The sequence below is a fragment of the Lepidochelys kempii genome, chromosome 8, assembly GCF_965140265.1.
Source record: "Lepidochelys kempii isolate rLepKem1 chromosome 8, rLepKem1.hap2, whole genome shotgun sequence".
Lineage (NCBI taxonomy): Eukaryota > Metazoa > Chordata > Testudines > Cheloniidae > Lepidochelys > Lepidochelys kempii.
The window spans coordinates 71053792-71197970 of NC_133263.1; the positions used below are offsets into that span (position 1 = coordinate 71053792).

General features: G+C 41.2%; 2 protein-coding genes and 1 non-coding gene across 10 annotated transcripts; 2 read left to right on the plus strand and 1 right to left on the minus strand.

Moving 5' to 3' along the window:
• Window positions 1–273: 273 nt before the first annotated feature.
• Window positions 274–27501, plus strand: LOC140916041 (putative ferric-chelate reductase 1). 8 transcript variants are annotated; one of them, XM_073356942.1, is made up of 19 exons: window positions 274–341; window positions 1126–1279; window positions 7010–7150; window positions 7883–8022; window positions 10972–11167; window positions 11498–11634; window positions 12153–12247; window positions 13053–13203; window positions 14580–14759; window positions 16497–16595; window positions 17554–17701; window positions 18315–18431; window positions 20137–20249; window positions 20569–20655; window positions 21563–21660; window positions 21882–21940; window positions 22809–22952; window positions 25064–25125; window positions 25211–27501. In XM_073356942.1, exons 5-19 carry the CDS (start codon window positions 10972–10974, stop codon window positions 25301–25303), a joined length of 1779 nt encoding a protein of 592 aa, XP_073213043.1. In that variant the 5' UTR covers window positions 274–341; window positions 1126–1279; window positions 7010–7150; window positions 7883–8022; the 3' UTR covers window positions 25304–27501. The 8 variants fall into 8 exon arrangements, with proteins under 8 accessions (XP_073213043.1, XP_073213040.1, XP_073213044.1 ...); XM_073356939.1 differs by lacking the exon at window positions 7010–7150; XM_073356943.1 differs by lacking the exon at window positions 7010–7150 and having other exon boundaries at window positions 1126–1239.
• A 4045-nt stretch (window positions 27502–31546) lies between these two features.
• Window positions 31547–71219, minus strand: PALMD (palmdelphin). The gene is made up of 9 exons (XM_073356947.1): window positions 71159–71219; window positions 70977–71022; window positions 61737–61817; window positions 50591–50721; window positions 39706–39820; window positions 38577–38610; window positions 38361–38474; window positions 36210–37307; window positions 31547–31655 (listed from the first exon to the last, which is right to left on the minus strand). Exons 2-9 carry the CDS (start codon window positions 71019–71021, stop codon window positions 31612–31614), a joined length of 1662 nt encoding a protein of 553 aa, XP_073213048.1. The 5' UTR covers window position 71022; window positions 71159–71219; the 3' UTR covers window positions 31547–31611.
• A 41669-nt stretch (window positions 71220–112888) lies between these two features.
• On the plus strand, window positions 112889–113087 carry LOC140916663 (U2 spliceosomal RNA). The gene has a single exon (XR_012160580.1). It is a non-coding gene; the product is annotated as a U2 spliceosomal RNA (small nuclear RNA).
• Window positions 113088–144179: the final 31092 nt, after the last annotated feature.

Below are 144179 nucleotides of genomic sequence, written 5' to 3' on the forward strand. Positions count from 1 at the left end.
AATTCTTCTTGCCTATTTGTCTAAGAAGAGTGTTCCCCCCCAGTGAGTAAAATATTATGTATTTTTCATTACTTACACATCAGGGTAAAGGGAAGTAAAGTAGACTTTAAATGTGGTGTGGTAAATGTGTAAGACAATGTATTAAGACAGGTATTTCTAAAAGTTAAAGTGTTACTATTTTTTTCCTTTGTTCCTAACCTCACACTTACTTTAACAAGCTGTTCCTAGGGCGTTTTCCCTTCTGATTAAAATACTGGTTGACTCCACCCCTCTGCTGAAGTATGATACAACTTGTCAGAAAGCAGGAAGTGTGGCTAGAGCACTCTGCACGATTTGATAAGGTAAGCATGATGTTAAGATTCTCTTGGTAGCCAAAATGCTTTGAAAACCGTGTACTAAAATACTAGTTTTAAGAGTGTTTGTGGTACTAGGTGAAGTGACTGCTTTATCCTGAGCAAGGTGTATGTAGCAAGTAAAGAACAGGTGTCCTACAGTCTGGTTCAAGAGTGTCTGTTGTGATAATGTAGGTCGGGCATAAGGTTAATGATTGCTTTCCTGTGATTAGAAAGTAATAATTGTAAATGGAATTTTAAAAAAAGTATGTTGATGGGGGAGAAACTCAGTTTTCTGTATTCCCTGTACTATACAGAAATGTAGGTATGAACAGCAAAATTCAATTATTATAATTTGGTATATGCAGAGTATATAACTTTTATTTTAAGCTTTATATATAATATAATTTTTTCTGGAAGTCCAGAAGCTTTTGAATGAACACAAATTAACTATTTTAATGCCATACACTTCCAGGATTGTTTTTATATTATACTAAAGCCTAAATTTCTTAGGACAACCTGTGCAAAGAGAGAGCTATGTTTCTAACAGTTATAAAGCAAATGAAAATGCTTTGCATTTAGTGTTTTATAATAATAATGCTTATACAATGCCTTTCACGGAAGACTTTGAAGAGATCTAATTATTTAGTAAGCATGTTCATTGCTGCAAGTTTGAGATATTAACAGAGATACTGTTAAACTAAATTTCTTTATCTAGAAACAATTTTGACTTTTAAAAAAATACATTTGCCTCTTCATGTTTTACAATTGTATCTTTGTATTTTTTTAAAAGAAAACTCTCTTCTCTATTCCTGCGAGGGGGAAAAAAACTATCCAACGGTCCTGATCTTATCATTCAACCTGCATAAGTGAACCCTATTAATTGGATGAAGGATTGGAGCCAAAGGTGGGAAAGCTGACTCCACTCTTGCACATATTCTAAACATGTGAGTAACTTTAAGCATGTGCATGAATGTTAGCTGGAAGCCCCAATCTTGCACAGTGTTATTAAGTGACCAAAGTAAACTGGATAAGTAAAAGAGAAAACTTTCTTCTCTACTCTTCCACTTTTATACTTGTTCAGTGGAATATGCTGAAAGAAGTGTGGTTTATATTTGTTTTTTAAGTTGCTATTATCCCTTTCTTTTTTTTAAAAAAAAAAAGAATTGCACCTGGCACAAAGCAAGTGTGTATTATAACCAGAAATTATTGTATAAAATGACAGAGCAAAAATGCATTTTCAGGAAAAGTTGTCAGAGAAGCTTCCTGATTTGTACCAGAAAAACATGTGTGCTTAAAAAAAAAAAGGCCCTGATCCTGTACTAGCACAGCAGTTTGCCAATGTGCAACAAGTTGCAAGATTAGCTCCTTGTTCACCTGTGTACAATTTCTTGTTCTACATACATGTATGTGTGAAATGTTTGTGGGTTGAACTTGGGAGTCTACTTTAAAAATGACAGTGTCAGGCTTCTTTATTTTAAAGCAAATGCACTTTGCTCTTTTGTGTGAATTTTATATCTCTAAGGGTATGTCTACGCTTACCGTGGATTGATGCTGTGGTGATCGATCCACCTGGAGTTGATTTAGCGGATCTAGTGAAGACCCGCTAAATTGACCGCAGATCGCTCTCCTGTTGACTCCACTGGAATGAGAAGCATAAGGTAAGTCGACAGGAGAGTTTCTCCTATCGACCCAGCGCGGTGAAGACACCGCGATAAGTTGACGTAAGCTATGTCGACTCCAGCTACATTATTCACGTAGCTGGAGTTGCATAACTTAAGTTGACTTAATCTCATAGTGTAGACCTGCCCTAAGAAGACACATTTAATCTTCCATGTATGCAGCTTTAATGTTAACTGAAATAGAAAACATTGTAACATGTCCCACGCTACAAACAGCAAATGAGACCCAATTTTTCCTTTGCTCAGACTTGAATTGGTCTGTGATTATTCCTGCTCTTGCACTGAACTGTATATTTTTGTCTTTTGCGAGTTAACAAAGAATGTGTACAGAATACAGAGAGCTCCCAATTTAAAAAGGGATACTATGCTGCTCAGGATGACAGGACTAAAATACAACCTTCTTCCTCTATTCTAAAAGAAATTTTTGAAATGCAACTTTTTCTTTCACCCGGATGGTGAAATATCTATTAGACTTCCTAATAGCTCAGTCTTAAAGTCCCAACTTCTAAATGACTTACTAGTACAGGGTGCTGAGTTTATTGCTAAACTGAATATGCAAACAGAGCTGTCCTGCTCTCTGTGACTACTCTGTTCTTTAGAGCTGGCAGGGGATCAGAAGTGACCACAACCCTCTTTTTTGTATTGCTCAGGGAAGTGGAGCTCAGACAGCAGGGCTCTCTGTCCCCTGTTGCCCTGTGAGAATAGTGAAAACATGGCATAGTGTGATATGCACAGGTATCACTCGCACAGAAGTGCATGCAGAATCTGAACAGTGGCTCACCTAGTTTCTAATTCCGATGCTCCGTCTCCCTCTTCTGAAGAAATCCCTCAGGGATGGAGTGTGGGAACCTAGACTGTTCCATTTGGGGAAAGGGTGAGCTCTGCTATCAACCCAGTGGAACCAGCTGTTGTTTTCCCACCCCCAAAAACCTCATGGAGCTCGGGGGACCTGCTGGATGCCAGGGCCTTCGGTATAGAGGCCCAGTGGTTATGCACTGGCACTGTTTCCTCTCTGAATCCCTGGCAGTATGGCTTGAGTGAGGCCAAGCTCCTAGAGCTTCCTTGGCAGTTGCCTCAGGGTCCCCCTTTAGGAACATTGCCCACGTGTAGAGGGTTTAGCATGGGAGATAGCACAGGCTGAGGCTTCTCTGCTTTTTCTGCAAATTCTCCATGGGTCCAGCTGATGTTTTCCCTTTAACTGGAGATTGTTGATCTTTGAGAGAACCCCCCCATGATGTCCTGGGAGGTGGGATGGTGCTGGTGCTACAGAGGCACCTGACTACCTAGTGTGGACCTCTCATCTGGGGGTGGGCAGGTTTGTGTGCACACACATGTCAGGTGGGAAAAGGAATGATTAGGCCGTGGGATTCTAATCTTCATACAGCTTTTAGTCCTCTAGAAAAATGTGTGTGAGGATTGTGCAACTTTTTAGCCCATTAATGTTGAATATTGTCCCTCTAAAAATGCAATATGATAGTTGGGTGTGGCAGGATGGAGAGGGAAAGTTGGCACAGCTGGGCACATTCAGGAGGAATCCATTTTCAATTTTAAAAACAGACATTTATGGGGTTTGTTTTTACAACTTTTGATCTGCACAAAATCCAAAGCTAATAATTCTATACTATACATTGTCTTAACAATAGCTGAAGTCAAATCCAGCATCTTTCAGTCCTCACTGTCCCACATCTACTAAGGGCCTGATCCAAAGGTCATTGTAGTCCATGAAAGTACAACCTCTTATTTTCCAATCTGTCCCTCCAAAGAACTTAGCCAGTGCTAGATACTTGAATACTTCAAACGGGGATAAACCTTTGAGTTGGCAGGTCCTGTTATGAACAATCTGGCTTCTCATCATAACAGCTTTTGTGGAGAGACCCTCCTGTCTCTCTTCTGAGGTCAAAACAACCTCTGTAAACTCCATCAGTTAGTGGTCTTGCTCTGGTCTATTGCATATCTAAATAAGCACAGCTGTTTTCCCTTAGTTCTGATAAGCTGAGGAGGGAGGGACTTCAGGAGTGTCTCTTGCAGGTACTCAGAAGACCTGACTGGAAAACCAAAATATCTGTTCCTCGCTTCTGAAATCACTAGCTTCCTGGGAACAATATTTGGGTTTTTAGGCAATCCCTGCTGGCCTGCCAACATGTTAACCCTATTTGCATGGGTTGTCCCCAGTGCAGGAGTCAGGGCAGGGTGCCTCCAGGGCAGAAGTCTCCTGCTTGAGCCCTGAGTAGCTTGCCTATCCTGTGAGAGACTTCTTAAAATGGAAGGCATTGGGTAACAATGGCTCGGGGAATAGATTGAAGATTCCAATTCAACTCCAGCTCAGGCCAGTACTGATTACAAGTTACCTATCAGCTGTTGGCTGTTTAGGTGACCTCTGTAAAACTTGTTTTACAGTCATGGCCCTGTTGCAACTAAATACTAGCACCAGAGCTGGCATTAACTGTTAATCAGGTTAGTCTGATCATGGAGAAGCTAAGGATGAAATGGACGTGGAAACTAAACTATATATTAATTTCCAGAGAGTCAGTCTCTCCTGAATTAGGATTGGTAGCAGAGACCGGAAGCAGACACTGTCAAATATCATGATCTACTGAACACTGCATAATTAGAGGGCTGAAGGACTCTGTGGAAAGTTCCAGATTCAGTACTTTTTATAGCTCAGTGTTTGAAGCATTGCTGTATGACACTTCTGCAAGTGGGGGTTTATTCAGATCAGTATATTTTGAAGCTAGGGGATTGCCAATTCTCTGTAATGAGAGAGCAGAAAAGGAGTAGTGTATTGCATAGAAATGAGTTACAAAGTACATAATGAACACACAAAAGCCCCCCTCTAACTGGCAAGTTCTAAAGCATTTCCCAAGTCACCGCTGTAAAACAAAGGTATAAATCCTGTAACAATTTGATAATCTACTGTGCTAGAATACATAGTTATAATATGATTAACTGTAACTAACAATCTGCTGACATTAAGGTCTGCCAGCTCTCACACCATATAGGACAACCATGTCATAAGGTCATTTTAAAAAAAATACTTCTGGACTATAAAAAAGCTAGGATAAAACCGCTTGACTTTCTTTTCGTGATTTACTGCAGTTTGGTTAACTTGTGAACAAAACCTTAAACTCCATGAAGATTTTCCATTTCAAATTGTATACAGATGGCTCTAAAGTAATATTCTCTAGCGTTTATATTAAGTTATCCCATACTACAAGAACTGCTGTCTTCTAATGGGTGTGTTCCTGTTATAAGGTCCCTATGGATCTTCACGTATGGCACCAGTGTAGCTAACTGAGTTCTGCTTCACATTGGGTATAAAACCAGTCATCTGTGGGTAGCCTTCAGTTTTATTTGTAGTGCGGCTTAACTTTTTCCAGTTATGATTTAGTGGAATTTTTCTAGAGTCTTGGATTTAATGTGACCTTCTGATTGAGCTTTCCTTAGATCAGCTGACAAAAATCAATTCACTGCTTTTGAGCTGGAAATACGGTAATTTAATAAGCCATACCTTTGGAGGAGAAAAAAATCTAACAATCTTATTTTTCATTATTGTAAGACATTTATAGCTGCAATCATTTCCAAATTATTCAATACAGGTTGGGGGAAGGAGGCATGTTTAAAAGTTTTTTGAAAGTCCTCTTCCCTTTCATGGTGAATTACAAATGTAAACAACAAAATGTGGTATTCAAACAGAATAACTCCAATGTGATCTATGTGCATTTTTACCCCAGAAGAGCCTGATCAAAAAATGGGGTGCACGTGAAGTCTGATGTTTCTAGTGTGTTTTCAGAGCACCATGATTAGGAACTTTTTTTTTTCTAATTTTCCTCCTTAACTTGTTGTTTCAATGCTGCCCTGGAAAAATATATCTCTTAAGCTCTACACTATATTGTTTATACACTTATTGCAACTTTAATAGCTTTTGGACAGACTATAACATTTGAATTTGTTTACCTATTAGGCAAGTGTAGCAATAATCTTAATGTGTTGGTTAAGAGTTTTATTTTTCTTATCTTCTGTGATGGTTGCTCATTTTTAGCAAATAACATGAATGACTTCATGTTTTGGAAATTGCCTGTGATGATAAAGCAAATCTATGCTACTGACTGGAGAACTGTAATGATCAGAAAAAGTAGCCCTGTAATTTTATGGAGGGAAGGGTAGCTATTCTAGATTCCATTAAGGTGTTATATGAGAGAGGGTTCGGAGAGTTTGGCTGACCCTGGACTGACTCTTCTGAACCTTCCAAGGAGAACAGCTGTATTGAGTGAATACAAATGTTCTGTAATTTCACTAATGATTGACCTAGATTTACCAGGTTTATCTTCTTACCACTCTTGATTTCAACACATTATTTGAATTATTGAGATCTTATGGTACTTTCATCATTGTTTATGGTGACTTTTCTGAAGCAATTATTACTGGTTCAGTAAGTTAATTAGCTAATTCCCTTTAAAACTCTGAATATCACACCATCCTGACGTACTGATAATATATATATTCAATTTTCCAAGCAATTCAATTTTTCCTTCGTGGCTTTTAGTTAATGTGTGGTTGATGGTGTCATATTCACAAGGCTGTGAAGTGTTCTGTCTCAGTTATTACTGTTATGGACTTCAGGGCAAACAAGACACAAGTCTTAAAATGTACCTATACTGAGGCTTTATTGTAAGTCAGCTCCTTGACATTTTCTCCTGGTCTAGTTTTTCTCTTCCCTTAAGGAAGGGTAAGATATGCAATAGATTGGAGGTGAGAATGATCTTTGGTGCTACGCTTTAATTCCCAAACTTCAAGGTGTTTAGGTCTGGGGCTTTACCACTATGTGGAATGGTATCTGGCATGACATTCTGCTTTGGATTGGGTTTCAAACACTGAACTCCTTTCAGAGAATTTGGGCAACTTTGAATCTGAGGTACGGTATTTGGTTGGATTCACCTCTTACAAAAATTGGCTTCTGTTCAGTGCCAAATTCCTCTTCTCTCTGACATTCCACAGAAAGTGAATCTCCAAAAGACTTAAAATACTGCTGTATATACATGTAGTAGAAGGAACTGCATTTCAAGAATAACTTCCTGTTACTGGGAGAAGAACCCTGAGAAAAATGTTATGCTGTAAAAGAATCTTCACTCAAAGAAAGTAAGGGACTTTCTTAAGAAACTCAGCTGCGCTTTTTTTTTTAAGGAGGAATAAATTTTAGTAGGAAAGTTGGGATACGGAGCAGAAACTCACTTATCCCTGTATAAATGTCTCCCTACCCCATCTCCCATTTTAAATGACTGTTCAGCATGACCATTATTTCACATCTCCCTCTTCTCTCCCCTGTGCAAAGCCATTTTTATCTTTAGGGAAAAAAGTAGCATTGTTACCAATTCAGTTTGCAGAAGAATAACCTTGGCTTCTCTTTTAAAAAAAAAAAATCTGTACCACATCATCTACTATTTAAACTGGAACCCTAAACATTGTTTTCTTATCGCCTTATCACATACACGTCTTATCTCTTGGTAACTGTCAACATGTTGAAGCTGGCTGGGGACGTGGAGTATTTTCCACTGAATGCATCCGATGAAGTGAGCTGTAGCTCATGAAAGCTTATGCTCACATAAATTGGTTAGTCTCTAAGGTGCCACAAGTCCTCCTTTTCTTTTTGCGAATACAGACTAACACAGCTGCTACTCTGAAACATGTTGAAGCTTCTTATACCTTCTGTTACTAAGAGTTCATGACAGGGAGGGAAAAGTTGCAGTGACTTGAGCCAGCATACTGTGATCTCAACAAGGACTATGCAAGCTTTCTTTATACCAAAAATCTAATGCAACTCAGTTCTTGCAAACTATATCCTCTATGTGCTCCTCTGCCCCTCTTGCACAGAACTCTGGTGGTGACTGAGAATTGTGACGGATTTTTGAGATGTGCTTGAATGGGGACTAGGAGGAGCTCACCAAATTCATTCTAATTTGTCATCTGCAAGAAGCTTGGAAACCAGCTCTCTAGAAGTAATCGATGACACAGTGAGTTTGTATACTAGCCTGTCTTGTGTCTCAGCGTTCTTAAGAAAAACAATAGTTTTGTTTTTAGGGGTGGGGGTGGTGGTTCTAGTAGTCCCTGAAGTATAATCATTCTGAAGACATGGATTTTTCTCAAATTTAGAGCTGTTTGCTGACTTTATGTAGAAGCACAAATCCTGCATTGTTCTGTACGATTGCATCCAGCACTCTGGGAAAAGAGCTAATATTACATGCTTCTAGAGCAGTGGTTCTCAAACTGTGGGTCAGGACCCCAAAGTGGGTCGTGACCCTGTTTTAATGGGGTAGCCAGGGCTGGTGTTAAACTTGCTAGGGCTGAGCGGTGAAGCCCAAGCCCCACCACCTAGGAGCTGATGCCCTTGGGCTTTGACCCGGGTGGCAGGACTCAGGCTTTGGTTTCAGCCCTGGGCTTCATCTTTGCCCTAACCCTGGCTCAGGCTTCAGTCCCCACTCCTGGGCTCATGTAATAACTTTTGTTGTCAGAAGGAGGTCACAGTGCAATGAAGTTTGAGAATCCCTGTTCTAGAGTGAATAAATGGTTACTCTGGCCTTGTAGCCTTTCTGGTTTCTCTTTTATCACAGGGCAGGGCTCAGCTCATCTGAGAAATGGTGCTGTGCCTGTGTTATCTTTACATCCATATGTGCTTAGGAAGCTTCCGAACTCATTTTTTCTGATCTATTTGTTAAAATAGAGTACTTTCCCAGAAAGAAGATCTTTGGACCTCAGATTAGTATATTTCTGACTTGGGTATGTCTTCCTACACAGTTGAATAGGGGAACTCTACTCTCTCTGGTAATCTGCTTTCAACCTTGAGATGCCTCAGTGAGGGTGAAGAGTCTTTCTTACTATTTTGTTTGACCATAGTAGAAACAAGTTATTTTCATCATATGGTAAAGGTGCACCAGGTACATGTCAAAACCCCAGGTACCATTTAATGAGTATACCCTGAAATAATGCTGCCACACGAGCATCTGTCTTGGAACAATATTGTGCATAATATCAAATGGCTATCTTATACCTGTAAGTACAGAACGTATTGTGTATACAAATACTGTTCATATAACAGTACCATAATGCAAGAAAACACGAGGATGAGGCAAAATCAGTATAAAATGTATTCTTATTTTGAACAATTTCCTCATAGATATAATTGAAAACTTTATTTACAATGTTCTGTTAACATGCAGAATAGCAACCCCATCCCCATAAAAGATCTGACTGTACATAAAAGTAACATTAAAAACCCAGACCTACCTTTCTGCCATACTCCCCATTGTGGCAGAACAAATTAAATTTTCTTTCTTTTAAACCTCTGGTGTCAGATCTACATTGCCCTCCATCATGATCTTCAGTCCTAATAGATCATGGTTCTTTGCATCAATATCTGTTTCTCATGATGAAAGGAGAAAAAAAGTCCAGGACTACTCTGTTCAAATCCAAAAAGGTGATTCCATGGGGGAGTGCTTTGGGAAAACCTGTTTGTAGCTAATGGAAATACAGGTTTTTTCCCACAAACTAATAAACAATATTTTTCTAGTGCATAAGATCAGAGTTTAGTTCTAGCCAGTAACTTTGTACTTTGAAACAGTAGCTTTATTACTGTGACAACATTCTAAAAATCGTTTGTTTCATCTGACTTTAAAGAAATGTTTTTCACTACTTGGCCATTGTAATCACTGGGGAAGATCTTGTCACTGGGGAATCTTTAGTCATGTAAAAAGGAATAAATATATGACTAGTTCCATCTGTACTGCTTGATTTGGACTACTTTGTCATTCTGATTAATAAACGTCTGGACTTGTGATAGGCTTTTGTTGTTCCTTAATGCTATGATCCTTTGCATTTGGAGGGATAGCTCAGTGGTTTGAGCATTGGCCTGCTAAACCAAGGGTTGTGAATTCAATCCTTGAGGGGGGGGCCATTTAGGGATCTGGGGCAAAAATTGGGGGTTGGTCCTGCTTTGAGCAGGGGGTTGGACTAGATGACCTCCTAAGGTCCCTTCCAACCCTGATATTCTATGATTTTGAAGCTGCATATGTCCCGAGTAACTGGTGGGCTTCATCTGACTGGACTGGTCAGATGAAGAAGGGTGTAATGCCATGTAGGGAGGGTTTTGAGTCAGGTCCCTGCTTGGGGCTGACTTATCTTTTCTAGGACTGACTGAAGAATGCAACTGAAGATTGTAGCATGGGCTGAGCACGAGACTGGGAAGCAGGAACTCCTGAGTTCTACTCCCAGGACAAAGATTCTTTGCAGCCTTGATCATGTCAGATAATCTCTCTCCCTCTGTTTCTCCATCTGTAAAACAGGGGTGATATTTACATATGTGAGAATGTTAGTGTTTTGTGAAGCATTTTGAAAATGTAAAAGGAAAGTGAGGAGTGTCTCTTATACTGTGTAATAAGGGCCAAGTATCCTCACTTCAAGTATCTGAGCATAGAAGAAGCAAAGGGTGAGCCCACACACGTTTGGGGGCTATTGCTCATGGTCCTATCTTCTCTTCACTGTTGAGAGGACCCATAAATATCAGCAGAAAGGCAGAAAAAACTCTTCTGAAAGGGCTATTTTAAAAGGAGAAAATAAACTTACACCTTGCTTTAAATGGTAGCCTGTCCACAACACAAATCTGGCCAGAGAGGACAAACAGTACCACATGGCTGGGTGATCCTCCACAACCACAGGAGTTCTTGAACAAATAATCATTCATGCTAAAATTTGTTAAATGCTTGGTGTTTATAAACAATCTCATGAATGCCTGGCAATTGTCTGGATACTCCAGTTTGCTATGATTCTTGAACCTGGTGCCTTCGCTTGTGAAGATGTTTGCAAACATCTATTTTTTTTTTTTTAAATTTAATCATTAGTCTTCCTACTCTATAAACAGCATAGCATTTACAGTGTTGGTTAATAATGTGTGACTTTAACTTATTCAGATGGAGCCTCCTGGACTGGCTTTCACTCTTTGGATATTTGCCTTTCTTTCTGTTCCTGCGGCTGGTTATCCAAATGGAAAAGTAAAAGAGGCCTGCAGTAGTATGATGCCTTGCCATGGACATTCTCCACAGCCATTGCCTAAGCACACTATATCAGTGAATGAGACTGAATTTAGACCAGGGGACCATATAAAAGGTATTGTGTCCAGCATTGCAGCTGTGGTAAAGTACGCTGGTCAAAGAGAGTGCTTTGTCTTGCCTCACACTCCTCTTCTGTAGATTCCTTGGGGTTACCTGGTTTAAGGAACCATAGACGGCCCCATCCTGAGAAAGTTGAAATGTCCTGATGATGCTTATGAATGTTCATCCAAGTCAGTGCAGTTAACCTCTAAAATAGCGTTAAACAGTGGTCATTGCTAAGGCACAGGGTTCGGGGGGCAGGGGAAGCATATTTGTTCACTTCTACCTTTACAGATTACATTGGAAACATCTTAACATCTTACCTTTTTTCCCCTCCTTATTTTAGTTAATTTATCTGGTCCCATTTTTGAAGGATTTTTCATACAAGCCCGGAATGCGGAGAACTTGGCTGGCCCTGCAGTTGGCTCTTTTATGCTAGCTGAAGAGAGGATTTCTCAGCTCCTGACATGTGGACTTACAAAGGTATGGTATGTGTTTCAAATGGGGACTAAGATGCATTGGTGTAGCTACACCAATAGCTAAAATCCCCAGTGTAGACATGCCCTAAGCTTCTTAGCCCTTCTCGTTCTGTTTAGGCAGCAGCTCAACACAGTTGGGCAGTGACTTGCAGATGGAGGTGTGGCTCTCTGCAGTTAGCTCTGGCCAGAGCCTCTAGCTTCCACTAATGTGCAATGGTTAGCGCCAACTGGCTCTGCACACAGCAAGTAGACTATACCTCTTAGTGTGTCAGTATTAAGTAGAACACACAGCATTGCAGACATTGGTCATTTCCACAGCCCAGTTGTAACTGATTCCCTTTCATAGGACCCCAATGGAAGGTGGGGTGGGTCTGGGCTTGTTCAGGACCGAGTTGAACTGCATCTCTGGTGCACCATTGTGTTGCCTTGTAAAATAACTATAGGAGTGCTGCTATATGTACATAGTTTGTCATATATACTCCATGTGCAGGTTCTCTCTGATTCTGGATATATCTGTTTCAGAATTCTGCTGTCAGTCACACTAGTAAATCAAAAAAGAAACATGTAGAGGCTTATTGGGTTGCTCCCACAGATGCACCAGAACATGTACAATTTCTGTAAGTAAACACAACATTGGAGCTACTTTATTAGAAATGCAAACTTGGTGAATATATAGCGTTATCTCTGTCATAAATATTGACTAGCACCCAGGAAATGTCTCCGGAGGAAACCTCCCTCTTCTGCCCACACCAATTCCTGCTCAAGAACTGGCTCTGCCGCTTATGGAAAATCATCAAAATTCTCTCCTCTTTTGGAAGTGGGGGAAGTTACAAGGCATGTTACCAGCTGACACTGGCCTACTACTTAGGATTTTTCCTGTCTCTTGGCAAGGGGTGATTTACAAATGTAGTGATGGAAATATTTTTGTGATGTGTGAATTTTAGTTTAATTCCTAAGCAAAACTGCACACGTGTGCTACCGTTATATGGCTTTACAGTTTGGACCCAGGATGTATGGTATGAACAATGACACTCATGTTTTTGAAATAGAAATTAAATGCCACCCTTCTGTGATGCTGCAAGTTATGCAGCAGGCAGTTGGGAAGTGACTGTCTTGAATCCGTTTCTGAAGCTTGATCTGCTATGTGGTAGGTCCTTTTAGCTGGAGGGTTTCACTCTTTTCCACCCCCCCCCCCCAAAAAAAACCAACAACCACCAACCCACCCCATCAGGTACCTGTGTAGATGCCAAGTTTGGAGAGATTAATTGTATGACATAATATGACACGTGTGTTTGGTTTTGGCCCAGCTAAATAAAGGAGTTTCTCCCTCCTTTTTCGTAAAGCATTATTTAGTCATTCATTTAGTACTTACACACCCCTCACAGCACTGAATATTTGTATGGTTTTCTCCCCTCCCCTCAGAGCCACAGTTGTAGAGAAATATGAAATCTTTTGGGTGAAGATTCCTGGTCCCATCATTTCCCAACCTAATGCACCACCGTTGACGACACCTACAAGTATTACACCAGAGACTCTACCAACTTCACAGCCAGTTTACCATCTAACAAAATCAGTGGGTATCACTTCTCTATTATGAGCTAAATTCTGCAACCTTTATTCTGTTCTTATGCCTGGTTTCAACAGGAGTTTTTTTCCTAAGTAGGGCTGCGGTTATGGTTTTCTTTGCCACTGTGTTGGCAGAAGGTGGAAGATAGGAAATAACCCATCAGATTATTGTTTGCAGTGTTGTTGTAGCCAGGTTAGTCCCAGGATATTAGAGAGACAAGGTTGGTGAGGTAATATCTTTTATTGGACCAACTTCTCTCTTTTTGTCTCAACTTGTCTTTCTTGCCAACAGAAGTTGGTCCAATAAAAGATATTACCTCACCCATCATGTGTGTCTCAGATTATTAACTATTGAAGTGTTGAGAGAAAAGGAGTGGGGGAAGGAAACTCAGTTCAAGCACTGTTTTAGTAAGAAGGTGAAAAGACAAATACCTAAGCTCCTCTGGAGAGTGATGTCATGCTTTATGTATAAAGAGCCATGCTGACCTGTGGTTCTGTATAAATAAAACTCGGGTTTAAAAAAATGAGGGTGTGGGTTGGCAGGAACACAGTAGATTATTTCTATACATTAGTGGGTAGGCTTAATTTATAACTGCTTGTTCACATGGATTTATCTTTGTATGGACTTCCATTACTGGTTCTTGAAGTGCTAATTAAAGTTGCAACATTAGTTGGGCAATAGTATTCTCATTTAACATGACCAGGTTTAGCAATATGACATCTTTTTCCACTTACTGCTATATTGAACATGCTTGTTCTGAATTTGTTGTATTTAAAGTACTCTCAAAGTTCAGTGCTATGTATCGGGCTTCTGTGCAGCTTATCTTTTCTTGGTGGGTTTTTAACTAACTATTCAGGAAAAAATAGACACTTTTTCTCCCCTAGTATGTGCTATTTTGAGTTGGTAAGAGTCCACAGCAGCATCTTTCTAATAACTTAAGCACTATGGGGTTGTTAATGACTTAGAATAGTCTAGGAAAAGTGAGACACCAGGAAGTCTGAAAAAGTATATAGAAACATTTTACTTTAATAAAATAAGTTATAATTAACTTAACAGAAGAAATGTCCTTGGATAGGAGAGGATTGTATTACATTTCCAAATTATAGCCTTGTTACTATTATGATGTCAAACTCTTTCATTTGAACTGATTGGTGAATTCAAAGCTCACAATTTAATAACTACCATGACAGTGAATTCTAATCCTGGTTAGTAATTATTGGCTGGGTGGGGTGGGGGAGAAGAAGAGGGGTTTCTTTATGCATTTTCTGTGTAAATCTTCACTTCTACATTAGTTGGGACTACAGTAATTGTAGTTGTACGTGGGGTGGGGTGGAGAATGACCAGCTTCTTTTGTTAACTTAATTTTCTACTTGTCTGTCCAGTTTAATGCCTCCGGCTGTGGAAGTACAAAGTTCTGCATAAGGAATCCTCCAAAATGTGATCCTGGGGCTGCCTATTGTTTCTTTCTGTCCTTCAAACAAAATAACCACTCAGTGCTTATTGAAATGAGTGGTCCTAGTGAAGGATATATAGCCTTTGCATTATCTCATGACCAGTGGATGGTGAGTATCCTTTTTACAGTATTTCCTATACCATCCAAGTAGCACAACAAAATACATAAATAATTTATTCTTAGTCAAGAAATTGAGGATGAAGACTGGTGTAGCCCCACCATTCTCAGCTGCACGTCCGTCAGATTTTCTAAATTAAATAGACCTGAGCCTGAGTAGTAGTCAGATGAGAACCCTTCAAGAGAAACCTGAAATGCTGCTGGAAAAGGTGATAGTGGCACTTCCCCAACTAATAATTACTCCAGTGTGGTGCTCGAGAGCATTGCTGGATGGAGGTAGCCTCTTACAAGTGTGGATAGAAAAATGTAGTCCCTGACTTAACACTTGCATTAAAGATCCTCTGGCACTCTCTGAAAGAATAAGGAGAACTTGCCTTTGATCAAATTCCAGACAGTTACATTGTAGCATAACTAAATTCCTGGGTAGTTGCAGTTAAATGCGATATTCTCCACTGCCTGTTCTAAAAGGAATCTGCTGTATGTTCACTGTGGTTTCTGTCCAAAATAAGTGTGCAGTTCAGGGGTGGACGCATTCATTCCTGAAAGCCCTTTGGAGATTCTTATGGTTGAAGAGAGTTACAATGTGAAAGAGTATTCTGCACTAATCAGTATATCTAACTTACTTCCTGAACAGAGTAACATTCTTAAAGCATTTCTACATGTCTGTTGTCACAGGAAAAAGTAGTTCTTCACTCTACAAATATAGGAAGAAATAATGGTCTCTTCTTTGTTGACCTCAACAGCTAATTCCAGTTTTAATCACAGAATTTGATAATGTAAATTGATTTACTTAGCTTAAATAATCACAGGTATTTAAGGTTTCAGAGTAGCAGCCATGTTAGTCTGTATTCACAAAAAGAAAAGGAGTACTTGTGGCACCTTGGAGACTAACCAATTTATTTGAGCATAAGCTTTTGTGAGCTACAGCTCACTTCATCAGATTCATTCTGTGGAAAATACAGTGGGGAGATTTATATACACAGAGAACATGAAACAATGGGTGTTACCATACACAGTGTAAGGAGAGTGATCACTTAAGATGAGCTATTACCAGCAGGAGAGCGGGGGGAGGTATTTAAGAGGCTCTGGCAATGCGGATGGGGATATTTTGTAGAAAAAGCCTGGAGTAATTTTATTTATAAATAAGTTATTCATTTGAGTTAAAATTCCACCCCTTTTTGGCACTGATGTTCAAAAAGTCTAGATAAAAACACTTTTTTAGCATCCCAAAAACACTGTGTCGATGGGCTGTTGGACACCATGATCAAACCATTTTACAGACTATCCTGGTGCTGCCTGCATAAATACTTAAAAAAGTACATGTACCACTGACCCCCGGTGGTAAGCCTTTATAATTTCAGGCACTATAGCTTGCTGTGTTGGAGTAAACTTTTTAAATTTTAACATTATCTTCTTCAACTTGACAATGCAAAGATTGATATTGGCATATGGTGTGCAATTAAATAACTTTTAATACCTTGTAGATTTCTAGCTAATGTCATCCAAAATAGTAGTTCCATTTGATTTTGTAAGTTCAAACTTTCAACTTTTACAATACTTCAGGCCAGACTCTCCGTTTAGTTGCTCCATTGTAAACTTGCTGTAATGGCAATGGAGTTACTCCGAGTATAGCACAGGTGGAAAGGAGAGCTTGGAATAAACCATTTATCTGCATATGGCTTTGTCTATAACTTCTATCTAAATTGGGGGAAAATGCTTTTATTTTCAGGGTGACGATGATGCTTATCTGTGTATTAATGAAGATCACCGTATTAATGTAAACACGGCCTATCTTAGTGGGCGAACTCCTCCTGTGTTGGACTCAGAGGTATGGTATGTGACCGTTAAGTCACTTTGCACACAGCTGGGTCCTAAATTTTGTCTTTTTTTAACCCAGTAGCTCTGAATGGAGCTAATAAGGCAGTAGCTCTATAACCAGCCATCTTATGATCAAGACCCCAAGATTTTTCCCTCTCTGGCCTTACTGACCCACCTCACATAGAAGGTGCTTATTTCTGATGCATAAGATATGTCAAGACCCAGATCTGTTGCTGGCTTCTTTATGACTTCTATTTGAACAATTTGTGGGGTAGTTTCCTTGTGGTCTGAGGAACTTGTCCTTTTTTGCCCCGTCTATGCTAGGGAAACTTTCTAAAAATCACCTACTGTTGCTAATGCTGATGGAGCTCCACAGGGCAAGTGATCTTTGAGAGCCCTGCAGTAACTCTACAAGAGGTTAACTGAGAGTAAAAATGATAGCGGGGAGTGACTTCCCCAAGGTCATGCTGAGGTGGCAGACAAATGGGTAATACGATGCAAATTTCCTGATTCTGTTATTCAGGGAAGCACTCTGTCTTTGCCTTATGCTCTCTGTGTGTGACCTTGAGCAAGTAATTTAACCTCACAGTGCTCCTGTGCAGCTATTGTCTTTTAAAAATAGTTTTCTGTAAATGCACCATGTAAGACTCAATTTTGTTAGTCACCATTTTGAAGACAGAGCCCTAAAATGTAACGTGTGAAAGCATGTGGCTGCAGCTGTTGCCTAGAAACCTACCACACCAGCAGAACTCTCAGATTTTTGCTGGCATCATGGACTATGCTGATGCAGCTAACTCTCTCTTTTTATGATGTAGGCTGTTAAGAAACAGTGAACATTGGCTCATTATCCAACATTGGTCAAGCAGAGCTTGGCCAAAATCACTGGCCTTGAGGAAGGAGCACAGTAAATTTGTGTGGGGTCTTTCAAACTTGAAATGAGTATTAAATGTTAATTGTATGTTTCATAGAATGGCCTTGAAGATATCTCATGGAGAGTGGCTGATGGTCTTGTTCAGTGCTCTTTCAGAAGAAACCTTCGTCTTCCTGCTTATAAAGGGAGGTTTAATCTAGATGCTAATTATTACATCTTTCTGGCAGATGGGGGGGCAAGTGAAGGTAAGTCTGATTTGAAGATATGGTTAAATATTCACATTTCTCAAACATGCTAAACAAGGACTATCCCCTGTAAGGTATATTAAAAATAAACATGAGAAGTAATCTGACTTCTGTCTCAAGTTTCACATGTAACCAGTGAAAATGACCTTAATGTGATGAGTTCTGGCTTATCTCTGGAATTGTAACAAAAATCTGGTTTGTTTTTAATATAAATGTGTTCCATAACCATCTGGTGCTTGGAGTAGTATTCTTGAGAGAGAATCGTATACAATTTTTAATAGGGATTAAACTAAAAGGAGTATGGAAACTAAATAGCATTGTATACAAGATAATCTTCAAACCCCTATAGATCTCATAGAATGCTATCTTTTTTTTTTTTAAGGTAGATTATACATATTTATAATTTTTTGAAAAACTCTTATAGGGGGGCGGGTGGAGCTGAATCCAAAAGATTCCAGTCAGAATCTGCAGAGGTGAAATTTACAAACACAATCGCCATCCCCCTACAACACATGATGCTCACTGAATTGTAAACAAAGGATGGGAGGGGAAGGGGTACAAGCACAGCGACTTTAATTAATGATCTATAAACTACTCTGTATCCTTTGCATAGGAGGTCTAATTCACAAACATCATCGTCAGCCTCTGATCACCAATGGAATGTACAATGTCACAGACTCTCCGAAAGATGTAGGGGGATCCCGCTCTCCACTTCTTCTTAAACTCCATGGCAAGTTACAGTTCTAACTTCAAATACTAGATTTGCCGAGTGCTGAAGAGGCTACTATTGATTGCAGAAAGAAGGATGAAAATTTTGTAAAGTAGCTATTTCCTGTGGTGTGTCAGTCCACTGCGGTATCTGCTTCTCCTGATATAAGAGCTGGTTTGGAAAACTAGGGGGGAAAAGTAGGAACACTTTTTTTTTTTTTTTTTGCTTAAGTTTAAAAAACCCTGACAAACTGTAACTTGGCTTTGCAGGATTCTACTCATCCAGAGAGAGGAACTTGTTTTACTCATTTGTTAAGCATACTACTAGCTCTCTTGTTTTTAAAGGAATTTTGTTTTCTTATTTTTATGACTTGGCAGTCTAAATTTAGAATTGTATTTCTATTTTGAAGTTCCCTTTTTCCAATACAATGTAAAATAAATGCATGTACCACGAGTAAGGCTACATTTTAGTCACAGGTATTTTTAGTAAAACTCATGGACAGGTCACAGGCAGTAAACAAAAACTTATGGCCCGTGACCTGTCCATGACTTTTACTATATACCCTTAATTAAAACTTTGGGCTGGAAGGCCGTAGGTGCTGCTGGGGGGATGTGCAGAAATGGTCCAGGACCTCTGCTGGTGCGGCTCATGGCCTGGGACCCCTGCTGTGGGGGGAGGGTTGGCAGAGCTGGCAGGCTCCCTACCTGGCTCCAACCGGCATGTCCCCACAGCTCCTAGGGGGAGGGGCAGCCAGGGGAGCTCCATGCACTTCTCCTGCTGGGAACGGCAGCTAATGGGAGCTGCAGGGACAGCATCTGTGGGTGCGAGTAGCGCATGGAGCCCTCTGGCTCCTTCACCTAGGAGCTCCAGGGACATGCCAGTGGGAGCCAGGGAGTCCCCCCCAGGTAAGCTCCACCCTGCATCCCACACACCCAAACTGCTGCTGGCCCAGGGGCTGCCCGACTCAGGCAGCCCTTGAGCCAGCACCGGCCACTGCAGAAGTCATGGAGGTCACGGAAAGTCCCAGAATCCATGAGTTCCGTGACCTCTGACAGTCACGCAGCCTTAATCATGAGACACTCATTGGGTGGTGGTTTGGAGCCTGAGCCAAAGCTCATTGAAGTTAATGGGATTCTTTCCATTCACATTTATTGGCTTTGAACCAGGTCCTTAAAGAGCTGAATGAAAATTCTACTTTCTGTCAAAGAAAGAAGACCTGTTTTGAATTAACTTTAAACTTTTGCTACTAAAATCTAACTCAAAAATTCACTGTGTAGGTGCTCACCAGAAAACCTGTGGTCAGCAGATAACGCATGGGCTGCTCATTACTGCCTCTGTTTTGACCTGTGCTGTTGCACAGTGAACCGGCTCATGAAGGCAGCAATAGACTGCCCTCTGGTTTGGAAGTGAAATCTATATCTTTGTGCATGTGCCTTCTCTGACCTGGCCCAGATCTCTCTACAGTGCTATCCATACAGATTAGTCCTATTATTGGCTGATCTCAGCTCAAAAAAATAGAGATATAACATAGCAAGAGTACACCAATGTGCCTATGCACCTCTTTGTGTGAGGCATTTTTGAACCAAGTACCAGCAGGATTTGACCCTCTACTCTTATGTTCTTCTAATGCTACATTTTGAAGCTTATCCTCTGCAATATTTGGTCAATTTTATTCATATCCAGTGTTATAACCAAATTTTCACATGTGACTATTTTTCTCCTTCAGCTTCATTAATGTTTGTTGCATGGATGACTACAGTTAGTATTGGTGTTATTGTTGCCAGATTCTTCAAACCAGTTTGGCCTCATTCGTTGTTTGGAAAGGAGATTTGGTTCCAGGTGGGCAAAAAACTATACATAAAAGTTTAGTATGTATTAGTCTTATTACAAATAGAATAAAACACGAGAGACTGTCATGCTCCTTATACTAAATTTTCTTTTATTTCTTGACCTGGGGTGCCACAGGCCATAACTTTCATTTGGAATTGTGAAGTACAATGAGCTCAGTTAGGTACTGTCTCATATTTACAATGGACTTTGCCTTTACTAGTAATCTCTGCTTGCCTGCCAATGTAATGCAAACTCTAACAGTTTCATCTAATAAAACTCCAAAATACACTGCCATCCCTTCTTTTTAAACCTATTTAAATGTTCATAGGTACATCGTATGCTGATGCTGACCACAGTGCTTCTTACGAGCATCGCTTTTGTTCTTCCTTTTATATACAGAGGAGGCTGGAGTAAAGTGAGTAAAAAAATTTTGTGCTGCCTCTGAGATTTTAAGTCTGTGTATTGGCTCCAGGATAAATGCCATTTGAAGTATGAACAGTAGATTTGGGTTTTTTTAAATGTCAATGTCCTAGGTAGTTATTTAATTCCAAAGAAATTACGATGAAAGCTGTTACTTCATTGCTGTGCTTGAGTGATCTCCTGATGACAAACAAGTATAAGTCAGGCATTTATCTTTCTGGTTTTCCCCCTGTGTGTGAAAGCCCTTGTTTAGAATTATTCTACCTGCTTTGAGCCCACTTTTTTTCTAGTTTCACCACAGAAACTAAAGATGAAAAAGATCTATTAGGTCCTGAGTCAATCTGCTGCTTCTTCCCCTCCCCTCATCCAGCTAATACAGAACTCTTCTGTGTGGTATAATTTTCTAGTGCTTTATCTGGCCTAATTTTAAATGATGGAATGCAAAGCACTTCTCTTAAGAAAAGTGTTTTATGTGTGATGATAGTACTTGACATCAAGTTCTCCCCAACACTCAGTCTGAATCTTCCTAACGCTCAGTGTGAATCTTCCTTTTCCTAATTATGTCCTTTGCTCTTAGCTTTGTCCCCATGGTCCACTAGTTCTCTTTTTTCTCAAGCTGCCTAGTACACTATAAATAACAATTCAGTTTTAAATTTAATTTAAAAACATACACTGGGAGAAAAAGTGCTTCTACTCATAGCCAAGACTTGGAGCAAAAAGCATGTGAGGTGGGAACACTAGTAGCTGAGGAGAGGGCCTTGGAATGTACCTGAAAGAAACTGTATTAAAATAAGGCTTTGCAATTGTGTACAGTTGTTCCTGACCCGTTCTTTGGTCTGAATAATGCTTGCATTGTTTAGCATGAATGTCACAGTATTAATAAAAAGAAATCCTTTGTTCAGTGGGCAGGCTTTCACCCATATCTTGGCTGTACCGTGATGGCTCTGGCAATCTTTCAACCTCTGATAGCTGGTTTCAGACCACCTCCTCATGCACCAAGGTACTCTGATATTTACACTCCTTAAAATGTCATAATGTACTTCTCCAAGAGGTTACACTGATAGTATACAAAACAAGTTTTAAACATGTTTCATACAGATACAAACTTCATATTTTTCAAGGTAACATGGCATATTTAAGGATCTTTTTCCATCCTTTGGAAGATTTCAGGTTGGCAACTAAATTACTTGATATAACACTGATTATTTCTTCACCTTGTAGAAGGCAAGTATTTAACTGGGTTCACTGGAGTGCTGGCACAACAGCTAGAATACTAGCTGGTGAGTAATTGTAATCCTGTCTAGGCATATCTAGTGTACCTCATTGTTTATAGCCCATTTGTAATTTGCTTAGACATCTTGAGATGTTGGTATTGCAGAAATGGAGTGGTGGTTGAACTCTAGTTACACAAACATGGATCTTAATGTAGATGACCGCTTCAATCTCGTTAATCACCAAAGTGGTCTTAGAATAAGGGTTTTGTCTGTGTGGGCTATACAAACCAGACATAATCCTGTACAGTAGCAAGGGTAAGCAACAACCAGACAAATTTGTGCAATTTGTGTATTCAAAGCTCCTCTCCTTTCCCTAAGTCTCCACCTATCCATATGGAGTACTGGGACCCCTATTGTGCCTTTCGTCTTTGTCTTCAGGGCCTAAGTGGGCACAAGGCACCTCTCTCCTCATCTTGTAGTTTTGGGGGAAACCATTTTGTTTTGGGTTTTTTTGGTTTGTTTTTTAAATTATGTATAATCACCAGAGTTTCCAAATCGGTTGGGGTTCTCCATTTATTTGGAGGAATTTGTGTATCACACATGGTGGCTGTGTATCACATCATTGTCCTTCTAAACCTCTTTTTAGATTAGTATGTTTACAATCTATATGGTAAATTAGCTCTGGACCATAGCTAATTTATGATCCTATGACGTTATTTCATAGGATCAATGTATAACAAGGATCATGGTTATCCTGAGCCATACAGTTAGAGATAGCTGGATGTGGTTTTTCACTCTTAAGCCTCCAGAAGTATATTTAACTCTTGATAACCTTTCACCCACTAAGCCATAAGCTTGTCGCTTTGTCTTGGGGACAGTACTTCTCAATGTTTTGTTTTCACATCTTTAAACTATGACTTTGTTTTAACAACAGTGGTGACTATGTTCCTGGGAATGGACCTACCAGCACTCAACCTTCCAGACCCATGGGACACGTATACAATGATTGGATTTGTAGCTTGGCACGTCGGTATTGATATTCTCCTGGAGATACATAGCTACTGTCTCATTCGCAAAGGTACAAACCAAACAATATGGCTAGTGTCACTCAGGTAGTGGCCAGGTAGTGCAAAATAGGACTTCCCAGGTGAAATGCAAAAACTTGGATAATTTATCTCACTCAGTTAGGAAGCTTAAACCAGCCACTAATGTTGTGTTTGCAAATATCAGCTCATTTAGGTGATTTTGGATATGTGAAATAGATGCATGGATGACTACTTGTATGTAAATTTGGTGACCACTCTTGAAAACAATAGGTGAATTGTTTTGACACTTTTTTTTTTTTGGTTAGAATTTCCTGGCAATAAGTGCTGGTACATTTTTCAATTGAACTGCGTGTCATGAAATCCCAAAACTTAGAGGGTCTCACAATTCTCTAAAACTTACTCCAAAAATCATCTGTTTGTGTTGCTAGCTCAACGCTGGCTATTGTGATATTATGGGGAAAGTCCAGCTTAGTGTGGGAGTGAACTCAATCCTTTGAATCTGGATAGGAAAGCAGGTACTGTCGCTTGGGATCCTCTGCGATAAACCATTACTGTAACTAGCTGTAGCTGCCTACCTAGGAACAGACTGATCAATAGCAGGGGACCTTAAGCACAAATGCTATTTGAGCAAAAATGAGTAACTCATTAGCTGCTAAATACCAGGGCCCCTGGCCCTATTGAAGTCTATGGGAGTTTTGAAGTTAATTTCAGTAAGGCACAGGATTTCATACCAAATTCTTATCTTCACTTTGGTCAGTATCTCACCAGGAGTCAAGATTATATACACAAGTAAATAAACCACTGCATAGTTGCCGAGAAGGATGGAGAGCAGTTGTTACAGTTGGGGTGAAAGTAATATTAAATACGTACCGGTACAGGACCTTGGGTAGAAGGGGTGGGGCTGGGGGGTCAGCCTCCCCCAGCCAGCCCATCCATGCTGCCTGGCCCGCACTGCCTGGGCTCTGGCAGAGATTTAAAAGGGCCCGGGGCTCTGGCCCTTTTAAATCACTGGCCCTGAGGCAGCTTCCCCTCTTGCCTGCCTCGCCGCCCCCCAGTCGGCAGCCCTGCCGGTAGCGACATTAAAGCGCTGCCATGGTCGTGCTTTAACATCGGCTGCGTATAGGCTGGTACTGGCTTCTTATCAGTACATGGTACCCTCCTACTTTCACCCCTGGTTACAGTAGACAAGAAGGGTGATAGTTACTAATAAAATAGAATGCAGAGAAATGACCAATTTAGCTATTATGTGCAGAAGTGGGAGGAGTTAGATGCTGCCTATACATGAGGGGAGAAGAATTGCATGACTCTGGTTTCTGTCTTGAATAACCAGAGGAAAGCAGCATCAAATGGCTCAAAATGAGGGTGGGGAAGAACTGAGGATTTTTGGAGGAAAGAAGAGTTAAATTCCAGCTGACCATGAGAAATCCAGGAGCTGATGTAGAAATCCTAACCGAATTGTCCTCTTTAGCAATGGCTCTCAAACTTTCCAGATGAGTAACCCCGTTCAGGAGTCTGTCTTGTGTACCCCAAGTTTCACCTCACTTAACTACTTGCTTACAAAATCAGACCTAAAAATGCAAGTGTCACAGAAAATTGTATACTTTCTCATTTTTACCATATAATTATAAAATCTACTGGAATATAAAATATTGTACTTTTCAGCATATAGTACATAGAGACTGACTTGTTTATACTGATCTATGAAATTTTAGTTTATATTGATTTTGTAGTGCTTTTTATATAGTCTCTTGTAAACCCTAGGCAAATGTCTAGATGAGTTGCTGTATTCCCTGAAGACCTCTGCCTATCCCTGGTTGAGAACCACTGCTCTTTAGCATTTAAAAGACAAAACACTGAGAGTGTCCTCTATGCTTCTGGCAAGCTCTTCCAAATTTTCATTAACCTTCTATCCTTATTTCTACTTAACTGTGAACACTGAAGTGTAGGCCATGAGAGGATGCATTGCTTGAGGCTTTTTCAGTGGTGTTTCTGAACTGGCTGTAGAGAGACCTGTTCATCAGTCTTAATACCATGCCCTCCATTGACTAAATCAACCATTAGCCAGAAAGAAGTGTGTGTATGAAACATTGCATCTCTTCTTATCAAGTACAGGGCTAACCACCTGTTTGTTTTGGTTTTGCAGTTGAAGTGATTGATGAAGATAGAATACAAATTCTGCAGTCGCTAACATCGGCAGAGGCAGAGGCAAGTTGCTACCTTGGAAAGTATTTCACGGTGTGTGCTTTTCTTTACAACACTGTAATTGTAAAATGTGTATTTTCTCTTGTAGGGTCATACATTTAAAGAGATTGTGTTAACCATCTACATCTGTGGAAATACAGCATTCCTTATTACCTTCCTGGCAGCAATCCACCAACTATGAATTTCTGGCAAGGACATTAGATGTTGAACATTTGCAGTGAAATCAAGAGTGAAGCACCACTCAAGGAATTATTACAGATTCCAGTGTTGCTGCAATACCTTCCTGAAGTTACACTTGAAGAATAATTTGTGTGTGTGTGTGAGAAGACTTCATCAGTCTGTGCTCTCATGATCATCAACAGAGAGAATGTATGTTTAGATTCTAAAGACAGTTTGGGCAGGACTGCAACATCAATCTTTGATATTTTTTTTTATGGGAGTCTTTCCCTGAGTAAGGACTGCAATAACTCTCTTAATCCAGTAATTTAACTTTTTGTTTTGAAGTGTGTAGGCTGAGCGGGTATGATGATAACTACTGGTTGATAGGGGTGGAAATCACTGTTTTGATTTTTTGTCGTCATTCTCTTAACCTACACATATGTTGTTTGGAATACTGAATAGACCAGTCCTAAATCTGCTTGTCACATAGTTCAGTTTACCATATTGCTTAATGAATAATGTACTGCCTAATGGTTCTTATTTAAAGTATGTGATGTTAGTATTGTGCACTCCAAAAATCTCAGCATGATTGTCACAAACACAAGTTGATTCATCAAGGACTACATTGGCATATTTCTCTGCAGTTAAATGCAAAAACTACTTTCTGCTCTAAGAGCAGTTCCATATAACACACACACAGTGGGCTGAGCTTCAGTCCTGTAACTTTGTCATTGCTTGCATCAATCACAAGATTTTAAAAAAAAAATTCTTTTGAATATAAAGAGAAGACACACTGCAAAACTCATTATGGGAAACTTTTAGCAAAACTGTGCCAGTGTCTCTAGATAGTCACAGTGTCTTCTGGCCACTTAAGTCAAAATATCTGCTCCATCACTTTGTGATTAAATATGGTACTGTTAGATAGAAACAAAGAGTTTCCTTGACCTCTTGGTTAACCTGATAGAAGTTGCTTTCCCACAGCTCTTTTTTTGAAATTAGCATGTCTATCCAACATCATGACCTTTTGCTTCATGTGCATGGGAATACTAGAGAGACTGGGTGTATGGGGGTGCCCCTCCCCGGGGGGGAGGGGGAAAATGTGCCTCTCCCCAATTTTGAGCAGTAAGGGATTCCCATAAGCAATGTTGGCTAGATAAAAACAACTCTCTCTCCACTTGTTTTAAATTGTTTGTTTTGTGGGTTTCTCTAGGGGTGGCAGTAGCTCTGCTTCTAGAACGCTTTGACTATGTAGTTGCCAATGTTTTACTAGTGATCACTGCAATAATACCCCCTGCGAACCCTGAACGGCTTACTTTCAAAGCACAAAGATTTAGGTATGTTATAACAGAATATTTTGCCAACCAGGGAATACCTGACTAGCTGTGAGAGGTGAGATTGGGGATGAAGAAAGGTATATGAATCCAGACCTGTCCACCCTCCGCTCTCTTAACAAGCATGACGTAGCTGTGGAATTTGTCACAGACGGGAATTAAATGGTGGCTATATATTGTCTCCTGTATAACCTATCTGTACTCCCTCCATCTGGTACCCACTAATGTAGTTGGTTAAAGGAACAACTCAGTGGAGGGCTACAGGCTCAGGCTGTTGGTTCAAGCTTATTTTCTTCTTGGCTCCTCCAGAGCTATCAGCCGCACAAGCATGTGTTTCAGCCCCAACCTGCTGATTGGTAACCTCATGGGTAGCAATGGTGGTCTTCAAGTGGGTGTAGGAATGGGAAAGAAGAACCACCAGCAGCAGAAAGGAAGGAGTGGGGCAACCCAAAAAAACCCCACCAAGCGGGAAAAAAATAAGTACTTACCAAAAACCCTAGGTGTGGATACAGAAGGAAAGAAATAGCAGGAACTATACTGGGATGTGAGTATGGGACTAGACTGCAATGGAATATGGGGATTTCCAGTCTCGGGAGCCTGGGAACCACTGCTACCCTACTGTCATATGACCAGATCAGTTCTAAAGTCGCTAGGGACTCTGCATATAAATGTATTTCTTTACAGAAGAAAAACCTGTCAAACCAGATGTTTCACTGGGTTTTTATTCTTGTTTAATTATCAGTGTTGAGTTCTTTTGTATGGCTTTTACACTGATAGCTGTATGTGCTGTGTACTCTGATACCTCAAACATTGTCTATTCTGTCATGGAAATGTGAACACATTCTTGATTTTTTTTTTTAAACATTAATATAAGTACTTTAATTTCAAAGTTTGTCTCTTGTCTTTTTAGTGGGATAAAGACACTTCAAAATAAAAGCAAGAGAATAGCTTAATTTAGAAAATTCTCCTTTGATCTGCTGCTGCTTTTCTCTGACACCACTTTCATACAATTATGAATTTTATTTTCTAAATTAAAAATATTGTGTACGATTCCTTCCTACAAAAGAAAACCTATTCAACTTTTAAACCTTAAAGGTCTGTTTCTTTTTTTAATAATCTCTTGCACTACTAGCCTTCCCCAAAAAGGTTTCCAGGGCTTGCTGCTCATGATAGTGAGACTAACCTCCTCATCTCAAAAGGGGGGAAAAAAATCACTGGATCATTCTGTTAACATTTATCACTTGGTGAGACTTATTTAAAGTCTCTGCACAATGGGCCTAACCAACACCCAGTGAAGATAGTAGTTTCTGAATTAATGACAATGGGTGTTGGACCAGGCTCAGCACAGGGAGGAGTACAAAACACTGCTCAGGTGTGTTATAACTCTGTTTAAAGACTAATGGACCATCCCATGGCAGCAGCAAAACAGATGGCCCTGGCAGCAGGTTTATTTCCAGAGCCATTGAGTGCTATTAGTATTCCTTTCCAATCATTTGGTAATCTAGCTTTAAATAAAGGCGGGTGAATTATTGTTGGGCTGTCTCGTTCTATGGCTATATCTTGCTATTAAATTACATTCAATCAAAATTATAACTAATTGATCATGGCACAGTCAAAACTCCCAGCTGAAGTCCAGGGGAATTTTGCCTGTGTAAGGGAGCATAGAATTAGGCATACTGATTTTTTTTACTTCCTCCATGCCAGTCATTACATCAAACATGAACTACATTACTTTACTACCAGCATCAAATCCTGCTTCCTTACTCCTGTGTGGAACCCAATAGATTTCAGTGGGACTACTCCAATGAGAAGGTGAGCAGGACCCCTTCCTTCCAACTCTTTGTGACACAAGATGTAATTAGTCACATGAATAGTTCCATTATGCTAGTGCATTTCTCCTTTAAAGCCCTATTCTGGCTCCACTTACACTGTGTCATTGATGTTAACAGAACTGCTCCCATGAGTTAGGGTTTAAGGATCGGTGCTTTAGTTACAAGTCATTTCTTCTGATATGCTGAAGTTCTGTCACCCTCCAATATTCCCAAAGAGGAAACGAAGCATTCCGAGGCGCAGTGTAAATGCACTCCTGGGCCAATAAAGTCACTAGGGCCACAGTTCGCTCCTTAATGCAAAAGTCCTATTGCTGAAGCAGTGTTTCACCCTGATCTACTTTAGAGGAAAAATGAAGTGGTGAAAATACACACAAGTGATGCTATAAAGGTGGTGGAGACTGTCAATTCTCTTGACTATGAAAACTGTTCAACAGAACTTTAATATTGTATGCAGTGGGAGCTTGTACAGGTTGTTGGGTGTGGGTTTTTTTTTCCCCTCCCCAATTTTTAGAACTGTAGATGTGGGGGCCTAGGTATGGGAGATATGTACTAAAGCGGGCCAATAAAAAGAAACTTATCCTAAAGGAGCCTATTAGAACTATATCAGAATATTAGATAAGCGAGTGAATAAACTGAATGTATTTCACAGAGACATGTAGTGCAACTGGTATTTACTTAAGAGGTCATGGCTGAACTGACTGCGACAGGTTGACAGAGCTTCTATTTTCACCTGTACAACTTCACTAGGGTTAAGTTCCAAAAGTTTTTATTTAATGCTGCTGGGGAAGCTATGTACATGATCCTGTGTATGATTCTCCTCCCTCATCTCCCCCCCCCATAGCAAGGAAAATCCCAGTTGTCTTTTAATGCCCCCTGTCCTGCTGCCCTTCAGTTTTGTGATGCACTGAGCTCTTCTGTGCTGAGATGGGGAGGAGATAAGTCACTGTAAAAACGATGCTACGACTGAAAAACTAATGCCGGTGATTGTTTTGCTAAGGAGAGTCTGGCCAGAGGTATTGAAGGTGTGGGGGCAGCATATTTCCCGCAGCTGTGGCAACACAGGCAGCCTGTGACTGAGGCATCGTACCACGCATTTCTCATGAATTCAAGCAATGTTTATGTTCTGTTGATCGATTTGGATTGTCTGAAATATATTTAAATTGGGCATTAATACTTGAGCATTTTCCTTACATTGTGGAAAAATACTTAAATTACAATACTTAATATACAGAGTCAGATACATCATCAAATGGCTCCTAGCCTCCTAATTTGCTTAATACGCACGGGCGGCATTACTTTAGGAAATGTTCCATCCTTTCTCTTGCTGCAAAGAGAGTATTTCTTTTCCTTCCAGGAGAAGACCTAAGAGTGGATCTTTAGGCCCTACCAGAATTCAGGCCTTGCTGAGTCTGTGGTCCTGGGCCACAGTGAGCTCTGTGAAGGCTGTCTGTCTGCTTGTGGGTAGGGGCGAAATCTACTGCTGCTGGTCCTTTTTTCCCACTCTTATCCTTTGAGAGGGGATGCATGAGGCCTGGAGGGGTCCTGTAGTCAGTCATAGAACCTCTCTCTCATTGCATGTCAGCCTGTTGAGGATTCTACCCCTGCTTAACCATGGGTATACTCAGCACCCCCACTAGCATTTGGACTGGTCCTGCATGGATGAAGTTGTCTTAGTAAGCAAACTTATCCCAGCTGTAACACTAAGTTAAACTTCTCCAGATTTAAAGTGAAGCCAATCCCATCCCCTTCTCCTACACACCCATGCCTCTGACTTCCAACTTCCTTATCCCAGAACTTTTCGGGGATGGTGAATGTGAGGTGAAAAGGAACCAAGGAGTCTCCCAGCACAGGAGGAGAAAGGAAGGGACTCCATCTTCTTAGGATGAAAATGCCTGAGAGAGAGAGAGTGTGGTACTAGGAGAGCTGGGGTGGTCAGATTAGAAGGAGAAAACGGACAAAAGGGAAAAGCAAAAAAAATAGGAGAATGTAAGATTACTAAAGATGGAAGGAGAGAGAAAACAATGCAAGTGGAAAAGAACTGCCACACGACAGCTTAAACCTTATTTAGTTTTATTTGTTCATTTTCTTGCATTTGGCCAAGTTCTAACATTTGAGATTTTGCAGCCCTACCTTTTAAGCACCCATGTGTATCTCTCAAAAGGTGTTTGTGTCCGGTATGATGATGGCTCACTGCATGTGGGGCAGCAGGGGAGCTAAAAAAGCAGCGCTGGGCTTGCCAAGCACAATGGGGTGCTTTGTGTGAGTTGCACCTAAGTTTAGCATCAGATTTAGCACTAGCTATTGCCTGCTCACTGCCCATGTGTAGGAGTACAGTTATAGAACGCCCACCCACAGCCAGCATGGTGACAGACCGTTACCATCTAATGAGGAAGAATTTGGATTTGCTTTTACATCCCTGCGGGGGCACAGCTGACTTGAAAGAGCCTCCTGCTAGGAAGCTACAACCTGAACTGTAATTATTGACTAAAACATTTTTGAGCCAAGTCCTCAGCTGTTGTCAGTTGCTACCAATCCATCAGCGTCCAGTGGAGCAACATCTATTTATGCTATGGGAATCTCTCTGCATATTTACATTTCATCATATTTCTACCTTAAATCGCTGCTTTTTTCTTTTTTACATTAACTTAATAAACTTTCACTAGAAATACATTGCAACAGCATCTTCAATTGGGTTAGTTCACTTTCAAGTGTGTGCATGTGTCTGAAAAATTGAAGACTGGAATTTCCTCAAGGGGTGTTTAATTGCTTATCCGTGCTGTATTCATAGCAACTATTATTGTGTGTGTGTGTGAGAGCACGTGGGTGTAGGTATATATCAGTATGCTCGTATAGGGCCAAAGTTGACAGTTCTTATGTAGGAAAATTTCCTATTGATGTCAGTAGTAGTTTTATTTAGGTGTAAGGACTCCAGGATTTGATTTGCACTGTTTATCCATGCAGATGCCCCCTTATGTCTGGGAGGAATCCTAGTGAAGTCACTGGATTTCTGCAGAGGGACAGGGCTGCATATGTGTAATATGTAATACACACTTATATTTTAGAATAAGCAAAACACGAAGTCCGGAAAAACAGGGATAAAGGAAGCCTTAACTTTATTCTCTTTTGATTAATAAAGCCTAAATGTGAGTTCCATGTCATTCCAGCTGTTAAATCATCTTTTTCCCCAGCTTTGCCATTCTCATCCTCAGAGCTGTGGATAGAAAAGAGAACAGAAAAACCTCAGTGAATAGTATGATTAGCTTTCTGCTTCTGAATCAAAATCTCCTTGTTTAGAATAAGGAAGAATGTACTTACCCCGAATAGTTAGATCCAACAGACTAAGCATTATTTTAGTATTATAGAAAGAAATTAGTAGAAAGGATTAGTGCTGGTAATTTCACAGCATAGACAAAGTACAGAGAATGAATCCATTAACACTTTTAGAAGATAGCTGGGCTAAATTTCAAAGCTTATTAATTTTTTTTCTTTAATGTTAATTTAATGCAGAGCGAACAGCTGTATGATTCTTGATTTGGATAAGTGACAAGTTTAAAAGAAAATGTGAGTAATTAAACTAAGCTCTTTGTTTATAGCCTTCACTTACTGGTTTAGTTTAAACTAGGGCTGTTGATTAATTGCAGATAACTCACTATTAACTCCAAAAAATTAATTGTGATTAATTGCACTGTTAAACAGTAGAATACCAATTGAAATTTATTAAAATTTTGGATGTTTTTCTACATTTTCAAATATACTGAGTTCAATTACAACACATAATACAAAGTATACACTGCTCACTTTATATTTTTTATTACAAATATTTGTACTGTAAAGTGATAAAAGATTATTTTTAATTTACCTCATACAAGTACTGTAGTGCAACCTCTATATTGTGAAAGTGCAACTTACAAATGTGGGTTCTGGGTTTTTCTTTTGCTGTTACATAACTGCATTCAAACAAAACAATGGAAAACTTTAGCGCCTACAAGTCCACTCAGTCCTACTTCTTGTTCAGCCAATCACTAAGCAAAACAAGTTTGATTACATTTATGGGAGATGCTGCTGCTGCCAACTTCTTATTTACAATGTCACTAGACAGTGAGAACAGGTGTTCACATGGGACTTTTGTAGCCGGCATTGCAAGGTATTTATGTGCCAGATATGCTAAACATTAGTATACCCCTTTGCGCTTTGGCTGCCATTCCAGAGGACATGCTTTCATGCTGATGATGCTCGTTTTTAAAATAATAAAAAAAATCCATTCATTAAATTTGTGACTGAACTCCTTAGGGGGAGAATTGTATGTCTCCGGCTCTGTTTTAATCTGCATTCTGCCATATATTTCATGTTTTAGTAGTCGCGGATGATGACTTGGTACGTTGTTTGTTTTAAGAACACTTTCACTGCAGAATTGACCAAATGCAAAGAAGGTACCAATGTGAGATTTCTAAAAATAACTACAGCACTCGACCCAAGATTTAAGAATCTGAATTGCCTTCCAAAATCTGAGATGGATAAGGTGTGGTGCATGCTTTCAGAAGTCTTAAAAGAGCAACACTCTGATGCGGAAACTACAGACCCCGAACCACCAAAAAAGGAAATCAATCTTCTGCTGGTGCCATCTGATTCAGATGATGAAAATGAACATGCATTGGTCTGCACTGCTTTGGATTGTTATCGAGCAGAACCCATTATCAGCCTGGACGCAATTCCTCTGGAATAGTGGTTGAAGCTTGAAGGGACATATGAATCTTTAGTGTGTCTGGCATGTAAATATCTTGCTATGCCTGCTACAACAGTGCCATGTAAATGCCTGTTCTCACTTTCAGGTGATATTGCGAACAAGAAGCGGGCAGCATTAACTCCTGCAAATGTAAACAAACTTATTTGAGCAATTGGCTGAACAAGAAATAGGACTGAGTGGACTTGTAGGCTCTAAAGTTTTACATTGTTTTGTTTCTGAGTGTAGTAATTTTTTGTACATAATTCTACATTTGTAAGTTCAACTTTCATGATAAAGCGATTGTTCTACAGTACTTGTATTAAGTGAATTGAAAAATACTACTTTTTACAGTGCAAATATTTGTAATCAGAAATATAAAGTGAGCACTGTACACTTTGTATTCTGTGTTGTAGTTGGAAATCAATATATTTGAAAATGTAGAAAACATCCACAAATATTTAAATAAATGGTATTCTATTATTTAACAGTGCAATTATTTGCGATTAATTTTTTTAAATCGCTACAAATGTTTGCATGAGCCAAATTCACATGCCGGAAATTAAATGAAGAAAATGAATTTTTTTTAAAAAAAAATAGAAGTTGTAATCCTGGGGCTAGACCCTATGGAAGCAGTAGACTGTAACTGTAGATTGGGGTCATGAGTACACCACCATTCTCAGAGGGAGGCAAGTATGGTTGCCATGTGGAAAGGGGAGGGGTCTGTTCTGCAATTCTAGTACTGCATGGGGCGGGGGGGGATGTGCAGGAAACTGGTTCAAACCCATGGATCCCCAAATACATAGGCAGAGAACATGGCTCATGTGCCTCCGAGCTGTCCCTTACTACCGTTAACCTCTACAGCAATTTACTCTGGAGATTCTTCTCAAATTAATTGTGCCATAAGATATCTGTTCCCTAGTCTTATTTGCCATCCACTTCCCCTTCATTTTTAGCAGAGTCCCTGATACATGTTCTTCGTGTGCACATGCTACCATTGACTCCTCAGCCCTCAAGTGCCTAGTTGATTGTTTTCCTCTCTATGCTACACTGTAGCATCTGACCCAAAACAGGAGCTTGCAATGCGATAACAATTAACGGTAATGTGCCAGATTCATCCGTGGGGTAACTCCATGGATTTCAGTGGAGTTACCAGGATGAACTTGGTAGTTGGATTTGAGCGAATGATTGATTTGTAAACAGTTTTTTTTCTTTCTCTAAGCAGTAGCCCTTTGTAATACATTGTTACTTTGGATATAAGAGGTTTTCCTGGTTTTGTTTCCTTTTTAGAACTACCAGTATGACTACAAGGCTGTATGGAACAATTAGTCATTTCCTGGCTTTTTCCACCATCTAATAGGGCAAGGGGTGGTGACAAAAAGATGGGGGAAGGAGAGGGATGTGGCCCTGTTCCATGTTCCACTGGGAACTTAAAAATACGCTGTTAGAGATAGTATTTCACATAGGGGGTGAAATTCTGTCCCCATTGAAGTCCGTGACAAAACTCCTATTGATGTCTATGGGGCCAGGATTACATCCAATGACCTGTTTCTCCTCTCTCTTATACAAATTTTAAATCAGTGGAAATAGGCAAAGATAAAAATGGTTTAAAAGAACTACATTTAAGGCTTGCCTTATTCCCACTGAAATAATTGTTAGTTTACTGTTAAAATGAGGCAGGACCAGCCTGTGAGTGTATTTCTATCTGCCAAAAGAAATTCAGCTTCTGAAAATGAAAGAAAAGTAAACTTTAAAATTTCTGGCTGCATGGTGCATGACCGCACCATGCCAACATGAAATAAGTGAATGCATCCTTTCACAATAGCTATGCAGAAGTTTCTCCAAGTACAGTGATACTCAGGCAATGTTACTTGAAATTGCTAGCTTGCTACAATGAAGTATCCATGTCCTGTGGAGATATTTACATTTAAATTGCTAATCCTTTCCTAACATTCTAACTATTGCTAGATCACCAGTGGATTGTTAGCTAAGGTCCAATCTTGCATGTCTTCTGCAATCAAAACTACTGGGAATTTTGGAGGGTGGGAGGGGTACAGGATCAGGATGCAATTGAATACATTTGAGTTATATTATGATGATGTCTTTTTCTTTTAAATGTAATATAATCTTTACCAGTTGATTGAAACATGCTCCTCTTATTCTTTAGATATATTTCACTGATAGCTAAATTATAGTATAAATATAAAACATATTCGCTTACTTTGATAGACAACTATTGCTATTTGAGGATTTCTTTTTAACATTTTTATAAAATTGTATACCAAGAAAGAGTGCAAGACTGTATATGTTAACAGATTAGAAAAAAGTAAGGTATTTTAATAAATAAAGACAGACAATACAGACAGACTGAAGTTAATATACAGACAGGAAAATGGCATTTTGTCATATTTTAAAAACTATAAAAATATCTAAATAAATCAGGCTAGAAAATACATTAATTTGCATAAACATAGTCAAGGCAAGGTAGGCAAAATTGATCCAAGAAGAATGTAAAGCTGCTTGCTAAACAGTCTTTCTAATTTAAGGCATAAATTAGATTATACAGGAAATAGTTAGAACACAGGCACAGATATGTCCCAATAAGGAGATACATAGTGTAAGAAGCAATGCTATTAGTCACCCAGAAGCAAAGTGAATGTATTCTCATACATCATATGTCAAAAGTAGTATTTTAAATTGGCATTTCTAGAAGAATCAAGAGTGTTAAATTTCTGTTTCATTTTTTTAATCTCTGAACATTATGGAAATAGGTTTTTGGAAATTAATTTTCAAAATGATCATTATTTCAAAATATGCCAACTAGAGCATTGCTGAAGGTGAAAAAAGCATTCCACAGTACTAAAAATTCAGATTAGCATACGTTAACCAATAAAAAGAGTAAAGACATTGACCAATAATTGTGTAATTGTCCATAAGACAGCAGAAGAATGGGAAAGTGAAAAGGATTGTTAGTTGGAAAAAAGAGTGATGCAATCAGTTGTTACATGAGTGAACAGCAGTGACATGATTTTCCTTTTTTATTACCTGTTAACGAGGGATCCTCTGTACCGTCTCCAGATAGCTGGCCATCAAGATGAGTATGGTACATAGAGCTCAAACTTTCTTCTTGTTCTTCCAGTGATATGGAATTTTTGTGGCATGATTTATTCATGTTTCCACCTAGGTTTTCCTCCGGGATCCTCTGTGGAACTTCTGCTATTTGTTTGTTGGGTGGCTGGTGAACTTGACTGTAATGGCCTACAGGATGATACGATGGTCTCTCAGATTTGCTGTCATCTTCATCATCATCATCAATGACAACCAGTTCCGCATGGATAATTCCATCATATCTGGACAAGTTTTTGTTTGCTGCTGCTTCTTCATAATCATCTACATGCTGATAACCCATGAAAATCATTGTAACAGGTTCTGTATCATCCACATAACATGGCACAGCTTGAACAATGCTGTACCTAATGTCTTCATCAGCATCCTGAGTTACAGGAGACTTTTCACTGGTATCCTCTGAGTTCATAAACATTGCCTCACAATGACTCTCTCTTGTCTTCTGATAGGGTTCCAAATCCTTTTGTAGAACTCCTCTTTTGTCATTATGTATTATCCTGTTTTTTGGATTAATGTGTACCTTTCCCTCTTTTTGCTGAGACCCTGGAGAGGGAGACTTTGGCAGTGTTACTTTGGGAAGATCAAAACCATTTTCTTCATTATGTTGCCTGTTGCCTTTGTTATAGAAAGATTCATTTTGATGATTGCCAAGTTCATTAGTCTCTTTTTTAACAGTGTCTTCCAAATTTGGCCCAGGAACTAATTTGTCTTTCTGGGGAGTTGTTGGCCTATAAAACTGGTTTGCGTACACAGGCTCATGATACTCTGTAGGAGATTTAGCATTTTTTTCAGTTGCTTTTCTTAAAAGATCTTCCACCTCAACAGGTGCAAGCTCATCTATGCCATTGTGTGTTACGCTGCCGTTGGACCACGTTGCATAGACTGACTTCCTACCGTCATCATAGACTTTTACTCCTGTACTTTTAAACTCATCAGACGGAAGAGGTATGGTAGACAAAACTGTGCTTTCCCCAGTCTTCATGTCTTTCTCAACTTTAATTTCCATGGCAAACAATGCTGTTAAGAGAAATAAGAACTTAACAGTGATAACATAGTAGCTGCAACAAATATTTAGATCTTATCCTTATGATAGGTGGTTTGGATAAACTGTCAAATCTCATAGTCCAATTTTCAGCAGAGATTGTTGTCCTGTGCCACAGAATTTGGATCCTGAGTCTAAGGCACCAAAGAATGAGGCATGCACTAAGATTTAAGCTTTTGGTTCAGCATAGAATAGCAAAAATGGTCAACCTTGTCACTTGAATCCAGGTCTGGGTTCTGAGATTGAACCCCCACTTTATCCCCTGCTGTCCTCCTCAAAGTTTGAAGATATTAAGAAATAATATTTTGGTTGGGACTCATCTCTGATAGAAAATCAGCTGTTTGAGGCTCTAATATGCAACACCAAATGAGAAAGCCAGGTTAAACTTGAGGCCAGCTCCTACAAGGTGCCGAGCAGTGGGAGTCAATGGGAATTGAGGGAGTGTAGTACTATGCAGGAGTAGAGTCTTGGTCTTAAACAGTGGGAGACAGGAAGCTTTGTGGAGGTCAGGGGATGGTTAGATTTGGGTTACTCAGCAGGCATAATTGCTCATGGAAAATGCATTATGTGGACTACTATCAGAACCAGATAGGGGTTACCTCAAGTACAGTAAGTCAGTGCTGGATGAAAGTGCTAGAAAACATGGGGCCTCATTCTCAATGGTACACCAGTTATACAGCAGTGCCACTCAACTGACTACAATGGAGTTTTTGTGTGTAAGTAAAAAGAAAAGGAGTACTTGTGGCACCTTAGAGACTAACCAGTTTATTTGAGCATAAGCTTTCGCTGTAGCTCTCGAAAGCTTATGCTCAAATAAACTGGTTAGTCTCTAAGGTGCCACAAGTACTCCTTTTCTTTTTGCGAATACAGACTAACACGGCTGTAACCTGTGTGTAAGTAAGAAGAGAATTATGCCTATTATCTGTAGTCTCTCGATCCTTTCCCTAAATAAGTTAGCTTTAATTTTTTAAGATTCTTATGAACCATTACAAATCTGCACTCTTTCTAAAGTTACTACCAATCTGTACCTCTTCTGTTTTCCTCATCATCCTCAGTTCCTGCCTGTCCGGCCCTTTTCAGTGCAGAAGGTCTGAAGGATTTTGGAAGGTCGGGTATATTGGTATATATGTAGTCCACTGGCTCTGTTAAAAATAAGTAAATGGGAGATCCACATTACTTTTCATTGGCTTCATGCAACAAACATTTAAAAAAAATTTAATATAAAATGCTTCTGTTGAACATACCTTCTTGAATTCCTGCTTTAGCTGCCTTCACAGACTATGAAGAAAGAGCAACAAAATGTGATATGTGATTATTTCAGTTTTAAGAAATTAACTCAAAACACAGAGACTTTTCTACTGCACAACTCTTTAACTTTCTGTGTAGCTCAGTTTGAACTGGAAGATACCTGGAAATGAAAACAACTTCTCAACAGGACAGTTGCAGTGGTGGGGCAAGCTTTCCCACTCCACTCTGCCAGCATGCTTTATCTATCCCCTTAGAGTCTGGCTCCTGATGGCCTCTCTCTCACAGTTTCACGTGGCACTAGAGAACAACCCATAGTACTTCTGGAGTGTAGAGGACGGGGTGTTCTTAGTGGAGGGCCCTCACTTCAGGAATTACTTTTCTCCCTGGAGCTGACAAAGCCACCAGGCAATTGTGGCTGTGAGTAATCTCATTGAAGTCAGTGAGTCTATTTGCATGAGCAAGTGTTGTGCACTCTGGCCCCAAGTTTGTTGACTTTCAGGCATATTGCTGAAAATCTGTTTAAAGCTAGGGTTTTCCTGAAGTTATGGGTTAAGGCTTCTCTTTTATTTCAAGAGGGAGACAAGAGGGTTTTAAAAAATGCTGTTGACATTTTGTCAGCGTAGCTGACTAATGATTAATGGTACCATACAATTTTTATTGTAAGTGCACTTAGGCTCTATGACAGGTGAACAACATAATATAGCTGTAGCCCTGCCAGTCCCAGGATACTAGAGAGACAAACTAGTTGTCACAATATAGTTGCTTGGAGTGACCACCTCAAGGATTTAGGTAGCTCAGTGTCCATGCTCGTTATTCATTCCTTGCCCTCTCTGCTGAGATTGCCTGCAAAGCTGCCAATTGCAGTGTGTGATTTCGTGATGTGCTGTAGATATTTTTTCCATAGAGTAATGGGCTGAAACCACCAAACTCTTTCCATATAGGTCATGTAACCATTGGGTAGTGTAATCTTTTGGTCACTCTTCTATGTTAGATTTGAACTAATGAGGCGAAATACCCCGTATCTTATTATCAGTCCCATGATCCATTCAATTCCTCTTTAATTCATTATTATAACAAATAGATTTTAGTAAAGAATCCTGTTTTCTGAAGAGTTGTAACACCAACCTTTAAGATATCTTCTGCTGTTCTCTCAACTGATTTAAGCTTCTTTAAAATTGCCTGTTCATTAACTGAGATTTTCATCTCTTCTTTTTCCAGAGCTTCAATTTCTTTCTCAAGTCTGCAAGTATAACATATTTTATATAACAATATTTAAAGAATAGGTATTAAAATGCAATTATGCTTTCAGTATATTTCCTATAGAGATACCGATGGGCCTGATTCCTCTCACACTTACACCATTTTTACACTGATGAAACTGATTTGCTCTTGATTTAGGAAGGTATGAAATCAGAATATGCCTGTTTGTCACAGATCTCTTCAGAGGATACTTTGAAAATAAGCAGATTAAGGCACTCTGGTAAAGTTTCTTTATTAACTTGTTTAGAAGAGGCGGGGGAAGGGGGCAGGCCCCTAAAGGATTTCTTCACCTTCAACTAAACTCTCTCATTATCAAGCATTATCACAACTAAAATGGTGTTTACCTCCCCATATAACAATGACTTAACATATTAGGCCAGTTCACAGACTGGGGTGAATGTGTTTATTTGCTCACTTCTTTGTTCTGGATCACCATTCTCCCATGTCTAGAACAAGCAGAGCATTTTGATTGCTTGGTGGGTAGGAAAGTTATAAGCAATTTACAAGATTATAATTAAGGGGCCAGATTCAGACAATTTTTACATAATGTGGATTAGTGCCTTACTACATAAATAGCGGCAATGATTTCAGTTGGACTTCTTGTGGAGTAAGGTGCTACTCTGTGTGAGTAAGTGTGGCAGAAGTGAGCTCCAAAAGAGTGGAGGAAGATAAGAGAGCTAAACTGCTGCCCTTGGAGATAAAATTGCATTTGTTCCTTGTAGCTGGCACACAGTGGAACTGGGATTATGAGCACTTGTTTGAGTTTTAAAACACAGCTACAAATACCTAAAGTTCACTTTGTAGGACTAAAGTAAACCAATAAAGTTATCTCATTATCTTTCTTCAGTGTAATTATTTCAATTTAGAAAACAATTGTTGTTACAAATCATAATTGTGTTGATGATAGTATTATACTAGCACAAATCCTTCCAACCAGTGTTAATTGTGTATCTGGCAAAAACAAAGCCACCCATGTACAAAAAACTTCTACAAAGTCTGGGATTAAAGCTTTACTTCTTTCACTTTCATTTGTTTGGGACCAAGTACAACTGATTTACAGTTGTGACAAGGGGTTTGGGGGATGAATGGTCTAACACTTGCTCCTCTGTATGTGTGTCCACAAGTGCACATAAATATGAACATTTACCCTCCCCCCATCTCTGTCTCTCACTTTACAATCCACGAACAGGGTGTAACAATACCTGACTCCCAGGCATGTTACTGCATGAGGCTTGATTAATTGTGAAAGGAAGGGTGATGCATAAATGCAAAGTACTGTGATGATGGGGTTTTAGATGTGGCACACCTTAGTCCAATTAGAGAACTGGATGTGTACCTTCCACAACTTTACAACATTGACCAGTTTTAAATAGATGGAGTCATAAAGCCATGTCCCGGCTATCAATGGTCTCTAAAATCCTCCTTCCTGCCATATGCCCTTTACCATTATAACTCAACATTGCTATACATCCTGCTCTGTGGAAGAAGTGCTGGCTCTACATCTCTGGAAGTCTTTCTTTTTCAGAAGAACAGTAATACGCCCAGAAATGCTGATTCAATGCACCAAGGACAGGCAGCACGGAAAGCTGAACAACGTTTATTGTGCTTGCTGAGGCAGGGCCTCAAGTGTACAAGGTAATGTCCTCATAATTGCAGCCAGTTTGCAAGAGAAGCTTGTCAGCTTCAATAAGCAGGATATATGTCAGCGGGATATTAATGACATCCCCTTTCTGAACCTTCTTCTCACTTGGGTTAGGTGTTCTATAACAAGAAGGTAATTTTAAGGGGCCCATTTATTAAAGGAAAGTGTCTTGGGTCATGCCTGGCTGTAACCAAAGGCCTCTGTAAGCAGATTAGATACAATGCAAGCATAAACCTAAAATACCACTGTGTTTTGCAATATTCCACGAATATTTAGTAAACTAAATTTGGGTATTAATAAGACAGTGGATCCATTACTGGAGATCCTACTATCTCCCTTCCAGATTTCAATAGTACTAACCCAAAATAGCCTCCCTGCCAGACATGTTGGCTGTCTGAGAGCTTTTAAAGCCTTTATTGTTACAGAAGAGGCACATTGATACCCAGCTGAAAGAATTCATCTCTTAGTCTACGCTGGATTTCACCCTGTCTTCTTACTAGTTGTGTGTAGCCTCTCTGTACATCCTGTATATCTATAGGGAATCACAATTCTTTTCTCCCTCCCTCTCTCTTTTGTTGTTGTTATGCAGAACTGTATGTTACAGCTGGTCAAAAATGCTTCAGCACAACTTTTTACCATCAAAAATGCTGTTTTGTCAAAACTGAAATGTTTCACAGAAAGGGATTGGAGTTGAGGAAAACGTTGTCATGAAGGTTTTGAAACTTTGTAATTTTCTGTGAAAAGGAAGGCTTGTTTTCTCACCAGCCCTCTATATGTTACTCAAGCCCACAGCAGAGAACAGTAATTATGGTCCTAAGCTAAATCCATAGGTACATTTCCACTGGATTCATCGAAAGATTCCCCTTGACTTCAGTGATCTGGATCTAAAATAATTGCTTTTGCACTTGTTTCTATCATTTCATGTTTATGTATAAAACTTTTAGGGTCAGTTTGCAAAGAATCTTATACATTTGCACATTGAAGCTTGTAGGGATGCATTCTTGCAAAAGCCCTGTGCTGCATGTGTCACGTGCATAGCTGGAGAGGCTGAAAATTGTGCCAGAATAGCTTTTTGTAATTTATTTTTTTTAAATCTGATTTAGAAATGTTTAAATGTTCTATTTGGGGGAAAAAAAGTTCTGATATTTAACTATTTCCCATTCTTAGTGTTTATTTTTTTAAAAATACATATGCTGTGAGAGGAATTTGGCTGCTATGGGGTACTTATCTTTGGAGGTTTTCACTGCTTTGTACAGGTTTCAGGTGTAGGGAAGCTGGGCATAGCTACTGATATTAAATACCTGGTGTGGGTATTTGTCCATCTGCCCTTGAGTAACATTCACGGCTCAAGGCAGTTTCCCATTTCCATCAGTAGATTAAGGCAGGATCTTTGGAACTGGGACTTCAAGTCAGAGAGTGCCCAATCAGAGCAGTGACTGACTCAGGAAACAGTACAGCACACAGCTGATTGCTGCTGCTTGCAGGGAGAGGCAGCTCTGCCTCACCTGGAAGAAAGATCAAGGACCCAGGCAGGAGTGGAAGAAAGACAAGAGTCTGGCTGGAGGATACCAGAAAGAGAGGAAAAGTCAGTTTGGGGAGGGCCAACATTTTAGCAGCTCTGGGCTCCATCTAGCCATAACTTCCCTTCATAAATTACAGCTTCTATTTTTCCAAAACCCTATTATCCGAACCTCCCCTTATCTGAGCCCCTTCCTTGTCCTGCAGCATGAGATGCATGCTGCAGAAGGCAGGTATCTCATGCTTGGGGACAAGGGATGGATTTGGATAATGCAGAGGTTCAAATAATTAATCAGAGACCCTGGGCCAGGACTGCAAAGAGGAGGACTAGACTCTGTGGCAGGGGAGCCACACTGCTGCTCAATGGCTCCTGTGGCAGACCACTGTCACAGGAATGAGTAAGTGGGGCCATTACAGCAGAGTTGCAGAGGGCTTCCTGGCTGCCACCAGGCTGGGGACACCCAATCCCTGCAGGTGCAAGGTGCAGTCCTGGTGGGCAGAGCAGAAACCCCTGGTCAGGACGGTGAGGAAGAGGCAGAGGATAAGCCCCAGGCTGCAGGGGAGGCCACTCAGCTGCTGAATGGCTCCTGCCCTCTCAATGATCCAAATTCCTGAGTATCTGAATAAAATCCATGTTCCCATTGTTATTTGGATAATTGGAAGTATACTGGATATTCCCAACTGCCTGAATGGTGCTTGGTAACATGTTGTTATTTGTAATCTTTTTAAAATAAGTTGTCTAGCAACTAATTCTACCGAGAATGAACGGTTTTTGCAACCAAGCTGTCCAGTTAAGTGACAAAATATGTCTACCTGATTCTGCAGCCAGTTTGCACCCTCAGCTGAGAATGTGTGGCTTTATGCCCTGTAACCTCTACCATGTAAACAGAGTACTATGGGATAGATACTGTGAATGCTATTCCGGCTTGTAACCTGAGTGTTGAACTACTTGCCTGCAGTTTTGGCTCAGGTCACTGTTAATTGTTCAGTATTGATACAAAGAACGGAACTCTCTCTTTTATCTAAAAAAGCAGAAATCCTGCTTGTGTACTGGATGATCAACAGGTACAGATTAACCCTGGAAGGGACCTACTAGGCACTCCAAAAAAGAAATGGTTCAAACTGGAGGCCCCGTAGTGGGATGAGAGGGAAAGATGCATGCATTCACTATGAAATCTGCCTGCAACTGCAGAAAGAAACCAGGAGCTAAAGAAATGCTGTAATATTCCTTAAAGGAATTTACATGTTTTTCTTTAAAAAGAGTGAGAAAGAAAGAAGCACAGAATAACTCACCCCTTGGTAGTACATGTGACAGCCACTCTCCAGTTTGACATTCAGATGAACAGTAAAATTCTTTCTCTGGGATTTTCAATAATATAGTGTTACTCAGTGGCAAGTGTGCACATGAGCAGTGTATCTGTCTTCTCTTTCAGAGCTGTTGGATAGGCAGTTATAGCACAGTGGTAGGAAGGTGGGCTATTGGAACGGACATTACACTAAGATTTGTAAGACTTAGGTTCAACTCCCTGCTCACACGCTGACTTCCTATGTGATCTTGGGCAAGACACTTAGGCCCAGATCATTAAAGGTATTTAGGGGCCTAACTCCCATTGATTTCAATAGGAGTAAGGTGCCTACATCTTTTTGTGGTCTGGGCCTTAATCTATCCCATGCTTCAATTCTCCATCTGTAAAATGGGGATAATGGCTCCCTACCTCTCACAGGTATTGCGGATAAAATCCATTAATGATTGTGAGGTGCTCATGTAAATAGTTAGGTGTTTCTTGTATATTAAGGTCCTGAAAACCTTTAAAGCATATCTAGATCTCCGCCAATGGTAGACAGAGCTATTACACCTGTATAATACAGAACAAAGGGCCTGGGAAGTCTGATCAGGAGTAGGTCTCGCTATATCTTTTAAAAAGGTATAACTGTGCTCATCTGCAAGCACTTACCAGTGTACAGGAAGGTTGGACCATAGCCACACCCATTCTGGCCTGGTTAGTGCTAGGAGGTCACTATATTTTGTGCTCCTGTGTGCAGACAGCTGAACTACATCTAGCAGGTGTGGTGAAATGATGGGAGTTTCTTACACTTTCTCTCCTCTTTGGCACACCCACACAAGGCCATCTATAGATCAGCACTAAGATGGTGAGGCTTTCACTTGCAAAGATTTTAATGCTTTTATGCTATGTTTTGCTCTGCATGGAGTTTTAGCTTGTTACAGTTTGATCAAACCCCAACTATTTTGTGGTATTAGAATTTGATGATCTTCAGATCATGCTTTCAACAGCTAACACCATCTCATTATACCTTTGTACTTCCTGGAGTGTTACTCATTTCAGCTTGATTCCTGTTTCTTGTCTTTTAAGTTCTCTGGGAATTAAATTGCATTATGTCAGACCTGGGTGTGACTCACTAGGTACCCTTGTATTCACACCCTACACACTATTGCAATAAATATTTATACAAAATATGCCTTGTGAGGTATCCTTTGGCAAGTTACAACAGACTGGTCAATGATATCATCGTGAAATGTATGTGCCAAGGCTGAGTGTGGATGGCTTCTGATATTAGCTTGTAAAGTCTGTATCTGAACAAAGTAGAAAACATGTCTGCCCAGGAGTTGAATACAAACAAAGCAGGGTTGATCAATGATGATGGGATTGTAATTTACGTATGTGGTAAACAAAAGGAAGGACAATTCCCAGTCATTTGGCATGGGGAATTGCTATAGGGACAGTTGCATTGTAAAATGGCAGCAGGACCCATTACATTGGAATACACCAGGGGACACCTTAATCAAGATGCAGTTGGTCTCCTGGAGGAGACAGCAGACTGAACCCCAAGGGATCAATTTGACCCTGGAAAGAAAGGCAGACTTTGAGATATAAGGACACACACAAAGACTATCATTCACTTGAGGAGACAAGGAAAGCCAGGGCCTGGTTATGAGCTAATCAGCTATTGCTGGAAAAGGAATATTAGTGGGGAAGCTACCTTAAATGAAGACTACAGCTTGCTAAATTAAGTCTGTGCCCTTTAGAAAGTGTATTCTTACCATTGTTTGTTTGTAAACCTTTTTACCTTTATTCCTAGTACTTGGTATCACTTAAACCTATGGCTTTCTGTGGAATCTTGTTTTACCTTTACTATAAACCAGTTCAGTGCTGTGACTGAAATAAGAGTGTCAAATACCAGCTACATTAATGAGCTGAAATGTATTGACGGTTTAAAGGAGCAACAAATGTAGTATTTTCAGTGAATGTGCAGTGATGGGGCTGTGCATTGAAGAAAGACATCTCTGAGGAGCTCTGGAGCTGGAGTTCACTAACTTTTGCCTGCTAGGCATGTGAAGATTGGAAGAGTGTTGAGATGGCTAGTGAGGAAGACACATTATGGGGGCAGGGTGGGAGCTGACACACACTCTAATCTCGAGCAAAACCCACTCCTCCTGAGGCAGAGAGAAAACACAATGGCTCAGAGCTCTGGGCGTCCCCCGCAGTATTTTACAATGGTTCTAAATGTACTTCTTTGGCTGCCAAATGTGTTAGCTTAAAGAATGTGAGTTGTGTGAAAGAGCTGTGTGTGTGATTTCTTCTACACTTGAGTTCGCTTATATCTTTTGGGAGATATTTTTGCTGAGTAATAGCACTGATTCCTTTCTACATTCGTTCAAACACAGCACATTCAAAACAAAACTAAGTGATATTTACTGACACTCATTTCTATTTAAGTAGCATTACATCATAACTAGATCTTCTCACTTTAAGAAGAGTACAGTGACTGTCTCTGTGTTGCATTTCCCTTGGCAGTTTTATACTCATGCCATTTGTGTCAGGCTCTCTTTGCACTTCAGTTAAAGCTAGGATATTTTGTATGTGCATCAAGAAGTGGAAATCATCTGGAGGAGAAAATGATCTAAGAGTGCTTGCAAAGAAAGGTCAAAGGGAAGGAGAAGTTAGCTGGGCAACAAAATTAAGTAGATGACGCAAATAATAATAGCACAGAGCTGAGAAAATGTCCATATCGCACTGCAAAAGGTCACCTGCCACAAGGGTACATACAAAATCAGCAACAGTTCTGGGTTCCACTATTCATGAATAGCAAAATGAAGTAGACTAATATGAAGAGAGGAAGCTTTTAATGTTGTGGGGCAGTGGACATTTCAGATGAAATTTTCATCCTGAGTTTAACTAAGCTTCTGATTTTGCATTTGTAAATGACTGCAATTGAAATAATTTTGCAATCTAAATAACTGATTTGTGGTCACAGTCAGGTGCTTAGACACCCACAGCATGTTAATCATGCCTGTAAACAACTGAAGGCTCAAAATTTGCTTTTACAGTTGCTCGAACCTGAAATGTACAGGCACAGAAATAGAAGTTAGCTTTTAAAAAATTGGCTTCCCGGTATACGGGAAAACACTGTGTGTTTGGGGAAGGGATTTTCAAATAGATCTTCAGGGAAGATAGAGTGGAAATAATTAAAAACTCTCAGGCTAAAATTCCACTAGGAATTTAATGGATATTTGTATTCTGTAACTAAGCTATTTGATTGTTTTCTGCATGTAAAACTAATGGAAAACTATCAGAGATGGGCTAGGGACAAGAAAGTCTTTGGATCAGTGTTGGAGGGTTATGCTTAGGCTCAGGTTCAAGGTTGAATTACATCTAGATTATGGATTAGATGACACTTATATCTATGAGCTGGTTTTATGCAGTTTTATTTCCAAATGGTAGAAAGCTTGCCAGCAGTGAGATATTTTTTTTTCAACATCTCTGGGCCAAACCTCATGAGAATTATTGTTGCTGTAAAGCTTTGGCTACATCTGAACCAGAATCACAAACTAGGCTTTGGTAAAAATATGATCTAGAATGCAAAAAAGTGCCTAAGTGACCTTGGAGCTTAATGGCCATATTTTTAAATTATAGGCATTTAAAGATGCAGATAGGCACTTAGTGGGATTTTCAGAAGTATCTAGGTGCTTAACTCCTATTGAAGTAAATAGGAATTAGATGCCTAGGTACTTCTGAAAATCTCACTAAGAGCCTACCTGCATCTATGTGCCTAAGTAACTTTTTTGAAAATGGGACTTTGGAGCCTAAGTCACTTAGGCACTTCTGAAATTTTTACCCCTGGTCTACTTTTGTATTCAACCTGGAATGAAAAGTAGGGGCTCTGATTCTAATCCACCTCCCTGAAATACAAAGAAGTATTTAGTTCTGTTTTGGGTGTTTTTTGGAGGGGGGTGGTTCTCTCCTTTACAGTATGTTGACTTTATAATAAGAACAATGATAAGTGAGATGAAATAGAAAGGTTCCATATGGTGCAAAAGAAAGTGTACGATCAGTGTATACAACCTCCTGTCCAGGAGGAAATAATGGCTATATTTTGAATAAAGGCAGCATCGAAGGACAGTATGTACTCTGTAATGAGATCCTGCAACATCCTTAACAGTCCTTAGGAATTAAGCATCGTAAGAGATACAAAAATATCATCACTACACAGGTGATTCTAATAGGATTTAACCTTATTAGAAACCTGGTTAAGTCAATTTTAAGAATGTAGTGTCTTTTTTTTTTTTTTAAATGCAATAGTCTGACCATTTATTATAAGGATTTAAAAACTTGCTGTAAGCTTTGAGCTAATACTGTAGGAGTTATTTTGATGCTCATTCTAAGTCCTCTCTATTGACAGGATGCAGGAGACCTGCAGCAACTGTTGCCATGAGACCTGCCAGATACTATGACTCAGGCACTGAGAACACTTAAGGTACCTTCATCAGGTGACAAATTGGATTTATACTCTGGAGTTACAGTACTTTCCCGCTGGGGTGCCTGGGTTTCCAAGGCATTTAATCTGTCAGGAGTTCAATAACTCTCAATTTAGCTCTACTACTATTCACAGAGCTGCAGGATAAGGGCACTGTTCTTTATTTAGGTGCCACTGAATGAATTTGAAACAGTGTAGAGGACTGCTGCAGGGAGGAGAAAGGAAAAAACACGAACAGTCTTGACCTGATTCTATGGCTTTAAAAATAGCATTTTAAAAAATTGCTGGGGAGGCTAGGTTGGGGTTTGTTTTTTGTTTTTTTTTCTTCTCTTCCCAAAGGCTCAAAGTGGAGTTAGATGCCCCATTCCTCCTGAAAGTCAGCAAGCCTTGGAAAAAGTCTCCTCCTGGTATATCCGAGAAATAGGATTCCTTGGGGCTTTAACAGTAGGAGAGCAGCTCATAGCATGCTGTGTGTCCTCTGCTTGGTCCTGAGCCTATCCTTCCCTCTGTGTGTGTGTGTGTGTGAGCAATATTTGAAATCACATTGTCAGTGGAATACACTGATGCATTTTACCTGGGTCTTCATAATTACAACCAGCGAGGCAGCTATACCCTTGTCACCACAACAAAGCATTCCACTGATGTACTCAAAAAGTGATTCCCCTTGAGAAAAGTGCTTCACGGAAGGAATCAGTCTAGTTATGGGACACAAGCTGGCACAGCAGTGCAGCCCATCAGCAAATAAATATCACTTGTACCAATAAGACAAGAAGTAGAGAGGAGGTGGATAGGAGATAATCTTGACGACAATTTAGCCAAAGGAGTGGGTGGAGGAGGAGAGCTGAGGAAGAGGACTCTCCAGATGAAGATGCTGTTAAATTAAAATAAGGTAGGAAGAAGCTTCATCAAGGCTCCAGGGACAAGGCAATTTTGTGGATCTAAAGAAACAGCTCTTCATCTTTGCTGTAGTCCTCACTCGGCAAATGTCAGTACTGCTAGCCACAGAGGAGTGACAACATGTGTACAGTACAAACCCCACAGCCGTCAAGAAGTAGTGAATGCAGCTAACAATCCTGAAGAACATGCCTGTGATCCAATAGGTCCACCATGTCTGAATCTGTTTATGCAGCTTTAAAATAGCTATATGTGGTGGAGAGCCAAGCTGTGAGATTTGTAGAAACACTGGTATGACGTGGTAGCAAAAGGGTAAAGGAAGGACTCTGCAGGAGGGTTCTGAGGATTAAATTTAGGACGTGCTTAACACTATAGGTTATGAGTGAAAGCATGACTGGAGATAATCACAGGACACGAATGCTTACATGACTTAGAGGTACTATACTGTGATGTGGAATGCTTTGCAAGGGGTCAAGTTTTGAAGGCTACATGTTCTTTAGCTAAAATTAAGAACTTATTGGTTATCTTAATTTTAAGTGTGCATTATCTGACTTACTAAAATATTCATTCAACTGCTGACATCTCTGAGCAAAAACCACATGCTAGTGCTTGCCTCTGTAGAGTACAGGGAATGGTGAATTTGGAGTCAGAAAAACAAATCCTTTAGGGGTATTGTATAGATTTGAGGAATAATGACTTTCAAACCCACATGCTATACTTCTGATAGTTGTAGGAGCCCTTAGAATATATTAAAGACTGTCTTGCACCCTTGGAATTTAATAAAACACTGCAAATTATTAGCCTTAGCTGATACTTCATTTTACCTGTAACAATGGAGGGTGGGACCTCTCCTTTTCTTCATGCTTTTAAGAATGAATCATTTTAATGACTACAGAGGGCCACAACAAATTTGTGCTGTACCTGAGGATGCTTTGTTCCAGCTCGTTGGTCCGTTCTTGGTCTTTCTTATTGTGCTTTTGCATATTTTCTTGCTCTTTTGGAGTGAGAGCACTCAGACCATCCAAGAGCCATTTCTCCCGAAGGGCCTTTTTCTAATTTCAGGAAAGATAAAGACAAGCAAAGTTACTGATTAGCATTTTTTAAACACACTTATCTGCTTCCTAGACTGTAAGCTTTTTGGGACATGGACTATGTCTTTGTATGTGTTTGTACAGCACCTAGCACAATGAGACCTGATGGGGGGCATCTGGACTCCCATAATAGAAATATAAATGAACAAGAATAAACTGTTGTTGTTCAGTGATTGGTTTAACAATAGAGTAATTAACAGCAAAACATTTTCATTATCAATCATTCTGCCTTTACAGATGGGCTGAATTAACAGGTGAGCAGACCACATGTCACTTATTAGCTGTGATGGTTAACATTTGTAAACTGACCCAGTGTTTGAAATTTTTTGTTTTACTCTGTGCTGCATTAAAGCATAGGTTCTATAGGCTCATGCCTAGAGCCCCAGCTTACTGAAGTCATGCAATTACATCTGTGTATATATATCTTTTTATTTTTAAATGACCATTTCCAGCCAGGATCATTATAAAGAAAACTTTGAAACAAAGTGATGACTGCCTGAATCTGCAGACAGCCTGAAACAATAGCTCTGAGAGGTGTCACTTGCTCACTTGGAGGTTGAATGTGGTACAAGAGTGGGGCTGCAGAGGTGGAGCCATGATGTAGGGGAGTGGCCTGTATCAGGGCATGCCTAGAGTCCCAGGTTGCTTTGCCCTTTTCTCATTGTGTCAGTCTTCTGCTGTGTGTGCAGAATTCCTGCTGCAAGGGTTATTTAGAGGAGCTCCTAAAAACAGTAGGAGAATTGTTACCTGCTCAGCTTTCCCAGTGCAGGACTGGAAGGACTGAATTATTAAAGCAGACCCCAAGATAAGACATGTGAGACTCTTCAATACCAACAGTGTAAGCCTACCTGAGTTATTACACAGACCTAGGGGGAGGTGGTAGGATTCCTGAATTTAGAAGAGGAGGCCTGCCTGAATTAGGTCTGCCCTTCTTCTGGGTGCTGAGGTGTTAGAGAGTTTGGACTCTGTATGAGAATGAATACATAAGTCCCAGAAAGCAGGAATCCTAGCCTTTGAGTACTCTGGTGCAGGAGTAAATCACTACAAGACAGTAAAAGGGTAGTGGGCTGTGAAGGGGCATGCTTGTGGGTGGTGCCCCATCATAGCTTCCTGAACGTAAGGCTAAACCTTAAACCCCTCAAAGATAAAACCACAGCAGTACAGATGGAGACATCCCAGTCCCTGTGGAATGAAGTGGCACTCATGGCTGGTTAAAGAGTGGAACCATGCATTTGTGGTAAGTGTTTGGACTTTTCCATCTGTTAATGAGCGTTACTTAATTAAAACATAAGCCTGTCTTTCATCTGTGGTTTCTATTTTTTTTGAGCTGGTGAATTGATCACACAGAAGGTGCTCTAAGTCACTTATTCATTTATATATTTGTCAACTGCATGAAGTGGCTGCTGATCCACTTTGCACAGGCTTATAAAGCACACTCAGTTATTACTCCCATTGTCTGAGAACTTGTTTTGGGGCAGATGGCTATAGTCTCTCCTATGCCAGAGTTGTGCTTGGTGCAAGAACAGGAGCTGCTCTAGTCTCAACACAGCTGCTGGGTTCCTCTAAATTGCACCACTGGTGTAGGGTTGTTAGAGATATGTTTCAGCATGCCCCTTCCTACCCTGATGCGTTCCTGTGCTGGGAAGACTGAGGGAGTGGGGAGAGAGGGGAAGGATGCGTTGGGTACAGGGCCCAGATCCGGCATGTTTATGCCAGCAGGGAGCTCCCTTCCAACAGGTGAATTCTCTCTGGGGTGTTTGTGAAAGTTATGGCTCCTTTGCACACCAGAGGAGTGCAAATCCCCATAACTGTGTGTAGAGAGTCTTGCCCAGACTTTGTAAATGAAAGACATCTAGAATGCAAAGTGTAGGCACTCAACACTGAAATCTAAAATAAATAAGAGGAAATGTGTTAATTTGTCAAAGTGCATCTAAGAAGCTACAGGTGTATTTTCACGCATATATACATTTTTCTTCACTGAGTAGATTCACTTTCAAATAGAAATAGGCTTGAGCTGTGAGGAGCTGATCAGCATTTGAAACTTTCTCCAAGCCAAATTCAATGTGCTTGCACTTCGAAGGCCTGGAAGAGTAGCCCTGAGGAAGACAACCAGGAGTAGCCTTTCCATCCCTACGAACTGCACTCCCTGTATCTTTCCAACCTGCTGCTGATTGATGCAGATGTGGCAGAGGATGCGTGGTCCTATGGTTGGGACTTGGGAAACCTGAATTAAATTCCTGCTGTTCCACAGACCTCCTGTGTGACCTTGGGCAAGTCACTTAGCTTCTTTGTGTTTTAGTTCACCATCTGAAAAATGAAGAGAACAGCTTTTCCCTACCTCACTGTGGTGGCATGAGGAGAAATGCAAAGATTAAGTGCTCAGATCGTATGGGCCATAGATGGATAATGCCTCTTGCCTTGCAGGACAATATTGAAATGCCTAGTGAAAACAACTAGGAGGAGATGTTAAACTGGCATTTTGACTTACTTTTATGTTCACATAATATTTCAGCCTAAGATTGGAGGCCACCCCTGGGATGTTGGTGGGTACTGAAGCCCTTGGCTGATCCCTAGTCTGTTCACCCCTTGCTGTGTTCTGCGAGCAATCTGTAACTTGACAAATGCTTCCTTCATTTTGGCAGCACAGCATCAGCTTCCTAATGACAACTGTTTGAACAGGAAGTGGATTCGTTTCATTCACCACTAAGCCACCACAAGAAGCTAGGTCTGTGCTTGTGCAAAGAAGAAAGGCACACCCATTTTTTTGGACTGGGCTGATTCTGAAAATCTTTAGTCACGTTGCACTAGACATAGGGTTATTGATGGAGGGCAGTTGAAGACGGAGGGTATATTGGGGACAGAGTGCAAACAAAAGACCCATTTCAAACTTGTTCCCATGTACGCATGTGACAAAGGTGGACGTTGGCTGCTAACACACACCTGGATCCCTCACTTTCTTCCATGGAAGTACCCACTGGAGGGGAAATGTGGATCGAGGATCTGTGAGATTCTCCTTGCAGTATTTTCCTGAGATGGTTCCTTTGTGGAGCACAAGGATGGGGTTCACCCCTCCCCGTGGCAGAATGGCCAGCTCTTTTTGCCTCCATAAGCTGTGGATCTGTGGACCTGCAGAATCTGAAGCCCTGTGCTTCCAAACTAGCTCTGGAGCCTCCTGGTCCTTTTTTCAACTCCGAGGCAGTACAACTCCATCACAGTAGTGCTGCCAAAGACTCCCCAGCTAGCAATCACCTCTGGGACCCTACCTTTAAGAAGGGGGGCCAGTGCAGAGGGGGCAAAGAAAATGTTACTAGAGCTGGGTGGATTTCTTTACATTAACAAATTTAATATTCAAAGAGGCACCGTTGGAGTGACCGAAACCTTATGAATTTGGCAAATCATTTCAGCCAAACCCCTCCCCCAAAATCCTTGCCTTATTTTTGGTTGAAACTGTTGATTTCAGCATATTCGAAACAAACTATTTCAGTGCAAAATGTCACTCTTAAATTGCCATTCAAAATTTTTGTTTCACCCCCAAACACTTTTTAATATTTGGTTTGTTGAGGGAAAAACTGAAAAAACCCCAGTTTGGTTCAAAGAAACCAAATTTTGGGTTTTTTTTGGTGGGGGAGAGTTAAATTTGGCCACTGGCCCCAAAACCCCCCAATTATTTGTTCAGCTCTGAATATTAATGCAGCCTCCATTGGACTTGCATTTGATAACTCTGAGTAACAGAACATCATTTTATTGCAAGGGGGGTAGAGACTTAAAACAAGAGAGAGGACAGTGTACATCTGACAAGGCAAGCACAATCCTCTTTCTGTAACTGTTTCACCAAGCCCTGTCAATGAATGTGTCTTGGTCTTGGCATGATTGTGGGGGGGAGGGATAACTCAGTGGTTTGAGCATTGGCCTCCTAAGCCCAGGGTTGTGAGTTCAATCCTTGAGGGGGCCATTTAGGGATCTGGGGCAAAAATTGGGGATTGGTCCTGCTTTGAGCAGCAGGTTGGACTAGATGACCTCCTGAGGTCCCTTCCAACCCTGATATTCTATGACCAGAAAGAAGATAATTGGGATTAAGCCAGAATATGAGTGGATGGGTGAGATTCTGTGGCCTGCATTGTGCAGGAGGTCAGACTAGATTATCATAATGGTTCCTTTTGACCTTAATATCGATGAATCTATAAGATTGGGCACTCAAAGAGTGTCTTCCCCTTGCCAGATCAGGACAATTCCTACAATAATCTAATCTGATTAGCTATCTTTAATTTAAGGTAAGGAATCTTTTATTTAAATGTGTATGATAGGTAGGGCTTTCAGGGTAATGACTTTCCAGGTATTGCTCTGCTTTGAATTGACCTAGCACTGCTTTTGGTGAAAGGAGATTATAATTTCCAAATATGACATAGGATCTGATCCTGTAGTTCTCAGACATGCATATTGTCTATTAGAATCAATGGAAGTTTTGTGTACAAGGACTATAAGGATAATCCCTATGAAAACATTTTAGTACAATAATCTAAAAAATAAGAAATGTGGGTAAATTTCCTGTAATAGCTTTCTTGCACATTTTATTTAATTAGTCACACTTTTATGAATGGCTTACATGCTGTATAATTTGGAAATGTTTGTTGTATAAAGGGAGAAGCTCTGGCTAGAGAAGAATCCTGCATGGCTCCACTGAAACCAGTATAATTCATTGAGGTATAGCGATAACAGCTGCCTTTAGGGACTCAGAAACTTTCTGCAGAGCCATGTTGCTCTTCCTTCATTACAAAGAATGAAAGTGGTTCTAGTACAGTACAAAGTTATGCATGCTACAGTATGTTTGTACCTCTGAGTGCATGATATCATGTTGGCTTCTGTACATTGTGTAGAGGAAAAGGATGTGAATACAATATGATCAGCTAAGACTCTCAGAATGGCTGGAATGCTATCATTGCCCCGTGTGGTTCATATTCTGTCATGCTGGTGGTACTGACAATAGATTACACTGCTGTGAACAAACTCCTGAGCATGCTCGGGGGGTGGGTGGGGTATAGCTGGTCACAGACCACAGAACAAGTCTGGAGTAATCATAGAATCATAGAATATCAGGATTGGAAGGGACCTCAGGAGGTCATCTAGTCCAACCCCCTGCTCAAAGCAGGACCAATCCCCAATTTTTGACCCAAATGGCCCCCTCAAGGATTGAACCCACAACCCTGGGTTTAGCAGGCCAATGCTCAAACCACTGAGCTATCTGTCATCATTTTGTCCCCTGCATAGGTGTTCCACAGTCTGATGTAAATTTTGTGGCTGGTCATAAGATGCATATTTTATTTTCCCAATGTGCAAAATGCAAACCCATACACTGTATCTAGCAAGAGGTCTGAGTTTTTCACATTTTAACAGCTTTTAAAAATAGGGTCACTTACTATTCTCACAGAATAAACCCCTGGGATGGTAACACATGTGACCTCCATGAGATAGCACTCGGAGAGTCAGAGACACATTGAAGGGGGTGGGAATAGACAGGTTCAGCAGGTAAAATGAAAGGATCCATAAAATCTGCTGGAAAGTCTACCCAGAACTATGAGAGTCCCATCCTCTCTGCACGCCACCTCCAGCCGCACAGCTCTGGTCCCTATACCTTTCCCCATCCTCTCAATGGGAATGATTGTAGGTGCAGAGGGGAGTTACTGCTGGCTGCACCAGTAATCACTCCCATGCAGATTTAATGTGCCCTCTGTATAGGGGAGGCATGCTACCCTTGGCCCTGGGGAACCTCCTTTCCTGACCCACAGAGCTCTAACCTAACTGATCGGGAGTGAGACTGCTGTAAGGGGGCTAATCCATGAAAGCCTCATTCAGGTTGGGGGCTTACCTGCCCAGTCTTGTTTCCCTCTACCACCATACTGGAGAGGAGCAAGTAGCCCATAGTTATGGGATGGAGAAAAGTGACGCAACACAAAGCAATTCAGTGAAAGGGACAAACCTGGAAAGCCATAATGTTAAACTAGATCTAGGGGTGATAGTGGATGGTTAATGAGAGATCAGCTTGCTGTGTAATATGCAAGCAAAACAGGCCAATATAATCTTGGTTTATATATTGTGTGCTAATACAACCAGTCATGGAAAAGGGGATGGTAATCCCTCTCCATATGGCTCTGCTGTGGCCACACATGGGGATATTAAATTCTATTCTGACACTTCATTACCAAAAAGAAAAGGAGTACTTGTGGCACCTTAGAGACTAACCAATTTATTTGAGCATAAGCTTTCGTGAGTAGCTCACGAAAGCTTATGCTCAAATAAATTGGTTAGTCTCTAAGGTGCCACAAGTACTCCTTTTCTTTTTGCAAATACAGACTAACACGGCTGCTACTCTGAAACCTTTCATTACCAGAAAGACACTGACAAATTAGAGGTAGTTCAGAGAAGAGCAAGCAAAGTTATTTGGGGAACAGAGGATTTGATTAATGGGGAAATATAGATAATTAGCTCTTTTAGTAGCTTAGCTGAAACTACTAAAGTGGGATAGGATAGCCAACAATACCCAAAGAGAGTAAACACTAATGAAAGAGAATAATGTACTTAGGCTGGTACCAGGGAGTACACACAGGAATCATAGGACAAAATTAGGAAAGGAAAAATCCAGTCTGAGTATCAGGAACAACTTTGTTCCATTGTGTGGGTCATTGAAAGATAGACTGGAAAAAGTACTGATAATTGTGTAATAGGGAACAAATTCAAATGAATGAAATATTCTGCATTAGCAGAATGGAGATGGACTAGAAGTACCATTTTCAAAAGTGAAAGTCAATGGGCGTTAGATGCCTAAATCACTTTGGTGTACCGTGTGCAACTTTCAAACACATCTAGTTTGAAAGTTAGACTATGCCTTGTACTTGCGACACATCTACCTGTCTTTTTGTCCACCATGATCAACGTAAAGTGGCTTCTACATGGTTTCTAATGCAGTGACCAAGGAACATGCACTGGTAATATTGGGGTAGGAAATTACTGCTCACAAACTAAAGAGCCCTTAAAGTCATTCTCTTCTCTTCCCCTCCCTCCCACCCTCTCACTCCTCAAACTGTGTGAGCGTGTGTGTGTGTGTGTGTGTGTGTGTGAGCGTGTGTGTGTGTGTATCCATATCCATACCCATATACAATTGGGTCTGAAAAAAATAGCTCTCAAGGACCAGACACTAAGTTAGTGTGACTGATATATACCAACTGAAGATCTTGTCTTTAATACGCACCTGTGCAGGGCAGTGTGTACACTTGTACTATTTAAAATAATTATAGGTCATTATTCCTGCAACATAGGGATTGTTTTTGTATATTTTAAGATACCAGGAACAAGGGGAAAGAATCTCCATAGTCACTATGTCCCCCAGTTCCACATGGCATCTTAACTTCTACTAAAACTGAGGCAATTTCATGTCCTTGAAAGGTGGCCGGGGGGGTGGGGAGTTGCCCTTCAGCATGCCCTAGCATTAATAAGAACAAAAGGGATGCTTGAGTTTGTTCATATAAGGACAGAAAATAAATAGTATTGAATATACTACAATGATGCTATCTTAAATAGCGGCACACTCGTGTTCCTAATACTGTATACTGTTTTGGGAAGCACGTGGAAAGAGATATTTGAGTTTCAATAGCCCAGAGAACGGCAAATAAGATATCTGGAGATATTGCCAGGCTTAAATATGATGGAAGGTTGCAAAAACCATTATTATGAAAGAAGAGCTAGAGGGGACTTAAAATGGGATTGAGCATCACTGGCCACCGGTGACATTGGGCCCCATTTGCCATGCTGCAGTGATTGCAAGATCACGTGGCCTCCCTTTCCTTAAGTATAGGAAGATATTTCACTTACTGCAAGTGCTTGGGGACACAGAGAGACAAATCTTTTAAATCCACTATTTGAGTCAAGGTAGGGCCTAGAGCAGTGGCGGGCAACCTGCGGGCCGCATGCAGCCCATCAGGGTTAGCTGATTGCAGGCCATGAGACATTTTGCGGACATTGACTGTCCGCAGGCATGGGTCCCTACAGCTCTCAGTTGCCACGATTCGCCGTTCCTGGCCAATGGGAGCTGCAGGAAGTGGCGCGAGCCACAGGGACATGCTGGCCACCGCTTCCCACGGCTCCCATTGGCCAGGAACGGTAAACCACGGCCACTGGGAGCTGCAGGTGGCTGTGCCTGTGGACGGTCAATGTAAACAAACTGTCTCATGGCCTGCCAGCGGATTACCCTGATGGGCTGCAGGTTGCCTACCAATGGCCTAGACGTAATAGTCAAGAACAGAGCCCTCTGGTGCTGTCAATATTTGAAGTGTATAAGAATAGGGTATTATCCCCTTGAAATTACTACTTCATATGTATATGTGCCAAAACCGGGACAAGCAAATGATTTGCCTGCAGTCTGTTAGTTGCAGGTTTTATGGAGGAGAGGATTTCTTTTTCCACATATAGCACTGCACAACGGGTCAGGTTCATTGCAGTTTTTCCTGCCTTCCTCTAAAGCAGTAGGACATGGCACTGAAGGATGTAATGATCTAGCATGGCAAACACAGCTTCCTATGTTCTTGTGTGGGTGAAAGAGGAAGATGAATGGGACCGGCTACCTGTGCTTAATTTGAAGATGTTTCAGTTCTAGATACACTTCTGTGTCGTGGGAGAGGCGATTCTGTGTAACTTGTTCAGGAAAGCAAGCCAAACCCCTGTTTTTGAAATCAATACCCCTTTGCTAGATGCCTCCTTCCAGACACGCAATTAATAGGGGGCAAGATATGCTTAGGATCTTTATGATAGCAGAATATCAGTTCTACATACTTTCAAGAAGCAAGCATTATGTCCTATTCAAATTACTTGAAATGCCAATCTGTCCTAGGCAGAAGGGACGCCTGAGAAAATAGTCACCCCATTTTTTAAATAATATGATTGAAGAGGTGGAGCATTTGAGTCATCAGTTGTGACACCGGACAGACCAGCCAACCTGTGTATGACCCATAACAATGTAACAGAAGGCATTACAATGGTAATTGAAAAGAAAAGGAGTACTTGTGGCACCTTAGAGACTAACCAATTTATTTGAGCATAAGCTTTAGGTGTGCGAAAGCTTATGCTCAAATAAATTGGTTAGTCTCTAAGGTGCCACAAGTACTCCTTTTCTTTTTGCAAATACAGACTAGCAGGGCTGTTACTCTGAAATGGTAATCAAGACAATCTACTTGTATGTGAATTTCAAAGAGCTGTACTAGACTAGCAATCAGCTCATTCATTTGTAATAATAGGAATCAAGAGTAGCCGCTAAGTGTATTGGTCTGTGTTTACCTATATCTTGTTAGAAGTTTAACAATGTAAGCGGATTATCTTGTCGATGCTAATTCCCTTTCATGTCTTATTTGCCTTAATTATGTATGCAACTGTGTCCAGTTAACCTTAAGATCAAAGATATAAGATACTGCAGGAAACTAATAATATTATCCACATTGTCTTTGGTTTAAATATCTCCGTTACAATGCATGGCTGGTTAATTGCCTTATGTGAATGAGTGTAACTAGTTTACCAGTGTATGCATAAGAAATAGAAGATTAGCTTCAAAGCAAAGACCTTGCTTTGAATACATTGTGTATTCTTCCTCCGGAGAAGGCCCTGCTGTGACAATATCTGTGAGGAAGCTTGTCAGCCTGCTAGAAGAACTAGAAGGAAGCCCTGGGCCTAATCTTTTTTCATCCCTAGTCTGCTTAAACTTTGAACAGAGAAAGTACAAGTTGTAAAACAGACATCTTTCAAATAATGATTTGGAATAACCTGGAAGATGCGTGGAAAGACTGGGACAGACTCTATATCTGGACTGCCTAAATTGATTCCAGAAAGACTTTTACAAATCAGCAGCCACACCATCTCTGCTATGAAACTGACCCAAGGACTTTACACACATTTGTATGTATATTGATCTTTTAACCATTTGCAACTCTTTTTTTCCTTTTATTATTCAAATCTTAGATTTAGCTATTAACGATTGGCGTGATTATTGGGTAAGATCTGAGACTCATATTGACCTGGGGATAAGTGTCCCGTCCTTTGGGATTGGTGAAACTCACCTGTGGTGAATCAGGTTTTCAATAACCCCTCACTATACTAGACTTGGCTGTCTAGATGGGAGTCAAGTGTGAAACGCTTAAAGGGGGCTGTATTTGGTTTCTTGTTAACCAACATGGTATTAGAGAAGTTATTTTATTACTGGCTTTGTGAATCTAATTACAGAATAAACCCGCAGTTTGAGGTATTGTCTGCCCTAATCCTTGGAGTCTGCCCTGAGTGTAGCATTCTCAGTGTGGCCCTTCCAGGCTGTCCGGTCACATCAGTGTTTTGAACACCATACTAATGTGAACTTGCCAAGTCTGACATCGGTGCAAAATTTGCAGACGCTTCTCCTATATGCTTCCCATACAGGGTCACAACATTATTTCATTTAGGAGATGCATTAAATAAATTGATAGATGTTTTGCCAGATAAAAATAATCTGCTACTCAATGATTTTAGCAAGAAGCTGTTATTTGCCATTTGGTTGCATCCCATGATTATATTGCATTTTGTGCTGAAATTATGATGTGAACACACTCAGTCTGACATGTGAAGCCCAGTTTTAAGCTGGGAATTATTTCTGGTTCTGATCTCACTTTAAGATACAAAAATTATCAAACAACATTAACCCCTTTGTGTGAAGCTTTTGCACGATGCCTATTAAAGTCCATTGGAGTCCTGGTAAAACTCAAAACTGTTCTGCAAATGTAACAGTAAAGGCATGTTTTAAACCCATAAATGTAAGGACGCTTAGATTGAAGGCTGAAGCAACACTTAATTATAGCAGTCGTGCCTAATGCTAATAGCAGGGCTAGGACTTTCCTTGTGTTTTATTATTTGACTCTTATAGATATTTTGAAATGTTGAATAACAAGCTGCTGATATTGACAAAATAATACCTTCAAATGCTGGTATTTTAATTTTTCTTCTTCTACTTTAAGACGCTTCTGTGTGATTTCTTCCTGAAGCTTTCTCTTGTCCTGGAAATTTAAAAAACCCACAAATTAATTTTAAAAATGACATGTCACTGCTTTGGTGCTTTAACTTGGACCTCCGAGGGGAATTCTCAAGTGATACAGCACCACCACAGCACCATCTTCCTTCCTATTTACAGCACAGAGGTCATGGCTAAGGGAAAGGGTTATGCCTGGAATGTCCCTACACCCAGGCAATTCTCACATGCTGGGATGACCTCTTGGAGCCACAGATAGCTGCCATAATATAAAATAAACTTGTGGCTGCTCTACCGGTCACCAGGAGACTACTGATTTGGCGCCCAGTGGCATAGATGCTGGGGGTGCTGCTGCACCCCCTGGCTTAAAGTGGTTTTCATCATATACAGTTTGGTTCAATGGCTCTCAGTACCCCCACTATAAAAATTGTTCCAGTACCACTTTCAGTGGCCTCCTGAATCAGGGGAGAACATACAATGGTGATAGATGACTTAATCCAACTCCCTTTGAAGTAAAAAGAAAGACTCCTATTGACTTCAGTAGGCATTGAATCAAGCACAGAGTAACTTGTACCATTACAAGCACCCCTAACGGGCCACTCTGCTGCCAGTCATTGCTTCCACAAAGTACTGCTATTAGATATAACAACTTTGGCACCTATTCATTTACATTAATGTGTGGTAGGGCAATAACTAACTCATGTCTCACCTGCTGTTCTATACAGTAACTGATGCACCATAGTAAAAACTGATGTAATGACTAGAGGTTATAAAAGACTGCATATAGGGGTCTCTGACGGGGTGTATGGGCCTCCCATGTCACTTAGGAAAAGGCTATGCCCCTCTACTGGGCAAAGAGGAAGACGTTTGGTTCTCAAAGACTACCTGAGCTGCCAAACCTGGTGGAAAGAGTAGTCAGGATGAGCCTAGCTGTTAGGAGGAGGAAGTGACAGCTGTGGAGAAAAGGGAAGTGGCATCTCCCAAAGGATTGCTCAGTCTCTTTTTGGAAGGGAGAGGAGCTGGTCTTTACTCCACTGTCTTGCCTGGAAATGCCTGATCCAAGCAAGAAAAGGAGTAAATAGGGGAAGAGAAGCCTTCCTTGGTGCAAGGCAATCCTTTTATATTTTGATCATTTATGAACATTTTGGGATAGGGGTGGGGAGATGCTGCCCTGTTTTGGCATTACAGTTAGGGGCCATGACTAAGGAAACTGCCCTGCAGTGATGGTTTATTTTCCCCCTTATGATTGAGATGGAACATGTGTGTTTGATTGATGTTGGACCTGCCTTAATGGAGATGTAGCCTCAAGACACAGGAATTGCTAGTGTGCTATCAGAGAAGCCCTTCATTTGCTTTTGAAAGTCAGCCACTTCTCGTGTGAAGGCTGTCAACTGTGTGACCCTTGGTAGGAACAGTACCTGTCTGGGGGAGACAGCAAGTGATAAACACCTAATCAATTGGAAGTACACGGGGAGGAATGTAGCTTGGCAGAGTATGATTGCCTCATGTTGGAATGTAGTAAGTGAATTGGCATTGACACACTTTCTCTTCTGAAAAGTGTCAAATGACAAGTGGACATAACTTCTGTTTTCCATCTCCCTGAAAGGTGCTACTGACCTACCTCTGCGATACAAGATACAACTTTTAAAGGTGAGTTTAGATTTGGAATATAGCTTGACACAGTCCCTATAACATTTATCCATCAAAGATTCTTTGTTCTTCTGTAACTCATTTGCCTAACTACCAATGGATTTAAGATATTTGTGGGTGGTGTTTGTCAGCAGCATCTATTATAAAATATGCTTTGGCTAAGAACTGCTATCATAGATTTCTTACTGTTCCGTTTATTCTGATTTCAAGAATATGCCATCTCTGAACTTCACAGCTTTCTTTAATACAGAACTTTCCTAATATCACTGTATAAGTGTTCCTGAATTAATCCAATCATTAGATGAACAGGTCACTAAGTCAGCCTGCATTTACAGAATAGGATACAGAAAGCTTCTCAGTCATTAGGAAAGTTACTTAACACAGTCCTGAAATCTCACAACATAACCCTCTCAACAAAAATAAAACTTTATAATTCTTTTGTGCTCACATCTCTTCTCTACGGCTGTGAGACCTGGACACCATACAAATGGCATATCAAACACCTAGAGGACTTTCATATGCAATCTCTGCTCATCATTATGGGGATCTGCTGGCAGGACAAAATTATCAACCTGGAGGTTCTCCAAAAGTCAAATGCCATAAGCATCTAGGCCATGCTGAGAAAAGCCCAATTACGCTGGGTTGGACACCTCATTAGGATGCCTGAATATCGACTCCCCAGAAAAATTTTCTATGGAGAATTGGCACAAGGACACTGGACTCAAGGCTGCCCCAGAAAGTACTACAAGGACAGCATCAAGAACAGCATACACTTTGGTGCAATAAAACTGGATGATCTTGAGAAGGCTGCATTAAATAGATCAGCACACAACACTCAGAGCTTTCCAAGCCTTTGAAGAGGACATCAATAATAGATTATTAGCTGCAAGGTAAAAGCATCATACTACTGCTATAAGAAAAGGAGTACTTGTGGCACCTTAGAGACTAACCAATTTATCTGAGCATAAGCTTTCGTGAGCTACAGCTCACTTCATTGGATGCATCCGATGAAGTGAGCTGTAGCTCACGAAAGCTTATGCTCAGATAAATTGGTTAGTCTCTAAGGTGCCACAAGTACTCCTTTTCTTTTTGCGAATACAGACTACCACGGCTGCTACTCTGAAACCTGTTACTACTGCTATAGTTACCAAGGTGCTCACCGATGACTTTGTCTGCCCAATCTGCTCATGAGCATGCGCATCATGCTTTGGACTTCAGAGTCACTCCAGGCTCTCTCTTTTTGTGGATTCTGAAAACGTCATCATTGAACTGACTGACTACACACATTTTCAGGCTGGTCCATTTTCTAAGGAACGTGTTTTCTTGATAGTCACACTTTAAGCCAGAGAATGCACCCAGCTTAAGTTTATGCTAAAATATACCAGTGCTAACTTTGGTACAAATAGTAAATTATGAAAGATGCCCTGGGAGTCCACATACTCACTTAAAAAAAAATCTTATTTTAGCATTAAGAGGTCAAAGTAAACAATCAGGCAGCAAATACACTTTCAAAATGACAAAAATCCTGCGATAACAATAATTTCCTCTTGAACCATTTTTCTGTACTGTATCCAAACTAACACAGTAGTTAGTTACAGAGTAGTGTATAAGAATACTATACAAAAAGGCAATCCTAAAGGGATAAAAGTAGAATAAAGAAACAAACAACAAAAAAAAAACCAATCCAACTGAAAATGAGATCAATGTACAACATTAAAAGAAGGAATCATTTTTTTTTTAAGCGAACTCCTCGCACATTTATTTTACTTTACCCCCATGTTTCCTCCTATGCTCTGCTTCATCTTCAGGTTTTGTACTTGCATCCTTCATAATATCTGTGGCTTTTGCTAACACCTCCCTAAGTAACTACCCATTAACTAAGTAAAGTAAAAAAAATTTTTGGTGCTGTATGGACAGCACTTCGTCTGAAATTGATTGTTGAACACAGTGGGCCAAATTCCACACACAGTCTGAGTACATGTGCAGCCTGCTAGTCATGAAAGGATTTAAAGCAGGTTGGGGCATTCCCTAAGCTGCACTTTGCTGTGCATTGTCTAGATCTTACTGCTGTCTGTACAGGGTCTGCACAGCGGTTTGAACATTTTAAATAACTGAATGAATGTTAGGTTTCAGAGTAGCAGCCATGTTAGTCTGTATCCGTAAAAAGAAAAGGAGTACTTGTGGCACCTTAAAGACTAACACATTTATTAGAGCATAAGTTTTCGTGAGCTACAGCTCACTTCATCGAATGTATACAGTGGGAAATTTTCTCACTTCATCGAATGTATACAGTGGGAAATTTTCCCACTGCATGTATCCGATGAAGTGAGCTGTAGCTCACGAAAGCTTATGCTCAGATAAATGTGTTAGTCTCTAAGGTGCCACAAGTACTCCTTTATTTTATTTTTTTTTTGAATGAATGTTAAGTATTAGTCAGCTGGGTATGGACACTCCTTGAAGATGAGGCTTACAGGCAAGACTCCTCTTAGCACTCTTCATAATGGGGAGAGAGAGCTGCCCTGTTTGTGTGAGGGTGAAGAGGCACCTACGCCCCTTTCTCTCATCCATATACCAAAGTGGGACATGGCCCAGTGCCTTAATTTTTTACTCCCATTGTAGTCTATGGGAGTCTTGCCTAACTAAATACTCAGGGTCACCTTAGGCCCTTCAAAATTCATGTGCGGAGGGGAGGAATCTGTGCAAACCCTGTGGGAGGGGAAGGGAAGAGACAGCAGTCTCACATCATGGATCTTCCAATTTCTAATCCAGGCTAACTGTATATGGTTTTGTGGTTCCACTGCTTGTGAATGTGTATCTTTGGTAGGGTGGAGCCAATGTTTAGCACTCTCCACCAGAGCTGGAGAAGTATACTTCATAAGAAAATACAGACCTATCAACGTTATCTGACACAGAAGTCCTAATGCACCCATAGTCTTTCATTCCCAGCAGTTCCATCTTCTTCTCCTGTCTGTGAGGTCCCCCAGCAGAGGGTCCGTATTGTTAGAGCTATCAGAACAGCAAACCAGCCAGCCTGTGCACCTTTGCTTTTACAAGGATTCCTGGGAGTGCTTGTTGTTCATCCAAGTAGACAATAGCCTTTTAAGGACACACCCTCATCTCTTCTGCAGGGAGGGAAATGTCACCCTAATGGGATGAGGCCAAGGAAACACTGTGATCTAGAACTGTTCCCAAGTACTTCCACTACTGCTTTTCATAGAACCATAGAATATCAGGGTTGGAAGGGACCTCAGGAGGTCATCTAGTCCAACCCCCTGCTCACAGCAGGACCAATCCCCAATTAAATCATCCCAGCCAGGGCTTTGTCAAGCCTGAACTTAAAACTTCTAAGGAAGGAGATTCTACCACCTCCCTAGGTAACGCATTCCAGTATTTCACCACCCTCCTAGTGAAAAAGTTTTTCCTAATATCCAACCTAAACCTCCCCCACTGCAACTTGAGACTATTACTCCTTGTCCTGTCCTCTTCTACCACTGAGAATAGTCTAGAACTATCCTCTCTGGAACCACCTCTCAGGTAGTTGAAAGCAGCTATCAAATCCCCCCTCATTCTTCTCTTCTGCAGACTAAACAATCCCAGTTCCCTCAGCCTCTCCTCATAAGTCATGTGTTCCATACCCCTAATCATTTTTGTTGCCCTTCACTGGACTCTCTCCAATTTATCCACATCCTTCTTGTAGTGTGGGGCCCAAAACTGGACACAGTACTCCAGATGAGGCCTCACCAATGTCGAATAGAGGGGAACGATCACGTCCCTCGATCTGCTTGCTATGCCCCTACTTATACATCCCAAAATGCCATTGGCCTTCTTGGCAACAAGGGCACACTGCTGACTCATATCCAGCTTCTCGTCCACTGTCACTCCTAGGTCCTTTTCCGCAGAACTGCTGCCTAGCCATTCGGTCCCTAGTCCGTAGCTGTGCATTGGGTTCTTCCGTCCTAAGTGCAGGACCCTGCACTTATCCTTATTGAACCTCATCAGATTTCTTTTGGCCCAATCCTCCAATTTGTCTAGGTCCCTCTGTATTCTATCCCTGCCCTCCTGCGTATCTACCACTCCTCCCAGTTTAGTATCCTCCGCAAATTTGCTGAGAGTGCAATCCACACCATCCTCCAGATCATTTATGAAGATATTGAACAAAACCGGCCGCAGGACTGACCCCTGGGGCACTCCACTTGACACCGGCTGCCAACTAGACATGGAGCCATTGATCACTACCCATTGAGCCCGACAATCTAGCCAACTTTCTACCCACCTTATAGTGCATTCATCCAGCCCATACTTCTTTAACTTGCTGACAAGAATACTGTGGGAGACCATGTCAAAAGCTTTGCTAAAGTCAAGAAACAGTACATCCACTGCTTTCCCTTCATCCACAGAACCAGTAATCTCATCACAGAAGGCGATTAGATTAATCAGGCATGACCTTCCCTTGGTGAATCCATGCTGACTCTTCCTGATCACTTTCCTCTCATGTAAGTGCTTCAGGATTGAGTCTTTGAGGACCTGCTCCATGATTTTTCTGGGGACTGAAGTGAGGCTGACTGGCCTGTAGTTCCCAGGATCCTCCTTCTTCCCTTTTTTAAAGATTGGCACTACATTAGCCTTTTTCCAGTCATCCGGGACTTCCCCCGTTCGCCACGAGTTTTCAAAGATAATGGCCAATGGCTCTGCAATCACAGCCGCCAATTCCTTTAGCACTCTCGGATGCAACTGGTCCGGCCCCATGGATTTGTGCACGTCCAGCTTTTCTAAATAGTCCCTAACCACCTCTTTCTCCACAGAGGGCTGGCCATCTACTCCCCATGTTGTGATGCCCAGCGCAGCAGTCTGGGAGCTGTCCTTGTTAGTGAAGATAGAGGCAAAAAAAGCATTGAGCACATTAGCTTTTTCCACATCCTCTGTCAGTAGGTTGCCTCCCTCATTCAGTAAGGGGCCCACACTTTCCTTGGCTTTCTTCTTGTTGCCAACATGCCTGAAGAAACCCTTCTTGTTACTCTTGACATCTCTTGCTAGCTGCAGCTCCAGGTGCAATTTGGCCCTCCTGATTTCATTCCTACATACCCGAGCAATATTTTTATACTCTTCCCTGGTCATATGTCCAACCTTCGACTTCTTGTAAGCTTCTTTTTTATGTTTAAGATCCGCTAGGATTTCACCGTTAAGCCAAGCTGGTCGCCTGCCATATTTACTATTCTTTCAACACATAACCTGTAACCTCAACAGGGATTCCTTGAAATACAGCCAGCTCTCCTGGACTCCTTTCCCCTTCATGTTAGTCCCCCAGGGGATCCTACCCATCCGTTCCCTGAGGGAGTCGAAATCTGCTTTCCTGAAGTCCAGAGTCCGTATCCTGCTGCTTACCTTTCTTCCCTGTGTCAGGATCCTGAACTCAACCAACTCATGGTCACTGCCTCCCAGATTCCCATCCACTTTTGCTTCCCCCACTAATTCTTCCCTGTTTGTGAGCAGCAGGTCAAGAAAAGCTCCCCCGCAGTTGGCTCCTCTAGCTCTTGCACCAGGAAATTGTCCCCTACGCTTTCCAAAAACTTCCTGGATTGTCTATGCACTGCTGTATTGCTCTCCCAGCAGATATCAGGAAAATTAAAGTCACCCATGAGAACCAGGGCGTGCGATCTAGTAGCTTCTGCGAGTTGCCGGAAGAAAGCCTCATCCACCTCATCCCCCTGGTCCGGTGGTCTATAGCAGACTCCCACCACTACATCACTCTTGTTGCTCACACTTCTAAACTTAATCCAGAGACACTCAGGTTTTCCTGCAGTTTCGTACCGGAGCTCTGAGCAGTCATACTGCTCCCTTACATACAGTGCTACTCCCCCACCTTTTCTGCCCTGCCTGTCCTTCCTGAACAGTTTATAACCATCCATGACAGTACTCCAGTCATGTGAGTTATCCCACCAAGTCTCTGTTATTCCAATCACGTCATAATTCCTTGACATCACCAGGACCTTTTCCCATGGAAGGGAGGACTTAGCCCTGGTTTTTGTCTTAGTTTGAGTTTGCTATGGCAAATATTACAGATTCTACAGTTAGGGGAAAGTATTTGCTTCAGGCAGCAAGTGCAATATATAAGAACCTGGCTAAAACCCCAAGCCTGACTCCCCATGCCTTATAATAGGCAGCAGAGGATATAGGAAGCGGTCACAAGTCTTTAAAAACTGCTTCTCAAGTGTTTGTGTGGAGAGAGAAAAGTGCAACCCCTTCCAGCTATTCCATCTGATAACCCTCTAAAAAACTTCTCAGCTTTGAGGCTGTGCACTGAAAACCAGGTTGCAGCTTGAGCCTGGTCTAGACCCCATTAAAATTAATGAAAACGCATCCAAAGATCTTAGGGGGGAATTGATCAGGCCTTAAATGAATATGCTGTTTGCTGTGCTTCCACCTAGTGTCTAGTAGATGGGTGGTGTTTTAAGATGCAACAAGTAAAAACAAACTCCAGTTCAACTCTTTATCAGTATTTCCATCGAGGATCCTTCATGTTTATCCATGATGTGCTTAGTGCTGGTCAGGTTTTTTAATGCCATTGGCTATTTATCCAGGCTATATAATCTTTGTCAGCTAATTGCAAGATCATGTAATACTAACCCACCATATGGAGAGAGCGAGAGCGTGTGTGTGTGTGTGTGGGGGGGACCTTGAAAATAAAGGCACTGGCTTAAAGGTTGCCTGTAATTAATCAAATCTGAACTATCCTACTACAGATTTTCTTTTCTTTTTTCTCACCCAGAGCTGAAGTCTGCCCCAATTTAACCCTTCTCTAATCTAATTGATTTTGTTGGGGGTTAAATCAGGGTCCTGTAGATTTGAGTGACTTTTTTTTGTTACATTAACTTTCGCCATCTATGCTCCTTGTTTTAAAGAGATCAAAAAGTCCCTTCCCCCCCCCCCCCCCCCAAAAAAAAAAAAGTTCAGACTTTCAAAGCAGAATTCTGTTTAGAGCAGGAATGAAGGTGTCTTCTACAGTCTTTGGCATACATTACATTCTTTATAAATATCCCTCAATCTGTTGTTCTACAGAAAGCTGATAGCTTAGAATTCAGTCAGCCCATGCTCTTCCTTCTGACTTTTATAACTTAAGCTTTAACATTTGCAGAAATTAGAAATCCTGCAGTGTTACTTTTTGCCTGTGAAATATGGTAATTTATCAGTTGCAGAGCTTCTAGCTCAAGAAGACCTGCTTTTTGACCTGGCGTCCTTCAAACACACACACACTCTGATATGAAGATAGCATTATGTATGTATGTATGATATGAGGTATAATAATGACTTCAGTGCACTGGCTTTAGTCTTCAAACCTATTAAACCATAATAAAATTTACTGTATCACAGCGTATAACCTACAAAGAAAAATAAAGGAAAAGTAACCATTTCAAGCAGAAATAGATGCCTTTTCTTGTTCCTTTATGGAACAAATGATTCTTCAGAAAACATACAGTACTGCATTAATACATTGCTTTTTCGAAGACTATCCTCATGAGTTATAACTGTAAGCACTTACTGTTATGGCCTGGAATCTTTCCTTCAGCAGTTCAGCTTCTTCCATTCTGGAAATTAAAAACAGACAAGCGGTGAAGGGAGAAGAAATGATACCACAGGCAAAGAGCCACCTGTGAGGGTTTCAAGAAAAGCGGGGTGGTTTGTGATCCAATTCCACAGCAGAGAGAAGGGAGAATGCCTGACTTATCCGACGAGTCTCTGAACAGATGAGCAGATCAGCCGAGGCAGACCACATGTAATGAGGGTGCGGTGGGGAGGCAGCCGTGGAGAATGCTGGCATGAGCTGACAGACAAGTTTGAACAGTGGAGCACAAGCCCTTTTCCTTCAGAAGCTGCCAACTCTTTGTTTTAATGTGCACAGTTAGCTGGCCATAGTTTCTTTAACTATTTCATGTCCAAAGCACAATTTCCAGGAACATGGCACAAATGCACTCAGACACATGCCACTTTTCCTCATATGTATGTCTTTAATGAAAAAAGTTTAAAGCAATATGCTGCGGACTTGAGAGCACCAATAATTGTACATAGTAAAGGAGTCAGATTCTCAGAGGCTTCAACAACCTGGATAAGAACTACAGGGTCAGACTCTCTACTTGAACATTACTAGTATGCCTTTTGCAATTCTACTGCTTGTGTTCTAACAGAGCTCTCATAGTGGGTGGCTATTCAGCTGACTGGAATGAGATGTGTATATCTGTCATGTGCTTTGGAACTTGGTATTATGCTGCTTAAGGGATGGTGTACATTTTCACCTTTCTGGTTACATGAGTGGGAGCGAGCCTTCTAAATCACACAAGGAAACCTGCAGAATGGGTGGAACTGCCTCAAATAAAATCCACTCACTGAAAAAATCCCAGCACATGTGTAAAAGCTGAAGCTGGGTATACATAAGATGGAACTTGAGTCTGGAAGCGCTTCAGACCTCAGCAGTGTAACTGTAATCTCTGCAAATACGGTGTATGCAGGGATCTGTCGGTGTCTCCACTCTTTTTACACTTAATGCACAGACACTAAATAGACTGTGATTCAAATCATGGGATTACTTCACATGTAATGAGTTAGTGCAAGGAAATGACTTTCACCTATGCTAAGGAGAGATGGATGAGACTATTTGCCTGTTGCTCTAACCTCTCATGCTGTGAATGGTAGGTGTGTATGTTTTTATGCCCCCCTGTGCCAGGGTTGATAGCCATAGGCAAGGCAGAGCACCAAACCTGCCTCAGTGCCACTGATCGTCTCTCTTTACAGATGTAAAAACGTCCAGCAAGTACCTTGGTATTTCACTATCTTTCCCTCCCTCCATGTTCCATTCTGAGTCATCACCACCAGTACCTTGCTCCAAGCCGCTTCCAATCCTACCCCCTTTGTCTCAGGCTGCTGAGTTAACACTTTTTATTCCCCTGGCTGGGTCCAAAAGCTGCCCACCTACATAACTAGCAGTACATCACCATAATGGGTATAGACCAGCTCCTCACAAATGCTGAGATGTAACAGAATTGACAACTTACAAGTGATCTATCCAGTGAGTGAATCTTCCCTCGACAGATCCTGCTATGATTCAATATTTAATGGCATATCCCATATTTATGCTATGCCATCATTTGCCCATGCATCTAAGCAGTACGCTTCCCTTCAGGCAGAGATTAGGGATGCATTAATGTCTTCAAGATCCACCTTGAACTCTTGTTCAAAACTTGAAATTAACCCATGTTCATTGTGTGATGAGAGAACTAATTTGTTTCACTATTAACATGTTCTGCTCTTCCTGGTTTGGGTCAGCACCTAAAATTAAAAATACCACAAGAAAAGCGAAGTTTGCTGTTCAAAGCCTGAAGTACCGAGCTATCAGAAGAGCCTGATTGTGCAAGTGTGGTAGCCCATGGAAGTTTGGATATGTCCAGATAAACATTCCCTTATGGATTTAAAAGAAAACAACTTTTTAACTATACCCATAGAATTTAATAATATCCCTGTTATAGAGTCCTATAGTGAGACAATTATTTTCTGTAACATGATATACTTCTATAGAACCTATTACTTTTTCATAGACTCCTACTTGTTTCATCCTTATTAAAATCTATAAATGATCAGAGATCCCTTCTGGCCTAATGAATCTATAGGAATTGTCTTAAGTTTTGGATACTTACTTGAGCTTTAGAACCTAACCTATTCCTAAAGGAGATGAATGCTAATGACCAAAATAAAGAAGCAGGTTTGGGGCCAAATTCTGCTCTGTCATCGGTGGAATTCCATGGATGTAAAACCAGTATGGGTTCAAACTTGAGTCCAAATAGCCCCTTGAATTCAATTATCTTGCACCTCTTGTAATCATTCACACCTATGGAAAGAATGTACAAAATGCTACCATTCTGAACTGGTTTGGTAACACTCACTCTGGAGAGGTGTAAATGACTACACAAGGTGCAAGGCATTGGAGAACTAGGCCCAGTGGAGCCCCAAAATAGTAATTACATCTGGGCAGACAACTTGTGTGTGCAGTGATTCAGCTAGATGTGTGTAGTAATTCAGCTCAAGACAAAGATTTTAATGTTTCTAAATCTATAAGCAATCTTTTTCTGGAGAAGGAGTAGCTCTGAGAAGCCCCCATTCTATCCAAGTTATTAGCCCTGATTCACCCTTAATCTGCACCCTTGTGAAGTCATTGAATATTAGGGTTGGAAGAGACCTCAGGAGGTCATCTAGTCCAATCCCCTGCTCAAGGCAGGACCAACACCAGCTAAATCATCCCAACCAAGGCTTTGTCAAGCCAGGCCTTAAAAACTTCTAAGGATGGATATTCCACCACTTCCCTAGGTAACCCATTCCAGTGCTTCACACTCCTAGTGAAATAGTGTTTCCTAATATCCAACCTAGACCTCCTCCAGTGCAACCTGAGACCATTGCTTCTTGTTCTGTCATCTGCCACCAATGAGAACAGCCTAGCTCCATCCTCTTTGGAACCCTCCTTCAGGTAGTTGAAGGCTGCTCTCAAATCCCCCCTCACTCTTCTCTTCTGCAGACTAAATAAGCCCAGTTCCCTCAGCCTCTCCTTGTAAGTCATGTGCCCCAGCCCTCTAATTATTTTTGTTGCCCTCTGCTGGACTCTCTCCAATTTGTCCACATCCTTTCTGTAGTTGGGGCCCCAAAACTGGATGCAATACTCCAGGTGTGGCCTCACCAGTGCCGAATAGAGGGGAATAATCACTTCTCTCAATCTGCTGGCAATGCCCCTACTAATACAGCCCAATATGCCATTGGCCTTCTTGGCAATGAGGGCACATTGCTGACTCATATCCAGCTTCTCGTCCACTGTAATCCCCAGGTCCTTTTCTGCAGAACTGCTGCCTAGCCAGTCGGTCCCCAGCCTGTAGCGGTGCATGGGATTCTTTCTTCCTAAGTGCAGGACTCTGCACTTGTCCTTGTTGAACCTCCATCAGATTTCTTTTGGCCCAATCCTCCAATTTGTCTAGGTCACTCTGGAACCTATCCCTACCCTCCAGCATATCTACTTCTCCCCCCAGCTGTCACCTGTGAACTTGCTGAGGGTGCAATTAATCCCATCATCCAGATCATTAATAAAGATGTTGAACAAAACTGGCAGGACTGACCCCTGGGCACTCCGCTTGATACCAGCTGCCAACTAGACATTGAGCTGTTGATCACTACCCATTGAGCCCGACAATCTAGCCAGCTTTCTATCCACCTTATAGTTCATTCATCCCATCCATACTTTTTCAACTTGCTGGCAAGAATACTGTGGGAGACGTATCAAAAGCTTTGCTAAAGTCAAGATACAATACATCCACCGCTTTCCCCATATCCACAGAGCCAGTTATCTCATCATAGAAGGCAACTAGGTTGGTCAGGCATAACTTGCCCTTGATGAATCCATGTTGAATGTCCTTTGCATAGTGGGTGTAAAATCCTGCCACTTGGATTTGGGAGCATTTTATACTTAGCACTGATGTAAATGACTGCCCAAGGTGTGTGGGAACAGAATCAGGTGTTCTCTATCTTCCATACCTCCAGCTGAAAGGAGCTAGATGAGACTTCCTTTGGTGTCTACCAGTATCATTCAAACTTCAGCTATAGTAGATGCTATCGATGTATGGTAACATTTCTTAAAGTGCCTAAGTCCAAATGACTTTCAACAGGAAGTAAGTTCCTAAATCACTTAGTCTACAGGTGGGATTTATTAAAGAGTACTTCTAAGAGTTAATGTTTTCTTTCCCTCATCTATGTTGCAGAGTTCATGGTTACTCTAAAAAGGAAAGGCAAGTATGAGTAATGCTACTGGGCTCTGTAAGTGCCCATTATTATGAAAGTATTTAAAGTGTGTTTCTCAATTAACCTGTTGCTAGGTAGAATTTTTGGTTCAGCCGCTGGGTTATTTTCCATTATGTTAATCCTATTCTAAACTGGATTTACATGGCAAAAGAAGAAATGGGCCAGCTGTCACTTTGTCTGCCCTTAAGCCTGTTTCACCAATGACAGTGCAGTAACTAAGACATTACTTATTGTCAAATCAGTGGATCCAAACAGCTGTGCTTTCAGTCTGCAAGATTTCTGAAAGCTGACAGCTAAAATAGTTTCCTTTGGAAATATCTTACCTAGTCCACAAATTAAAAGGAAAAAAAATCTTCAAGTGGAAAAGTGTATTTAACTTATCTTTTTTATGGTGGGTGGTAATGTAATGTATATTTCTACTTTGGATGGACTGATATTTTGAGTTACTTGGAAAAGGATGGTTGTGCCACTTGATCTGTCATGGAAACCACATTCTTTTGTGTTCATCCCCTTTATTCATTTGTTTCCATTTTGCCATGGATTCCTAATGTAGGAGTCAGATCGCCTAATGTGTATCCAAATGGTGAAACAATTGCATTATATAGTCATGTAATGAAGTGGGTGAGAATTTAGGGGAATAGAACATTGTGATAAAAGTTCACAAGTGGGCCTGAAGACACACATTCACAGCTGGAAATGAATATGGATCTTGTTTCTGAGATTTGTGCTCCTGAAAGCAAATTCTAAAGAGCAGCACAGAAAAATCATGCCACATCAGAACTGCACCAGCTGTCCCTTCACCCACTTTTCCATATCCTTGCTTATGTCTTTTAATGGTAATTGTAAAAAATAGTGTTAAACTGTGTAATCCAGCATAACTGAAAATAGAAATGGGCCCTGAAAACTGAAATTGCAGTTTCAGTCTGAAGGGAAACACTCAACTAAATCAAAAGAGAATTCTGTATTATTGAGGTTATAAGCAATTCCTCTTAGTCAACAGGTAATAACCCCTTTGTTTGTTAGGGAATAGAAGTTTGACTACAGTTATAGGACCAGATTCGCAGTGGGTGTAAATTGGCAAGCTCCCATTAACATCTGTTTTTTTTAAAATCCAATGGAGAGAGTCCAATTTACACCAGCTGAGGGTCTAGTCTCTCTTTCCTGCAAAGTGCTATTATTGTTTTTAAGAGAGTAAACTTGCCTTCACCATGAGTTTGTCTATATGTAGCTTTAAGTTTGTCTTTTTGTCAGAGCGGGGGAGGGGAAGGGGGCGGGAATAAATTCTAGAGTCATGGGCCTCTTTCACTGAGAATGCCTTGCCATAACCTTTTGTTAATTAAACCAGAAGGCTGCTGGCTGGAGTGGCTGAGCTGAACTTGAATGCCGTAATACCATTGAGGAGGAGGTGGTATCTTGCATGCAATTTTAGTTCTTTAAAGATAACTAATACAACAAGTAAGACCATTCTCATGAGAGATTGTTTGTTTATTTTTCCCTGTCAATGTTGGAAGTCATGGTGAATTTATGATAAACAAAAGAAGCTTAGATAAGCATAAAAAACTTGTGGGCACTTATCTAAACAAGCTAGGGGAGATCTGCCCATCAGCTATGTGTATTCTTTCACAACATTGAGGAATGAAATCCAGCAGTTACACCCTTAGGCTACCCAGAATGTCTTTCAAGGTCAAGGACCAATTTCACTGGTATTCTGAAATGCACTTTGAGCTGCTTCATCCAGCTGTGCTTTCAGCAGGGGCGGCTCGACCAATTTTGCCACCCCAAGCTGTTGCCGCTGAATTGCCACAGCGGCGGAGCTGCCACCAAATTGCCGCTGCGGGACACGGACGGTCGCCCCATTCTGAACGCCACCCCAAGCACCTGCTTGGAAAGCTGGTGCCTGGAGCCAGCCCTGGCTTTCAGAATGTTGTGGCATGGGTCAGTTTTCATCCAGAGATATGCCCTGCTCATTTTAGCCCATCTAGAACTTTTTTTGTGCATTATAGAGGCTCTTTCTGACCAACAAGCACACCACGGAACAGATGTTTCACAAGTAGGCCAGAACAACCTGCAAATGAATTGGAGATTTGGTGCACTGGCAGACTTAGGCAATGAGAGAAGATTCAGTCAAAAAAACATAAAATCTTAAATGCAGGGAATGGAAACAAATAACACAGGGACAATACAAAATGGGAGGAAGTTACCAACAAGCAACACCCAGCACATTAAAGGGAGTTTATTTTCACTGGATCTTGATACTGCCTTTGGAAAACACTTGTATCCACAACGACTACAAACTGTGAGCAGGATTGGGAGGGGCAGTGGCTCATGAAAGGATTCCATAATAAGAAATGGACCCAAATATGAGCGAGCTTTAAAACAATTAGAAGAACTGGGAACACATGGCTTTTTAAATATCACCCTTATAACATGGGTAGTTACTGGTGGTGACTAAAGAGTTTATGAACTTTATTACTGACTTGTAATATTACATATTTTGAAAATGGAATGTTTTCCAACCATACCCATGGTATCATCAGGCTGGGAGATTTACTCTGACTCCCTTTAGCTACTGTTAACTTGTTTGCAGATGTTCCCTATTATATTTTACAATGACACTACAGTAGTCCTGTATTCTCAAAGGTACCCAGTAGATGTAACGTATTACTTTAGATTGGCTTTCCATCAATTTACATAGTAATTTAAATCTCTCTCTCTAGCTCCTTCTTAGGTAATAAGGGTGAAGTCCTGACTCCACTGAAGTCAATGGAAAAACTCGTATTGATGACAACGGGGTTAGGATTTCACCCTTGGTGTCAGACTTTTCCAGAGCTCAGACTGTCAAGCACTTGGTACCCAGCATGTTGAGCTCCCTTGAAAAAATCCTGCTTTCCTTGCTTGCCCAAGCAAGCCCACACCCTGAATCTTTGGGAGGAAGAGCTCCGAGTGATTGTTTCTGTTGGTGGAACTCCCTTCCTGTTTCTATTCATAACCCCCAATCTGTTATAGCTTTTAAACCAAACTAAAGAAACAGTTGTTTACCATTGCCTTTTTTGATCATTTTAAAACTTTGATTATCTTGATCATATTTTATAGTAAAATGTTTTGTCACAGTTGATAAAAGATGATATATAAATGTTACATTGCAGATTAACTTCTCTGTATAATTGTCCTAGGAATATTTGCTTAGCATAGCACATCCTGGAGAGCGTCTACTGTGTATATATCTGTGTTGGATCTATATCCAACACACCTGCTATTACACAGATTAATCAACCTCAAAAAGTGATTGTACTAACTGTATCTTGTCCATTTTTTTAGGATTATTCAATAAACTGACCAAATATATTCAATTTTTTTGAATCATTTCCATGATTTACCATATATTCCTTGATAATATAGCAATTCATGGACCTTAAATACCTGGAAAAGCATTTATACATTCTGAAAATGGAAATTCATCCAAAGAAACTAAGAAATGGTTTCTATTTTGTATTTAAATGTCCCACTTCAGCTGCAACTTTAGTTTAAAACAAGTTGCTGTTTTGATACGAATATTGGTTGTTGGTTTTTTTTAATAGAAATTATTCAAGTGCCTAGAGCAGGACAAGCGCTTTTTATACAAACTGAAATAAATAAAGCCAGGAGAGCCGGCAGGATTCTTTAAGATAGCAGCCCTTGAGCATGTTGTGGGATGTGTTGATTGCAACCGAGCATTTTCGAACTGCTGCAGCTCCATCTAAGAATAGCGCAGGACTTAAAACTCCACAATGCCAACTGTGCTGGGAATATTTAGCAGCGCGCTGTGAGACTCAAGCCTGAGTTGTAGTAGAGCGGTTTTCATTTTAACCTAAATCTAATACACTGTAAGCGAGGCCAAACCCTGGGGAATGGGACAAAGCTCACATAAAAGCACTGTGCTGAACATGCACACACACTTTAGAGGGCTTGCGGCTGAGCACCTCTGCTCCAATCAGCCAGGCTGCCTACGCAGCTGGGTTGCAGCTATTCAAACAGAGCATTAGGGGGAAAGCAGATGCAGCCTGCTGTTCCCCTTCCATACGGGGTGTTGACCTGGTAGATCAGTAGTGTGTGGGTGCACAGTAAGGGGCTGCAGAGATCCATTACTGAGATCACCACAATGCTCAGGGACGTGCAGAGTCCCTCTGTCTGGGAACTCTGCTGGTTATGGCCTCCATTTCATGGCTAATCGGTTTTAAGTCTTCCGCAGATGTGTAAGGCAGGTCAGGATTTCTGTACAAAAGTTAGGACTCAGTCCTAATATCTGTCTTGGGCAAAATTCCCACCGATTCCAATAGGAGTTTTGTCTTAGCAAGAGAATGATTGGGACCTTAAGTAAACTATAAAGCTCAGTGGAGGTGAGCGTCCATTCTCTTTCTCTCCAGCCCCAGTCCTTTTAGATGTAACACTGATTTTGGAATGCTTAAACTTACTGAAAACATCCATGCAGTTGTTTGGACTGCAAATATGTAACTCATGTAGCTACATATGAAATAATGTCTTTGGATTATCTGCACTAGTGTTACAATGTATGGAAACTTTCCCAATAGTGCGTTGCTTAAACCTTCCCCTAGCTTCAAAACATATTGTACTTTTGGAGCTTTGGTCAGCGGTGTAACAGTTGTCTAGCTACTGTTTACTTCCTTTATGCACCCAGCTGTTTCCTTGAAATTTAAAACTGCTAGAAAGAATGGTGACTTCAGACATCTGTCAATCCCTGCCATGCTCTCAGTTCCACTATATCCTGTAGAGCGTGGGTGGTCAGAAAACCAGCTAACACGGGAGTCACTTTGCTTAAGCTTTTCATAGTACTAAAGAGCAAAAAGAAATGGCAGGAGCTAATGCATAACATTGTCAGTGGAGCAGAACAAATTATTTGTAGCAAGTAACATACTCTGCAAACCAATCCTGGCTCTTTTTTTGGCTAATGTATTCAGTATTGGTAAGTATCCACCAAATATGACAAAATAGTGAGAACTATACAGAGGCAAGAAATACACAGTTTAATGTAGTTGTCTAGTATTGTCCATTTATGACTTTTATCATTAATATCACAGACTGAGTACTATTAATTACTTAGATTACTATGTTTGGTAACTACAGCTAAGCACCAGATATTCATATTCCTCTCATTTTCATTGGCTGAAATCAGGAGACACCCCACTGAAGTCAATGGAGCTATACTGGTTGTACACCAGTCTCTTAAAGAATAAGGCCCAGTATATTACTCCTGAGGGCATTCTGCACCAAAAAAATGTATACGCACAATATTTTAAAATGCTGAAAAATTCTGCAAATTTTATTTGTCAAATAAATGTGGAGGCTCCAGCATGGCATTGGGGAGCACAGTCCACTGGCTGCACAGAGGTGGGAGATCACTGTGCAGCTCCCCCCTGGGACACAGACTCAGTGGTGAGGCTGCACCCAATCCTGACACAGCACAAGGACCAGGCTTGTCCCAGAAACACCCCAGGGTCCTGGCCCTTCATGCCCAGTGCACCAAATGTGGGCAGGCAGGCTTAGCAAGGCAGGATCCAAGTATGGAGGGGCAGGATCCAGGTGTGGGTTGAGAGGGTCCTGTGTGGGGCAATCTGGTGTGCGGGTGGCTCAGTGGGGGATCTGGGTACAGGGGGGATCTGGATGCACAGGGGCTTGTTTGGCAGGGGGAGGTTCTGGGTACCACAGTGATGGGACTTTGCAGGGGGGTCCAGGTGAAGGTGGGTGGGGCTCAGCGGGGGGGGTGTCTGGGTATTGGGGGGATAGAGCTTGGCAGGGGGATCTGGGTGTGGGGGGCCCAGTTGCTGAGCAAGTGGGGCTTAGCGGGGTGGGGATCCAGGTGCAGCTGGTTGGGGATCAGTGGGATGGGGGTGCAGGTGGTTCATTGGGGTGGTCCAGGTGCAGGGAGAGTGGGACTCATTGGGGGAGTTCTGAGTGCAGGGGATGAGAGGGGGAGGTTCAGCAGGAGGGTCTGGGTATGAGGGGTTCTGGATGCATGTGGGTTGGGCAGATGGGGGAGCAGCTCCCTGTGCAGGGATCCCTCCCCCTACTGCTGAGGAATGATGGGTGCAGGAAGCGTGTGTGTATATATGATTTTGCAGAGCTTCCTGCAGTTGAGGGAGAAATCTGGGGGTGGGTCTGACCCAGCCTTGGATGCCATGCACGGGAAGAGGAAGTCCCATCCTCCCCAGCCCATCTGAGACTAGCAGCTGAGCCCAGTGCAGGGCAGGAGCCATCAGCCAGGTTTTCCCCAGTCTGGTCCCCTGCCCCACAGTGATTTACCTCTCTGTTGGCTGCCCTGGGTACATAAAACATATCCTGCTGATGAGGAGAGTCACATGTCAGCTCTTATGTGACTTTGCTTCCCCATCAGAAAATAATTTTTGTGCAGGGAAGCAAAAAAATCGGGGGGGAGGGGACACGCATAAATTCGGTGCAGAATTCCCCCAGGAGTAGTATACGTCAGAGAATAAAAATGTGAAGTATCAGCAGGGAAACCAAACTAGGTTTTGCTAGTGAATTCTAGAGCCCCTGTCACCTGGTTTCCTGTCCAAATGCCTCTAACTCCTGCTAAGACTTGGGTGGTGTCTGGCCTACCAGGGGAATGGACACCCTTCAGGTAGTTCACTGCACCAGAACACACCTGGGTATCCATGGACCAGAAAAAATAGAGTAAAACACCACCTCCTCTAACCACCCATTGTCTGAGGGAGCTGACTGGCTCCATCAGATCCACCTTCCCCGTATGTCTAAGCGTTCCTGGACACACACAGTAGCCATTCTTACTGCTGAAAGCTGCCCTGTCCCTACCATATTGGTGCAGCTGTCAGAGCTGTTTTTTCAGGCTTGCTGTGGATCAAGAAGGATATATATATATTTTTACCTCTGGGTAAGGTGTCCACTGGTTACGTTCACCTTCCCTACAGCATTGTGGAAGCTTGATACATGAGGACAATAAGGATAAGATTCAGGATATGTCCACACTGAAGTCACAGGGTGTGACTGCAGTTTGTGTAGACAAACCCAAGCTAGCTTTAATTTAGCTAGCTCAGGTCCTTATGCAGTGAAGCATACTTTCTATTTATATATTTTTATTTTTAAAAGTTTGCAGTGTAGGTAGATTTAAAGAGGCTGGCTCCTAGGGTAAATCTGAGCAAGGACTCGGCGGGTCCTAACCCTAACCCTAAATTTAAACTGGAATAACAAAGCTAAAGTGTGACTTTTTAATAGCATCAATTTAGACAATGATGCAAGAGGTGGAGGGAATTTTGTAGGGCTTAATGGCCAGCTGGAAGGACTAGATGGCTTAAAACACAGCCAAGGAGCCTCATGTGTCCACTAATCCCAAGGAAATGCCCCACATCAAGGTCATTATTGTTATAAGCTGATTATTTTTTAACCAATGTAATTGTATGGAATTTATTTCAAGGCTGGTGCAGATCTTGAGAACTAATGCCTGTTAATCATCAGGCAGACTCCTGAAATCATCTTCCACAGTTTATTTTAAAATTCCTTATAGATCTCAGTACAGTATTGCCTGACCAGGATTACAGGCTCCTTCCTGGATATTAATTGCAATACACAAGCCTGAATAAGTAAAATTAAATTGACTCTTAAGTCCCCAAACCTCCTAAAACTCTTATTCTGTCCCCTATCAATATAAAACTTGGGTTCTATTCCTGGGCCTGACACTGGCTTTCTGGGTGCCTATGGGTAAGTCACTTCATCTTTCTGTCTCTCTCATATTTTCATCTGTAAAACAGGGATGATAAAATTTACTTCCTTTTGTAAAGTGCTTTGAGATCTATAGAACAAAAACATTGTATAAGAGTGAGGTGTGGTATTCTCTGCATGTTATACAGGACTCTTTCTCTACAAGGTTTTTCATTATCTGCCAATTCTGCCCTCATATAGACCCTGAAAAGCAAATAGTCCCATTTGTCTTCAATAGGAGTACTTGGATGCTTAAAGTTAGGCACATGCTTACATGATTTGCTGGATCAGGGCCCATTGGCAGAATTGGCTCCAAAAAGCCCTGAGTGGGATATCCAGTCTGACTCCTTAAAAGCATCAAAGTCACTAAATTCCATAAAGTCCACACATTCCAAGACCCAGATTCAAATGAGAACTCTGCTCAAATAAAGACTACAGAAATGTGCCCATTTGCAAATAGCTTGTTTGATTTATAGCTATATTTTAGATTAATACCATTCTAAGCAAATTGTATAGCTGGTATTTTTGATCACATCAGTTTGGAATCTGTTTGTATCCCTTCAGAATTATTTGATCACAGTGAGGACATGGGTCAATTTTTAATGCAATTCAGACAGTTTTGAGGAGACAGGAATGAGAACAATTGGACAGCCTTGGCTAAGATGTTTTTCAATTTAACAGCTAAAGTTTCTTATTGGAGGACTGCATCCTAACCTACTAGTGAGATACAATCTTATTTCCTGCAATAAGGATGCAGAGATTGTACAGAACACAACATAACTCTCATTCTCATGTGGCAATAGACAGCAGGAGGCCAAGAGATCCATTGGCAAAATTAACTAGCTTCTAAGCTTGAGGTTCTGTGTTTCATCTAAGAGACATCCGGGGGATTTTTCAAATGGCCCCCTTTGGACACTCTGCAGAGGATGTGAGCAAGGAGTTCTGGAAACTCAAACAAGGAATTTTCAAAGTAGAATGAGATGGTGCTTTCTGTAAATCTAACCACTCTGGGAGCCCATTTCATTTATGTATTCAGTTCTGCTGGGTACCCAGGCACAGGGATTGTCACATCTTCACTGCTAGATGATGTTGTGCTCTCCTATTTCTAAATGCATGATCTCTCCCTGCTGCTCTAAGGTCACTCATTCAAGTCACCTCAGCAGTTCTCTCATGGGGCACCTGTAGCCTGCTGGGACAGTAAAATGGCCTCACCAGCCTCTAAATTCATGGAGCTTCAGAAATAGCATCAAATAAACAGGGAGAATTGGTCAGTTTTCAAAAGTGAAGACAACTTTTCACACATTGCTCAAATGTAGTGGAAGTGGAATGTGAAGCGGACAAGGAGCAGTTTCTACACGCTGTGGCTCACCCTCTTAAAAAGTTTGGAGAAGCACAAATAACAATGTGGATCTCGATCTAGGGGCTAAAGTGGAAGTTGAGCACCCAGGGAATTTTCAAAGCTTGTGTTAGGCTACACCCAAATTGCCCGAGCACCTGGTGCTTGCACCCATGCCAATTACCTGAGGAGTGGGAGTTGAACAGGAACCTGCCAGTTGTAAATTAGCACATCATGTCTGAGGCCTGGATACCAGTGGTGAGCAGGGTAATCATATGCTATTTTAGGCATCTTTGGAGAGTTGCTACAGGCAGGGACAGGTGATGAGAGGATGGGGACAGACAAAAGGAAGCTTATCTAAGGAGATTAAGAAATTTACACCAGAATGACAGAAATACTCCTCCTCAAGGATGAGCTCCTCAGCAAATATTTACGAATCTTCTGTGCTGACAATATGTAGAGTCTGTGCCTTCAGGCTATGCCCTGGATAAATGCTGTGTGTGTCTATGGCAGGATATAAAACTTGTGACATGCTCTTGGGTAGATAGCCACCATAACAATCCATCTATCCATGGAATAGGTATGTGATCTATGTATTGACTGTACCGTCTCCACTTGGTCCCTTCAGAACTTGTTTGTGCCGTGCCCAGTACAGATGGGAAGAGATCCACGGCAAAGAATAACTATATACTTTGGTGTTGGATCTATTGATCCACAGGGAAGCTTAAACCCCTGTGGATTGTAGCCTTTAAGCCATCCTCTAGGTACAGAGAGGACCCGTTGAAAGGACAAGTGGCAAGAATTACTGGATGCTACGGTGACCCTGACTATTACAGAGGTGGCATGGCTTCCCCCATAGCTTCCCCTTCAGCTCAGTACAGAGATGCTGGATGACTTCATCAGTCAGTCTAGGCATACAAATGCCACTATATTGAGTGTGGCATAAGAACCTGAATAGAACAGGGTAGAATAGCCTATATCCCTGTGTGACCTGTGCCTTAGGATGATGAAAGTCCTTCAAGGCTCATAGATCCTGTTTGGATAGTAAATGCACCTCCTCCTCTGAGTCCTGCTTCCACTTCAGTGATACAGTCAATTATTTTTTGTCAAGGTCCAAATTTTTTGGCCAAGGTATAGTTAAGGTCCAGACTCCAGAGAAAATAACAACAATACTGATAATAATAAGTAAATAAAAAAATTTGGGGGTCTGTTCAAAAGCATCTGTTGGTCTGGATTTGGCCTGTGGTATGCCTATTGACGACCCCTGGCCTACTGGCTCCTATCTAAATTGTCTCATGATGTACCAGTCCCACATGATCACATGCTGCTCTAGAGACTCTTCCTGATACTGTTCCCCTAACCCACAGTGTCTCTTCTCTGAGTCTCTTCTACTTCCTCTTCCTCACCACTCCTAGCCCTTCCTTCTTCCCCATACTAATCCTATAAAACCTGTCTGCCCCTTTCTGTGTCTTTCAAGTTACGTGTGTGTGTGTTGGGCTGCTGTTTGGACACTATAGCCTGTGTCTCCTGGCTGAATTGTATCTAGACTGCAACTAATTTTTGAGCGATTAGAACAGCCTTGGAGCTGTCCTGGGCCCTTCTGAAAATCCTCTGTGGGCATCTGTACACCAGACCATGCTTCCAAGCCACCTTCTTGGTGAGTTCCAGCCACTGGGCTTTTTGTCAGTGTGGGTGCAATAAAATGCCAGCTTTGAAAATGCCATGAGCAATGAATGAGGGATAGACTACTAGTAATCAATAGATTACTCACATAAGCAAGGATATTAGGATTTGGTTTGTGTTACATTGAGCCTTAAAAGAGGAATTGCAATTCAGTAATGTGATTTAAAAAAAAAAACCACTTTGACTTCATAAAGGCCCTCTTAACTCAAAATTTCTCCTTTTCACTTGCTGTTTTAAGTAGTAATTTAGTTGATTGTTTAATTGTTGCAGGTAAAATTTGTTTGTAATGCAGTTATGAAAACCATTTGGTGCAGAAGATAGATACATCTGAGTTGCTTTTGTAGTTCTAACCGTTGTTTTTTATTTGCTTTCTCCTCACACCACCCCCATTAGATCCTATAATATCATGTCTAGATTAATTTATCAGTTTTATGTGAAATTTACCTTTGCCTTTAATTTACCTGATCCATGTTCTGAATGACTAGCCAATAAACTTTGCTCTGGTTTATAATGAAATTCCTATTGTGAGACAATGACTAATTCTCTGCAACTCAGGCACCTGGTCCCTAGTTATCCAGAGCTTCAGATATGAAAGTGGAATAAGAATTGTTTTAATTCTCAGGTTTGTATAGCTTTGATTATATTCAATTATGTTGGCATTCAATCATCCTGAATAATTGGATCTTCCCGCATAAAGGAAAAAGGTTTATAAGGACTCTTAATCCAGGTGCCAATTCTTCCTTTGAGTTAGTGGATGAGGGATGGCATTGTAAACAGAATGGGAGTTGTGTGTCATGCATTACCTTTTATCTGTAGGATAAATTAGTAATCAGCCTAGTTTAATCTCTCTCCATCCACAGAAGTTTACAGAGAAAATCTTTGATGGCATCTGTCTCCAATCTGCTTAATTATAAAACCATTAGATTTGTCTAACAAGGGTTGTGCACGTGTGTGTCTATGTGTGCGTGCACAGATGTGTATGCTGCTAGGTTCTGTTACACTGTACATTGTCAATATAAGGAATGTGAAAGGACAGATAAACCACAAACTTTTGGGTCTCTTTTGGGTTCCTAGAACACCAGGAAGATTCTTAACTGAAGAGATTGTTTCTAGTCTTCCTTTTGCCAGTTATGACGATAGAGAGACAGAGTTTTTACAATTGCTCCCTGTGCAGTTCAGAAATGAAAAACTGCTGGGAATATGCCTGTTCCAGATCTAAGAAAGTGAGTCCTTAAAAAAAAAATCAAGTTTCTTGACATAGAAGGAATAACGTAAAAGACAGTAGCTGTCTCATTATTATAGTTCCCAAAATTAAATACTTTGGTTGGAGCTAATATAGCTGAACAACATCCAAAATGCTTCATGTCAGTAGGAAAACTATTATGTTTCTCAAATTATAAGAGGACTTTTGTACTATGAAATCTATTTGGCAGTGATGTGTGCTTTGTTTTGTTTTTTACAAATAGAAATTGATTAATAGCAAACAACCCCGAAAACATTTAACACAATTGGCAAAGGCTTCCCTGATGTTAGATTTCTCAACTAAAGTGGCATGTGCTTTAGGATTAATAAGTCAGTGGTAGAAAATTACTAGCATCTCCAAAAGTTTTTCTTTGTTGCGTTATGTTGCAAGAGTAAACAAGTATATTGATGATATACAGCTTATCTTCATCATGATGGGAAAGGCCTTTTTTCATAGATTATATATCACAACTTCTTCTTGCAAACTGACAATGCTTTAGAGTTCAGCAAAAACTGAAATTAATCTTCCTCCAGCACTATGGGTGATCATGGTTAGAATTCAAAGTCCAGCAGCAGAATGAAATATGGCTAAGGATACTAGTGGGGGAAACAGTCTGCACATCCATCTATCTTTCTATGCATTGCAACTACACAAATTACCATGTGGCTTTCTAGCTGACTATGTTACTCTCCTGCTGGACTTCTGTGGTATTAAAACCAAACCTAAAGTCTTGGCCTCGTTCTCTCTCTTTCGGTGAGACTCATAGTTACTCTCTCCCCCCCCTCCAAATCTCAGCCTCTTAACCATTCCTTGGAGTGTCACAGGCTCTGATATTGCTGTCTTGCACAGGGGCCATTTATTAGTTTATTGGTTGGGTGGGTGCATGGCTGGCTGAAGCAAAATGATGAATTTGTGGCAAAAACTCTGAATTGCTTTGCACGTTGTCATGTGTGGGGGGAAATGCCAATTTATAGAGATGCGGATTTATGAAATCCACACTACTTTCAGATTAATGGGGCACATGGCACTTGGCAAAGCTGTTGTTTCAGGCTCTCTGCTGATGAAACTGAATATGTTAGTGTTTGAGGTTTTCTTTGAAACCATAAGGGCAAGAAACTTTTTTTTTTTTTTTAATTTTAAGGTCAGATTCTGGAGCACAGTTCTTTGCTATGGGGGTAAATTCTGTGGTAAATCCTGCAGAATGCAGAGGGTCCTGATTATAGGAAATTACAGGCACAAACAGGCTTCTACAGAACTGGAGTGCCAACTTTGTCCCCAGGGTTTACTAGGGACCACACACACTGTGAAACTCTAAGGCATACAGATACCTAGTAGCTGAATAAAGAAATTATCATATTAAAGTATATATTTTCTAGTTTCAGACTTAGACTTCCTTTACTTCCAGAGCCAGATTCCTCTTTATTTGCAGGATCTCAATCCCTATTGTCCTCTCTTTCTAAAGCTCCATTTCTCACTATCTTTCTTGGCTTTCATTACTCTTTTCCCTTGTTCCTGTATTTCCATCTCTTCTACCTTGTCTCAGGTGACCTTTGCTTTTAGCTCCTCTCAGCTAGTTCCCAGCACACATCTTTTTCCATTCCTTCCCTCAGTGGAGCAGCTTAAAGATATATTTACAAGTATGGTGCAATTTCATGAAAACTTGGTTTTGTGGAGGGAAAAACAATTGATGTTGCCTCTCTCCTATTTCTGACTGATCTTGACCTTAGCCTTTTGGATGATGGACAACATTTCTGCATGAAGGGACACCTCATTCTGGTGTCTCAGTACCCAACATGATTTTCAGAGCTACTGCTATTCTGAACTTACAGCTGGGGAGCTGAAAATGTGAATATGACACAAATGCAGACTACTCACTCACATAAGTATATTCTCATGAAGCCATGACACTTGAATGACATTTTGTCATCTTCAGCCATCTCTAAGGCTCTCTGTTCCCAGTTTCTCTAGTGCAATTTTTAAGAAGTTGTGGCAACTCCTAATTTTCCCAGAGAGTTCTCAAATATCAATTTTTGGTTCCAATAAGGCATTTTCCTTGCCTTCCTCCGAAGAAACATCAGGCATGAGCAATACTGCAAATAAAAAAGTGGCTCGTTTAAAAACTAAGTTTAATTAAGACTAGCCATATCAGAACAATGTACCCACTGAATACAATGATCTCTTCAGCTACTTCTTTACAGGAGATTAGTATTAGTTGGGGATTATGAATTGTAGATAAATGAAAGCATTCAGTCTTAATTATTCATAGTTACTAGGGACTGGGAAGTTGGATGGTATCTTGGGTTTTGTGACACCACTGATGCTTCACTTAAAAAAAAAGAAGTGAAATTTCTCAGTTCATGAAATAGTTTTCTTCATAATTGAAACCATTATTTTCCAGGAGCAAATTTTAATTTTAACCTTCTCCCTAATGTATTTCTAAGAACATGGCCTGTGCTATGTAAACATTGAAAATTATGTTTAAAACTAATTTTTGCCTGACTTCTAGCATAATCAGAAAAATAAATTTAAAAATATACAGGCTAAAACTTGCTATATGACAGAGGCAAATGGTATTCTTGGTGGTTAATTGCATTTATTTTGGTAGCAGTTAAGATCTCAGTCAGGCTCCCTGTGTACATGTCCGTGCACAAACATTTAATAGGAAGATGGTTACTGCTCCAAATTGCTTATAGTCTAATGCTTGGAACTTGTACATCTTGAGTTCTCTTTTAAATCTAGAGATATTAAATCTCTTTTAAATCAAGGGCTTTCAAGTGGGGTCTGAATTTGGGAAAAGAAGTTCTGTCCTTCTTAGTATTAAACTAAAAGTATAGGTCCTGATTCTCCTTTCACTCTATTACTGTGAATGTAAATTGGGAATAAGTTTATGGAAATCAATGGAGTTGCACCAGTGGAAAAATCAGTGCTGCTCCACTACAGACTTCAAGTCTGAGCCTGGTTAAGTCACTTATTCACTCTGCGGCTCAGTTTCCCCATCTGTAAAATGGGCAGGCCAATACTTCTCTACCTTGCAAAGGTGTTGAGGACAAATACATAAAAGATTGTGAGAGGCTCTGATATTCTATATGTATGATAGATCCACTGAATCCTCTTTTTCTTTTATTGGGCCTTTCATCCTGAGATTCCAAAATGCTTTCTATAGCTATATAGAAATCACTTCATTCATCAGAGTAATGCCTTCCACCCTTGGGGAGGAATATAGCCGCTATTTAACGGTTCACTGCATGGCAATTTAGGTCCGGAAAGAACACTGACTCCAACTGAAACTACAGTTTGTCTGTTGGGAAAAAAGATGTACTTTCAAGAAAACTGATTGCAGCAGTTCTTCCTTACTAGCGTTCATGCAGAATACCAGTAACAACTGACAGTAAAGAGCTAATTATTGATTGTTGCTAAAATTATTCCACTGAAGTAGCTGATCTCAGAAATTATTGTGACTTCAATAATTCTGCTACTGTTTCTCACCCCAATCCAAAAGAGTACTTAAAGAGGTGCTTTAACTCCCACTGAAGCCAATGGGACTGAAGCATGTCCTTAAAGTTAAGCACACACCTAAATATTTTACTGTATCAAGCCAATAGTACTTAGTACCTTTCAAGATAAAACCCTACCTTGTGATTGGCAGTGATAAATCTAAGCCTTAACATATTCTCTAGCTTTTTAAATGACATTCTGACTCCAAAACACTTCTTCCCTTCCTGGTATTACTCTATTTCCAATGCAGTATACCTCTCTGCTCTGTTGGAATCCATAACTTATTATTTTTAATGAATTGCTTGGGAAGAATCCTTGACTGAGAGGATGGCTCATTCACAGCCGCAGCCACATAAACCAAAGCTGTCATCAGCAAATGTGATTTGCCCTTGAACAGACGTGCATATGCTAATCCTTTCATGATCTCACCATCCTTTTTTAGTAGTAGCTTCATTTAATAAGTGCAACCTGCACCTGTCACTCTGCCAAAGGAAGAGCCTGTCATGTGATTTAGTGTCTCTGAAAAACGTCTGAGTCAGTGCGGCTTGGCTGGCTCCTCAATTCTCTGCACACTGAGGCTGCTCAAGTACAATAGGCTGACTGTCTGCTTGAAGAGCCACAGTTCATATCACATCTTAGTGCTCTCCTAAATCAGCCCCCAGACTGATGTTAGGAATTCACAGATGTCGGAAGTTGGAATTGGCAAGGAGGGGTGTTTTTCACCCTGGGAGGATGGAGGTTCAGACATGGGCTGCCTTAGCTGCAGGAGAAATCCTGAGCTTGTGCAAAGGCCACCATTTTGATATGGAGGGGGAAATATAACTAGCAGGGCTTAAGGCAACTCTGTTGTCTCCTTCAGTCTGTTTGTCTCTGCAAGGGTCAGCTTGATGAGACGATGATGGATGATAACGGGGAGAAAAGAATGATGTGGATACTCTCATTCAGCAGAACGACAACCTTTGGAATTAAGTGACTGCCTACTGCAAGATCTCTGCACTGCACAGCAAAATCTTTTTGACTTTGTATAGCTGTGGTAGCACACACAGCTACCTTTTTCAAAAGTCATCATGTGGGAATGAGGGGCCAGATTTTTCAAGTGCTCAGTATTCACAACTGAGGGAAGATTTTTCCAGAAGTTCAGTTCCCATTGTGTCACTTAATGGCCTGACTTTTCTAAATAGTTCAACCCCCAACGTGCTGAGCTCCTTTAGAAAATCTGGCACCTAAGTGAGATGTGAACGCTTTGGAAAATCTGCTTGGAGAGTGGGCGTCAGACTTCTGAAAATTTGCCTCAGTGTGTAATAACCGTACATTTTTGCAAACAACCAAGTACAGGTTGCTTTATTTTCAAAGACTTGGGTAACTGTGTGTTGGATTCTGAAGAGCATTTGGCATGCCAATGCATAGAGATTCTCAGACATATAATTGCGTCTGGCTCAGTAACTGGCACTGCACAAAGACAGATTATATCTAAGGTATTTATAGAGCACAAGTCACCACAGTATCTAGGAGACGCGATAGAAACATGTTACTCAGTTCTAGTCACCTGCTTTCTGTGCACGCTGGGAAAATGTGTATCTTTTTACTTACGTCCCAGAAAAATCAGATATTTCTCTCACACATCTACCATATAAATAACTTCTCTTTTCCTCCAGGCAGCTGTGGTCTGCAGAGATATCACAGGTTCTTTATAAGCCTACAGGCCCTGATGAGGATTGGGATCCTATTGTGCTAGGGTCCTACAAACACAGGCAATAGTCCCTGCCCTGAGAAACTTAGAAGATAAAATGGACCTTCATGGAGGCCTTGCCCCAATGCCTTCCAGCCATTGGGTTTGTGATCCAATCTGCTCCTCCCTTTCTAACAGGCTTTGCCTTTCCAGAAAAAGAGGATGCCTTATCTACACTGGGGAAAGTGCAGTGTGTTAGTTAAAGTGCATGAATACATGTTCTAACACACCATAGGTTTGGGCTTAGTGTGATCGAGGACTGTCATATTTAAAAACATGTTAGCTGATTAACCCTGGGCCGCCTCCTAAGTTTAACCGCAGCCATATAACATTGGCTGCTAAGTTGTTTAATGTCATGTTAGAAAATATATTAAACACATTTCCCCACTGCAGACGTGGCCTGACAGGATGCTGTAGAGCTTATCCAATGTAATGGGGGCAACAGCGGGAGAGACTCTCAGTCAAGACCCTGGACAAACACAATGTAAGGCCTGCCTGAAGCTATTTCAAAAGCAGGCAGATGGGTTGGTGACTGTAGGGAATTGGCAGGTGAGTCCATCAAAGGGCAAGTATATCATTATGGGAGACATGGCAGGGCTGGTGGTATTGACAGATGGCTGCTGCTCGGGGGCGGAGGGTGGGAAATTAGCCCAGAAAGGATAGTGCAGAGCCAGAAAAATAACAAAGGATAAAATGAAACCAAAAAAGCAACCAGTCTGCTTCCTATTTGTTGGTTGCCTTCCTCTGACTTTCAGTAGCACTTCTTTGGCCACTGATCTGCTTTTAACTCTGGCTCCCTGATTCAAAGCAATAAATACTTCCTGAAATGTTCAAATAATACACTACATTTGGACAGGGAATGGCTGTGTATGGAACAGATCTTAGAGTTTTTATCACTCCAAGAAGTGGGGCTCTCGGGATGTGATCATTCATAGATTCCAAAACCAAAAGCGACCATTATGATCATCTAGTCTGACCACCTGTATTACACAGGCCATAGAACTTCCAGCATATCTTTTAGAAAAACATCCAGTCTTGGTTAAAAAGTTACCACTGACGGAGAATCCACCATAATCCTTGGTAAATTGTTCCAAAGTTTAATTATTCTCACTGTTAAAAAATTACTCCTTATTTCCAGTCTGAATTTGTCTAGGTTCTACTTCCAGCCACTGGATCATGTTCTACCTTTATCGGCTAGACTGAAGCGCCCATTATTAAACATTTATAAACATTATATTAAACATTTATATATAAGTAGGTACTTATAGATGGGAATCAAGTCACCCCTTAATCTTCACTTTGTTAAGCTAAATAGATTGAGGTCCTCGAGTATATCACTATAAGGCATGTTTTCTAACCCTTTAATCATTCTCATGGCTCTTCTCTGAACCCTCTCCAATTATCAAGATCCTTCTTGAACCATGAGACCAGAGGTCACATGGGCTGTTTGGAAAGAATCGATGGGTATTGGAGGAAGCAGCCTGCTTGTAAAGCAATGCTCACGTTCTGCAGTCTGGTCACTGTGCTGAGCAAAAACAGATGTGGCATGTCAGAAGTAGAAAGTTTTCTGATCAACAGTTCCTGCTCATACCCTGAGAATAAGGCAGGCCAGCTTGCTCAGCTGATCTCCCCATTCTGACAAATAAATTGAGTTACAGGACAAGCAATAAGCAGGAGCCACTGTGGCATCGGGTGGAATAATAGCGGAGGACTGGCAGAGTGACAAACCATTGTTTGTAGCAGAAGGGAGAGAATGAAAGGGATGACTGACAGCACAGTTAGCATTGCCAATTCAGCAGGAGTCAGAGGCAGCACTTCCAAACAAAAATCACAGAGGCTGGCAGTACTGCCGAGTTGAACCTGCCGAGTCTTGCAGACTTGCTCTCTGTGGCAGATGGGTAGATTCTATGTTTATCATACGGCACATCATGGTGAGCTCCAGTGCTGTCCATGAAGAAAGCTGGATTGTTGTCATGCCATGTAAAGATGGAGCATCACATGGGCTGCAGTGTGGCTTGAAAACAACACAAGGGCACAATCCCCAGCTGATACAAAGCCTACCGCTAACAGAGACACTGAAAATTACAGTAGTAATAGGTGATACCCCTCTTCTGAGATCCTGAAATGGTGACTGCTCACAATGACAGCTGCCAGCAGTTATTCCTACCATTCCTAAAACACATGTTCATGATGGAGATGAAACCTATTTTGCTAATGTATACAGCACTTAGATACTATGGTTAGGGGTGCTACCTGAGTACCTCCATGGGTGGATAGATATCAGTTGTACACCAGTAACATATGGAAACCCTATATATTAATTCTTGCCTTTCCAGGCTATGTTGTTGGGGAAATAGTATTATCAAATGAATCAGCTGAGAGCAACTTGGCAAAGATTAAATATAGTGAGCCTGATTCTTCTCTCCTTGACACCACTTCAAAAGTAACTTAACTCCATAGACTTCAACAGAGTTACTTCAGATTTACATAAGCATAAATATGTGGAGACTTGGGTTCTCTGTGAAAAAACAACTAGAAGTGGTGTTAATCCCAGGTCTGAAATGTTAGGTTCAAAAGTACTTTAATCCATTGATTACAACACTGAGCTAGCTCTCACTTGGTGGGGGAAAACTATAGCTTTAATTATTTGGTGAGAGCAGTCTCATTAAGAAGGTTCTGACTGCAGCATAATTTCTCTTCTTTATAGCATCACCGGGGACGAAGCTTTGAAAAAAACATCTTAGCAGTTATTCTATGCATAGGGGACTAGCCACAAGGTAACAGTTGTTATTATAACGCTTAAAAGTGGACTAGGAAGCTAGATTGCATAGGGTAACTTTGAGAGGGAGAAACAAATTCAGGTTTTATTCCATTTGTAGGCCCTTTGGGATTAGCTTTCTAAAATAATTTTCTTTCATGTGGGTTAGTTTTATAAAGCCAAACACCTAGTCAGGTACCTCTAGAATGGTGTCTGTAAAGAAAATCAAATACCACAGCCTGTTGCTTTGATAGATATGGTGAAGTTATACTAGTCAGAATAGAGAATCCAAATCTTTCCTGCACCTAAGACCTTGAAAGGTGTGGGAAATATCACTTTTTACTTCCAACTGAATTCCCACTTTAGATAGGAGGTCCCCTCTATGCACACTGTGGGATCATGGTGAGGAATGAGGTGCCTTGGAGTGAGCTACATATTTTGAAAGCTACATCTTTTTGTGTGTGTATCCCACTTGTAGGTGCTGATTACTGGCCCTATCTACACTTACAGCTTTGCATGACCAAAACCAGAATTGTCACAGAACTGTTTAATTCTAAACTAAAGTATAAATGGCCCTCTCTAGCAACTAATCGAGTTTAGTTTTCAACTTGCTGTGGTGAAGGGGCCATCTTGAAAAGTGAGGAGGAATGAGAGACGTCTCCTATCTGGGTCCTGTTATAATGAGCAGTACAATGGTTAGCAGGTTATTTCATTTGATTTGTTGTTTGACTGCTTCTTAGACTATGCAGACCTATCCACTTCCTGTGCGGTGCACTGACTGTGGAGGTGATTCTGGAGTTCTTGCCAGGTGCAAAGATCCGCACATGCAGATCCTGTGTCAGACTCAGGGACAGTACTAGTGCAAGGACTTTATGAAAACAAATGGTAGCAATAGCGGGATTTGGTCTGTAGCAGATTTCATTTTGATCCCCAGTTCAAACCCCCTGACAAAGTGCATTCATTTGCTGGTAAGTTTCACTGCACTGTTTAAGTTACTCTCCAGCTGTAAGGACAATTGGAGAGGATTTGTTTGGAAAGGATAAATCTTTGCTCTCCAGCAGCAGCATGTGAGTAAATGATAGCCAAGACACAAATCAGCATGGCCATTCTGAATCCGCTGCGGAACTCTCTTGTTTGCATACAGTATGTTAGGGGAGATGGAAACCTGATTGGCTTAGTACCTCTTGAGACTTTTAAGTTACTACTTGGAATATAATAGTGAGGCAGGAGTGACAGAAGCCAGCTGGACTAAATTCATCCTTGGTGTAACTACTGAAGTTGGAGTTATAATATAGCTGAATTTGGCCCATATAGTCTTAGCGCTGAGGACTCAACAAAGCCCTCTGGGAGGATCCATGTTGAAAGCTTTTCTTTAAATTATTGCATTGCAGCTCAGCTCCTTTATTATTCAGCATGAGTCACCCCGTCCCTCTCTCTAAGTCTGATTTGCTATGGATATATGTGATAGTGTTCTCATCTCATCAGTCAGTAAAATATAAATCATATGAAAACACTTTAGCATTCTGATTGAACAGTCACTATACTGTAGTTTAATGAGAAGACAGGATGTTTAGGGTGGAGTTTATTTTACTGGTGCTATTCCATCTCTGTTACTGCATTTAAAGGACTCCTAATGCCAAAAATACTGTGTAGGTTTTTCTGTCATTACTGGCTGGAGATGGGGTGTGCTCCACACACTGGCCCTGCAAGAGCTGAATTGGGCTAGGTGGACCCAATCAGCTAATTAGGCTGCAAATGGAGGAGGTTTAGGCTGGATGCAGCTAATTAGAGAGAAGCAGCCTCTTCCTGGGAAGATGGAGAAGTGCTTGGAAGTTGCTTAAAGTTACTCCCTGGGAGAAGGGATAGAAGAGACTGGCAAACCCAGAGGAATGGGGAATGCCAGGAGGTATGGAAGTGATACAGGGAAAGGCAGAAAGGTGCAGGGAATGGACCTTAGCTGCTGTGTAGAGGGTCCCTGAGCCAGAACCTAGAATAGCGGGTGGGCCTGGGTTCCTCTGCCAGCCGTTGTGGGAGTGGCACTGTGAAGTAGAAAACTGCCTGGGACTGCTGGAGAGCAGGAACCTTGATATGCTCCCCTCTGCCCCCCAGGAGGGGAAATCACAACCGTGACCTGAATGGAGCCATGAAGAGGACAACTCTGGCCCCTGAGAGCGAGAGAGGAGGTACAGAGGAGAAACTGGGAGGGTGTAACCACTGGAAGGAGCATTAGCCTGACTGAGCTAATCCCCAGAACCGCCAAGAGGCAGTGCCATCCAGCAGTAAGTAGAGCAACCAGTGAAACGGCGAAATAGGGTATTCTGTACACAATCCTGTATGAGGGTTAAGTGAGGAGCGGCACCACCCCACAAGGAGCTTCCCAGCGCTTCCAGGGGTAGGTCAGGATGTGGCTCAGTGCTCCCCTTTCTTCACCTGGTCTGTTCGTCAGGGTGGGACAAGTGGAGAAGGATCTGGTTTCAGCTCCACCTTTGGCATGGGTTGTACCTCAAGGGTGAAAAACCTGTGCTCCCTTGAGTGCAGGGATGGGGCCTTTCCACTAAGAAGCAGGACATTTAGTAGAAGCTGTTTTTTGCACATGTCTGTGTACCCACATAAGGGCCAAGGCATAATCCAACCCCAGATCTTTGCTACTGGCCATGGCATTTTCTCTGTGGCTGCCTGTTTCTCTAAAGAATGGGTGGTTTTGCTACTGCATACTTCACAATCCTTAAATTAGATTTCCAGTCTGATCTCACTGGTTTAGCAAGCTCCTTTAGGTGACTTCAGTAGAACAAATTCCCACAAGTTACAAATGCAAGTCAAATGCCTGGCGTCACATCCAGGGGCTACACAAATATTTAGCTGCAAATACAGAACTTGCTACCAAGCAGCCTTCACACCTGAACTCTAATTGATGGGCAAACCCATGCGTCAAGATTAACAGTGACACTCATTAGTTTCCCACTTCATGCTCTTAAGTAACAGATGATGTATTTTCTGACTCACTGTTTCTCCAGCCAGCAGTGCCAATTCTATCTGTTCCCAGCCTAATGGAAACTTTTCACTGAAGGAAGCATCAGCCTGTTCTTGTGCTTCTGCCAATTGTAGGGAAAGTACGTAATTGCGCAGGGGCTATAGACAAAGCACAAAGGCAGCTGACTGTGAATACCCAAGTAGAATGGGCTTTGTTCTTATGCCTTGGGCACTTGTCTGAAATAGCTGTGAGCTAGTGTAGCATTCTGGAAATTTGCATAGAAATGAGCATTGTAAGCATCTCACTAAGTTGAGAAGATTGTTCTCCCTTTCTGCTCCTGTAGACTTTCTTCTTAGGGGAGGTTTCAGAGTAGCAGCCGTGTTAGTCTGTATCCGCAAAAAGAAAAGGAGTACTTGTGGCACCTTAGAGACTAACCAATTTATTTGAGCATGAGCTTTCGTGAGCTACAGCTCACTTCATCGGATGCATACCGTGGAAAATACAGTGGGGAGATTTATATACACAGAGGAGGTGTGTGTGTGTATGTGTGTATATATATATAATATATAAGTGTAGGGGAGGTGGCCTTATTTTCAAAAGGGAGATTTGGCAAAGAGGGAGGGCAGGCAATGCAGGAGGAAATGTAACCCTGTGCATGGATACTGGTTTGGTCTACCTCCTCCTGCTCATCTAGAGATATGTAAAACAGATGGGTTCACTCCCAGGTTCCAGCAGTAGCCACCAACGGAAACTGAAACCCAGGTCTCTGGTGGTTAAATGCCTATCTCAGAGTGGAGCTGTAGACTTGCAAAGGCATCCCCAGCTCTCCTATGAGCTGGCTGACCCAGCTCTAGAAGTGAGCACCATCAAAAATGACGGGCACAGTCAGAGTGTGAGGCGATGCATGCAGTGCTCCTAAAAAAAAAAAAAAAAAAAAAAAAAGGGCCTTTTGCAGTTTTGTATGGAGGTTAGGTGATATTGCAGCGCTATCTCTTCTCTCTCTCTCCTCCTCTCAGCAGTTTTATGTCACTATAACAGCATTGCTAGTCACTTTATCCCCCATGCAGTCAGGGGACGACGCAGTTCTTGTGAAATGTGTCAACAAAGTTACTCCTCCTCTCAGGACCTATTGATGTAGTTTCACAGGTGAAAAAAATAGTGTAAATGAGAACAGGCCCACAACTAAGTTGACATCACTGGAAAAAAATCTTAAGATTTGCATTTCCTGCATTCTGCGACTTTACCTGTAGAACTGAATGGCACTTTAGGGTAGATAGATTTTTTCCTCCCCACAAACTCAAACTGATGAATGGGCTGTTCAGTTCAAAGTAAATTCATGTTTTACTATAATTTTCCTGTGGCATTTATCAATGCAGCACTTTAAGTTAATTTATTTAAATGTATTAAATCTCAGTGTAAATGTGGAAAATAGTTGCTAGCAGAAATATTGGAGGCATGAGACCGTGACTGATAAATCACTTGGTGTCAGGTCACTCAGCAGAAATACTGAGAAGTTCAAGAACCTCTCACTTGCTTCACCTATTTGTTTTCATAAGAACATTAACTGAGAAGCCTGTCAAATGCTTGCTGTGTCAGTGATCCCTCGGAGCATGCACTGTGTGACAACGTACCTAGAACTGCTGTCGTATGCATCCTTCAGGGATTTTATTGCAGGTCAAAGATGATTTCAAAGTTATAAAGCAAACAAGGAAACAAAATTCACCTGTTCTGCTGTGATTTAAATTGTCCAAAGACCTATATTGATCTATTTATTCAGTGCTTGGTATGTCCACCAAGGAAAATGAACTGGACTATCAGCGCAACAAAACTCTGTGCATTTAATTGTAGCATAAGGGAGCTAAAATAATCCAAATCCTTCTGACTCTTTGCATTGCTCTTCACTCTTTAAAAATTATTCTGCCTCCAATACTATTTGAGAGCTCCTTTTCCCAGGTAGGTTCATCAAATTTAGTTAATCTAGCTGCAGAACTAACTCTTGGCCAACAGGTCCTATGGCACGATGATTGGAACGTTTTGGTTTGTGATTCACAGTTTTGGTGTTCATTTAGGTTGTCTTTTTAGCAAGGGTCTTTCTCACTTCCTGCTTGATCACGGGCACGTTAGAATCTTGCTGCTTGTTTGACCCATGTAATCCGTATAAATTAACTCACGCTGAGGTGAACAGAGATTGTGATGAAATGGTGGCAGCAGAACTCCATGAGCTCCAATGGAGGCAAATGAGGTTAATGGGTGAAGGGGTCAGTGTGAGATAACAGAAGGGTGGGTATAACTAAACCTTAGAGTGCTTGCTGCAGCCCTTGTTCTTCACTGCCCTGCACTTTGTCATCACTTACACCAATGCAAAGCATTGTGAGATGGTGGTAAATCAGAAGGGTAGTACTTTACATCCTCTCTGCACAGATTAAACTGACTCTCTAAGGTGGTGAGGAAGCCTATGTTGTCCCCTTCTCCAAAAATATATGGCATAGACCCTCAGCTGGTGTAAACTGATAGCCAATGGAGCTATGAATGTTTATACCAGCTGAGGATCTGGCCCTGGTCCCAGACTAGGTGGTGAATTTTTTTCTTATCTGGAGACTCCACATCACTCAAGCTAAAGACTCTTTAAGCAAAATACAAGAATCTACTTAGAGTCCTAAATTAACAATCTAGAAGTAGCACCTTGTCCTTATACAAATCCCTCCCTAAAGTTCTCCTCTGTTGGGATACTTACAGAAAACTGCCATATGAAAGCAGCTAGGCAAGTGGTGGCTTGTGATTACTGCCTTGATTATTATGCTCTATTATTGCCACAAATTGCACACACAACTACCCGATATTATTCTGATTCATTCTAGACCACCACCTTCAACACCCTGGCCTTTTTGTCCTCTCCACAGCTCCTCTCCAGAACTTCGTAACAAGACCCAGACCAGCATGAAGCTTTTCTGCTGCATCCAAATTATTCCGTTAGTGAAATCACATGGACTCACGTAGCCTTGTGTGCAAGATAAACATTGCTATCAGTTGCATAGCCCGTTGTAAGTGATCATAAAGTCCATGACCAGAGCACTGAGGTGATACACATGGTGCCAGGCTGTGCCTGTATCTATTTGCTGTGTGCCTTTTGCTCTTTGTAGTCATGCTGTATGCCGCTGGGACACAATCCAGCCAGTACTCTGACCCTGGGAAAAAATGCTTTAAAATGAATCTCTCCTGCACTTAAGCTATTTCAGTCACCAGCAAACTGAACCCTCTGAGGATCCAGGGAAGGCAGTAGTGCTGTCAGAGGTAGCTGGCCAAAATGAAATGCACTGTAATGTTCTGTTGACAGTGGAGAATCTCTCCCCCTTGCTATGTGATTGGCACTGACTACCAGTTGATTTGCTGGGTGAAGGTTAAGTTATTGTGCTTGCGTTGCTTCAGTTCCTGGGTGCCCAGTTTGAGATCCCTTTTTAAAATGGTTTGAGCCCCAGCTATTTGGGCGACTGCCTCTGTTTGTGTGAGATCACAGTAGCTGAAATCCAAAGTACTTGAGCTAATATCACCTTTCTGCTGGCAACAAGGCATTCTGGGTGAGAGATTGTGGGCTCTGGAATTAATTTATGTTCCACCAGAACCTGGATTTCTGAGTGGGGTTTCCTGTGACATTGCTGGGAAGATATTTTATATGAAGCACGAAAGTTCTGGAGTGGGGTTTGTAATGATGATGATGTACTTGTTTCCCTGTCGACAAATCGGGGTTCTGCATAAAAGGTTTGAGTTTAGGACATTTCCAATTTCTAGGCAAGTGAGGGTCGACAAGGACTGCAAACAAAATGGAACAACTTTGGTAAGAGCAGAAGCTTGTATTTTATTCATCTAGGTTTTTGGACCACATCCATTGCGATAATACCTGATCATTTAGTAACCTCTCAACTCTTATAGGACTGCTAACTAGAGTAAAATATTTTGGCCCAAACTTTTTTGATGAAAAATGCAGTTTCAGCAACACCAAAACATTTCACAAATTTTTGTCTCTTTCACCAAATTGTTTTCATTTGAACAAAATTATATTAAAAAAACAACCCTAGTGAAAATAAAAGTGTAGTTTTTTGATGTTTTTTTTAAATGGAACATTTGGATTTTTCCAATTTGCAACAACTCTTCTTCAAAATGTCTTTTTTTAATTTTTATTTATCAACCTTAAAATGGTCAAAATTGAAACTGAACATTTTCTTCAACCCAAAACGAATTTTTCCCCAATTTTTCAGAACTGCTGGCAAAATGCATCATTTTCACAGCTCTAAGAAAAGGAGTACTAGTGGCACCTTAGAGACTAACCAATTTATTTGAGCATAAGCTTTCGTGAGCTACAGCTCACTTCATCGGATGCATCCAATGAAGTGAGCTGTAGCTCACGAAAGCTTATGCTCAAATAAATTGGTTAGTCTCTAAGGTGCCACTAGTACTCCTTTTCTTTTTGCGAATACAGACTAACACAGCTGCTACTCTGAAACCTTTCACAGCTCTGTGACTGTAACAACTTAGTAACAGCCATACTGGAGCAAACTCAATGCCCATCTAATCCAGTATCCTGTCTCTCAGTGTTCAGTATTGGGTGTTTCAGAGGAAGGTATAAGAACTTTGCAGTAGGTAAATGAGGAATAATCTGCCCCCTTACATGAGCTCTCATGCCAATCGCCAACTACTAGAAATCAAGATAAATCCTGAAGCATGAAGTTTAATCTCTCTTCCACAATAATGTTATTAATTAACATTCTTTATAATTAATTCTTGATATCCATATAAATGCCGTGAGTTCTGCAGTCTGCCTACACATTATGTGAAATTTTTTTTTTTTTTTTAATTTTCCACTTTGAATGTCTGCTTGTTCTTGTGTGTTTGAGACAGGGAGAACAGCTCCTGATTTATCTTCTCTATACCATTCATTATGTATGGACTCTTCTTTAGTCTCCTTTCTAAGGCTTTTTTAAAAAATCCAATCTTTTCCAATCAATCCTCATAGGAGAATTCTTCCAGGTGCTTGGTCATTGTCTTTGCCCTTGTCTGCTGACCCCCCTTATAGTTCTTCAATATCCTTTTTGAGCTAGGACAACCAGTACTGTACACAGTGTTCCAGATGAGGCCCCACCATTTATTTACATAAAGGCTTTATAATATTACTCGTCGTATTTACTACTCTATTCCTTATGCAACCTAACCTCTTGTCACCACATTCATTCTTGAACTTCGTGACCTGATACGATTATTGTGGGCCAAGATCATGGCAACAAGTGAGATTGTACATTCCCAGATACTAACCAGGAAAACTTTTAATAATGCTTCTAAGTAAACATGTTGAAATTAAATCGCTTATATTATGCTCTTGCTTTTGTTTAAAATTAAAGGAACGCTAATCCTTCATTATTAAATGCGATGTTGAGATAGAGGAAACAGTATGGAAAGAGGTCAGTAAATTTTTATCCAGATTCTAGTTCAGATACTGCTGATTTATTATTTGAAAGCACAGTAATGTCTGTGACCATATCTAATTTATTTTTTGAGTGTTTGTTTTGAAATGAAAATTGGAGGCCTTAATATTAAAGGAGGACATGTGCAAAAAGAACTAGCCATGAGGGGAGAATCACATGTAGGCATCAGAAAACTAACATGTATTTTAAAGGATTCCATGTCTCCAGGGTGATTCTATAGACCAACTGCAAGAAGTTGTAGGCGCATAAGAGAGAATTCAGAGAAGAGTGACAAATGATCAGACAGCTGGAGGTTTTGACATAGGAGGAAAAATTAAAAGAGCTAAACATGAATAGTTAGCTTAACTAAGTGAGTAAGCCTGCAAATACTTAAGGAGGCAGCCTGCAAATACTTGAAGTGCCAGTGGAGAGGAATAAATAATGGAATAACTAGAAATAATGAACCCTAGAAGATAAAAATGAACTTCGTGTGAGTGAGATTTCAGATTGTGGAATCTTTTCCAGAGAGAAGTGATGAAAGCCCTATTGTGTGGAATTCTTAAGACAACCCTGTATTGGACTTTAAACAACTGAACAATAAGATGCACATTAATGGCCAAATGGTTACTTTGTTTGTACTTGTCTTACTGTGGTGACACATCTCAGAATAACTTTTTCCACCTCTTTTGACCATATTCTATAGAATACCTGTTAAACCAAAGGCAGCTAATCAGACTTCCTTACCTCAGAACAGACCGTTCCATTTCAGATAGTACAAATTAGTGCAAAAGCACATAAGTAAGCTGTGATTGCTGATGTGTAGGGCTCCTCTGGTTTACAGTTTAAGTCCATTTTGTGTTACTGCAACCTCCTGTCATTAGATAATAAAACAGGATCTTATGAAACCTATAGAAAGAGGGTTACATCGCTCTTATTCAACACAACTGAAGTTAAATTCCTTCCCAAAGAATTGTTGCAATTGCACTGAGGTATATTAAGGCTTCTGTAGCTCAAACTTTGAATATGTGTCAAGATCCTTCAGCTGTTGTAAATTGATATAGCTGTACTGAAGTTATGCTGATTTAAACTAGTGGGGGATCTGGCCTACCCTCTTGTCTGACACAAATGCCCTCTAACACAAATGCAGAACACTGTAAATATATAACAAGAAAACTTTTTTTTAAATAACTCCAAGGAAAAAGCTAACTGCAGAGTGTAAAACTCTTTGCCAGGAAATGACCTGAATTTTGTGTGCCAAGTTTCTCAAAAATAGCATTCAGGCTATGTAAGTTTTAAGTTGGGCTCTTACCTTCTGTTCCATGACTCTGTAGAAATGAAATCAAGAGACTGCCTCACTCTGTCATGGTCATCACTGCCACATCAAAATTAATGTGGGTCAGAGACTGCATGGGAGGGAGATAATGGTGATAGACTCCATCTGATGCTGTTCTATTGGACTCCTTTATTCAGATGCTTGCATGAATGATTGGCCAGTGTTTACCAAACCAAATAAATAAACAAATTTTAAATCTGATAGCTTGAGTCATTTTTAGAAACCACTTTCCTCAGGGGAGCTAAAAGCTCCACACTAGCAGGGTATATTTTAGGAAATCATGTATTGATTTAAACATGCCAGCCCCACTCTCGTATTGTTACTGTAAAAGATTTGCTAGTCACAGCAATATTAGTAAATATTTAACTTGATAGATCTGGAATTTGGGGCTGTGTAATGTATGTTGGTGTGGCTTTATTGGGGCAAATCTTTGTTCTGGACACTGCTTGGGTAAATTAGCAGTTGGGTGGACAGTCAGTGTAGCTTAATGCCACTACTACAACTTCAGGGTCCCTCACATGCAGTATATTCTGATCTTTCTCCACAGGGAAATGATGGGGGGAATCTGTGTCTGTATACTGTGACATGGAAGGATTCATCCACAGCTTTGTAGTGTGCAGCAGGAATGAACTCTGTGTGGGCTCTGTGTCCTGCCCCCTATGTAACAAGGCCTGATCTGTGCCTGTAAGAAGGGATGTATGAGTTGGCCAACTGGCCCAAATCCTTCAGTGCTTACTCAGGTCAAATTTGTACTGACTTCACTGTTCCACCTATTGAAATGGAATATAGCACCACTGTGACCAAAAAATCTCCATGGAGAATGGGAAATGACATTCCTAAGAAAAAAACAGTGATTGTGAATATTTCTCATTCAGAAGAGAAGATAAAAAGTTTTAAGGAAAAAAAACGTTAGCAGTAGAAGGGTGGTGGGGTGTGTTTGTGTGTGTGAACACCATGGGGCTTCAGCCACCTTAAACTAGAACCAAATCTAAACTGGACTGAAATTGGGGAAAGTTATTCAAATTCCTTCATCTTTGCCTTTTATTGGATACTGGCAATCTGCTGCTGCTGTCTAGAGTATTCCCCAAGAATGGTACCCTAAAAGGCACAACAGTCTTGGAAGTCTCAGACTAGTTAAAGCTTACAAGTCCTCTACAGTCTGAGGCATCTGTATCTGGGAAGCCACATAGGTACCAAATTTGAGAGGAGCAGGAAAAAGACCAGTGCTGCTACAAGCTTCTTTTGGGGGCAGTGAAGCACACTCCATAGGAATGGTAGAGGGTCATGAGACAGGAGTCATTTAAAATCCTGGGTTTGGATAAACTTGAGGTAAATATCACAAGTACAGTACCTACAAACTGGAAGCTAAGTAAAGTCTCTCTTAAAAATCAGACCCATAGGGCAACAGAAAATAGATATTTATTCATTAATGAGTAGGAACAGAGATAAATAATTACCACAGCATTTCCACTTCTTGAGAACACATCTGACCAGAAAACTGCCTGACTCTAGACTCGCTGAGTGGGTGCAAAGGCACATATGTTTTCCTCAGATGTGAATAGGTCTGCCCATACTGATCCAAATTCTGAGGAGGCCTAATTCAATCTAAATGAGGCTAAGCTGCTGTAAGTCTCATGCAGCAGGTGTAAAGGACACAATTGTAGGACTGCCTCCAAATCTGAACCCCTGTGGGTCAGTGTGGAAAATGGCAGGCTTTATGGGTTACTTCTAGCAAAAAAGGTAAAACTTCACTTATCATGAGTTAGTATGAATGAGCTAAATACATTACCAATAATAGCATAAAATGCCATGGGGAAAAACCCTCTAAAAACTAACTTCTATGACCAACTAACTTCTGAACAGCATCTAAAGCTTCTTTAGGAAAGCAGTACTATCACTTAAGGGACAGAATAATTTTTCCTAAAGGCCTCTTTCATGCCCCCTTCCTCAGGGAGCGGAATCAGTATGCATTATGGTTCATACCAGAATGCTTTGAGATCAGTAATTTCATGGCAACCAGTGAATTTTGCAGTGTGGTGACTTTTACGGCACCTCAATTTATAGGGAATGAAGAATGAAAGGAAACGCTGCTGCAAGTTTTAAAGGAGACCAAGTATGGCTTTCCAGCTGGGTAATGCTTAGACAGCTCAAAATATACCATCTATCTCTCTGTTGCAGTGAATGTATGGATCAAATGGCAAAGGATTTGGACAAAAGAGTACACACAGCCCCCAGCATTCACACTGTATATCAATCTCTCGTCTAAATGGATCCTTTGGGAACAAGGCAAACATATATACACACACAGGCCTGCTGAGAGAGAGAGATGAGAAATAAATATGAGTGTTTGGTAAAAACTGCTACTGCTAAAATTAGAGCTGAGGGTATCTGCAAAGGTGCCATCTCTAAACTGCCATAATAAGGCAGTTTGTCAGTTCTGTCCAAACTGACAGTCTTCACCTGTGATACAATACTGCAAAATTTAATGGTCAACTGGAATGTTGAGCTGTCTTCCACTGGAATTGATGTTGTAATATCAGAGTGGCCAGTTGTGTGGTGATTTCGGGCCAAATTCCTCCAGCCTTACTTTGACTGAGAAGAGACTTGCTCTAAGAGTAGGCTTACTGATTTCAGTGGGAGTATCCCTAGAACTAAGGCTTACTTAATGTAAGTAAGGCTGGCAGGATCTGACCTTCAATTATTTTGATATCTGCCTACAGTTTGGAGACTAAGGTAAGAGAGACGACTCCTTTTCACTTCTAACCTAAATCAGGTTTGGCCTCAGATTACCAGAGTTGAAGGTTAGTGGATTAATCCATTCTACCTACCCAGCCTCCCTTTAACTCCCAGTCCCATGGTAATCTAGTGATCACGTATTTGAGATAAGTAGGCCTAATGACTTGGAAAATCAAACCTTCTGTTAGGTGCACTCTGTGTAGTTTAGAGAGAGAGAACTCCTGATGAAATTATACTTGCTACGTAAATACAGCCCAAGCAGTTTGCTTTCAGAGAGAAGTTTTAAAACTATATTAAACACTGATTAATGAATAATATATAAAAACATGTTTATTTGTTAAATTTTTTTAACTACAAGTAAATGTATGCCCAACTGCTTTCCAGCACAATTCACATTTCTGTATCAGATAAGAAGCAATATTTATTTATTTTTTAGTATATTTGCTTTTAAAAAAGGATACATGTGAGTTAAGTCTCACCAAATGTCCTTATTTGTCCAGCCATAGATGTTGATTTGACTTTGATAAAAGAGTAGTTACATTTTAAATAAATAATTAGGTCTAGTGTGAAGTTCCCCCTTGTGGGAGCTCTGTGGTATTGCAATGATTTACACAAAAATATGTGTGGGGGTGTATGCCAGCTACATAGGGAGGGTGGACTGAGTAAGTGACTGACTACTTGAGGAAGGAGTGAATGTTGTGCTCTTTCAGAAATCAAGGGGGAAATAGGAATTGTGTGTCTCATGTTCTACCTTTCTGGGATAACTGCTGAATAACTTGCATTAAATCAGCAAAAATGGGGTGACTAACAGTGCTTAAGCATCAGACATACAACCAGCAATATAGGCAAAACAAAAAAGCTGATAACTCTGCCAATTACATGGTACCTCAAGATTGCTGTAAGCAGAGGAAAATCAAAGTCTAGGTCTAAAATTTAGTGCTTCAAATGCACCAAAACAATTACTTTAAGAGCAATTTGAAAGTCTCAAGTCTTTACGAGAATATCTGTTTAGACTTAATCTTGCAAAACAGGAGTATCCACAATGACTCCAAGATCTTTCTTGAGTGGCAACAGCTAATTTAGACCCCATCTCTTCGTGTGTACAGTTATGGTTATTTTTTCCGGTGTGCATTACTTTACATTTATCAGCATTGAATTTCATCTGCTATTTTGTTGCCCAATCTCTCAGTTTTGAGAGTTCCCTTTGTATCTCTTTGGAGACTGCTTTGGACTTAACTCTCTTGAGTAACTTTTTTATCATCTGCAGATTTTGCCACCTTCCTGTTTACCCCCTTTTCCAGATCACTTATGAGTTGTTTGAACAGAACTGGTCTCAGTACAGATCCTGGGAGGATCCTGCTATTTATTTCTCTGGTTTCTCAAAACTGACCATGTATTCCTGCCCTTTGTTTCCTGTCTTTTAAAAGTTTCTGAGCCATGAGAGGACCTTTCCTCATATCCCCCGACTGTAAAATTTGCTTTTATCAGTTTGCTTAAAGTGTGCAGAAACGGCAGCCATTTTGTTCTCAGGATTGCTGCTGAATGATCGAGGCAACACATATTCTCATGGTAACATTACTTTGGGCCTTTCCTGTTTTATTGACTCTGTAATTTAAAATCAATTTAGTGCAAACAAAGGCGATTCACTCTTTGCATTTGGAAACAACCCACGGCCCTGTGTACAGGACTTCCTTGCTGAGTTCTGCCCTGGCAAGGGAGTGGTAACAGTGCCTTGGCACATTGGCAATTGATGTACTTGGCACATGGTGTTGTATTTTATCCAAATTGCCAGATATGTGAGGCAGCAGCAAAGTATTTAATGCTAACATTTTCCAAGAATGGCTGCACAAATGCCAATGAAGTCAATGCGGCGCTTTGAACTTCTGAAAATTGGGAAGCTTTATTTAGATGTTAGGCTGTAAATCTACATTTCAACTTTAAGTACCCAGGTTTGAAAACTTTGTCTGTAATAACTAAGAACTGGTCCAACTTCACTCATTAATTATCATATTTGACATAGTACTAGATCTTTTCTAAAATTAATATACTAATTAAATACAATTTTCTATAATTTATTATAATCCAGCACATTGTTTCATACTATAGATTATGTTGTTCAAATTTGAACCAACTTCATGTGTCTGTCCTGTTATACAGATCTCCTCCAATAAGTGGACAGTGTGATGAGAAACACAGTCAAATACCCAACTGAAACATGAGTGCTGCTTTGATTGAGTGTGTGGGATTTAGGTACCTATGTTATGTTAGATATCTCCACACATACTTTAAAAATAGATAAGATTTCCAAATAAACTCTTAATATCTGGTGGTTTCCCTACTGAAAACAGATGATTGTTGTGTGTTTGTGCCTCATTTCTCTGTTGTTGACTTAAATGTTTGTGTTTCTAACACTGGGGTCGGGGCGAGAGATCAATCTAAGTTACACAACTTCAGCTATGTGAATAATGTAGCTGAAGTCGATGTACTTAGATATACTTACCGTGGTGTCTTCACTGCGGTAAGTCGACGGCTGATGCTCTCCCATCGACTCCGCCTGCGCCTCTCGCCGTGGTGGAGTTGACGGGAGAGTGCTCAGCGGTCATTTATTGCGTCTAGACTGGACACGATAAATCGACCCCCTGCTGGATCAATCGCTGCCCATCAATCTAGCTAATGTAGACAAACCCAAGTGGATGTATTTCTAACCCAGGCAGGTTAAGGACTCAGACATTGGCATGCTGAGTATTCAGACCCTTAACCCAAGAAAATGATCTGATCTCACTTAGAAAGTGAGATGAGTGTCAGGCCCTCAGAGTAGGTGAAGGAAAGCTAGACTGCTATACGCCTGTACCAAACCACAACTCCAGGCACCTACCATTGTGTGAATCAGGAGTTGATACTAAACCACCTGCTTTCAATTAATCTCCACTCTTAAAATAGATTTCTCTCTTAGATGATCTCTTCCCATTAAATATTCTCCAGGTTAAAGAACCCCACCTCCTTCCTGTAGTTCAATGAACCTAAGTTTATAGAGCTGGTTGGGGACTTTGTGATTGAATGTGTCTTTTTGTCAGAAAAAGCCAACTTGTTGAAACTGTTTCAACTGTTGCTCAGGTCAGTGATGGGATTCTCTCAGTGAGAGAATGTGAGCCTGTATACCGGCATAGCTAGTAGCCTGCTGGTTAGGGCACTCACCTGGGACATAGGAGACTGAGGTTCAAATTCCTGCTGTGCCCTATTCAGTTGTTCCTATAGAGTCACTCCTCTCTCTGTCTCGTCCAATTAATATTTCATTACATAAACAAAGTGGAACAGCTCCTACAGGAGAGACTGACTCACCCTGCAATAGCCCAGTTATCAGGGCACTCCCTTGGGATGTGGGAAGATGATGCTCAAGTCCCTACTCCATCTCAGGCCTAGCAGGGACTTGAACCTGGGGTCCCTACATTGCAGCTGGCTATTGTGGGGTCAGGGCAGGGTCTCTCTCTTTTTTTCTTTCAAAAAACTCAGGCTCATTTTTATTCTGATGTCAAGGTTTTGAAATTTGGTTTTGTTCCACATTTTTCGCAACTGTGACCAGTTCTCCTTATAAGGCATGCCCTGACTCAGACTGTGAACATGAAACCCTGGTTAATCTGCTGCCCATAGGAATATTTTCTCTCTCATGCTCCCTACTAGAGTAGTTTGGGCATCTCCACATAATGCAAGGATCTTCCCAATGCAGTCCTCTTAGCACAGGAGAGACCTGTCCCTTCCAAATTGAGAGGCCCATTATTAAAGCACTAGCATTTCTTCACAGTTACATTGTTGTAACACTTCCAGCTGTGCCTTCCACTCTGTGGGGAAGGGTGGTGGGTTAGAGAACAGAGCTGAGTCCAAGCTGAATGTTGCCTAAAGGTGTGGGAGGATGTTCAGAGCTGGGGTTCTGCTTTGGCTTAATCAGAGAAGATGAGTGAGCTGCTACTTCTGGATCTGAACTTTCTCAGGCTTCCGTGGAGATGTTCTGATCTGGAATTTGGCTGCAGGCCCAACTCTACTAGAAAGAGTAGAAGAGAGGAGAAAGAACTACAGGGAGATTTGCCAGCCAGTAGCAAGGAAATGACAGACCGCACCGCAGCTTTGCTGTACCACCTACATTCCTCTCTGTGCTGGCTTCAAGAACCCATTTCCCTATCCTCTCTTCCCTCTCTGCTACCTTGAGGGAGGCAGGGGAAGGTGGGTAATTCTCTTATGTCCCATTTTTGCACTCCTACCACTTTTGGGGAAGACTTTTACTCTGAGATTAAACTGAAAAAATAAATTGCAGTAATGATGAACTAATGCAGCCATAATGGAGTGCCCCAAATGGCCTGGCATTTAATTCTGCAGCAGTGTAGCACAATGTTAGATTTTCATGAGATAAATAGAATAGTTGCCCTTTATAGAATTCTATTAAAAGGCAGAACCTGATGAAATTAGAACAGGAAGCAGATTGCGGCTATATTGTGGAAGCATGGAGACCTAGATCAATCAATGGGAAAGATTTTCAGCTATAAATTAGAGCCACAAAGTGCTAAACAAATTTGGGAAGCTGCCCACGTTCGTGGACTGAGCTGGTGATGCTTCTCCAGAGTTTTGCCCATAAAAGCTTGAATAGGTTTCTCTGCGAAATCCCCAGAGCACATGAAATTCAAATTGAATTTGGGATCAAATGGCTGTAAGTTCAATTAAACAGACAGACTTGGTGTCTATAGGAGGAGCCAGGTTAGTTTTAGGTGGTCTTTGGGCACTGATTTTTATTACAGTTCAGCATTAGTAACTCCATAGTTAAGACTGATGCTAGCTTTCCATTATAAGTCTTGTTTTCAGCCCACTAGGTATCTATAAAAAAAGACTGATCTTCTTTAAGTTGTGCTTCCTCCCATCCCAGGGTAGAGGGCTTTGGGAAGTGAGGTATGCATCGGAGTTCTCATGTGATGGTGCTGTCTAGCCAGAGGTTCTGTTCATGCTTTGAAAAAATCACTCTAATGCTTCTGTGAGTTTTGATCCCTAGTGGAAGGTTCTTGGACAACTACTGGCCTAAAATCTGTCTGTACGTAGATTAATAGCCTGAATCCTTCTTCCTGAGTGAACAACCCTGGTAGGGAGCACAGCCAGGGAGACTGCCTTGAGCTCTCCACCAATCTCTATTTGGAGGGGGGAGGACCCTGCAGTTAAGATCTGTAGTATCTGTTATTATCTGTTTAATATCTGATACATCTTCTATCTGAGGACTATATATTAAATGGATTTTTAGAACAGGGTGATGGAATAGGAGCTTGCTCCATCCATTCCACACATCGACCTAGTATTGTAGTACCTCCAGGAAAGGTGCACCAAAAAGTCATAGTGCAGAACCCCTTCTTCAGTAATGATGGAGCAGGTTACTCTACCATTATCAGCTCCTATGCAGAGCTCATGGGAAGAAGAGGCCTCCTTCCCACTAAGCACATGTACATTTTCTGTTAACACACCCTCTGGGACCCATCCATCTCCCTGATCCCTGCAGGGTTTTTTACAGCACTGGGCTTGGAACAGCTTCTGCAGGCTGTGCAGCTTCAGGGAGTGGCACTGTTTTGTCCTTGTCCCATGTGGTGGTATTTTTTTTTCTCCTTTATGCACTAAGCTGGCCTCTCTCTGCGTCCCATGAGGCTGGTATGGCACAGCTCACAGGATTAGGCCCAACATTCAACTTTAGGGCTTACATTTTCAAAAATTACTGGTGATTTGGGGTGGCTCAGTTTCTCAACTTGAAGAACATTGGAAGGGACCCAGCTTTCAAAGAAGTGCTGATCTCCACTTGCTGAGAATCCAAATCCTCCGAAGTTTGTCAAGTTGGATACCCAAACTTATCAGCCCCTTTTGAAAACTGAGGCCGGTGGGTACTAACTGACATGGCTTGAACCTCAAGAAAATATGCAGAAAGCACACTGATGCTGCACAGATCTCCAGGTAACATAGCCCACCACCAGACATCAGTCCTGAAACTGCTGGTAAAATTAATGATTTTCCATCTGTCAAACTTTCCTGATTTCTTCCTCAGGATGGTGAATAGCTTTTCAGATCCACCACTGGACCTCAGAAGCAGGAAAAAAACTTGAAAAAGATGTTGATGCAGCAATGTCTTACTGATTCATCTTTGAAATGACATGGAAACTTGAAGAATTTGGGATGAAACCGAAGAGTTTTAATGAAACCACCTTTTTATAATTGGATAAAGTAACAATGCAATAGGTGTTTCACAATTATGCTTCATTAATGGCTCAAAACCACTGTGAAAGACATGTTAATCAAAATGTGTAACTCACATGCATTCATTTCCAGATATCTGTTCTTGTGAACAAAAATAAAGAATCGATAATTGAGATCCATTAATTGTTAGGGTTATATTGGCTGAACTAGCAGCCTCAGGTGTTGGCTGGCTTTCAGCATGGTCAGTTTTTTTTACTCTGTTATATAAATGAAATTAGGAAAACACAACGGTTCCTGGCAATCCAGATTTCACTAATGTTAACATGCAAATGAAAAGCTTTGTTTCCTCCTGCAGCATCTTCACTTTGTCCCCACTTTGCCCCTGAAAAAAAGCAGCCAACTCTTTTGAGACTAAGCTGCGCAGATTGCTGCTTTGCTCCGCAGTAGTGCTACAATGTAAAAATTAGAGATTTCATTTGCATGTAGGAACACCTCCTTCCTTCTCTAGCAGAAACTCATTAATTTTAATACACACCAATGAAGCGGCAGAATGGGCTTTGAGGTATCTTTCTGAGTGTGGTGTGTTGCTTCTGCATCACTGAGCTCATTATTCTTTTATTACAAAAGTAAGGAGGAATACAGAGTTTACAGTCCCAGTGCTGTGTTCTGCAGATATCACAGGGCATCAGTGTACTCCCAAATCACTCAGAGCCTGCTTTAAAAATGAAATGAAGCGTTCTTTATTTTGTTCATCCCCATAAGTGAGGAAACATCTGGCCCGCCAGTTCCTATAGTGTTCACATCTTCTCCTCACCCCTCCCACCAAAATATGTGTAACCCTTCTGCCCGTCAGAGTTGGCAGCAACAAGGGCCGGGTTCAGTATCTAGGGGTTCCATTCCAATAACACAATGCAAACCGGCTCGAGCCCCCACCCAGTGACCTGGGACAAATATATACCACCCCCGCTGGGCGCCTCCAAGAGGCAATACTTCCCCTCTCGCAAGCACATAGTCTGAGTGTAGCAAAAGCCTTTTAATAACAGAGAGAAACAATGTGGCATTATGTTGGGGAAACCCCACCAACCGGATTCATAACACAACCCATGAGCAAAAACAACCCCACCCCAGGCAAATTGGGGCATGCCCTTTTCCCTTTGGTTCTTGAGTCCAGCAACCCCAAAAGTCCAATGCCCCAAAAGTCTCTGTCCCTGGTCAGGGCAGCCCCAGAGTTCGAAAGTTTATCGGCGGAGCTTTACCTCCCAACCTGGGTGGAAATGGGACGGGGGTAAGAGGCACCTTACGTGATCTGAAGCTGACCGCCCCATAGCTCCATAGCGGCGCTCCGCTCCGCTCCGCCAGCCGCCCCACAAAACTCCTTCGCGCAGCTGCACTCCGCTCCACCAGCCGCCCCACGAACTCCTTCGTTCAGCTGCGCTCCGCTCCGCCAGCCGCCCCACGAACTCCTTCGTTCAGCTGCGCTCCGCTCCGCCAGCCGCCCCACGAACTCCTTCGCTCAGCTGCGCTCCGCTCCGCCAGCCGCCCCACGAACTCCTTCGCTCAGCTCCACGGCCCACAAGCAGCTCCTGCCATTCACACACTGCTCCGTGTCGAACTGCTTCACCAGCCCTCCCGCAAACTGCTCCACAATATATCTTCAGGCTCCCCCACTACTTAACACAACACTCAGTGATTTCAGCTCTTAGGTGAATTCAGCTTATAGTAGGGGAGCCCCAGTGCTGGGGCACTGTCAGCCCAAAGTGAGCTCAGCAGCCTATAACTAGACTTCTAATGAAATCAAAATTAGCTCTGATATTCCACAGTGGAGAGAGGAGGAAGTGCAATCAGCATGTAAGGCCCTCACCAAGGGGCCCATGCCACCAAGTATTAATACTTGTCCCCAGCCTCTCTCCATTCACACAGTTTTGGAACCCATGACCCTTGCCTAGCGAGTGCTACTTAGATGATGGTGAATCCCTCCATCGTAACAAAAGGCCACGTACAGTTCCAAGCACAGTTCCCATAATCAGGGTAATAACAATTTATTCTTCCTGCCCCAATAACAGAGACACTGGGGATCCCACAGCAGCCAAAGTGACCATTTGGGCAGCTATGGTCTCATTCTAGGCGTGGTGGGTGTGCCTATGCAAATGAGATCTGCCCCTGAAGTTCTTTTCCACAACTTGCCACACCTCACCACCAGATGTCAGGGTGGAGCTCATCCTGACACTGCTTACATATGGTTAAGGAAAATCTGGGGCTAGAGAAACTGGATATATGAGCAAGCACCAACTATACTAAACTAGTACCTATAATTCTGAGGTTTGTCCATATTTTTGATGCAAACACCTATTTTCAAAGGTTTACAACTAGAGTTGGGTGACATTTTTTGAAATAAACTTTTTTTGGTGGAAAAATACAGATTTGGTGACACCGAAACATTTCATAAAATTGTGTTAATTTTTGCTGACATAATTTGGTGAAAATAAAAAACCAAAATTTTTTTAAAAATTTCATTTTGATATTTTCAAAATGAAATGTTTCATTTTTAAAATTTTTGAAATGGCTTCATTTAGAAACGTCCCTTAATTTTTTAAAATTAAATATTAAATGCTCAAAACCAAAATGAAACACTTTCTGGATTGAACAAAACATTTCATTCAATCCGGAATGATTTTTTTCTTTAAAAATTGCCAACTAACTGAAAAATCCAACAGTTCTTGGTCTTATAGCTCAGATACAAAACCATTCTGTAATGATCCCATTTTAGAAGCGAAAACTTTGTTTTCTAGTGGATTTAATTATATAATTGTCAAGCATTTGCTTTCTTTGTATAGTATCTCTAAAACTGAGGCATTTTGGCTGTGGGATTTCTATTAACTTTAATGGGAACTGGGGAGTCCAACTCCTTTAGGCAGTTTTGAAAATCTCATTCTAAATCGCTGTGGACTAGAGGAAGGCAGCCATTTTGTATTCAGTTCAATGATCTTTTCAGAAAACGGATGGACATACACTGTGTGTTGTCTCATGGACATGGAGACATTTCTTCTTTTTGTTCTTTTCTTTATACTAATATCAAAGGTTATCTTTACAGAAAGTACTTGATATTCTCTGTGTGTGCAAAATAACCATAACATAGAAATAACAAAACTGACACTGACAAATGTTTTTAAAATGCAGGTGGTCACAGATTGCAAGATTCAGATTTTGAACCCCTAAGTAGAGTTGGTAGGAAATTTTTCATCAAAACTGTTTGTCGGAAAAAGCTGTTTAATTGGAATTGAATATTTTATCATGAAATTATATTATTTCAATTAATAAAATAAATGGAAACACTTCATCTTGAAAAATTTCATTTTTTTTAACTTTCAAATTATTTTTACATAATTTGGCATATCAGCAGTAGTAGTGAGTAATAGCATCATAATATGTTAGCATAGCATCATATAGCATGTATCATATAGTTATAATAGCATCATAACTATTACTGAAATAATATAATCAAAATAGTCTATATTTTAAAAACAAAGGGAAGCTGCTATTTAGTATAGATTGAAATACCTCCTTTCTTTCTTGTTGAAAGTGTCTTCTGTATGTGTTGTAATGACAGTTTGACACTTTCAACAAGAAAATAAGCATCCACTATACTAACTGGAGAAGCAGTTGTTTTCAACCCAGGGATATTGAAAACAGCTGCTCCTCTAATTAGTACACTGAATACATACCTTATTTTCTAGATCAGTCACTAGCGTGACCAGTTCTAAGAATATATTGGATGTGGAAGGAGCACAGAGGGATCTGACACTTCATCTGTCACTGGAACTGAAAGGGATGTGTGAGGTACCATGTGTCTCTTGTACATGAACTCCCCATAACTCAAGTGGCCTTCTACAAAGTCTGCTCCCTTTCTCTATCTATTAAGAAGATGTAAATAATTCCCATGGAGTAGATGCATACGGAGATGGAAGGATCACGACAGGCTAACTATATGTGTGTACACATGCATGTGACCATAGTATAGTCACCCCTGGTCCCTCACAACCTCTCCCCCATTTGTGTAGACACCCCACAGTCAGGATGTTGGGTAGCACACAGCATACCTAGGGAAATTTGTTTCATTATGTAGCTGCAGAATACTGCTCCAGATCCAAGCTTTCATTTTAAAATGTTTCTGGTCTTTTTAGCCATGAAGAAAACATTGAAAATATTACCAGAGTGTAACTTGATGTAGCAATGTCTCCCCGAGGCTGCAGACAGCCTGAAACAATAGGTCGGAGTGCTCTGAGCTGCTGCCCTTCATGCAAAGGGATGTTAACTTGGAAGTGTAATAATTTAAATATCAATATGATTAACTATTTCATTGCTGATCATATTGGCAGAAACATTTAGGTTATTGCAGAGTGTCAAATCATTTCCCTAAGTGCTGAAAACCCCCTGCCCACCTTGAAAACTGAAAATGTAGGGACACTGTAATTTGAATTTAATATCCAAGTAAACAGCATGCTGATTATTGCACAATATTCTAGTATTTAATTCAAATAAAGCTGTTGCAGAATTTCCAAGGCATTGGCTGCAGAAAATAGCTCTAGCTTACTATGGGCAGGGCTACACTACAAACTTGCATTGTGCAGCTGTAGTGCGTTTGGTGAAGATGGCTCTCCTGTCGGCTTAACTCCACCTCCACGAGAGGTGGTAGCTATGCTGGCAGAAGAAGTTCTCCCACCGACATAGTGCTATCTACGGGGGGGGCATCTAAGATTGTTATAACTAGATTATTTGGAGTGACACCCCAAGCGACGTAGTTATACCGAAGTAAGTGTGTAGTGTAGACCTGGCCTATATCCTGGTGGTAAGGGACATTTAAGCACCTCACTCAGGAGAAGAAGTGAGGGAGAGCATGTCAGAATGTCTGCACTTTTGCAGTGAGTGTCACAGATAGTTATTCATGTTGATGGGTGCCAGCCTTTCCTATGCTGACAGATTTTGAGGTACATATCTGTGATACAAATATCAGTGTAAATGCTCCTGGGCTTCTTGGTCAAGGGCAAGGCTTTAAAGTCTTCTAAAATCACCTCAGGAAAAGTATTGCTATTTTCCAGCCCATGGAAAAAACTGATAGGGCTGTAGGTAATTGAAAACTAGACAATTTAAGATTATACCAAGGGCCAGATGGTGGCAGCATAGAATGTGTTAGAAAGCTATGTAAATCTCCACGTTAAATAGCAAATAAAAGAACCAGGGGTTCAGCCCTCACCTCTGCTATGGGACAAGTTTGGACCCTCCCACCTCACCACCTGCTCCTGGAAGCTGCTCTTGTAGCAATCACTTGTGACCCTTGGAAGGAGAAAGGAAAGCAATGATTTTTTTTCCTTACACATAAAGAGACCTTTAATGGCCTACACAATCTATTAGCTCTGAAGCAGCAACCACTGAAAAATCTTTCCTATGTGATGTCAATGGAAGCAGTTCTGCTGAAACCTTTATCGTTACTTCTAATATAAACCTGGTGGCCACAGGAGCAGAACCCAGAAGATGATACCGAATGTGATGGGGCTTACAAACCCCACACCGGTGCCGGCCCGTTAAGGAAAGAGCATAACAGAAGGAATAGCTGTTTTTTAGACAACTGTGTGCTTAAGAAGCTGAGCACTCGCTTTGATCATGTGACAGGGAGGAAGTGCCATTGCTGTTGGAATGCCACTGCTTGTGTCTTTTTACTTGAGTCCTAGGGGGTGCTGCTCACGTGGGGTGGAGGCTGAAGGCAGAGGGCCACTGTACCAGCACCAGTCTCTCTAGGCCCACTAGGTTCTATGTGCAAATACAGTTGGGAGGTAGCACGGTTTGGTGCTGTGTTAACTCCTGTTAAGTCACCTTGCGACTGTACCCAAGCAGACACAGGGGACTTAACCAAGAGCAGTGGGGCTTTTGCCAGACCCATGCTGCTAGGGGCAGGGAATGTAGGCAGGGCGGCCATCTGGATGGCCGGTTGTCAGCGCAGGATTGCTCATATCTGCTAATGAGGACCCCCCCCCTTGCCTGTGGATTCCCAGGATCTATTGCATTTGTTTGGAAGCACCCTTGCAAACTCTGTGCTCCACCCCAAGACTTCCTTAAAGAGCGTAATTCCCAAGGATCTCCATCTGATAAACATAATGGACTTTTTCTCCCTCTCAAGTCCTCTTCTGTAGTTTCTCTGTGGGAGCAGGTGATGTGATACACACAGCAATATTCTACTCCTGCTTCTTAATTCTCAACTTCTGGATAAATTCTAAAAGTCAAGCTGTTCCAATGATTGTATTTAATATCCATTTGCATAATTTCCCCCATAAGCTCATGGTCATTTATCCTCAGACTATCCAGGAAATAATTTCTATCATACACTTAAACATTTAATATTTTCCTGCCAATGGAGACTGCTAAATTAACACTGTCTAGCTTAGCAAAATCCCCATCCTCCTTGACATAATTAGAAACCACTGGAAAAAGAATAGTTTAGACAGCTGTAAACTTACAAAAACTAAAGCTACTGTGAATTGAAAGGAATATTTCAATGTGCCAACATAGTGGCTTCAGAGCAGTGGTGGTGGTGCAGAAGACCCAAGTTCAAGTGCCCCAGGGAATGTCAAATTATTCTAGCCATCATAATTCAAACACATTGCTGTAGTGACAGACTCTTGCTACACAAGCTCCAGCTGCCACCCAATCTCTGGAGCAGAAATGACATTTGCCTTGGATAAAACAGTTTGCCTCAACTCTGTTCCTGGCCATCTACAAGGGGTATGCGGGTGATGGAGAAAAATGGTGGTCTCCAAGAATTGGCAGTTGTTCAGAGACATTATTTAAGGGTACAAGAGCAAACTATCCTAATGCGTAGGAGAGAGAGAAAGTATGGTAGAGACCACTGTCACTTAACTGGGAGATCAAGAACCTGAAACTCAAAAAAAAAGTGTCATAAAAAGTGGAAACTAGGTGAAATTATGAAGGATGAAAATTTAAAAAGAAACAAAAATGTAGGCACAAAATTAGAAAGGCCTAGGCAAAAAATGAGATTAAATTATCTTGGGACATAAAATGTTTGCTTGTTACCCTTTACAAACACATTAGAAACAATAGAAAGACTAAGGACAAGAAGGCCCATTACTCAATAAGGCAGGAAAGACAATAACAGAAAATGCAGCAATGACTAAAGTGTTAAATGCTTTTTTTGTTTCAGTTTTCACCAACCAATTAGATGACAAACATAGTGACTGTCAGTGAAAATGGGGTAAGATCTGAGGCTAAAATAGAGCGAGAATAATAACGAATTACTTAGACAAGTTAGATGTCTTCAAGTCAGCAGGACCTGACAAAATACATCCTAGAATACTTAAGGAATTGGCTGACAAGCTCTCTGAGCCATTAGTGATTATCTTGGAGAGATCCTAGAGGATTGGGGAAGGGCAAATGCAGTACCTATCTATAAATATGGGAATAAGGACAACACAGGGTATTATAGACCTGTTATCTTATCTTCAGTGCCCTGAAAGATAATGGAGCAAATAATAAGATTGTAAGCACCTAGAAGATAAGGTGATATGTAACACTTGACTTGGACATGTCAAGAACAAATCATGTCAAATCAACCTAATCTTTCTTTGACAGGGTAACAAGCCTTGTGGATGGGAAGAAGAACTAGATGTGATATCTCTCTACTTTAGGGAAGCTTCTGATACTGTCTCATATGGCTTTCTCATAAGCAAACTAGGGAAACATAGCCTAGATGAACTTACTTAAGGTGGGAGCACAGCTGTTTGGAAAACCATACTCTGAGAGCAGTTATCAATGGTTCACAGACAAGCTGGATGGGAATATTGAGTGGGGTCCTGCAGGGATATGTAATAGATCCAGTTATAGTCAATATCTTTAAAAATGATTTGGATAATGGCATAGAGACAATTGCAGACAATACCAAGCGGGGAGAGGTTGAAAGTACTTTGGAGGATAGGGTTAGAATTCAGATTTTGACAGACTCAGGAGAGACTACGCAGACTCATCAAGCCCTTGGATCACTACCCCTTTCTGCTTCTCCACGTGGGCACCAATGATACTGCCAAGAATGACCTTGAGCGGATCGCTGCAGACTACGTGGCTCTGGGGAGAAGGATAAAGAAGTTTGAGATGCAAGTGGTGTTTTCATCCATCCTCCCTGTGGAAGGAAAAGGCCTGGGTAGAGACCGTCGAATCGTGGAAGTCAACGAATGGCTACGCAGGTGGTGTTGGAGAGAAGGCTTTGGATTCTTTGACCGTGGGATGGTGCTCCAAGAAGGAGGAGTGCTAGACAGAGACGGGCTCTACCTAATGAAGAGAGGGAAGAGCATCTTCGCAAGCAGGCTGACTAACCTAGTGAGGAGGGTTTTAAACTAGGTTCACTGGGAAAGGAGACCAAAGCCCTGAGGTAAGTGGGGAAGTGGGATACCTGGAGGAAGCACAAGCAGGAGAGCGCAAGAGGGGAGGACTCCTGCCTCATACTGAGAAAGCAGGAAGATCAGTGAGTTATCTTAAGTGCCTATACACAAATGCAAGAAGCCTGGGAAACAAGCAGGGAGAACTGGAAGTCCTGGCACAGTCAAGGAATTATGATGTGATTGGAATAACAGAGGCTTAGTGGGATAACTCACAACACTGGAGTACTGTCATGAATGGATATAAACTGTTCAGGAAGGATGGGCAGGGCAGAAAAGATGGGGGAGTTGCATTGTATGCAAGAGAGCAGTATGACTGCTCAGAGCTCTGGTATGAAACTGTAGAAAAACCTGAGAGTCTCTGGATTAAGTTTAGAAGTGTGAACAACAAGGGTGATGTCATGGTGGGAGTCTGCTATAGACCACCAGACCAGGGGGATAAGGTGGACAAGGCTTTCTTCCAGCGACTATCAGAAGTTATTAGATCACAGGCCCTGGTTCTCATGGGAGACTTCAGTCACCCCGGTATCTGCTGGGAGAGCAATACAGCAATGCACAGACAATCCAGGAAGTTTTTGGAAAGTGTAGGGGACAATTTCCTGGTGCAAGTGCTGGAGGAACCAACTAGGGGCAGAGCTCTTCTTGACCTGCTTCTCACAGACCTAGAAGAATTAGTAGGGGAAGCAAAAGTGGATGGAAACCTGGGAGGCAGTGACCATGAGATGGTCGAGTTCAGGATCCTGACACAAGGAAGAAAGGAGAGCAGGAAAATATGGACCCTGGACTTCAGAAAAGCAGATTTTGATGCCCTCAGGGAACGGATGGTCAGGATACCCTGGGAGAATAACATGAGTAGGAAAGGAGTCCAGGAGAGCTGGCTCTATTTTAAAGAATCCTTATTGAGGTTGCAGGAACAACCATCCCAATTTGTAGAAAGAATAGTAAATATGGGAGGCGACCAGCTTGGCTTAACAGTGAAATCCTTGCTGATCTTAAACACAAAAAAGAAGCTTACAGGAAGTGGAAGACTGGACAAATGACCAGGGAGGAGTATAAAAATATTGCTCAGGCATGCAGGAGTGAAATCAGGAAGGCCAAATCACACTGGGAGTTGCAGCTAGCAAGAGATGTTAAGAGTAACAAGAAGGGTTTCTTCAGGTATGTTAGCAATAAGAAGAAAGCCAAGGAAAGTGTGGGCCCCTTACTGAATGAGGGAGGCAACCTAGTGACAGAGGATGTGGAAAAAAGGTAATGTACTCAATGTTTTTTTTTGCCTCTGTCTTCACTAACAAGACTGTCCCAGACTGCTGCACTGGGCAGCACAGCATGAGGAGGAGGTGACCAGCCCTCTGTGGAGAAAGAAGTGGTTCGGGACTATTTAGAAAAGATGGACGAACACAAGTCCATGGGGCCGGATGCGCTGCATCTGAGAGTGCTAAAGGAGTTGGTGGATGTGACTGCAGAGCCATTGGCCATTATTTTTGAAAACTCATGGCAGCCGGGGGAGGTCCCGGAAGACTGGAAAAAGGCTAATGTAGTGCCAATCTTTAAAAAAGGAAAGGAGGAGGATCCTGGGAACTACAGGCCAGTCAGCCTCACCTCAGTCCCTGGAAAAATCGTGGAGCAGGTCCTCAAGGAATCAATTCTGAAGCACTTAGAGGAGAGGAAAATGATCAGGAACAGTCAGCATGGGTTCACTAAGGGCAAGCCATGCCTGACGAACCTAATTGCCTTCTATGACAAGATAACTGGCTCTGTGGATGAAGGGAAAAAAATGGATGTGTTATTCCTGGACTTTAGCAAAGTTTTTGATATGGTCTCCCACAGTATTCTTACCACCAAGTTAAAGAAGTATGGGCTGGATGAATGGACTATAAGGTGGACAGAAAGCTGGCTAGATCATTGGGCTCAAGGGTAGTGATCAATGGCTCCATGTCTAGTTGGCAGCCGGTATCAAGCGCAGTGCTCCAAGGGTTGGTACTTGGGCCAGTTTTGTTCAATATCTTCATTAATGATCTGGAGGATGGTGTGGACTGCACCCTCAGCAAGTTCACAGATGACAGTAAACTGGGAGGAGTGGTAGATACACTGGGGAGGTAGGGATAGGATACAGAGGGACCTAGACAAATTAGAGGATTGGGCCAAAATAAATCTGATGAGGTTCAACAAGGACAAGTGCAGAGTCCTGCACTTAGGACGGAAGAATCCCATGCACTACTACAGACTAGGGACCAAATGGCTCAGCAGCAGTTCTGCAGAAAAGGACCTAGGGGTGACAGTGAACGAGAAGCTGGATATGAGTCAACAGTGTGCCTTGTTGCCAAGAAGGCTAACAGCATTTGGGCTGTATAAGTAGGGGCATTGCCAGCAGATCGAGAGACGTAATCATTCCCCTCTATTCGACATTGGTGAGGCCTCATCTGGAGTACCGTGTCCAGTTTTGGGCCCCACACTACAAGAAGGATGTGGAAAAAATGGAAGGAGTCCGGCAGAGGGCAACAAAAATGATTAGGGGGCTGGAGCACATGATTAATGAGGAGAGGCTGAGGGAACTGGGATTGTTTAGTCTGCGGAAGAGAAGAATGAGGGGGGATTTGATAGCTGCTTTCAAGTACCTGAAGGGGGGTTCCAAAGAGGATGGATATAGACTGTTCTCAGTGGTACCAGATGACAGAACAAGGAGTAATGGTCTCAAGTTGCAGTGGGGGAGGTTTAGGTTGGATGTTAGGAAAAACTTTTTCACAAGGAGGGTGGTGAAGCACTGGAAGGTGGTGGAATCTACATCCTTAGAGGTTTTTAAGGTCAGGCTTGACAAAGCCCTGGCTAGGATGATTTAGTTGGGGATTGGTCCTGCTTTGAGCAGGGGGTTGGACTAGATGACCTCCTGAGATCCCTTCCAACCCTGATATTGTCCACCCCACAATCCTGAACTCTGAAGAAGTGTCACAGCTCCCCAGGATAGAATCCCCTATTGCATAAGTATGGTCTAGATTTTTTGTTCCTAGATGTGTACATTTACATTTTGCCTTATTAAAAACTATAGTGTTTACATGTGTCTTGTTCACCGAGTGATCCAGATCACTCTGAATCAGTGACCTGTCCTTTTGTTTACCACTCCCCCAATTTTTGTGTCATCTGCAAATTTAATCAGTTTAACAATTGACACATTAGCTTTCTTCCAGTCTTCCGGAACGTCCCATGTACTCCAAGACTTGTTGAAAATCAACATTAAGGGTTCAGTGAACTCTTCAGCCAGCTTTTTAAAACTATTGGATGCGAGTTATTTGTACCTGCTAATTTAAAACTAACTTTAGCTCTAGCTGATGATCTCTGAAGGAAAGCTGGAGAAATGAAATAAAATAAAATAGAGGGGGCTATGTTGTTGTAATTGTGCTGGATACAAATTTTGGGCTGGATTTTCCTTGGCCTTTCCATAGGTGTGCTGGGAGGAGGTGTGAGAGGCATGAGGAGGTGTTAGAGGGATCTGCACCCCCTTGTGCTGGGTACACAAGGGACAAGTCACTTAGGAGAATGCATGGACTGCTCCCTCTATGTGTGCCTGGTTGTCAAGTGCAGAGGAGTCAGGGCTAATGGCTCCACCCCCTACACACCAGCCCATGGAGTGGGCTGGAAGTACTGGTAGGGAGAGGGAGGAATGACGTGTGTTGAACCATCCCTGAGCTCCATCTGGGGCACCATGTTTCTGCGCTACCCCCTATTCAAGATAGTGTTATAATTTAGCCTTAAATAAGTAAGCATTGATGACTGTTATCTGATGAATTCCTCTCTGCTTTGATGGGAGAATAGATTTTAGGCTGGCAACCTCTAGAGAGGAAAACTGATAGGGGATGAGAGGAAAAAAGACCAGAAAAACTGAAAATTCACCAGCCCCTTGTTACTGTATCTCACACACTACAAAAAGACAGTCATATGGAATTCCATATGGCCCTTTGGAATTCCCAAAGAAACAGAGAGGTTTTGCCACAATTTAATTTGTGTTATACATGATAAGGTGGGAAGGAAAATACTTTAACTGAAAGAGGGAAACCGGCTATCTATTGATATTCATTTCCCATCATCCAACACAAAGTTAAATTCAGACCTTTCCAATGGAGGCACAGATTAATTAATATCTTTTTAGCACTTTGAAGATCTAAAATACAGTTCGTGCTATTATTATTAGATATTAAGCTTGCTCTTCTGAGAAGAAATATTTGAGTTTTCTCTTAAGGCTTCTTATTAGAAATGAGTCTTTATCCAGTCTTTCTGAAAAGAATGAATGACGTGGTACATTTATAGGCACAGTGATGAGGGCACCTACAATTAGCCAAAATCCTTTGTACAGGCTTGGAGGAAAGGGATTTTTGAGTCAGCAGGTGGCACCATTAAGCATATTTAAAGGTATTTTAATAATAGTCCTTTCATATCCGTTTAGAGTGTATGATTCTTATTAAAAAGAAATAAAGAACAAAATCGCTCCTGAGGCTGAGTACACTGCATTCATGCTAGCCTGCATCCCTGATTACAAGCACTACAATCAGGCATGTGAACAAAACATGTCCATGACAAAGGGCCTCATAATTGTGGAGAAATGGTGTTATAAACAGATGAAGGATCTCTCTTAGAATACTAATTAGTCACATGACATGGTGGCTCAGCATGTTTATTTGCTGCTTTCCCCAGAAATATTAATTTCTATTCATGTTATCTTTACCTTTTTTTCTACCCTATAATTTTCAAGCCAGGAAAGCAGCAGTATTCATACTGTGCAGACTTTGCAGTTACTCCTTTGGAGTGGACAGAAATATTATATTTCTTTTTGCTATTAGTTTTTAATCATTTGAATAGCTTTAAAAAAACATTTATTCCTAATCAGTAACTGATTTCAAGGGGGAAAGGCCATGAAGTATTTACCCATACAGGGGTTAATAACAGTAAAGCTGCCAGGATGATAGGGGTGCACTCCAGGCTCCCAAAGATCAGGCATGTTGTTGTGACAGGTTGTCCCACTTTACGGTGCCACCTGATGTAGTGGGATGACACTGACCCTGTCTGTTCCACCAGCCTAGTCCCCTTTACTCTGTCTTGCTGAGACAGGCTCTTAAGCCTCCTCTAGCATGCACACACAGAGGCAGGGCCACACCCAGCTGCAGAAAGTCACAGACACAGAGATCATCTCTGGGAAGAGTCTGCTTAAGGGACTTGCCCCAGCACTCAGGTGCCCATCTCCCTTGCAGTGCAGACCTAAAGGTATATTGTCTTGTGCTGTATAGAAAAATCTGCACAGTGCAAGCTCATAAAAATTCGCCGTTTCCCTCAATGTGAAGAGAGATATGCACAGCTTCTTGCCCCCCAGATATGGATTGCACAAACTGGGTTATGTTATAAACAAGAAATAAGTTTATTAACTACAAAAGACAGATTTTAAGTGATTATAAAGGATAGCAAACAGAACAAAGCAGATTACTAAGCAAATAAAACAAAACATACAAACTAAGCTTGATTCACTAAATAAACAGATTGCAAAATGTAATTTCTCACCCTAAATGTTGAATTTGGCAGGATAAAGAATTTCTGTGGCTTAGAGTTCCAGTTATCTCTTCTTACAGACTGGACCCCTGCCTTTCCCCTCAGATACTTTCAGCAGTCTTCTTGGGTAGGCAATGGAGGAGACTCCCTATCAATCCCCACCCCAGCCCTTAAAAAGGATTTACCTAAGGCAGGAATCCTTTGTTTGATCCCCATCCCCCTACAGAGGAAAAGTACCAGCAGTGTACAAGAGGGTATTTTCATCAGGTGACATTATCACCTGACTTTATAGTGTCAATGCAGCATCCCAGGAAGCACCCCAGGAAGGTGGGAGATTAGCATCTTCAGAGTTCTATTGTCCTTCTTAAATGGGTCATTCAGGAGGATTGCCTACTGTCTTGTGGGCATTCCCCCCAAGTACACACACAGTTGTAATTGTTACATAGTCCATATTCCTAACTTTAGATACAGAAATGATACATGCATATAAATTGGATAATCACATTCAGTAAATCATAACCTTTCCAATGATATCTTACATGAGCCATCTTGCATAAAGTATATCTTAGTTATGCCATATTCATATATTTCTATGAAGAATATGGGGTGTAACGTGTCAGTTGTAAATTGCTGCACTTGATCTCCAGTGATCTCCAGTGAGGGCAAGACCTACTGATCAGTTAATAAGGCATCAGAAAAGTGAGTGTCAGTAACAGTGATTAGAGTGATTAGAGGAGGCTACATAGTCCATTTTTCTGTGAAGAGGGAGACCACCAAAAGCTAGGTTTAAGAAATGCTGCTAAAATCAATATGGTCAATAGTGTGATGTAGTACACTCAAGCTATGGTGCCTGGCACTGAAGTCCCCGCTGTTAGAAAAAGACAGACAAAATGGTGGGCCACCAGCTGGCATTTTCAAAGGAGCCAAAGGTGTTAGGTGACCAACTCCAATTCAGTGCTCCTTTGAAAATCCCATCCCAAATCCATTGATATGAATGTACAGTATCATGGGGATGATTAACCTTTTGTTCTTTCCTTTTAAGTTCTATTAATAGTTTCCTGGAAAATTGTGTACTCTACAAATACAAAAGTATAAATTCAATTACATTTTATCAGCTAAAAGATTAATTTAATTTGCTGAGCAGTATTTGGATTGGACTTCGTGGTATATATAAATCATAATATAAATACATCCACATGAGGCATCTCAAAACAGGTTCAGAGGTGGGGGGAAAAAGAAGTTGGGTCATTCAAAAAGCAATGAGAAGCTAACCTAAGAAGGCACTGTTTTGAAGAAACAAGCCCAATAAGTTGATACATAAAAGGTCACAATATGTTAATAAATCTGCACTACTAATAGTCACATTCTGTCATTGTGGGTAACCCCTCCCCACCTGTCACTTAGTAGGAGCTGTGTGTATACATTTATAAGCAGAATTTAGCCCTAAAGAATTGTTGCTTCACAGAGTGTCAAATTGTGCAAGATAACCTCAGTTTTTGGTAACTATATTGTGTCAACCTAGATTCCAAGTGCACTTTGTCTGATTGATGGTATTCTTCACTGCTGGTTCTAAGTCATTTTGGTAATATTGTTGTGTGCTGTTAAACATCTGCCATTTTTTACCCGTAAGGTGTTTGCGTTTCAGTGCTCAGTGAAATTCTTTCTGTACAGGATATATTTGCAAAGTGCTTTGTGATATTTGGGGATAAATGGTGCTGTATATGTTAGCATTAGTACCATATGGCCTGTTCCTGTTTCCATTAAAATCCATGGGGAAAACTCCTAGTAATGTCAATTGAAGCACAGCTGGGTTCACAAGTGTCATGTCCTATTTTATAAAAATAAAGATTTACTAGTGGATGTTCATCTATCTTTGGTATGTAAGGAAGAGTTTTTTATTTGATTGGTACTTCTAAGGCAGTTCAAATATGTTAGACACCAGAAAGAAACAAAGTCACTCAAAAATGAAAAATATAGTGTTTGAATTAAGATATGCAAGAGACAGTAGAAACAAGCTTAGAGCTTAATTTGGCTTGGTCAGAGGGAAACCAAGTTGTTAGAGGTACTGTTAACAAACCACTTGGGACTTGGTTCAATAATTGGCTGGCTTTAGCAATGTGCTGAACTCACAAACTCTACCTCTACATAGGAGAATTTGCTAAATAATTAATTTTATCCCCAGTATCTGGCCACAAAAAGGGGTGCAGACAAAGATAAATGACAGCTTTCACTGCAGCTATGTTCAATGCTGCGTTCATATCAGAACTGCACAACGTTCTGACCAGCTGGATGCACTGATTGTGATGGAAAGAAACCCCTTTCCTTCTCTATTGCTTACAGAAAAACGTGCAAAATTTGTGTCGGTGTTTCTTTCCATTGCAGCCCCTGTCATCTGAAAATATCTTCAAAATAAAAATGACAATGCAAGTCGGAATGACCTTTGACAGCAGGATAACAAAATGCATGGGAGGCAGCACTCAATCTGGAGAGTTTGAAAGAAAATCTAATTCCACCTCCATTCCTGCATAAAGTGGTATTACTCCAAGGACATTCAGTACAAGTAGCAACAGTGTACAGTATAATTCATTTGTGGAAAAAGAATCCCTTCTGGTGTATGGTTTTAATATTCTAGGGTTTTCTCCATCTGTTGTCTCTTAACACACACTTGGATTGTAAACTTGTTTGCCCAGTAACATGCTTTTATATTTCATGTGTAGACAGTCTAGTACAATGGGGCTCATATTCCTAATGCAGGGCCTCTGACTGCTACTGCGGTGTAAAAGGTAACTAATAATAACAGGGTGACTTCTAAATCTTTTTCTAGCCAGCAGTTTATAACTCATGATGATTTCTTCCCCACACCATCCCTGAGTCTACTCCAAGGGAAAGAATGAAGGGCCACATCCCAAGATGGTGTAAATTGGGTGAATCTAATGAAGAGAGGAGGCACAGACAGCCTTCTCTCCTAACGCACCCACTCAGCAGCAGGGGCAGGAGAATATTTGCAGTGCTCATCAGATGGGAAAACAATCAGACCTGGAAAAACAAGCTCACCGATGTTTCACAGCGCTGAAGGGGCAGGATGGATTCTGGACTCTCTGCCCATTCAGTACCACCTTCTTTCTCTAACCTCAGACTGTAAAAATCTGAGTCTTGGTCCAGCAAATACTTAAAACGTGTGTAGGTTTACTTATACGTAATCCATTGTGGTCTAGGGAACTACTCATATGGGTAAAGCTATGCATGTTCTAAGTGTTTAAGGCATGCTCTTAACAATGAGAATGTTCAACCATTGGAACAAACTATCAATGGAAAGTGGTGGACTCTCCATCTTTTGAAGTCTTCAGATCAAGACTGGAGGCCTACCTAGAAAATATGCTTTAGACAAACACAAGTTATTTGGCTTCGTACTGTTAACTGGATGAAATTCTATGTACTGTTTTGTGGCCTTCAAATCTATGAAAATATTTGCAGATCAGGGCCCAGATGTGTAAGACAAAGACTTTATCCTTACATGAAAATTTTCCAGAAGTCTGAGTTTCTGGCTGTCTTCCCCAACCTGAACCCAGATTGCCCTGAACAACTAATAGAAGATAAGTGGGCTTGTATCTTATGCACAGATCTTTCAGAAGAAGGGGTTTATTATATAACAAGCTTCATTTTGTTGTACTGTAAGTATCTGTTGGAATAACAGATGAACAACACACACACACACACTTTCCTCTTTTTCCAAGGTAGCTTCATTTTAGTAATAGGTGAAATAATCTATGGTGTTTCTTCATCTTTTTTTATATTTTTCTTTGCTGATTGGATGGGATGCTTTCTTGACTGTGGGGAATCATAGATTATTTCACCTATTATTAAAATGAAGCTACCTTGGAAAAAGAGGAAAGTGTGTGTGTGTGTGTGAAGTTATGGGGGGAGGGAATTCAGCACATTCTAACAAGAACTGTCTGGAATCATCCAACAACAACAAAATAATCAATATAGATATCAATACAATAATCAAGAGAGCTCTCATCTGGATGAATTTCACTTAGTTGGATCCCTTGATAATGCCCTTTGTCCTGAGATTTCTTTTTAAACTTTCGCTTTCTCTCTCTTCTCTCAGCTTCCTGTCTCTTAGACTCTCATTTCTAAAGTCCTGCTTATCTCACTCTCTCATAGAGACCATGATGCCCTTCAGTGTTTTTTGTTTTTTTAATGAGTGGCCAAAAACTGCAGAAGGGTATATGTTAAAGCAGTTGTGCAAGTAACTACATAGCATACCCTGTAAAATGTATAAAAAGAAGTGTTTACAAGCCAATGATACAGATCCCAAATCTGTGAAAATCTTGTCAGAACAGCTTCATATCAGTGTGCAGAGTGTTGCACCTCTTTTATCTACTAATGGAATAGATACTTTACAGTTAGCAGCATGGTGCAGTCTATGGTGAACCCTGCACAACTAGACTGAATACTCTGTATCCTCCAGCTATGCATCTAGCACATATATAGTATATGAGGAGTGAAGTTCTGCATTGCTACATATTTGCTAGTTATTTCTCCTTTAGACACCCTAATTATAGTCATTTTTTGTCTGATAAGATTTGCTCACATCTGGTGATCTTGCGGGCGTGCTATTGACTCGGCTAATTTTGAGTACTATGCCTTCCCCACCACTGTTTTTTTCAAAGCAAATACTATCCTAGTACTTGGCCTCAGTGTATCTATTGTAAATGTTTGGAGAGGGTGGAAAGCAAGGCTCTTCAGTCTCATGATCCATTTATTCTTCTCTGCCCTTATTTGCACCCTTCCCGCCCGAATAGGAAGTAGCCCAAGCACTTGTAGAGTCCAGGGAACTTGGATCATGAGGCTGAAGAGCCTTGCTTTCCACCCTCTCCAAACAGCTGGGGGAAACAACTCCCACACCCTCAAAAACAAACAAACCATAAGATAACTGGGATGGAGAACCTCACAACACTGATCAGCTGGTTCTTTTTTAACCCTCTGACAGAGCAACACAAAGCTCTTTCTAGCTTCTAAAAAGAAGCAGCAGTAGCGAAAAACTCGGCAGGCGGCAGTGGGGGAAAGTGGGCTAGAATCTGTCATTCTGAGATTAGTAATAACTGATATTTTTCTTTTGCCTTTTTTATAACATAGGTTTATGTTTTACATCATTGGAAAACAAAAAGGAAGCGAACATGGTTACTTAGGCCTTAGGGAACAATAAATGCACACAATCCCTGCCAGAGACCACTAGTTCATGGCAGTAGGCTGGGGAAATGGAATGAGAGGAGTGTCTAGGGGAGGAAAATACAAACTACTAAACACATAATAAACAGACAAATGTCACATGCTGCAATTGAGGCAGGTTCTTTAATTATTAATTTCTGGTCAGTGAGCTGAGCTCAAATAGCCCTCTTAGGCTCCATTCTCATTGTTTCCTTTTTCAAAGGCAATGTGATACTCAGTTAGTTAGTGTTCCAGAGTAGCAGCTGTGTTAGTCTGTATCCGCAAAAAGAAAAGGAGGACTTGTGGCACTTTAGAGACTAACCAATTTATTTGAGCATAAGCTTTCGTGAGCTACAGCTCACTTCAAGTGTGTTTCTATTAATAGAGAAAACAAATATTTTAAATCTGGATTGTGCAGCACAAAGTGAGTTTTTGTTACTGTGTCATGCATGATATAGCTTTCCAGAATGTGAGTGCCAATGGATTTTTAAAATATTTTGGCTGAAAGTTGTTACAAATATGGGGATTTTTTTCATGTTTACTATACTATCTGTATAACACTGATTATTTATGCTTACTTCCTGCTCTGCTGCATGTAATACTACTATGAAAAGCAATATGTCCTTCAGGCTTATGGCATACATTCTTTGTTTCTTCATTGTAAACATCATTCAAATCTTTTTGGGGGGTTCCAATAACTGGTACTGACTGTGTTCAAGACAAGTATAAGAACAGAAGCACCCTAGTGGTGTTATAATGGGATATGTATCCCAAACACTCCTAAATACCAGCTCCCTGTGCTTATGATTGACCATGGGGAATGCCAACTTGTACATTTCTCCGTGGGTATGTCAGGCTGTCCAAGGCTATATAGAGACCTACACCTTATACAGGAGCCTTCCCACCTTCTAGAACAGTGATACTCAGACCTCAGTGGTTCAGGAGGCAAATTAGTGATCAAAAATACCTAAGAGCCACAGTAGTGTGAACTCATTGTTTCATTTCCTATTCATATTTAACTAGGGGGAAATATTTAGTTTATATATATTATTATTTTCACAGCAAAATGACTAACCAAATATTATGATTTTATCAACTGCAATTGGTTAATAACATATTAAAAGCACCCTGATTGGTTAATAATTAAATCACAGTGTTTTACCATCATGTACTGCAAAGAGCCACAGGAGATTTATTAAAGAGCCGTGGGTCTGCGTATCACTGTTAGAAGATGGATGAAACACCACCCTCCTTCAGCACTGCTTTCATTAAAGCACATCTTTAAGCTGGATGTCTATGGGGCCAGCCCTGGGATATGCCATGTAAAGGGAGTGGCATGAAATGGAACACACTGAAGTTTAGCTCTTAGCCAGTGGCATAATTTAAATGTGGGTGTGTCAACATTCCATATTAGTAACACGAGCACCAAGAAACAGTGTGATCATCACTCGCACCATGGCATTAAACAGATGTTGTGCTTACTTTCTATGAGAGGGGTTTTTTGTTTGTTTGTTTGTTTGTTTTTTTAAGAATGATGCTGGACTGAGAATTCTGGAAACTGCAGACCTCTATTTTACTACAGAATTGGTGGTGGCTGTGCAACTTTCCTCACACCATCCCACTGCTGTGCCTGGGAGCTGATAGGAACAAGACCAGGTGAGATCCCTGCCCTCATTCCAAATTCTTTGTACTGGGTGAAAGGGGCGGAGTGGTGTAAAGAGGCTGTAAAAGCCCCAGGTGACACTAGGGAAGGATTCCTCTGGCTCTTAGCGATTAGGCTGTCCTCTGAGGACCCCTTTATAAGTTCTGGTGTCTGGGGGTTGGCTGGTGTAGGACTATAGCACTGCTGTGGTCTATAGTGCAGTTCCATGAAGGTTGCCATAACTCAGACAGGCCCTCAGAGCTGCACAGAGTGTGCATGAGGGCTGCTCCAGCTCCCTGACCAATCCAGGATCTGGAAGATGCAAAGGTGGATAAAGCCACAGTATTCTCCTTATCCCGGGCTCTGAGTGCTGTGCTAACACAGAACCTTACCCAGTATCTTTAAGGATGAGAGGTAATTTAATATCTGTGGCCAATCATTTGTGTATTTGCTGAGACATCCGAAAAGGTGCTCGTTGGGGCCAAATGTGACAATGATGGCTTATGTGATGTGCAGAGCTGCCCACAAGGAGCTAGGCTTAGATTGTCAACAGCTATTAGATGATGGAAACTTTAGACAACTAGACCAAGATCCACAAAGGTATTTAGGCTCCTTACTTCTATTGATTTACTGACCTGACATGGTTGTAAACTAGTGACATACCTATGCTAAAGGCAAGTCTCCAGATCTGTCCTGTTCCCAATTTCTTGGTACTCCAATATGTGTGTACTTTCTCACATTTCCTTTCTCTTGCTCCCTTTGTCTTAACATAAATCCCACACTGGGTGTATGAAGTGTTCTGAGCTATCTGTGTCAGGGACATGGGAACACTCACTAACGTCCATGAGTGTTGGTTCAGGCCCCAAAAGATCTCTGGGAGTTTCTGATAATCCACAACAATGTAGGAATTATTTATACTGCTCCTTCTACCCATTTTTTAAAAAGCTAATTCATCTGATACTACTCAGCGTGAATAAAGGCTTCAGAATCAGGTCCTCATTTTAATTATTTAGGGACTGATTCTCACTTCATTTACCCTGAGATAAACTGGGGGATACTCCAATGAAGTCAGTGGTGATACACCAGAATCTCTCAATGACAGTGATAGAATCAGGCTCTTATTTCTTTATTTAGATTGTATAGGATTAAGATTTTATCACACACAACTTTTTTTTTAATCCCCCACTCACCAGTCTATAGATCTATCCAGTTCTCACATGCCTATGAAAGAATCAGTCTTGATTGCCAGTCATTGCTTTGACATGTGGGGAATAGGTTGGTTGGTTCCTCTTCAGATTCAGATGGAGACTTAAAGCTGCTCTGTAACTTTTCTTTGTTTGTGTTTTTTAATTGGCAGCTACTAGAAACCAACCAATTTCTGGTGCAAACTACTTCTCTTATGGTGTTCATTATCATTTAAAATTAGATATTTCTTCACTATGTACTGTTTATCCAAAGGAGTTTTTACAACACTTGTGTGTTTTACAACATTTTTCAAAACACACACACACACTTGCTGGGCCATTCCATCTCTGTTACTTGTAAGTTCACAGTGTGGTGAGTTGTTACACGATTGTAATAAGATGGGTAATGCCTTCTTCTATTTCTATGCCCAGAGCAATCACACATGGGTAGATCCTCCAGCTGGTGTATATTGGCACAGCTTAATTGAAGTGAATGGAGTTATGTTGAATTACAGCAGCTGATGGTCTGGGCCACAGGGTATAGGCACCATAAATGCTCTGGGTCTGATTCTGATATCCGTTTTACCATTTCGCAACTATGTAATTTACTTCTATGACATTACTCCTGATTTATACAGTTAAGTGAGATCAGAATTGGGCACTCTGTTTAGTTAGTGCTATTCATTTTTTTACATACTAATTCAAAAGCAATTCTTTTTATCTGCTGTAATAAATGAAGGGTAGGAGGATTTATGAACATCTATTTGACTTAATGCAAAGATCATTCATTGCACCAAGAGGGGATGATCCAGTGTAAAGTAGGGACTAGAAGAGAGCTAGGTGGATAGAGTTCAATGTGGCATAAGCTGATAGGTTAGACAAAGCAACCAGAAGAATTGGTAGAGATAATAATGGCACCACAGATAGAAGGCAGGGCGGCTGTCAATGGTAACAGACACATAACTTGTGGGTCAGGATGGAGCTGATGCTGTAGCTAGCTTTCAGGTGGTAGCTGGGATCAAGGGAACTCTTTTTGCATCAGTGCTTGGTGAGAAACCTTTTATTTCTTATGTTGACTATAGAAGAGTGGCTGCCTCAGGGCAGCCCTGCAGGCAGCCCCTCACCCACTTGGATCCCCATACAGGGTTTTTCCACTTCAACCCCAACTGCGCTCCTTAGCGTGGGTCTGATTTATTAATTAAATTCAAAAGTCTTCCCTCCATCCTTCAGCTGGGTACACCCAAGCTCCCCTGGTTTGGGCAGAGTCCTTCCTGTCTTAGTACACTACTCCCAGCCCTTCCTTGCTGGGGCAGTTCCCCTAGTCTCAGGGCCCTCTCTGCAGGAGTCCCTCTCATTCTCTTCCATCTCACTACAGCCTCCTGAACTTTCCCCTTACTGTGGCCACCTGCTGCTCCTTATAGGAAATTGCCTGATTCCTCTTAGGTGGGCTCATGCTGTAATCAGGGTCGGCTTGGCCCCAGGATCTCCAGCCCAGCAAAGACATCCTGTTATGCTGGCCTTGCTACTCTTACATGTGCCATTGTCATTTTGATAATAGGTGGCTGAGGCTACATCTGGAGACTGCTTGAAAGGCTGTCACATTCTTCAGGAACTTCAGTTACTGGCTGAGCAGGGCCTTATGCTGACAGTACATAACACCAGTGCTCTGGAAACGGCACTGGCTTCTAGTGAATTTCCAGTAGAATTGAAGGTATTGGTTTGGGTCCAGATTGAGAGTTTGCTTCTTTCCTTGCACCAAATTGCAGCAGCTGCAATCAACAAAGGTACTAGATTACGTGCAGCATGAATCCTCCCAATAGTGACAGGTCCCACTCCCTTCAGTCTTTCTCCTGGGCTCCAATGCATCTTAATTCCAATATTTTATACACTTGGACTGCACCTAGGCCATGCAGGAATAAAATCCCCCTTGATTCTACCATCAGTTCAGCTGCACTGGTGTGAGCTCTCTTGCAACCAAGTCTCTAGCAGCATCCAGAGGATTTGGGGGCTCTAGCCAGTGGCAGCGCTGGGAGGGAGGGAGGGAAGGAGGGCATACTTTTTTGCTGGAAGTCACTGGTGTAGACAAGAGCAGAGTGTATTGCATGCTCCAGAGAATGATATTCAAATTTGCAGCAGCTTGGGCTTAATATAAAGGAACGTGATCCATTCCTGGTGGCTGTGTTGGGAGTAATGTCCAGAGTTCACAGAGATGCTGGGTGAGGCCTGAATGGTTTAAAGACTGAAGAGAGAGTAAGAGCTCATGCTAGAGCTATGTCAAAGGACGATTCTAAAAGACAGAGGCAGACTAATGAAACTCAGGGCCTGGATGGTTTGGTGATGCACAAGAAGTCATTTTTTGACTAGGGGTCCTATAAAGGTAGCAGCCAGTCAGGCAGCAGCACAGACAGCTGCAGCAGCACAGGAGCTAGCAAACAGAGCTGTAAACAGGGGAGTTTGAGTGGGAGTTTGAAAGGGGAGTTTGTCTTGTGGTGCTTGTGTGGGGTTTGGTTTTGCTGTGGGTGGTGGTGTTTTGGTGTGGTTTGTGTTTCCCAGATTAACAGGATTTAGGTGGGAAGGCTATGACAGATTCAGAGGTGGCAGTGGGAGTGACCCATGTAGCAGATGACACAATGAAGATGACTGGATGTGGAAGCTGTGGTATGTACATGATCCTGGAGGGGGCACCTGGTAAGAGTTTTGTCTGCATGAAATGCCGTCTGATAGAGCTGATGGAGGAAAAGATCAGAGGTTTGGAGATGCAGGTGGAAAGTCTGGTAGAGTTTAGGAAGGGGTTTGAGCAGATTATGGAGCAAAGACATGAGGTATCTGAAGGGAAAAGCTCAGACTTGCAGATGGAAGCAGGACTAGGGAATTCTGAGGGGAGACTGGGTGAGGAAAGTGGTCAGTGGAAGCATGTGACTAAAAGAACTAGGCAGAGGAAAAGACGGGCTAGTGAAGGAGAAATAGAGCTTCAGAATAGGTTTGCAGAGTTGGAAAATGAAGAAGGGGCTCAGCAGGTAGTCACTGAAGGTGACAGGGCAAGGAAGAAGAGAAGAGCGGTTAGTCCTATAGGAAAAGGGGAAGAGTTAATGGAGATTACACCAAATATGAGCCCCAGGAGGATACAGGATGGGTTAAAAAGGATTACAAGGGAGAATGGGAATGGAAAAAACTTGCAGCCAGAGGGAACAGGGGATAGACTGGAGAATAGCACCGTCACTAGGAAAAGGCAGGTCTATGTGATTGGGGACTCTTTATTGAGAAGAATAGATAGGCCTGTAACCAGAGCTGATCCAGAAAATAGGAGGGTGTGCTGTCTTCCAGGTGCTAAGATACGGGATGTAGACCTGAGGTTAAAAAGGATTCTAAAGGGAGCGGGAAAGAATCCCCTAATTATCCTTCATGTGGGAACAAATGATACGGCTAGATTCTCACTGGAAAGTATTAAGGGAGACTATGTTAGGCTGGGGAGGACGCTTAAGGAAATTGAGGCTCAGGTGATCTTTAGTGGGATTCTGCCTGTTCCTAGAGAAGGGCAACAAAGGTGTGACAAGATTATGACTATCAATAGATGGCTTAGGCAGTGGTGCTATAAGGAGGGCTTTGGGATGTATGGCCATTGGGAGGCATTCATGGATAGAGGACAGTTCTCTCGGGATGGACTTCATCTGAGTAGGGAAGGAAATAGACTTCTAGGATGGAGGCTGGCACAACTGATTAAGAGAGCTTTAAACTAGGAATTTGGGGGAGATGGTTGGGAGATGTCCAGGTAATCTCCACGCCAGAATTTAGCATAGAGTGGAAAGAAAATGAAGTAAGAGTGGATACAGCTGTAGGTAGGAGGAAGGGCAGTGTAGATACAAGTCTAATAGGTTATACTGGTAGTAAAATAACCGTGCCTAATAGGGTACAGAATGTGAGTGAGGCCAAACAGCAAAAATTAAGATGTTTGTACACTAATGCAAGGAGCCTAGGTAACAAAATGGAGGAACTAGAGTTACTGGTGCAGGAAGTGAAACCAGATATTATAGGTATAACAGAGACCTGGTGGAATAGTAGTCATGACTGGGCTACAGGTATTGAAGGGTATGTGCTGTTTAGGAAAGACCGAAATAAAGGTAAAGGTGGTGGAGTAGCATTGTATATCAATGATGAGATAGAATGTAAAGAAATAAGAAGCGATGAAATGGATATGACTGAGTCTGTCTGGGCAATAATTAAATTGGGGAAGAAAGCTATTAGAGCCTCCCCTGGGATAGTGCTTGGGGTGTGCTATAGACCGCCGGGATCTAATTTGGATATGGATAGAGCCCTTTTTAATGTTTTTAATAAAGTAAATACTAATGGAAACTGTGTGATCATGGGAGACTTTAACTTCCCAGATATAGACTGGAGGATGAGTGCTAGTAATAATAATAGGGCTCAGATTTTCCTAGATGCGATAGCTGATGAATTCCTTCAACAAGTAGTTGCTGAACCGACTAGAGGGGATGCCATTTTAGATTTGGTCTTGGCGAGTAATGAGGATCTCATAGAGGAAATGGTTGTAGGGGATAATCTTGGCTCAAGTGATCATGAGCTAATTCAGTTCAAACTGAATGGAAGGATTAACAAAAATAAATCTGCAACTAGGGTTTTTGATTTCAAAAGGGCTGACTTTCAAAAATTAAGGAAATTAGTTAGGGAAGTGGATTGGACTGAAGAATTTATGGGTTTAAAGGTAGAGGAGGCCTGGGATTATTTTAAATTAAAGCTGCAGAAGCTATCGGAAGCCTGCATCCCAAGAAAGGGGAAAAAATTCATAGGCAGGAGTTGTAGACCAAGCTGGATGAGCAAGCATCTTAGAGAGGTAATTAAGAGGACTTCAATAGCACAGATATAGGTGTGAGGTCTTTTTTAGGAGTGGTGGGTGAAATTCTGTGGCCTGCATTGTGCAGGAGGTCAGACTAGATGATCATAATGGTCCCTTCTGACCTAAATATCTATGAATCTATGAAAGAAAAAGCAGAAAGCATATAGGGAGTGGAAGAAGGGAGGGATCAGTAAGGAAAGCTACCTTATTGAGGTCAGAATATGTAGGGATAAAGTGAGACAGGCTAAAAGTCAAGTAGAGTTGGACCTTGCAAAGGGAATTAAAACCAATAGTAAAAGGTTCTATAGTCATATAAATAGGAAGAAAACAAAGAAAGAAGAAGTGGGACCGCTAAAAACTGAGGATGGAGTGGAGGTCAAGGATAATCTAGGCATGGCCCAATATCTAAACAAATACTTTGCCTCAGTCTTTAATAAGACTAAAGAGGATCTTAGGGATAATGGTAGCATGATAAATGGGAATGAGGATATGGAGGTAGACATCACCATATCTGAGGTAGAAGCGAAACTCAAACAGCTTAATGGGGCTAAATCGGGGGGCCCAGATAATCTTCATCCAAGAATATTAAAAGAATTGGCACAAGAAATTGCAAGCCCATTAGCAAGAATTTTTAATGAATCTGTAAATTCAGGGGTTGTACCATATGATTGGAGAATTGCTAACATAGTTCCTATTTTTAAGAAAGGGAAAAATAGTGATCCAAGTAATTATAGGCCTGTTAGTTTGACATCTGTAGTATGCAAGGTCTTGGAAAAAATTTTGAAGGAGAAGGTAGTTAAGGACATTGAAGTCAATGGTAAATGGGACAAAATACAACATGGTTTTACAAAAGGTAGATCGTGCCAAACCAACCTGATTTCCTTCTTTGAGAGAGTAACAGATTTTTTAGATAAAGGAAACGCAGTGGATCTAATTTATTTAGATTTTAGTAAGGCGTTTGATACTGTGCCACATGGGGAATTATTAGTTAAATTGGATAAGATGGGCATCAATAGGAAAATTGAAAGGTGGATAGGGAATTGGTTAAAGGGGAGACTACAACGGGTCCTACTGAAAGGTGAACTGTCAAGTTGGAGGGAGGTTACCAGTGGAGTTCCTCAAGGATCAGTTTTGGGACCAATCTTATTTAATCTTTTTATTACTGACCTGGGCACAAAAAGTGGGAGTGTGCTAATAAAGTTTGCAGATGATACAAAGCTGGGAGGTATTGCTAATTTAGAGAAGGACAGGGATCCTACAGGAGGATCTGGATGACCTTGTAAACTGGAGTAATAGGAATAGGATGAAATTTAATAGTGAGAAGTGTAAGGTCATGCATTTAGGGATTAATAACAAGAATTTTAGTTATAAGCTAGGGACGCATCAACTAGAAGTAACGGAGGAGGAAAAGGACCTTGGAGTATTGGTTGATCATAGGTTGACTATGAGCTGCCAATGTGATATGGCTGTGAAAAAAGCTAATGTCGTCTTGGGATGCATCGGGAGAGGTATTTCCAGTAGGGATAAGGAGGTTTTAGTACCGTTATATAAGGCACTGGTGAGACCTCACCTGGAATACTGTGTGCAGTTCTGGTCTCCCATGTTTAAGAAGGATGAATTCAAACTGGAACAGGTACAGAGAAGGGCTACTAGGATGATCCGAGGAATGGAAAACTTGTCTTATGAAAGGAGACTCAGGGAGCTTGGCTTGTTTAGCCTAACTAAAAGAAGGTTGAGGGGAGATATGATTGCTCTCTATAAATATATCAGAGGGATAAATACCAGAGAGGGAGAGGAATTATTTAAACTCAGTACCAATGTGGACACAAGAACAAATGGATATAAACTGGCCACTAGGAAATTTAGATTAGAAATTAGACGAAGGTTTCTAACCATCAGAGGAGTGAAGTTTTGGAATAGCCTTCCGAGGGAAGTAGTGGGGGCAAAAGATCTATCTTGCTTTAAGATTAAACTCGATAAGTTTATGGAGGAGATGGTATGATGGGATAACATGGTTTTGGTAATTAAATATTCATGGTAAATAGGCCCAATGGCCTGTGATGGGTTTTTAGATGGGGTAAGATCCAAGTTACCCGGGAAAGAATTTTCTGTAGTATCTGGCTGATGAATCTTGCCCATATGCTCAGGGTTTAGCTGATCGCCATATTTGGGGTCGGGAAGGAATTTTCCTCCAGGGCAGATTGGAAGGCCCTGGAGGTTTTTCGCCTTCCTCTGTAGCATGGGGCATGGGTCACTTGCTGGAGGATTCTCTGCTCCTTGAGGTCTTCAAACTACAATTTGAGGACTTCAATAGCACAGATATAGGTGTGAGGTCTTTTTTAGGAGTGGTGGGTGAAGTTCTGTGGCCTGCGTTGTGCAGGAGGTCAGACTGGATGATCATAATGGTCCCTTCTGACCTAAATATCTATGAATCTATGAATCTATTTTGTAGGAAGCAGCAATCAAATGGATGACACAAATTAGCTTGCCTAGAAGATATTTGGAAGGTGTCTGACCCAATCCTTCAGGTATAAACTACCCTATAAATTACCAAGGTGTAGCACATGTTCTCATCTTTACAGAGAGAGATTATTTTAGACATAAAGGAGAATAAACTCATTCTCTCAACTGTAGAAAAATACAGATTTTGTGCAAAAACCTACATCCTTTTTAAACAATCATAGATATAATTCTGTTTATTTTACCCATTCCTATTCCATTTCTGCTTGATACTTACAGCTTTGTATAGATTACACAGAAGCATCACAAGACAAAAGGATATTTATTGCTACATTGCTGCTGTTTTTTTAAAAGATTGAAAGAGCTTTTTACATGCATGTGTTCTATTAAACTGTAACTCAGCCAACATAACTCTGCATATTGCATAATACTGCATAATCGCCTTTCCTCTATTATTTCACTATCCCCTCTCCTGAGCTAATTTTATATGTGTATGAAGTTGTTCCTGACTGTATTTCCCCCCCCCCCCCGCCATCCTTCTCAGAACAACAAGTCCAAGGTGAAGATGGAATGCCACGCACTGCCACAAGGGGGCAAAGTCAGACAGATATTCAGTTAAAGCAATATTAAGGAGAACCTAAAAAAAGCAGAGTGTACCACACTAGGCAGCAGCATGAGTTTGTCTGATTGAATGTTGGTTTTCTGTCCTCTTCATCTGTTAGTTGGTAAACAATCAATAATCAGCCTCCACTTCAATTAAAGTGTATGGTACTGCTTCTGAGATACCGAGGAAAGTCTGTGTAAACAGTCACACAACAGTGCATCATATGATAGCATTGCAAATGTTTTAAGGGCAGTACAATATGGGATGTAACAAATTGCTATAATTTTCCATGCTGCGATATACAGCAGTCTTTGAAATA

Bases quoted from the DNA above. Each gene is read 5' to 3' on its own strand.
- LOC140916041 (XM_073356942.1), top strand. From the start codon at position 10,972: ATGGAGCCTCCTGGACTGGCTTTCACTCTTTGGATATTTGCCTTTCTT. The intron at 11,168-11,497 runs GTATTGTGTCCA...TCCTTATTTTAG, and splicing joins ACCAGGGGACCATATAAAAG to TTAATTTATCTGGTCCCATT. The intron at 20,250-20,568 runs GTGGGCAAAAAA...AAATGTTCATAG, and splicing joins GAAAGGAGATTTGGTTCCAG to GTACATCGTATGCTGATGCT.
- PALMD (XM_073356947.1), bottom strand. From the start codon at position 71,021: ATGGAAGAAGCTGAACTGCTGAAGGAAAGATTCCAGGCCATAACA. The intron at 39,821-50,590 runs GTACAGCACAAA...TTATACTTGCAG, and splicing joins CTGGAACAAAGCATCCTCAG to ACTTGAGAAAGAAATTGAAG. The intron at 31,656-36,209 runs GTAATAAAAAAG...TTCTATCCACAG, and splicing joins AGAGGATCCCTCGTTAACAG to CTCTGAGGATGAGAATGGCA.